Raw genomic sequence first — 144,179 nt, 5'->3', positions numbered from 1 at the left:
GAAAAATTATACACCCAAAAATATGTGTTCCAAATGTCACAAGTTGGACATTCAAGAAAAAAATATAGGACCTAAGTACCAACATCATATCATAATCACACAAAAGTTAAAGGAAAATTAAGTGTTGAAAAAAAAATGAAGGAGATGAATCAAACCTAGAAGGAAAAGGTAGAAGATGGACACTGTGGAATGAATAGAGTTGAGATCACCCAATCCAATGGAGAATGTGATCACATCATCTCAAACTAATCAAGAAAGGTATGTAAGGAACAATAGACTTAATAATATATCTTAAATCAATTCCTAACATAAAATGTGCTAAATTTCATTACTACAAAAGAAAATATGTAATAAAATAGATCTATGAAGAATACATGTATAGAAGAAGCTCTATATGACCAGTACCAAACATAAGTAAAATTGTCTATATTGATCGAGTGTTGCAATATGGACTGAGTACTTCATATGCCAAACTAGTGTACAAATTTAGTTAGAAGGAATAGACTAAGTTTTATAGTAGAAATTGAGTTCAAAAAGCACAATATTGACTGACAAAGATAGTTTCCATCTATTAGAGTATACAACATTAATGGAGACCTAATTTGAGTAAAAGAGAGTATATATTGAAAATTGAAGACATTTCTTGCACCTTCTACAAAAAATTTGAGAGCACATTTGAGCAATTAGCAAACTATATTTCAAGGAGATCTAGAGTGAATTTGAGACATAAGTTTAATTGAGCAAAAATTTGAGTAGTGTCAATTTCTTCAGAATAAATAATTTTTTTAAACCTTAGAAAAGAAAGATGGAAACTTCATCATCAACGAAAAAGATCCAAGGAATAGAGGTAAGCAACATTCAACTAGTCAGAAGTGATGCATGGCCTTCACCTATATTTCATTTTATTCCTAAGATCACAATGATGGGAAACTCAATGGGCATGTTATCATCAATACCACCTAAAGTTATTATGATTCATGATGCATGGAGTTGTTATATGTGCAAAATTAGAGAGGTTTGTGATTATGAAAATTGTGTATCATTTGACAAATTATGTGATGAAGGAATTTTGAAGAATGAATTCAAGATTGTTGAGAGAAAATGGTTAACTCGTGCCCTATATTTTTCAAGGATCTTTAAGATAGAATGGATCAAGGAAGTGCAAAGCAGGACCCATGACATGAAACTATGGCTAGAAAATGGACCTATAGAGATTACAAAGAAAATAATTCACAAGACCACAGGGTATCCAACCTTAGAAAAGATGAAGACCATGTGATTCTTGAGCCAAGAAGAAATTTAGGTAAAAAAAAAGGTCACATGGAATGGATGGGGAATGTCAATCTCAACCATAGTAGATATAATGATTGAATTTTTAGTGATAGTGATTTCTCACAAATTCTACCAATTAAGAAGACTGAATAGTGTACCATTTATGGTAATCAACCAAGCATGGAATATTTTTATGAAGGATCATGAGTATGATCTTGTTGAGTTGTAGAGATTACAATTAACAAAAAATCTGACATTAGTTAGAAAGGCGAATAATTCTATGTCTAAGTTTGGATCACTTTTTATGTGTATTTTCTTTTATGCATAGAATTATTTTCTTGGTACTGCCAATATTGTTTGGGAGCAAGATAAACAAGTGATGAGACAAATTAGTGAGTATATTGCGCAATTAGGAGAAAATTTTGAAAATATAATGGATCCATATTTTGAGGAATTTAAATAGATAGTTAGGATATCAGTGGAGTTAGTAATGAAATACTATAATGATGTATTCATTCTAGTAGATATAGATAACACATTTGTATGTGTAGTAAAACCAAGGAAGGCCTAGCTAAAATCTTTTGACTATGAAGTTGATAGTAATATAGTAAGTGTAATCATTGTTGCATTACTCAAAGAAGAGATTGAGACTAAAGTATAATCATTTGGAAAGTGTGAAGAAGCTAAGGAAAGAATATGTATTGATATCAAAATAGCTTCCAAAGAGAAGAAAAGAAAGAAAATGATTAAATACCTAGAGCATAAACTAGGAACACAAGACAAAGAAAAAGAATCTTTGTAGTGCACACAAGGTCTTGGAGAATATGAAGAGAATGATATCAATGATAAGGAAGAGGAAGATAGAGAAGGAAATCAAGGTAAAACCTAGTAGGTGACTCCACCAAGCAAGAAGTCTAAAATTGGTAAGCCCAAAGAAAAGGAAATTTCAAAGAAGGTAAATGTGGCACCCCTCTCTCTACCACTAACCAAACCAAGGACTAGGGGACAAATAGTGAGCACTGAGCTAACAGTAAAGATAAGAGTAGTGAAGACTACTAAATACAGCCACTCCAAAATAGAAAAGGAAGAACCTCAAGCTCCTATGAGACAACCAAAAAGGAGAAGATTAATTAAGAAGAAGGAAAGAAATGAAGATGATGTAGAGAAAATAGAATCAAATGAATCGGCGATATTACCTAGAAGAGAAAACATCATTGATGAGGTATGTGTCAACATACATAGCTCTTTAGGATTGTCATAATTTAGGTATGCATAATATGATACACTAAATGATGAGGATGGATCTAAAGTTGAAGAAGCTATGGTGTACATGATGGAAAATAATAAATTTGCTTCTTCTAAAGTTGAGAAGAAAATTCTAATAGACTTATATAATAGACTTGATAGGAGATGGAAATATGCATCAATAGTAGAGAAACACATTGGAGAAGGAATATTAGCCAAGGTTATGTCTAGTTTCTCAAAGGAGTAGAAGGAAATTATTTTGGATAAATATAGGAAGCAATTTTTTCCTAAATTCAAATATTTTAAGATTTTATAAAATAAAATTGAAGTTGTAGTTCAACAAAATGTGTTGCTATGGAAAAGCATTTTTGGTTTGTCCAATAAAGGGGTGACTCAAGAAAGAAATGCATACCATCCAAGATGATCTTAGTGATGGAGAAAGCTTAGGTGTGCCAAATCTTCAAGGCATCATTTCACATATTCATGTTGTTGAACATGACACTCCATTTGTCGAGCAGCTGAAGCCCATAGATATAGAGAAAGAGAGGAAAGGAGATGAGGAAATGAATAAAGACATAAGTATAGACATTTCTACCACCATTCAAGAAGGAAAAAATGCTTTAGGACCTCACATTAAGGACAATAAGGAGGAAAATAAGCAATGTCAAGTGCTATTATTTTTGTCTCAAGCATTAATATTCAAGCTAGATCGAGTGGTGACACTCCATCACCAAATCCAAAAGTAGTGCCAAGCAACAACACTCCCTCACAACATAAAGGGAAAGAAATAAAGGATAGATCTCTAGATATTCAAGTTAGTTTAGCCAAAGTTATTAAGATTCCAAAATAAGATTGGAAAATCTCACTCTTGAGAAAATAATTATGTTGCAAGAAATTCTGGCAAAAACTAAGAGATGAGAAGAGAGCATCAAAAGAGGAAATTATTGCATGATATAAAAAATATTTTTGTAGATGCTATTAGTTGGAAATATTCAAGACTAGCTAGGTTACTTAGAGGGGAGGGGTGAATCAGTAACCTCAAAAATGTTATCAAATTTAGAACTTAATTGCATAATCCAATTAACATTCAATTCATCATAATAGATCTAACTAGATGTATAAGAAGTTGAAAGCATAAAACATTCATAACACATGAACACAACAATTTTGGTGACCTAAAAACCTTCCAAATAGAAAATAAAATTGGGGTGGGGATGATACCCACAAAACTTCAATACTATAACATAAACTTGGTTAGTTAAGGCTTACATTGATCACTTCTAATGATCTGCCATGTTAAGATCAATTAAACTGCTAGGTTCACCTTGTTAGAGATTTTACAAACATACAATGAAGTATGTACTCAATAAAGAGATTTGAGAAAAGACTATTAAGTCTACCTTGTCAAAGGATTTAGAGTTGGTTCACATGTTAGGATGAAACAATAGATCTCTAACTTACAACTAAATTGTTGATAGTTCCTTGAAGTATTGATCACCTTAATGTGATAGATATGACTCTGCTACTCCTAATATGTCCTTACAATATACTTTCTCTACTACTAATTCACATTTGCATGCTTACATTCCATTCACATCATTAAATACTATTATTTTCATCATTGTAAGTGATATAAAACATTACATATATATTAATCCAATTCACATAATTACAAAGTCAGCCATCATACAAGTTAACACCAACATTACAAAGTCAGCCCAAAATGTAGATACTTGGATTCTAAAGACTAACTTGGTGAAGTTCTGATACTTGACATCCATTATCATTACTCAACATTGTCATGCACTCAGTAGAAGTAGAAGCTCAATCCATACTGATCACTTCAATGTAGTCTTGAATTTTGGTATACACTAGTGCCTCGATAGATATTGTGTAACTCGATATAAACTATATTACCTGTTTACCTTGACTACACTCGATAAACACTATTCTCCCTATAGCTCGGTTAACACTAGCTTCACTTGACATGTGCTACTAACTCAATAGAAACTACAAAGCTTGGTAACCACTGAATTGCTTGGGTTGAACTAATAGACTAAACACTATCTGAATTCACTTGGTAACCAATGAAATGCTTAGTATGAACTGTAGTGCTTGGTGGCTACTAAAGTACATGGAAAATACTATAAACCGTTCCTTGAGCTCAGCATCCATACGAAATCTAAATAAATGTTCTCACTAATATAAAAAATTGAATAAATATCAACAATTTCTCCCTTTGGCATTAGTGACAAAAACACTTATTAGCCAAAACTTATGTACAACATAGTGTGATACTTAGCTCGGTATGACATATTGATTTTTAGATTTTTCAAATTGTGTTTTTGTAACTCAACTATATACACTTGTCTCCCTTTACATGATTCTCCCCCATGCAACATACATATCATAACAAGTATTTTCTAATATATATAGCCTATAAAGTGTCTCTCCCTATATAGACTTTCTCTTCCTTAGCATATACAATGTCTCTCCCCTTAATATATACAAATGTCTCTACCCCATTTTTACAATAATGCTAAAGAATTAAGGTATTTACATAGAGACACCAAATGGTGAGACAAAATCTAAATGTACCTTAAGAATCAGTGCTAAGGTCTTGCCCCAATTGTTTTGCAAAATTTTGCACATTTGTAGAGCAACTTGCACCTTTGTAGAGAGTTGGATCATGTGATCTACAATTGAGAAATTGTTGTCGTGGATCAATGTTTTGGAATAGGCAATGTGTTTTTCCATTGAGTCCATGATAGGAAGGATCATTTGATAAGTAGGAGATAATTTCCATAGCAAGTCAAATTGTGATATTGCTATTAGGATTTAACTGTGTGATTTTTGAGTCAAACTCATTTATCCATGTTTCATGAGTAGTGATTCAACATGAATCCATCTCTCATGAGAATAAATGGAACACTTTGCACTCATTGGATCTAGGTGATGCTCATAGGGGTGAAGCACCGAGACTTCCCAAGAGGTCACCCATCCCAATACTACTCCAGCCTGAGTATGCTTAACTATGGAGTTTCATCCATGGTTAAGCCCAAAGCTTGCATACCCATTTGCAAGCTTTGGGTTTAATCATGGAAGAAACTCCATAGTTAAGTGTGCTCAAGTTGGAGTAGTACTGGGATGGGTGACCTCCCAAGAAGTCTCGGTGCTTCACCCCTATGAGCATCATCTAGATCCAATGAGTGTAAAGTGTTCCATTTATTCTCATGAGAGATGGATTCATGTTGAATCACTACTCATGAAACATGGGTCAATGAGGTTGACTCAAAAATCACATAGTTAAATTTTGATAGCAATATCACAACAGGAAGGATCATGTTTTGAATATCTAGTAGTGTAGATTGGATCCTTCCTTCCTCTCTCAACAGCTCTACCTACATATCTAATAAGAATTTGATCTTCATGTGATGTGTAGAGCTTGAACTAGAATCAAGTTGCAACTGCTTTGCACTAGCCATCAGATCTCCATCAATCTTATTCAATTTTTTCTTTATTTCCTTAGTATACTTGGTAACATCACAGAAATTTGCAAGAAGTGATATTACATTTGTGCAAGAATTTTCAAGATTAGACAAAATTGAAGAAACTTCTACCTACTAAATAGCTATATGCTAAGCAATGTGGTCAAGCAACTTATTATCAAACTTCTTCTCTACTTTCTCAATCAATTTCTCTTGGCTGGTAGTATCCTCATTAAATTTACTAACTGGCTCTTCTAACTATAAAAAAATGTGATGAGAAGTATCTACTTCAACACCTATACCATCAATCAAAATGTTCTTAGCATCATCAATAATCATGCATTCTCTGTCTCTCTCCTCTCTAAGTTTTTTTTGCTTAGCCTTCTTTTGGAGAAATATCTTTGCATTATAAGTTTTCATTTCATGCATTTGATTGATAGATATATCTGCATGTTACAACATTTGATTTTACAAGTTATGTTATGCATGCACTAGATATGAGATGGTACATATGGTGAATGCACTAAAGTTGTGTTAAAAGATAAAAGTGTTATAGATCTGGATTCACCCCCCACCCCCTCTCAATATCATAATTTCCCAACTAAGACTTCCAATACAGTGCTTCCAATGTTGGCAATATGGCTAGGTAGATGTGGTGGCATTGTCATTTATGGAAACATACATTTTTTAGTATTTCATTATGTAACCAATGATAGAAAATTGTCTAAGTATTGGATAGTTTGTAGTAGCATAGATATAATTTTGTATATATAGATGATATATCTCAATTTATCTATTACATAGTTGAGGAATGATCGATGATGACGTATGTCAATGTGTAGGTCTATATGGATAGTACAACATTAGTTACAAAGGAATTATCGATATAGGTAACTAATAGAGAAGAATAGAGCACATCAGTAAATTGAACTGTACAACTTAAGGAATTATTTTGGTAACAAAATAATTACTTAATCATGATGTTCCAACATCCTATATGTTAACCTCAAAGTTATTTTATAATTAATAGAGCATGCCGAAGATGTAAGGTTGGCTGATCACAGATTTTGTTAGATTTTAAGGTATAAGTAAAGATCATACCTTGGGCAGCTAATATGTATAATATAAGTGATGCCAATGATTGTGAAGGGAGTTTATATTATATGAATTTTTTTTATGATACAAGATCTAGTGTATGATCAAAGAATTCACAAAGATATAGTAGTGAGATAGTATTGTATGTATATCAATTCTTGTGAAGAGACATATTTGTATATTGCATGCTAAGGTAGTGGGATCTTCTTGCATACATTGTATTTATTCCACCAATTCCTAATAGGGTTGAAGAAACTCCTAACAAGTTGGAGGCTTTTAACAAGGCCTAGTCCTCTAAAAAGACACTATATGTATTTGATAGCCTCCTACCAAGGTCAAAATCCTCAACAAGATTCTATTGTTTAGTGGATCATCTTATGAGTATCATATCCACTACAGTTTTCCCTTGGCCAAAGTTTCCCTAGTTAAAAAATAATGTCCAGTTCTCTATGTGTATGGTTTTATTTACTAATCAACATTGTTGGTTTACTTTCTTATGCATGTCATAAAGTAATTAACAATATCTAGGTGTGGGAAAAACTTTATAGAATACTAATTCACCTCCCCCTCTCAATCTTATTTGTTTCTAACAATTGGTATCAGAGCTAAGTTATTTAGAAGAGGCTTAACAACTTGAGTAAGATCCATATGGATATGTAATAGTTGAAGGTAAATCTTGAAAAAGCTCTTGTTACTAAAGAAAGAGATAACCTAAAAGATAGCTATGAGGATGCAGAAGTTTACATTGCAAAGTTGAGAGCTAAGATTGATGATCTAAGATCTAGTAAGGAATCAAAAGAGAAAACTATTGACAATGATTAAGTAGCAACCCTCATGAAAGAAAATGAGATCCTAAAACATGAGTTGAAAATTATTGAACTTGAGTCTTAAAAAAAGATGATAGCAAAACTAAACCTGATCTAAAATCTAAAAATGTAGATCTAATATCCCAATTGAGTCAAGTAACATTTGAACTAGATTCTATTAAGATAGAACATGAAGAATTATAAAATTACACCACTATTGTGAAAGGAGAATTGACACAAGCTAAATAGTAGTTAAAGAAGCTTTATTCTAGTAGTGAGAAAAATTGATGAATAGTTATTTTACCAAAGATCTTCTTATGATAAGAAATGCCTTGGATATCTTATTGGAGAAACCTCAGCCAAGAAAATTGAAGTAAGGAAAGAACCTGATCTAGTTGTTAAGTCCCCTAAACAATTTGATCTAAGATTGAGAAACATGATGAACCTAAGACAACAGAGCAAGTTGATGGGAATAAAGAAGCTAGATATGAATTTAGAGCTAGATGTTTTATATGAAATGAATTTGGTCATTTGAAGAGAGATTTCATAGGTAAATCTTTGAAACCCATTACTAATTTTTATTGTTATAATTGTTGTTGTTATGGAAATAATGTAGTAGATTGTAAGAGACCTAATTTTGATAGTAGTAATGAAAATATTAGAATATTTAGGAATACTAACCCTATAGGAAATGAGAGAAGGAGATCACCAAGTAGATTTGATGATGGAGAGTCTAATGGTAGAATGAAATAATTTGTATGTTACAAATGTAAAAATCCTAGACATATTGAAAGGAATTACAAAGAATGTGAAAGTAAGAATAGAACCAATTGAAGAAGGAATGCACCTTTATGTTAGTTATGCAATAAATTTGGACACAGAACAAGATTTCATAGAATGGATGGAATGAACTTCAATAGGAATCTGAGTTATAGAAGGAACAATAAAAAAATGATAGAAGAAATGAAAATGGTAGTAATAATAGTTAGAAGGAAGCACTTAAAGAGCATGTTGACGAAGTCAAGGAAGCATTTATGAAAGCTAATTATCTAGAAAGTTCTTACACAATTTTAGAAGAGTATTATTTTAATGCACTTGATGGAAGATTAAAGTCAGTAGTTGTTTGCGACTCATCCTATTTGAATAAAGTATTTCCAATAGAAGAAGAGTGTCAACTAATCAAAATTGATGATAGAAAGTGAATTAGAAGTGGTACAATTAGCAAAAGAAATAAGATATAGTGAGGAAGCTATGGTAAAGTGTACAAGTATCTATATAATAGTAGTGAGACATTAGGATGAAATCAAGTTTACTAATATTTAGTGACAATTCTTGAAGATAAAGTAGATATGCATTTATTTTGAAGTTAAATTTGAAATGATTTAAGGATTGTGAGCAAGATTGTGAGTATCATTTGTTCATGTAAAGAGTTTGGAGCAACTATGAGCAATTTGATAATAAATTTAAGAGTCAAGTGTTTGAAGTGCAAAGTTATAGAAGCCCTATTACATGATAATTAAGGTATTTTATGAAGCTTTAGTTGGAATTTTAGTATAATTAGTTATAGAAAAAAAGTCAATATGTGATATTAGTGAGAGACCTAGGTATATGTTCAAAATGCACTCATTTCTGAGAAGATTAATTATAAATTTGAGAGTATTTGTTATAATTTAGATATTCATATGGATTTAGGTGTTATTTGCAATGGGAACCTAACCCTAAAACCTAACTACACATACCTAAATGAACTGAACCTGATTAAGCATATGTTTTATACATAATTCAATTATTCAGAGTAAAATTCATGAAGAATTTTTTTGTTAGGTGATGTACCTATTATAATCTATAATAACCTAATTCATAAGGTGACAGGTTTAAAAATGAAGGGTAATCTTATGAATGATAGGAATTTTAGTGAGAATTTTGAATGAAACATAAAGACAAAGTTTGATGGAAGGAACATGAGACTCAATCTAATTGAGGACATTGGAGTTAGAGTGCTAAGCAAGATTTTAGGATATATGCTAAATCATAGTTCAAGGGTAAATTTTGTGTCAGTAGAATTTCTACATGCAACATATGTGATGGTAATTGAAAATACTAAGGAAAATATGTGAAACATTGTGAAAGTACAATTATTGGATAATATTGCCAAGTTGAAAAAATATAGGAATGCAATCTTTATATTTTAATCTTTTTTGAACATATATTTTTCTATACAACCAAACAATTTCCTAGAATGATAAACTAGGATAGGAATGAATGTACTATGAAGATGTTTACCTAGTGTTACAAGGCCAGATTTGAAGATGTTAGAGATAGAGACAATGAAAGGATGATGAAGAATTTTCAAGTGGAAATGAATAAAAGATACTGATCCCTCTTGTTATGGTAGAGAAGTACAAAGATGAAATGGGCTTTATGGTAGAAAATGATACAACCTATATGGAGGTAGTAGAACTAAGAATGAAATTTATTTAACCTATGGGCTATGAAATGAGTGAATAAATCATAGAAGGATATGGGAACATTATACTATAATTAGAGAAAGATTCAAAATATCCTAGATGGGGAACATATGACGAGAAGATAAAGGAAGTTCAATATGAAATTTATAGCAAAAAAATGAAGAAAAATATGGAGAAAATGATAGAATCCATTTCAAAATAATCAGGCATGACAAGGCAAGAGTTTGATGAGATCAAAGGTATAGCTTTGGAAATGAAGGCCAATGGGAAATCAAAAGTATTGAAAGCTACTCTTATTGCCATTGTTGCACCATCTATGTAAGTGACAGTAGCAAGATCTCCTACATAGATACCTACTACACCTTATGTAGTAGTTGCACAAGTTCATCTTATCAAGGGTCAATAGAAGAAGAAAATGGATGAAGATGTGGCTACAACATTTTCGCAGAGGAAGTATGAAAGATTAGGGAAGTTTATGAAAGAACCTCCACCATCTCCTAAGAAGAGGACAAAGAAAATCATGAATGAAACATGAAATAGAAGAAAGAAAATGTAGATTAGTGTTCTAAAGATTTTGATGAAGAGAATGAAGATAAAGTAGTGGAATAAGTAGTTAGAGAAATAACAACTTCAATTAGTAAGAAATTTTGGAAACCAAAAGGTTGAGAATCTGAACATGTAGATTATTAATAATGACAATTTCGTTCAATTGAATAAGTATTATAATTTGTACAATAACATTGATAGAAGACAATTAAAAAATTCTATAGTGAGGATCATGAATTTTAGAAACAACAGGTGTCATAGTATTTAGAATAAGATAGTAGAAGATTTGTATAATAGGATATTAAATAGAAAGATAAGAGTAGTAGAAGAAGATACAAAACTCATAGATAATATGATTAAGAAATTGTGTGAAGTCAGTACTGATGAGAATACTGAAAGAATTCTAAAAGGCATTGAAATTTTTTTGTGGAATAAAAGAAGATAAATTATTCTTATGGGAAGTAACTATTAAGAGGTAAAGAAGTAAATAGAAGAAGCCATAGTTAAGTATATGACTTCCATGCCTAAGGCCTATAAAAAAAGTGCATACTCAAAGATAGCAAGTCAAGTGTATGTTGAGGCTAGTACACCTATTGATGATGAAGAAGAGGTTGAGGAAACTCCACAAGAAAACTGACCTCGTCACATATTTATTGGTATCAAATCCATGCAAGTCAACGATACCCATATAACTCTTGATACTAGAAAGAGAATCCTTTTGTAGGAAATGGGACCAATATTGTTGTAAATATTACTACCTATTCAAACTCTAATGAAGAGGAGAATGAGGAATAAAACAAAAGGAAATTATAAGAGGAAGATAAGAAGAGAGTAGAACAAGAAAAAGGAACAATAAGGATTGAAGTTGAGAAGAGGAAAGAAGAAGAAGAAAGGGAAAGAAAGGAAGAAGAAAAGAAAAAGGAGTATGTGAGAGGGGAAGAGCAAGAAATGAAGAGAATTGAAGGTGAAAAAAGAATAGAAGAAGAGAGAAGGAAACATGAAGAAGAAAGATTGAGAGAAGAAGAGGCAAGAGGAAGAAAAGAAAAGTACTAAATTAAAATCAATTTCACTTATTGTAGTAGCTACCCCAACACTAGAAACATCTAATGAAGATGACAATTAGATGGCTTGAATGAGTTCTCTAATTCTTTTTGTTCATTCCATCTCTAATATCCCTAATTTGTGTATGACCACACACATAATTTCTATATACTTTCTTACCTTTTGTCAAACAATTTCTTAGCTCCTTAATCTTTTCATCAAGGTTCTTTAGATCATCCTTGATATTTTCACAAACCTTTCTAAATATCTTTGCATCATGTAGAGCTTGTGCATTTACTATTGTTATTTCTAAGAAAGTAGTAAATTCAACATATCAAAATATTGAAAAATAACTTTTACTCAATCCTTTGGATGTGATTCAAACATCTTTACTGATATAATATTGTGCAATCTATAAGTTACCTCTAGTAATGTGTTCTACAGACTCTCCACTTTTCTGTTCTTTTCAATTATTTCACTAGCTAATGAGATCAATTCAGTTTGGTCATCATCGTCAAATCTTTTATGTGTTGTTAATGTAGGTATGCTCTACTTCATCTTTTCTTCTTCCTTTTCCTCTTCTCTTCTTCCTCCTTTTTCTTCTTATCTTCTTGGACTCTTCTATTTTCTTATCTTCTTTAGATTCTTTCTTCTTTCTTTCTTACTCATTTTTCTTCATCTCTTCTTCCCCCCCTTTTTTCTTCTTCTTTCCTCTATTTCTCCTCTTCCCCCATTTTCTTTTTCTTTTCATCTTCTAGCTTCCTTTCTTCTACTTCTCTCTTCTCCTCTTCAACTTTCCTCTTCCTCTTTTCTTCTTTCCTTTTCTTCTTTGACTTTCCTCTTTTCTTCTTTCTTCCTCTTTTTGTTCTCTACTTCTTTCCTTTTCTCCCTTTCTTTTTCTTCCTCATTCTCAGAGATGGTGTAGCTCACCAATAGTACCAATAGTCACTTGTCGAGTAGCTTTTATTGCTGATGTATCATTTATTGCCTCAGCCATTGATATAACTACATGTATAGTCTTTGTAGATGTATCTTTTGTTATCACAGAGTTAGCTAGTGATATCTTCTCTTCTACCACATCAATTGATCCCTCTAAAACTTTACTCATATGCATAGCACTAGATGTAGAAGTCATGAATGTAACAATTTATTGTTTTGTCTCCTTGTTCACTTTCTTATAATTACCACCCATAAAAAGATTTATCTCTTCATGATCTTTAGCAAGGGCTCAGTACCCTTTATTATCTAATCTATATCATTATTACTATTTAATTCACATAGGTTTTTGATTAGCCTTTCTATTATTCTTTTTTCTTTATCTACTACTCTTCTTCTCCTAGTAATCAACCTATTATATAGGTCTTGTGGTATATCATTTTGTATATCTTAAATTATTTTTATTTACTAATATCATATGCTTAACTAAAAAATTATCCAACTACAATCTATCCATATTACTTTACAAATCATTGTATTTGTTCAACTATACAAAGTTGCTTTTATCAATAATTTGAACATTTAGATTCTCATCCTTTGATTTCCATGGTTTCTCACTAGAGACTTTCTTTATCTTTGTTTCTACTTTCTCAACTAGTTTATCCTTTGATTCCTCTTCATTAGACTCATCTAATTCAACTATATATAATATTTTTCTTCTCTTTCCTAACCCACTAGATATTTTCTTTGTTCTCTTCTTGGGATGAGGTTTGGCTTGTTCTTTCTTTACTTCTGTCAACCTTGTAGACCTCCTAGTATAGGAATGGGTTGCTATCTAGACCTTTGTTATACTAATGTCTTCTTCATCTTGTTTTTCTATACTAGTAGCACAATAATAGGTTTTACTTGGGATACTACAACATATGGTGCATTCACTATTTTTCCTAATACTCTAACTCCTTGTGAAGACCCAACTTCAATTGTTAGGGGTTTAGCCATCAACACTTTTGTCTTTACACTAGCCCTTATTTCCATATCTATTCCCACTACTTCTTTATATTATTCTCTTGTCATTCATGATTCCTTCAACATTATATCAATTTTCTTCTAAACTTTCTTCTTGATTTCTTTACTATGAGGTTCACTATGAACTTCCTTGACCTTTTTCTCGTATGTGCTTCATCTAAGACATTCCTCATCTTTGTTAGATTCGAAAATAATCTTCACATAGCCCTAAATCAATTCTTCTATCATTTCATAACCCATGGGGTCAATGAATTTGACTCTAGGCTCCACTTCTTCTATACAAGTAGCATATCTTTCTACCATAAAGAAAATACCACTTTTATACTTCTTAGCTAAAGCTGGTGGAATTATAAATATTTGCTTCATAATAGACTGGAAACTCTTCATAATCCTTGTTATATCATTAGTAATTATTTTCTCTAATTTCTTTCTATGGTATCGAGTTATCATACTCATTTTGAATTTATTGGTTTCCCATTCTCGATAAGCCATACCAAGGAAATGTCTAATAACTTAGAAGAAAAAATGTGTTAGTAAAGACTCAAATTTTAATACAACATTCTTATTTTTCTTCAATATATCAATGTTATGTAGGAACTATTATTTTAGAAACTCACACATGTGAACTTTCTCCTTCTTAACTATCATAAGATAAGTTGCATGGATAAATTCAACATGCATAGAGCTCAGTTTAGAACTATAATTCATTTTGTTCCCAGTGATCTTACTAATATTTCTTACATCAATTTTAGTTTAGATCAATCCTCATGTTCCTACCAGAAAACTTGGTTTCTAGGTTTATCTCCACTAATTTCTTCACATTCTTCTCATTAAGAGGATTAAAAACCTCATTGTTGAGACTAGTGAGTTTGTGGATCAACTCATTATTAATCATGATAGGGATGTCACCTACTTAAAACTTACATTCATGAATTATTCTCAGTATAATTCTAATCCATTCATAGTTATCAAAATCAATCTAAAACATATGTTTGAAAATATTTAACTCATTTAAGTGCTCAAACTCTTGCTTCAGTGACATGTCATTGTTAAAAACTAAATCTAGCTCTTTGTAGATATCACTATCACCAATTCTTTCAAATGTGCAATAAATGTGTTTCCTAACATCCTTGACATGTAATATTTTATGTGAAACTTGTGAAAATTCTCATAGGCGATCATCCTCCATAGAAATATATGGGTTCTTTTTAACCTTGTACCTAGGCCTATCACTCACATCATATACAATAGGATTCACCATTTGTTCAAATTAAAATCTCCCTACACAAGTGATAAATGCCTTGATTTCACAAAACTAGGGCTTGCTTCAATTTTCCTATTAGAAAACTTCAAGTTGTCATTAATTTTTCTCCAAAGATCTCCTTAAACTCTTGCACAATTGAATGGTTGTCAATAACTCAATTTCAACCTTTAAATCAGTTTCAATTTATCACTAAATTAATTGTGTAAGTATACAATCAATAAAATGTTATTTCTTGTTATCAAGCAACTAGATTTCTTTCATGCACTCATATACAATCTCCAAATCATCTACGCTCTTAACCATGGCTCCAACACATCATATTATGCATCATACTATGTAAACCTTAATCCTCTCTCTCTCTCTCTCTCTCTCTCTCTCTCTCTCTCTCTCTCTCTCTCTCTCTCTCTCTCTCTCTCTCTCTCATCACTTACACTTCTTTGATGCTTGATCTCTGATGGAAAGTACTTAATTCAAATAAGATGAATCAAATATAGTTCCTAACTTTAATCCACCTTCAAATGCTTCATTTGATTATTCTTTTAACACCACATGTGAACTACATGGATATTTAGCTTTGATAAATACCTATTTGAATACTTCTACATATTCCTTTATGTTGTCTTTCTAAGTTTCATTGTTTCTATCTATTCTTTTATCATTCATGTTCATATTTATTCTAAATTTTGGATTCATGTTGTTCTTAATATATATTCTATAGAATCTTTCTATATGACCAAAGTTGTTACTCAATTGGCATATTGGTGCATTATTTCCAAATCTAGGTCTAGGCTAGTTTATAGGTGCTATATAATTTCTAGCTATATGTCCAAAGTTGTGACACTTGTAACATACAATATTATTCCTTTCTCTATAGTTTTATTCTTAAATTCTTCTTCTTGTAGGGTTAGTACCTTTAAACATTCTACTATTACTATTACTATTATCAAACTTAGGTTTCTTATCATTAACTGCTCTATGACCAAAACCATGAAAATTATAACATTAAAAATCACTAACTAGTTTAAATGACTTGTGCAATTTTTTTTGCATATGAACAACTTCATTACATTCATAGAATCTATACTTGAATTCATATCTCACCTCTTTAAGTGATTCAAATTACTTAGATTTCTTAGGTTCATCAACTTGTTTAGGTTATTTAACCTATTCAACCTACTTAGGTGCTTTATCAAATTAATTTAACTCTGTCTTACTTAGATCTTCTTCATTTTTCTTAGGCTAATGAATTTTAGGATTAGGCTCCTTTCTAGCTTCAAATATATTATCTTATTTCTCTCCAATAAAATATCCAAGACCAATCTTATCATAAGAACTTTGAAAAGGCCTTTGTTCATTAATTTTCTCACTATTGGAATATAATCTCTCAAATTTTTGCTTAATTTGGGAAAGTTCTCCTTTTACAATAGTATTAAATTTCCCATGTTTGCATACTGCAACTTGGCAGATTCAAGTTTAGATGTATCTTTTGTAAGGTTGGATCTTAGATCTACATTCTTAGATTTCATAACTAAATTAACTTTTCTATCATCTTTCTTTAGGCTCAATTTCATATTAGTGATTTTCAGTCCATGCATCAGGATCTAATTTTATTTATTTAGTCTCAAAACTTCAACACTATCCTTAGTTTTATCCTTAGGCCCTTTCTTGGACTTGAGATAATCATTCTTTTATTTTATTTTTCCAATGTAGTCTTTACATCCTCATATTTTTCTTTCAAAGCATCTATTTCTTTAGTAAGAATATCAATCTTCTCAAGAGCTTCTTCTAGGTTCTTCTGTGACTATTCCATATCCATATGGATCTTACTCAAGTGATTAATCCTCTTGTAAGTAATTTTTCTCTAATACCAATTGTTACAAATAGGAAATACTAGCGGGGGGGGGGGGGGGGGGGAGGGAGGGTGAGGGTGAGGGTGAATCAATATTTTACAAACTTTAGCCCAAAATTGGATATTATTAACAATCAAGTATAACTTGCATATGAAAGTAAATTAACTATTTAATAGTAAACATAACCATGTAATAAGAGAACTCATAACACCATATTTTGTTAACTAGGGAAACCCTCACCAAGGGGCAACTCTGGTGGGGACATTACCCACAAAATTATCCACTGATCAAAAGTATCTTGTGAAGCATATTAACCCTATTAGGAGTCTATTACATATGTATAATGTCTCAATCCTTGTTAGAAGATTTAGTCCTTGTTAGAAGCCTCAACCCAATTAAGAGTTTTTATATAAAAATAAAAAATGAATGCAAGAGGGGTCCACTACCAAAACATGCAATATACAATGTAGTTCCTTAATAGAAAGAGATAGATATTGATATCTACAATATCTGATACTACCTTTTCTACTCACAAAATTTGTACTCCTCTAATCAAACATATTTCATACATCACATAATATATACATCATCATCAAAACTTCACATTTGCAATCTTTCCTTTATACCTTTACAATTATGATATTACTACCCAATTAGCTTTAATGCTTCATTACAATTTACCAAATACATTATTATCTTTCCCTCAGTTAGGGTTAACATATAAGATGTTGTCCCTAATTAGTTAAGTAGTTATTTTGTAAATAAAATAATTCCTTAACCAAATCATATGTTTCTATTTTATCCTTTGTTTTGCCTACGTACTATCGTAAGTGGTAACATAATCATTGTTGGACACAATTGAATAATTTTGTGTTGTCTTTGATGTTACATGAATTCCATATCAGTTGTTAATTAGTGCATGCCAAGCTCACTTGAATAGTGAAGACATTTTTCCTTGTCTACTGAGCATTCCTAAGTTTACTCTATACAAAGGTAGTGTCTATCGATCTCACTTAGGTGTCAAATGAATTCATGCAAGAAAGGAGTGTTGACTAAGCTTACTCAGTTAACAAAGGAATCTTGAACAAAATTAGTGTTAACCAAGTTCACTTGGTTACCAAAGGATTTTTGCAAGTTCATAGTGTTAACTGGGCCTCTGTTGGTTAACATAGGAGATCACTTTAGAGTTAGTTTTTACTGAGCTAGGTTGACTAGCGAAGGATTTTTCTTATTTTGACATGTGAAACTTAATTATTTTACCTATTGGTTCTAGCCAACTATGGTAATGAATATTGTTTATTCTAATTTGTATTTGAGCCTACTTGAAAATATAGAAGGTATAAGTAAAAGGTCAAGTTGTGATTTCAAAGTATGAAAGTATATTGAATTGAACGAGATAAAAAGAGAGGAAGCAAACTTGAAGGATAAGTAGGTATCCTTGTGGAGCATAAAACTAACATTCAATCAAGAAGGATCAAGCATAAGCTAGAACAAATACCTATATTTAGCAATTTAGTTGCATCTCAATTAGGTCATTTCATTGTTACTCTCTAACCATTGTAGTAGTGATCCAAAATCTCTCAACAAAGTTGATTTGATATCCATTTGTAAATCCTCCAACATGGTGGAAATTCCATTGAATTGTTTCAAGATCTCTTACAAGGCCACTCCTAATAGGGTGACTAAATCCTTTAACAGGGTCACATTTAATAATTTGTTTTGTAACCTTTAACAAGGTTGGCTCCTAACAAGGCTCACTTCAAAAGAGTGAAAAATTGTAGCCAATTACATTGGTGTTTTTTCCCATATTGGGTTTCTACGTTAAATCCTAGTGTCTTATGTGTTCATTTATTTTCTCTCATGCATGCAAAATTAAGGTTAAGTAATTACTGATAACATCATAATGATAATTGATTATCAAGTTACAACAATTTCTATATGCTTACTGAGTATTAGCAATAATCTATTTTATTAGTCTAAATGTTATACTTGATATGTAAGGGATCTGGGATTTATTTTAGTGGTACCTAATTCATTGCCCCCCCCCCCCAGTCACTCCTCTTATATTTCCAACAATTGGTATTAGAGATTTTGGTGCTTGTAGAGAATGTTTCAAGGAACTAAGTTAAACATTAGGATGTCTTACAAAAGAGATATTTCAAAGCTAAATAGAGACAACTTTGTAGCATGACAAGGACTTATGAGGCTTCATCTGGCTACCAGGAGTGATTCAGGTTGTAAATATCTTGACAAAGAATACAAAACTCCTACTAGAACATTATTAGTTGAAGATATTACTGAGAAAAGGAACCATAACATCATGATGATTGATATTGCAACTACTCTCAGTTATGTTGAATTTGATGAGATCAAAGACTATAAAACTTCTTTTGATATGTGGAACAAACTAAAGGAAATCTACGGAGGAGATGATAATGTAAGAAGAGCCAAAGCAAAAAATATTAGAGGACAATTTGATCAAATGAGGATGAGAGAAGATGAAAATGTTACAAAATATGTGGAAAGAATCAAGGCTAGTGTTAGTGCAAATAGAGAATCTGGAGGAGAAATCAAAGGGGAAACTATTATAAGTAGAATAGTTATAAATTTTCTTCCCATCTATGTAATTAGAGTGTCTTCTATTCACAAAAAGAGATGTGATTAAAATAAAAAATTAGGCTTGGATTCCTTAGTAGGAAGATTGACAATTTTTGAACTAGACAACTTTGACAACTATGTTCTTGCTAAGTAGGAGATGATTTCCACAGCTAGTCAAATTGTGATGTGAATATCAGGATTTAACTGTGTGATTTTGAGTCAAACTCGATGACCCATGTTTCATGAGTAGTGATTCAACATGAATCCATCTCTCATGAGAATAAATGGAACACTTGGCACTCATTGGATCTAGGTGATGCTCACAGGGGTGAAGCACCGGGACTTCTCGGGAGGTCACCCATCCCAGTACTACTCCAGCCTGAGCGCGCTTAACTACAGAGTTTCCTCCATAGTTAAACCCAAAGCTTGCAACCCCATTTGCTTCCCAGAATATTGAGTCTGCATTTGAAGCTAAGCTCTTACTCAAAGAAAAGGGCAAGAAAATAAAATACAATCAATCAAGAAGTGAGGAAGAAACTATAGAAATTTTTTATAGTGATCTTGGAATTGTTGAAGCCCTACTTGCAAAGTGTAAGAATTTTCCTAAGGGAAAAATTCACCCAGGAACTAAGAACTCAAACACAAGCACACAGTAGACCAAAGAGAGAGAGAGAGTATGATTAGAATAACAATGTATTCAATAATTGGTTTATTATAAGAGTACATTAGGAGTGCCTAAATATAAAGGCCTCAGGAGAGCTTCTAGAATGCATAGAAGTTAGCATCATGATGTGTCATACAACCAAGCATTTGTCCACTAGATATGAATTATCCTCCATTAAGCATGGAAGTAAGTGCGGTGATGAGAGGATAAGCCTAGAAGGGTGGGACACACAAAACTATGTTGTAGACAACATGTGCTCAAATAGAGTTGCGTACTCTTGTGTTGTCTACATGACAACTCAAAAGGTGTGCAATCTCCCAAGTGTCTCACAAATAAAAATAATAAAATAATGCAAAATAATAAATAATGCATTAACCCAAGTAAACTTAAGTAAGTGTAAATAGTAAAGTATGTATTTACACCAACACCCCCCCTTAAGTGAAACTTAGGAAAATTCCCTTAAGATTACAAACTAGGATGAAGATGCATAATGGGTCCCAGCTACTAGGCCATGTCAGGTACCCAAGTACATAATAAAGATGCAAATCTCCCATAAAGTAATGAAAGGGAGAAAAATTCATGGAAAAAACCCTCCCACAAAAAGAGAGATGACAAAGGATGCATTGATGGATGGATTAATCAAGACCCCCCCCATTATGACATACATCCAATATATACAAAAGAGAACGAAAGAAGGAAGAGATATAGAATAGGCTCCCCCCCCCCAAAAGAAGAATACCAACAAGTGAAAGCTGCTCCAATAAAGAAGCTGGTCCAAGAATGCAGAATAATGTTCCTCCCCTTAGGAAGAAACAATGCCAAAGGTACAGTCTTGAAGATGTATGGTGGCCCTAAAACCTACTCAAGTATCCCTGTACTGATGATAATGTTCACCCCTTCCAATTGTGCTGAAAAGAATGAATGCAGATCTATCAAAGAAGTCTGTTGAACCTATTCCACTGAATAATCTATCTCCTCAACTGATAAAGAGACCTCCACTAATTGTTCTTCATAAGGATCCACAATCATGCCAACTTGTGAAGATTGATCATGTAGAGAATGGACATGAGGGTCAGAGTGAGCCCTCACAAAACCTGTAGAAGAATCATCATCAATGAGAAGATGTAAGTCCTCAAGTTTGTCTCCCAAGTCAACTAAAGCTGGAGCTAGAAGATGAGATGTACCATGTTGTGATGGACCTTTCATTGTGGCAATATAAGCATGTGGATTGGGCTGATGTGACCTCTCACTGCAACTATCGATAGAACCCCATGTGTCTGAACCTGTTGAAGCACTATCGCTGGTGTCACTATCATTTTCCACTGTGTATGATGTGCGAAGAGGAGTAGAGGGCAAGCTGGGAGAACTTTCCTCAAAGTGAACATCCTTCTCCACAAAAATCTCATGTGTCTCTAGATCCATTAGTCTATAAGCCTTTGCATTGTCTTCATAACCAATAAAGGTACAAGGCGTAGGTATCAGTGCCTTGCAACTCCTGGAAGATAGGTTTGCCTATGCTAGACAACCAAAGACTCTAAGGTGAATCACAACTAGTTTTATACCATACCATGCCTCAAAAGGAGTCTTGCCATCTAAGGCTAGATGAGGAGACCTATTAAGTATGTGAGTAGCACTGCTAATGGCTTCAACTTCAAGTGTAGGATCAAGAGACTTGGCCATAATCATGCAACTTGCCATGGTCTTGAGAGTCCTAATCCTCATAGCTACAACATCTGTCTTGTGTGGACTGAATACTGGTGAGTTTTGAAGATCAATCCCCTCAATTCTGCAAAAGTTCTTAAGTCTTATGTCAACATATCTATTCTCATTGTCCACCCTTAATACCTTGATGGCTTTCCTTGACTTGTGTTCAACATGAGCCTTGAAGTCTTGAAGCTTATGAACCACTTCATTCTTATGATGAAGGAAGAAGACCCAAGTGAATCTCAAAAAGTCATCAACAAATGTGAGTATGTAGCAACCTTGGCTAACTAAAGTCACTACAAAGGGTCTTGCTAATACCATGTGAACTAGTTGAAGAAAAATTGGAGCTTGAGAAGACTTCCCTTTATCATACTTCTCCTTGAGATTCATATCCACTGAACAAGATGAACACTCTCCCTTAGAAAAGTTGATATCAGGTAGACCTTTGACCATGTGTTTTGAGCAAAGTTGTTGAAGAGACTGGAAGTCAAGGTGACCAAACTGCTCATGCCATAAGTTGATGTTTAAAGTAGAGTGAGTTAACAAGGATTGGGAAGAATTCTTAGGCACAAAGTGGGAGAAGGAGTAAAGCCTCTTGTCATCATTGACCTTCTCCACTACTACCAATTAATCATCTCTAAAAATTTGCACCATTACTAAATCTAGAAGGAACTCAACCTTATGACCATCTCCAAGGTGAGTGATTTGGTAAACTGATAGGAGAGTAGAGCTTAGATTTGGAGCGTAGAGAACATCTTTGAATTCCCCATCTTCCATTTCTACATGTCCTTTCCCTTCAACTTCCATTTTAGCATCATCTCCAATGAAGATGTGTGGTACCTTTGACTGCTTCAATGAAGAAAAGTCTCCCTTTGAAGAACCCATATGGTAAGAGGCACCTAAGTCAAGTATCCATTCTAAAGAAGAATTTGTGTTTGCCATAAGTGCTTGACCTTTACCCTTTGAAGAGGTAGGAGTAGAATCCTTGGAAGTACTTGGCACTTGAATCTTGTTCTTCTTGAGTAGATTTTCTAACTCATTGATTATTTTTGTCTTGCAATGATGCTTGTCATGATTTGGCTTTTTGTAGTATGCACAAAAGAGTTTGTCCTTCTTTTCATTACTTCCTTTCTTGTTTGAAGAAGAACTGCCTTGTTGAGAGGAGTCATGTTGTGTCTCAGATTGTGTTTTCTGCTTCCACTGCTTCTTCTTCTTGTTGCTTTTTCCCCCTTGGTTAGATTTGGAATCATCACTAGCCACCAAGGCTTTGGTCTTAGATGACTTGAGAAGTCCAAAATCCACCAAGTGAGATTGTTGAACAATCAACATATCTGCAAATCCATCAAAGGAAGGCTTTTGGTAAGTAGATCCCATGGTTAACCTATGAGTATTAAAACTCAAAACAAAGTTGGCATACTCAGAAGGTAGCTTCTTCAGGATGTGATGTATCAACCTATTGTCCTTCATGGGATTTCCACAATCTTTGAGAAGTGCCCTATACTCATTGACTTTGATGATATAATCCTGAATTGTGTCATAATTCTTAGGATCCAAGAGAAGTAGATCATCCTCAATCTGAAATCCCTTTTCTTCATCCACTTTACCATACAACTGTTCAAGTTTAACCCAAGCTTCCTTAAATTCTGAACAATTTTTAATGTGGAAGAGAAGATAGCTATCTACACAACTCCTGATAATACCTAAAGCCTGTTGGTCTTGTCTTTTCCAATCAATGAGTTCTTTAGCATCTGTAGGTTTGGTAATTGTACCATCTACATAAAGACTATATCCTTTTTCCATTAATCTACTCCATGCAATATCTTTCCATGTAGAATAGTTGCATGAAGTTAAAGGAGGACATTTAAAACCCATGATGTAGAAAATGAAAAGAGCACAATAGAAAGACACAAACAGCATAGTACACACCCCCCCTTTTCACTCAAGCAAAAGGCCCCCCAAAAAAGATGCTTTGGCACTTTATAAGTAGTGTGTTTACAATGGGCCACTCATCAAAATGAACAAAGTGGACTTTTTGATTTTGCTTTTACAACTACCTTATGAGGCTGAAATATATCACTTAAGCACTGTAGCTTAGTTTTACAACAATTCTGAAAAAGAATCAAATATTTACAATGCCAAAGAAGGCCTAATTCTAAAAGTGAGAATTTTTTCCACACAACCCTAGAATATAACTTCATATCTAGAAAGTAGACAAAAAGATACACACTTTCAAAAAAAATAAAACTTGAAAAGGTGACCAGATGTGCCTGTACGAAGCTTCTGAAGTTGGAAAATGTAGGATTATGCACGTATAGTCACCATAAAATGTATTTTATGCAAAATCTATGAACCAAAACCAGAAAATAACACCAGCACTAAAAAATTTAGGAAATTCTACTTGATTTCAAAAAAAATTGCACCTGAATCGGAGTCTAGATGTCCAAGTTATGAGCTCGCAAACTCAAGCTACCAAATTGAAAAGCAATCTAGAGAGGGGTCTGGGAAAGAAACTATTAGTATAAATTTGATGGTCAAATGGCTGTCACAACAATTCAATAATTCCCTAGAATGATGTCCAGACAGGCATCAATTTTAACACCAAGAAATGATGATGTCAACAAGAAAAATGCACTGTTGGATAACATGTCTGCTGACTGTATATTCATACTATACAGAATGTATGAAGAAAAATTCATGTAGATGATGTGGTGCTAGTCTCAATTCCATGGATGATATAGCAGTCCAAGATGACATGTTAATGATCACCATCTGATGCTGAGTTAGCTGACATGTGGGGCCTGAAAAGGTACAGTTCACTGGAAAACTTGAGCGAGAAACTTACAATTATCAAAAAACAAGAGTGACCCTGGAAAATATTGTTCTAGGTGTTGCTGCTATTAAGCTCGTTGGAACACATTTTTCCATGCCGAAAACCTCAAATCCGATGCCAGAAAGAATCTAGCGCTCTTCGAATATGTTGTCAACTGCACAGGGTTCTACAAGTCAAGCACAGGTAGAACTAGTAAGAAACTGCCACCGTCAAATTAAAAAATGTAGAGGTCAAAAAGTCGTTAATCTATGGGCGAGAAATAGAACCACGCAGAGCCAAATTTTGGTGGGATTCTCTTCTCGAAAAAGAAAAAAAATGTTGTCAAGGTCCTCTTTAAAGATCCCACATGTGTGGTTATGTGCTTTGAGTGCTAAATAAAAAAAACCTCCACAAATGCACAATCAAAGAGTTTGCAGTGGTGTGGTCTTGCGGACTAAGTCAAGCTAGGTTGTGCTTGATTAATTTACCTGCAAAAATTTGTGGGTTTCCCCCTGTGGATTTGGTGTTATGGCCTGAGCGCCAAATTAGTAGAGGTATTTAATTGCAGAGTAAAATGTCTGCCAATTAAAAAGATAAACCCTACAATAAAATTAAAATATCCTCCAAATGGAAGATTCGGGGTGTCATTGCTCGAGTCTACTAAAAATATTTTTTGTGAATTTCCACAAATACTCTAATGGGAAATAAATAGAAAAAAATAATATAATTGTAGATCTAAAATTAATCAAATCAATCTACGTAAATAACCATACCCATACTGCAAATCAGGCCTCTGAGTTTCAATTTGCAAAAAAAATTTTTCCTCACGGTCAACTTTGAGCCAAGGTAGGCATGATTATAGTCAATTTTCACCGATTCAACATTTCAGATGCAATGGCAAGGTTAGATTTGATGCTAGATGCTCCTAATTTTTATAGCACTCTGAATTTAGGCTGAGGTGATGAAGCAAGTGAGAGGTCTCGAATAGCTTATGATAAGAAAATCTCCAAGTTACTTTGATACCATGTAAGAATTTGCCTAAGGGAAAAATTCACTTAGGAACTAAGAACTCAAACACAAGTACATAGTAGACCAAAGAGAGAGAGAGAGAGAGAGAGAGTATGATCAAAATAACAATGTATTCAATATTTGGTTCATTATAAGAGTACACTAGGAGTGCCTAAATATAAAGGCCTTAGGAGAGCTTCTAGAATGCATAGAAGTTAGCATCATGATGTGTCATACAACCAAGCACATGTCCACCAGATATGGATTATCTTCCATTAAGCATAGAAGTAAGTGCAATGATGAGAGGATAAGCCTAGAAGGGTGGGACATGCAAAACAGTGTTGTAGAAACCATGTGCTCAAATAGAGTTGCGTACTCCTATGTTGTCTACATGAAAACTCAAAAGTTGTGCAAACTCCCAAGTGTCTCACAAATAAAAATAACAAAATAATGCAAAATAATAAATAATGTATTAACCTAAGTAAAATTAAGTAAGTGTAAATAGTAAAGTACGTATTTGCACCAACACAAAGAAATATTTCAAGAGTAGAGGAAACTAAAAAGTTAAAATTCCTTTAATCTATTTTTCTTGTGAAAAAATTGGTCATATTGTTGCTAGTGTCCAAACAAACAAAGCAAGGATGAGAAGAAAAGCCACAAGAATAAAGGCAAGAAGGAATTCAAAGGTTAGAAATCCTACAAATACAAAGGTAAGAGAACTTGTTTTATGGCTAAATATTTTGGTGACAGTGAAGATGAAATAGTGTATATTGTTGTAAAAGATGAATCTAATTGATGAAGGAGATACGATGGCACTTGTCTCTCATGTTAGTAAAAATTATACATGGATCATAGATAGTGGATGTTCACCACACATGACTGGAGATATATAAAAAATTGAACATTTTGAACACTATGATGGAGGTAGTGTAAGGTTTGGGAACAATGAACCTTGTTGAATAAAATGAAAAAGCTATATTTCATTAACCAATGAACTTGTATGTGACAATACCTATTGGGTTGAAGGACTAAAACATAATTTACTGAGTGTGTCATAGCTGAACAACATTGGATTCAAGGTAGAGTTCATGAATGGCAAGGCAAGACTGGTGGATGACAAAGGAAATTTAATTGGATTAGACAAGAAAACAAAAGGTAACCTATTTTATCTTGATCTTGGGGATTGCTCATGTTTCATTTCTCAAGTAGAAGAAAGATGGTTATGGAATAGAAGAATTTGTCATGTTAATTTTGATACCATGGTAAAGATAAGAAAATTTAGAAGAGTAAGAGGTATCCCTAGTTTGAAGAAACCTGATGTTGGATTGTGCAAAAATTGCCAAATTGGTCAAATGGGGAATACTAGTTTTAACAGAGAAAAAAATATCAATAAGAAGATGTCTTGAAAATTGTGCATATTGACTTATTTGGACCCATAGGAATAGAAAGCTATAATAGAGAAAAATTCTTCATTCTTTTTGTTAATGATTATTCTAGAATGATGATTGTTATGTATCTAAAAGAAAAATCAAAAGCATTTGAGAAATTCAAATGGTATCTAGCAAGAGTAGAAAAAGAAACTAGAAAGAGATTAAAATGCTTAAGATCAGATAGAGGTGGTGAATTCAAATCCAATGAATTCAAGAATTTCTACATTTAAAGAGGAATCAAAAGATAAGTATCATGCCTTGGTACTCCTGAGCATAATGAAATAACTAAAAGAAGAAACAGATCCATCATGAATTGTGCAAGGACACTAATGATTGAAAAGAATGTTGTTATCAAATAATGGAAGGAAGCTATCAATACTCCAATTCATACTTTGAACCAAGTTCAGTTAAATAAGGACTCAAACAAAACTCCTTATGAACTATGGCATGACTACAAACCAAATGTAAGCTACTTGAAAGTATTTGGAAAAAATTGTTATATCTTGAAAGAATCTAGAAAAGGAAAATTTGATGTAAAAGGTGATGAAGGTATATTCCTGTAGAAGTAAAGCATATACATGTTTGAATTTGTCTACTTACAAGATCATAGAAAGTACACATGTGAGAATTGATGAGTTTGCAGAAAAGACTAAAGAAGAAAGAAAAAAGGAACCAGTGGACTACAAAAGATTTGTCTACTATGAACCTGATACATTGCCAAACGTATTTAACCAAGAGGAGACTTCATCTTCCAATCTCTCTACATCTCCAATAGCTATTAAGTTGTAAGAAGTGCAAACTAATTCATAGGGACCTGAGTCACATTCAAAGACTACCGAGTTAGTGCATGCCGAGTCTGAAGGACCTAAGCCACAGATAGAAGGACTCGAGGCTAAAGTTGAGATTTAAAGTGAAGATAGTGCAATTCATTCAAGAATGAAAGAACTTGTATTAGCTAAATATTTTAAAATGCATCATGCCCCTGATCAAATCATTGGAGATAAATTATATGGAACAATGACAAGAACCAAAGTGAAAGGTACATGCTCACTTGCTAAATTTGAACCTAGAAGTGTTAAGGATGCACTGGAAAATGAAAGTTGGAATGAGGCTATGAATAAAGAAAGAGAATAGATAGAAAAGAATAAAAATTGAACTCTTGTTCCTAGCCCAAAGGATATAAATGTGATTGGTACAAAATGGGTATTTAGAAATAAGTTGAATGAAGATGGAAATATGTCAAGAAACAAAGAAAGATTGATATGCAAAGGTTATTCTCAAGAAGGTATTGATTATGGTGAGACTTTTGCCCCTATTGTAAGATTAGAAGGTGTTAGGACTCTACTTGTATATGTAACCCATAGAGGATTCAAAGTATATCAGATGGATGTTAAATCTACATTCTTGAATGGAATTTTTGATGAAGAAATCTACATTGAACACTTGGAAGGTTTTGTTGATCCTAACAAAAGGGACATGGCTTGAAAATTACATAAAGCACTATATGGTCTCAAACAAGCTCTTAGAGCATGGTATGAAAGACTACATAACTATTTGATGTAGATTGGTTTTCAAAGAACAAATGATAATAGTAGTATGTATATCAAGGAAGGACTAGATAAGAAGATTGTGTTGGCATAAATATTTGTAGATGATACTCTATTTAAAAGAAACGATGACTTATGCAAAGTATTTTAATAAAAAATGAATAAAGAATTTGAGATCTCCATGTTTAGTGAGATAAAATTCTTTGTTGGATTGCAAATACAATAGAACAAAAATGGTATCTATATCACTCAATTTAAATATATCAAAGAGATACTCAAGAAGTTTAGAATGGAAGATTCAAAACTAGTTGGAACCTCCATGTGTAGTAGACTTAAGCTTACCAAAGATGATGAATCCAAAGAAGTAGATCAGATCTTATACAGATCAATGATTGAAGAATTACAGTATGTAGTACATATAAGGCTTGATATTGCTTTAGCAATCGAGATAGTGGCAAGATTCTTAGCCAAACCCAAAGAAAATCACATGATGGAAACCAAAATAATCTTGAGATATCTATAAGGTACTTAAGACTATGGATTGTGGTACAAACACAGAGGAAATCTTGACTTAAAACTATTTATTGATGCTGATTAGGCAGGAAATCTTGAAGACAAGAAAAGAACTAGTGGTGGAGCATTCTTTCTTAGTTAAAGGCTAGTATCCTAGACAAGCAAGAAGCAAAACAACACATCCCAATCCATAGCAAAAGTAGAGTATGTGGTAGCATTTGTAAACTATTCTAACATTGTTTGGCTCAAACAATTGTTAGAAGGAATGAGGGTTGAAATCAAAGAACCAATAGTCATGTATTGTGATAACACCAGTGCAATCAACATATCAAAAGAATCCAATGATGCATTCAAAACAAAGCACATTGCTATAAAATATTACTTTTAAAGAGAATTAGTATAGGACAAAGAAATTAGATTGGAATATGTGCATACAAAAGAAAAAATTGTAGATATATTCACCAAGCCATTACCTAAGGATGAATATTTGTATTTATGAGGTAAGCTAGGGGTCATTCCCATATTTGAAGCTCAGTAAATAAAGTTTAGTGATGCATGAATAGGAACTAAGTTGAAGATTAATCATTTGATGTAGCATAGTCAAGAACATAGTGCATATAAATCAATACTCAAGGTACATTGACACTAATTAGAATTGTCTTTCGCATGTGTTGTCAAAAAGGGATAAGTTTATTATCATATATTTCTGAAATTTTGTCATTCCAAGAAGAAGAATTTAAGAAGTTCCTTCATAGAGGTAGAATACTACAATATAGGAGAAGTTTTATGTGTAAAATCAAAGAGCGAGAAATTTTTTGACAGAGGAAGTCTTGTTCTCAAAATTTCATTGTGCTATGATAGGTTGTGTTACCATCAATTCCAAAGAGGGAGATTGTTGGATACAATTGATGAATTGTGTGTTGTCTTTATTGTTACACAAATGTCATATCATTTGTCTATCAGTGAATGCCAAGCTCAATTGGACAATGAAGACAATTTTCATTGTTTACAAAGCATTCCTAAGTTTACTCTATACAAAGGCAATGTCTACCAAGCTCACTTGGGCATCAAAGGAATTCATGCAAGAAAAGAATGTTGACCAAGCTCACTCAGTTAATTAAGGAAAGTTGAATAGAGTACAAGATTTTCACAAGTTTGCAGTGTTAACCAAGCCTTCTATTGGTTCACAGGAGATCACTTCAGATTTAGTTTCTATTGAGTTGGGTTAGCTAATGAAGGATTTTCTCATTTTGACATGTGAAGCATAATTATTTTACTTATTAATTCTATCTGACTATAGTAATGATTATTGGTTATTCTAATTTTTATATGAGTTGACTTGGTAATCTAGAAGGTATAAGTAAAAGGCCAATTTCTGATTTCAAAGTATGGAAGTGTATTGAATTGAAAAAGATAAAAAGAGAGGAAGCAAACTTGAAGGATAAACAAGTCCTTGTGGTGTAGAAAATTGACATTCAATTAGGAAGGATCAAGTATAAGCTATAAGAAAGATCTATATTCAGCAATTTAATTGCATCTCAATGAGGTCATTTCATTGTTACTCTCTAACCATTGTAGTAGTTATCCAAAATCTCTTAGCAGAGTTGGTTTAATAGACATTTTAAAATCCTCTAACAAGGTGGAAATTCCATTTAATTGTTTCAAGACCTCTTACAAGGCCACTCCTAACATGGTGATTAATTCCTTTAATAGGGTCACATCTAATAGTGTGTTTTGTAACCTTTGATAGGGTTGGCTCTTAATAGGGCTCACTTCAGAAGAGTGAAAAATAGTAGCTAGTTACATTGGTGGTTTTTCCCATATTGGGTTTCCATGTTAAATCCTAGTGTCTTATGTGTTCATTTCTTTTTTCTCATGCATGAAAAATTAAGGTTAAGTAATTACTGATAACATCTTAAGGATAATTGATTATTGAGTTACAACAATTTTTGTTTGCTTACTGAGTATCAATAGTACTATGTTTTATTAGTCTGAATTTTATAGTTGACATCTAAATGATCTAGGAGTTATTTTAGTGGTAACTAATTCACCCCCCCTGAGTTACTCCTCTTATATTTCCAACAAATCATAAATAGTAATATAATTATAACTCTTTCTATACTATCTGTACTGACCTACTGACTTGAACATGTCATCCCTTTTGTCTTATGTATTTGTACCCAACTTTTCACGTGTCCATTTTCCTGAATAAATAATAATGATCAAAACTCAATTAGTTCTACCAGATAAGTTGGGTGATACTTAGACAATTTTCTAAGTATGAATGTCATAACTCATTCTTCATAGTCTGCCCTATTCAACCGTTAAGATATGTTTCCATAAATGACAACATCCAACATCTATCTTAGCCAAATTGGCAACATCGGCTCATTCTTTAGAATAAGGTATCTTCCAAGGTGCCTCGAGGAACATAACTTTAGTAGTTTAAGTTTAAGAGTCTAGCTAGTTAGCATCATTTTTACCCCCTAGTACTAGTATATTGATTTTTATCTTTTGTGGGTCATCATGGAATTCTCATAATCTATAGTAATAAATATTACCATGGTATTGGATATACATATTCAATATAGGCACCTTGTAAATTCATAGAGAAGAAGTAGAAGGAGTTTAATTACATCAAAATTTTAGACTATAAAGAGGGCATAAATCATCAAAAAAATTATTATTAAGTACACAAGAGTGGTCCTAGACTTCATTTGAGAAAATCCCCAAAAATCATTTTCAAATCTAAGAACTTTGACTTTTTGGTGAATTGAGTACCTTGCACAACTCCTGAACATACATTAAGTGTGAAGGTGTACTAAGTATGAAGTTGTGCTAGTGTGAAGGTGCACTAGTGCGAAGGTGCACTAGTGTGAAGTTGCATTAAGTGTGGATGTACTCTAAGACTAAAAGTGTGCTAGTGTAGTTTTTGAATATTTGGTAGAAATTATTTTGTCTCCAAAGGTGTGCATATATGAAGGCTTACAAGTGTGCTTGGTGAGGAAACTGTCTCTAAAGCTACACAAGTATGCATATCAAGAATATCTAGAGGTCCCCAAGATGACAATGGCTTCCTCATCTTCTGCAACAGCTAAGATCATACTCAAGCCCATGAATTTTAAGTTTCAAGGAGTGTCTAAGAAGTCATAGTTCATAGATTTCTGCTTGGCAATGAGAGATATTGAATGTTGCTAGATGTTGTAAAAGAGAAGAACTCAATAAGATCAATGATTAGTTTGAGAATATACAAGCCAATAATAAGATCATGTTATCTATGTATAAAGATATCCAAGATATGTAGAGAACACATGTCCAACTAATAGAAGTGGATAAATAGTATAGTACAACCAACTTAGAGATTTTTTATACGATGACTCTAGAACACAACTATACTCACTAAAAATAGTTGTACAATAATTCAAGCATCATTTGAAGCAATATTATCCAAGGATGATGTCTAACACATTTTCAAAATTGATGAGACTCTAAGGGAGTTGGACTCTAAGTTGGATGTTTTTGTAGAAGTAAGGAAAGGATTTCATGATTTCCATAGGGAAGTGAGGGAAAATAATGAATCATTAGACTTGTTGAATCCTTAAGAAATCATCTCTCTCATCCAAAATTTCAAAGTGGAGCATCAAAAAATCATTTTGGTTGATGGTCAACAAGACCCAAACGCTGAAGAGTGAAAATTGTAGAAGTAGAAAAAAAATTGTCACTTTTGGAAAATTTTGGACTTAGATAAATTCTATCACTTTTGGAAAATTGTGGACTTTGAAAAATCCTCAATTTTGGAAAATTGTGGACTTTGAAAAATCCTCATTGTTGGAAAATTTGTGGACTTAAAAAAATTCTATCACATTTCAAAAATTATGGACTTTGATGCAATAATAAATTTTATTGGTGCTGTCATTCTAGGTATAGTAGATCTTTCCAAAGTGTTTATTTTGTGCGAGTTTACATCCATGAATAGAAATGGAGCCAATGGTTTTATTGTGTTGTAATAATCATTTGATCAATTAGTTCTAGTGTTTTCCATCTATTAACAAATTTCATTATTGTGGTGAATTGGAGAAAGGATCAACTTTGTTCTTACATAGTATTTTGTCTCATGTGCATGCACTTTATGTGGCTACATGATTTGATGAATTGAGAAACATCATTCAATTTCTCTTAAAGTTTCCATTGACCATTACATTAGTGGAGGTGAGAAAGGGGTACTCCTAATTTCATTGGTTTCCTACTAGGTCCTTTTGATAATTAAATACATAGACATGTTGTTTCTTTGGCTTATGCGAGTTAGGAATTTTCATTTTAAGAATTTAATTTAATCTCTTGTTACTCTATATTTTTTATTTTATTTTCAAACATGTTGTTAAAATAGGAATTCATATAGTTTCATTGATTAGAAATTTCATTCATCATAAAATGGTAAAATTAAAAAAACACATTGGTTTTGTGGTTATGTTTCATCAAATTTGTGTAGAAATGGTAGATACAAGCAAAGGCCTCCTTGTGAAAATTTACATGTATCTTTGATTGAGCTACATAATAGTTTGAAATATAGTCATTTGGAACATTTTAGATGATCATTGATCAACTTTTCAAGAGAGAGATTCATGAAAATTTATTTCAGTAGCATCATGTCAAATGCCCACTCAATATAACGCCTCGCTAAGGGATCTAAAAGAATTAACCTAAAGTTCTATTAAGTTTCCCAAACCTTTTTTCTTAGAAAGAATAACATACACATCAATCATAAGGTAGAAGAAGTAATAACATACAATCATACATAAGAAAACATAACATATTTACATTTCCTAAACATCCCAAGACATTGAGTCAAATTTAAATTGAATTAATACTAAGTCTAACAAATACGAAATCCACATGAAATAATAATGAAAAGTCCAAAGTCCATTTAAATAGTATACATTTGTTCCAAATTCCACTTGGCAATAAAATTCAAAATGATCAATCATCCACTATACATGTCATAGGGTATGAAAGGCTAAAATAATATACATTTATAAAAATAGTGACTTTCTATGGTACCAATATCTTATTAATTCATTTTAAACCAATTTAATGAAATATTATCACTTATTAAACTAGTTACAATGGGTTACCTTGGCAGCCACTTTGGGCCCTGGCCCCTACTGCAAGCCACTTCCCAACTTAACATACAAATTACCTACTACAGGATCATAAAAGTACAAATTAAATAATCATACTATATCTCCTCAATCCTATACAAGTGACTGGAAAGCATCAAAAGATAATTCACAATAATACATCAGTTCTCTATGACCAACTAGAAAGCATCTCAAAAATATTGTTTGAAGACTCAAAATGGTTAAGTCAAATATGTCATAACATTCACCTTAGCTTCACACAAGAACACTAGAAAGGAATAATGAATAATAAATACAAACCCATCATAGAGCATACCAACAAATTACCATGGTTGAGTTTAAAGATCAAGATCAAATCAGCATAGTACCACAATAACAAAACTTCCAAGCCTCTAGTAGATGTTCTAAATTGGTCAATACTTAGTCAACCCAAACCCAAAACACAAACAACATATAGAACAATGTAGCTTCATAGTTTAATTTGATTTTGAAAACATATTGTTGAGTTAATAGTAAGATTTAAATATTTGTTTCAATGTAAGTTTGTGAGTACCTAAGATTTACATTTTAACCCCTTACTATTTAACCCATTTCTTGTTTTAAAACAAAGTGCACAATTACTCTTATCCTATGAAATTTAATGTTCATAATTAAATATCATTAGATGATTGATATTTATCTCCAATAAATTATAATAATAATGATTAACCCTTACAATTTAATATATATTCAAAAGAAATAACTTAAATATAATTAACTATTACTTCATTATTAATTATTATCTTATTTACAATAAAATTAATTAATTGAATTAAAAATTATTTATAACTAATTAAAAATAAAGGATATTAAAATTTATTAATTAATTAAATTAATAATTTAAAAACTTATTAATAAAGTCATTAATTAAATAATAATTAAATTTTTTAAAAATAAATTAAAACATACTTTGAAAAAATGCATATACCATAAGCATTTTAAGGCCCATTGGCCATTCAATTAATGGCTATAGTCACAAAAGCTATGGCCATAGCAATTATTAACTATTATTGTTGTAGCACTACTGCGAGTAGCAACTGCAACTTAAAGCCACAGGGTAAGAAGAAGGGGGAGGTGGGGATTTGGTTGCCCCACCTCCTCCCTAATTTTTTTTTTTAAATTTCATTTTATTATATAAAATTTGTATTTTAATAAGTTTAAAATCAAATACTCCCCATCAACTTATATATGTATATATATATCCGAACAATTCTCTAATAGGGAAAATATAGTGAACCAATCAAACTTTTAATTTTAAAAATTCCAATTCATTTCAAAACCCTTCCCTATTTAATTTTCACTTTTTAAATCTACCTGTATGAGGATTCTAATAATATTTCAATCACCCTGTATACAGAAGAAACAACATGCATACTAGTAATTCTCAATATTGAAATACTCGTCACAAAGAATTTTAGATAAACATTTCACAGTCATGAAGAAGACAGGAACAAAAGGAAACAATGTAATTAACAGTGTGAATCAAAACACAAGAATCTACCTGGATTTTGATGCTAAAATCTCACACACCAAAAAGATTTATGAGAGAAATTTCTTCTTTCAAAACCTTCTCTTTTCAAAAATTCCTTCTCCAAAAAATTTTGGTCCCTTGAAAATGGACCCTTAATTGTAATAAAGAGTTCTCTCCTAAAATCAAGGCACTAATTGTGTGATCGCTCGAGAGGACTCCTTGCTCACAACTCTTAACTCTTTATTATCTTAAATTTTATGTTTTCATGCACGCTTTATCAAAATTAAAATATCTTTATTAAATTCACTTGACTTTTCTTTCTAAATTAATTTATTAAATTTTAATCTCATGCATACTTTATGCAATCTTAAATCTTTTTATTAAACTAATATCTTTCCCATTCTTTATTTTATTTTCGAAGTACTAATTGATAAATATTTATTAACTTACTAATAATATTTAGCATTTATTTAAAAATTGTCTCTTAAATATTTTAGTATTAAATTAAATAAATATTATTGTGCACTAAAGTTAAACTTGTAATTTTATCTTTAAATTTAATTATTTTTATTTAATTAATTTTTCAATTAATTAAATATAATTAAATACTAAAATATCATAATATTTTTTTATTAAATTAAATCATTAATTTAATCTTTTAATCTAACTTAATTAATAGGAAAATCACCAAAGACTTATAGGATGAAATATGAAAACTCATCATAGAAAAATGCATACAATATCAAACTAAAAGGTTTTAATCATGAATTTACATCATATGATGCATTCAGAAAGTAATCAACTCAAATACTTGTCCTAATTTTCTAGGAGAATTGGCTTAAAGGTGTGGGATTTGGACTCAAGAATTTATCTCCCCTCTCTTACCATTGAGATAATGTGATAGGGTATGCTCATCCTGAAAATTCAAGGAAGTCGATACCTAGTTCTTGCAATTTGCATAAAATCCATGCATGTAAAAACACATATATACTAAACTGAACAAACAATGGTAGGAAGTGGTGCATCGTAGATCCTAACTAGCAGGTGACTATAACTATCTTCATTAACCACATCAGAAATGTCATGCACAAAGAAAACATACATGCACACCATACACATGCAATATGGGGTAAGAATCCATATGAAAACATGTATAATAATCAATCTAATTAATCATCATTAAATAACTGGAATGGCTATAATAATCATCATTCATACATGAAGTATATAGTAACAAGTAGTCTCATCATAAAATCAACTAAATATGAAACAAAATCTGATAATCTAAATGATAATGCTACTAATCATCAAGCATAAAATTGGCCTAAAAGTGTTCAAAAATAATAATAAAATGCAAACTAGGGGCAGGTAGTACATCCACCCCCCCAAGACTTACACTTACTCTTAGAAGCCTACAAGAAAAGTAAAATTAAGGACCTCACTATGCGGGTCCCATTCGAACCTTCCCCCTGTTGGAGGATATGAGTCCATTGAGAACACTCTCTAGGACCTACCCATATCTCTAACCATAGGTTCTAAAGTTCTAGGTCTCTAGTCTGAGAATTGTGATTTCTCTTGAGGGTAATGGGATGACTTGTGTTTGCATCATTCACATGAGAAACACTCTCCCTCAAAACTCTTTTGCACTCTAGGTGCACTAGAATGTTGAACACTACCTCGACTAGCATAAGACTGGTTTCTCTACATAGGCTAAGTGTACTAATTTCACTTGTTGTGTTGAGTGTTACGATAGGCATTAGCATTGAAACCACCACCACTACTCTATGTTGGAGGATAAGTTTCTCCCTATTGTTGATTACCTCTAGAAGGAGGTTTCTTATTACCACTTTAGTTTTGGTTAGCCTTCAATCCTGATGTTGTAGCTGCTCCTATAAAACCATCATGTCCTAGGTTGACACTCTACTCTACAAGAATGGCTCAATGTACTACATCTTTGAGGGCTTTGGGCTCAAATACCTTAATACCCCCAACTAGATGGTTATTTGAGCCTCTAATGAAATTTTGTAGCAACTATGTTGGGTTATCACTAATTCTTGAAAAGGGCATGAGCTCATGGAACTTGTACTCATACACTACTATGGTCATAGTGAACTATCTCAGGTTGTGGAACTCATTTTCTCTATGTTGTTTCTATTCATTTGGCAGGAATTTCTCATGAAAGTTTTCTAATAATAATTCCCATGTGAAATTGTTGATGTTTATTTCCAACTTCTTCTCCTTGATAGCCCACCAAGTGACTCAAAAGAGTTCCAGGTTGGTAATAGGAAACCTCACTTTTACATTTGTGTCAAAGTCCTAAATAGAAAAAACCCTGTTAAGAGCAATGAGCCACTGCTCAACTACATAACCTAAAACATGTCTATTAAAGTGCTTGACCTTGGAGCTCTAAAGGTCCTTCATCTGAGTAGCTACAATCAATCTCTATCAATCCCTCTGAGGCCTCCTAGACCTAGCTCTATGCTCATGTCCTGCTCGATGTGCTCCATCTTGGCCATGAACTAGAGTTAGGAGATCAATGATGGTTTTCATCATTTGCCTTAGGTCAACCTCCTTAGAGCCGGCTTCCTACTCTTTATGGTTCTCTTCTTGATGCTCACTAACATGATCTCCCCTATCCTCTTCCTAATTAGGGCCTAAATAGATAGACTCATGTCCACTGATGTTTATTCCTTGTCCTTCACCTCTACCATGGCCTAGGCTATGGCCTCTTATAGAAGATTTTGTCCTAGATACCATCATAAACTAATATCCAAGATACAAGATTCTATAACAACCATAAACCATACTACTGTAAAGCATATACAAAAGACACATGTTTTCAAAAAACTATAAGTTTAATTTTCTATTTTGCCTAATTTTAGTTTAAATATAATTCAGTTTAGAGGTATAAGTGTTCAAGTTTGAAAGTATACAACTAAAAGTTTAAGTTCTATTCAATTCAACTAGTTCAAATTTGAGTTTGAATTAGATATACATAATAGTTTAAATTTCATTTATGTTCAACTAGTTAACAACTAGTAGCATTCCAATATGTCTAGAGCTCCCAATGTAGAACTAGGCTCTGATACTAGATATAACACCCAGCCGAGGGATCCAAAAGAATTAACCTAAAGTTTCATTGAGTTTTCCAAAAAGAAACATCAATCATAAAGTAGTAGAAGTAATAGCATACAATCATATAAAAGAAAACATAATATTTTACATTCCTTAAGGATCCCCAGATGTTGAGTCACATTTAAATTTAATTAATACTAAGTCTAAAAAAATACCACATCCACATGAAAGAATAATTAAAAATTTAAAATCCATTTAAATAATACAAATTTATTTTGAATGGCACTTGGCAATAAAATTTAGAATGCTCAATCATCCATTGTACATGTCACAAGGTATGAAAGGCTAAAAGAGTATAAATTTATAAAAGTAGGTTACATCATCCCTTTCGGATCCATGAAACAAAGTATAATACAATAATTGAAACCACCCATCATAAATATATAACTATCCATCATTAAGATACAACCATCCATCATAATGCACACAAATAGAATGCAAAGAAATGTAGATAAGGAACTCCATCCATGGCATCAACGGATGGATCTCAATAATAATAGTAAAAAGCACTACCACCCAACCACACGGTAACCCAAAAAGGCCCATTCGAACTATGCTGAGGAGATAGTCTCAAGTCCCAAATAGGATATCAATCCAAAAATCAAAAGTAATCTCTAAGTCTAGGAAACCCTAGAAGTAATCTAACTGAAAGGTTCCAAGATAAATCGACATCTAGACCCAAAGGTAAACACAAACATGCAGGAAATCTATACTGCTAATGGGCAAGTGTCATCACATGAACCAACTCTAAGGTTATCCTACTAGTCTTTTAATCCTCCATCCTCCTACTAACTCTATGTGGCACTAGTATCCTTTTGTACTAATAGGACATACTAATGAGTCAACTCTAAGGTTACCCAGCTAGTTTTTAAATCCTTTGGCCCCTTAGTGACTTTTTGTGGTACCAATATCTTATTAATTTATTTTAAACCCATTTAATGAGATTTTATCACTTATTAAACTACTTATAATGGGTTACCCTAGTAACCACTTTGGGCCTTGGCCCCCATTGCAAGTCACTTCCCTACTTAACATATAGATTACCTACCCTAGGCTCATAAAAGTAAAAATCAAAGAATCATAGTATATCACCTCAATCCTATAAAAGTGACTGGAAAGCATCAAAGTATAATTCATAATAACACATTAGTTCTCTGTGAGTAACTAGAAAGCATCCCAAAAACATTGATCGAAGACTCAAAATTGTTAAGTCAAATATGTGATAACATTCACCTCAGCTTGACAAAAGAACACTAGAAAGAAATAATGAACAATAAATACAAACTCATCATAGAGGATACCAACACATTACTATGGTTTAGTTTAAAAGATCAAGATCAAATCAGCATAGTACCACAATAACAAAACTCCCAAGCCTATGGTAGATCTCCTAAATTGGTCAATACCCAAACCCAAAACACAAACAACATATAGAATAGTGTAGTTTCATAGTTTGGTTTGATATTGAAAACATATTGTTGAGTCAACAATAAGGTTTAAATATTTGTTTCAATGTAAGTTTGCGAGTACCTAAGATTTACATTTTAACCCCTTACTATTTAACTGATTTCTTGTTTTAAAACAAACTGCACAATCACTCTTATCCTATGAAATTCAACGTTCAAAATTAAATATTGTCAAATGATTAATATTGAGCTCCAATAAATTATAATAATAACGATTGATCATTAATAAAAATTATTTTGATTTTATTGCTTAATCAAAATTATTAAATAATTCTATATATTTTTTCAAAAGAAATAACTTAAATATAATTAACTAATGCTTCATTATTAATTCAAATTTAGGGTTATAGAGATCAATATCTTCTATAGAGTGAGCATTAGAAAGGAGTATAAGTATGAGGCCTTCTATATGCACAATTTAGGAGGACATGGCATGCAACTTTCTCACTAGTTTACCCAAGACCTATAGCATGGTGGGTTCAGCTTCCATCAGCTCTCAATGTAGCATTCACAGCTTTCAGATTGCATGCTCCACTTGATTTCTGAGGCCATTTATGCAAGACTACAAGTGTCCAGTCTTGTATTATAGGAACCTCTCACCTGTTTGGCATTTCTCTTCTAAATCTCTTCCTCGAGATATCTCAAAACCCTAAACCCATTATGGTGAGTGATTTTTTAGAGGAACGAGATTTCATAGCAGAGGAGAGCATGGGTTTAGGAAAGGCAATAAAGGTGGTAGATTCACATGGACTTGGATGAATCACAAGGGGGATAGGTTCCACCAACAACCTCTCCCATATGCAGATTTTAATCAATTTAGGAGGAACGAGATCTTTGAAATTTGCAAAGATTCCCAAGCCACGGCTTCTTCATCTAGATCATTGCCTTATGAGCCAAGTGATTATCATCCGTCCAAATCAATTCATGTAGAATGGATGCCCTCGTTCATTTTGTCTCCCAATAATAGATCAATTAAAATACCTAAGCTTTTAACTTTTCCAAATAATATCTCCATTGGAAGGAAAATTAGGCAAGTACACAATCCAACAAAGCAGTAAGGGTTGGATTCTTCTAGGATGCCATGGCATGGATTTGACGTTATACGTATTTTTTCTTCCTTCAACAAAAACTAGCATAGACATCAACATGATTGATATTATCCAAATAATAGCTTGGGAAAGGATCATAGATTTGAATGGAGAAAGAAGGAATCTAGATTAGAACATAACAATGCTTCCTCATGAATCCTTCATATGCATTTGTAATCTTTCATGATTATTACCTTGAGGTACATACTAATATCCCTAAAGAAACTATATTAATAGGTATGTTTGGCCCTAACTTACTACCATTATCCATTGTTTTATATTCGGCTATATCTATCTAGCAGGGAGTCAAGGAAATTTTTTTCATTGATTCACAGTGCAATTACTTTTTTTTTTTTTTTGATTCAAAGGCGTCTAGGGATTTTGTGTATAAATATAAAAGTTGGTTCTATAAAGGGTAAGGTATATTCACCATTTCATGGATGCCAAATTTAAAATCTAATGATGCACTAGGCCAATTCATGCCCTTCTGGATTTTCCTACCTACTTTACCATTGGAGTATAGGGACCCCAACATTATTGAAATTATAGCTAATCAGATTGGAATTTATATCAAGCATGGTTTAATCCCCTATGAAAATTGTTAGAGAGATTTTAAAGTCTATTTGTTACTTAGCATTTCTAAGCCCAAACCAATGGGTGTCACAATCAAATCCAAGTGGAGTGCCTTGAATCAGCTCATTGTGGTTCAAAGTCCAGAGGTTGTTGACAAATATTTGACTATTTTTGGTCACTTTAAATTAGATTATTTACAAGATCAAATCCCAAATGTAGAGATATTTTGTGATCGTTCTACAGATCCCCTAAAATGTGCATGGGAAAATGCAAAACTCTTCCAAGCATATTCAAAGAATCTAGTGGCTTTCGATCAGGTTTTTCTAGTCAGGCTATGGTTTCTTTTCCAAAAGATTTTTTTCCCAGTAATGATTTTAATTTCTTAATTCAATTTTTGGGATTATTGTACTTCTTCTAGCATTATTGGAGGAATAATATAAATATGAGCATGAGCTCTAAGTCTATATTACTATTGATGGGTTCAGATGATTTAGAACCTAATGAAATCCTTATTCTATTGTTGGATATGATAGTGCATGATCTCACCTATCTTAATAAGCCTATTAATTTCTCATGCATTATCAATGATCTAAAAGGTAAGAAGATCCTCCAACATCAACTTTTGAAAGTAGCCACAGCACTGTCAACAACTTTTGCATCTAACTTGATTCATGAAATTGCAATTGAGGAAGGAGTTTCTATAAAGGAAATTATTCACATGGATGACATAATGTCTATTAATCAATCTAATTGTCCAAATGGGACTCAACTAGTGAATGTGGAAAATTCCCTAGGATTTAATGTAGTACTACAAAGAACAATTGATCCTTTATATCCAAAAACATTCGACAATTGTCAGATGAATGCTCTCATCGAACCTAAATTATTAGCATCTAATATTCTTGAAGAAGCCCATAATTTGAATGATATAAATAAATTGGAGCTTCCTCTAGATTACTATCAGATCAACGAGTTTGTAGAATCTCAAATGAGGACAGGTAATCTATCTGAAGAAGGCCATATTTTGAATGAATTGAAAGATGCAGATGTGATGGATCCTATTGGTCAAGAATAAAAAAGTAGTCAACAAAATGGAAATAACATAGATAGAGGGTATTTTGACTTCTCAATTCATTTTTCATTAGATCAATCCCTTACTATTGTCACCTTAGTGAAAAAGACTCCAAAAAAGAGAGGTAGAAAGCTGAAATCTACAAAGAAAATATTAGAAGTAGATGTTGGTATTCAATCCACTCTTGATGATAAGTTTTCATCAGTCATAAGATTTACAAGGAGAATGAGAGGTTGTCCTTGTCAGCAATGAAGATCATTACATCGAATGTCAGAGGCATCAATGCCTTTGACAAAAGAGGTAGAATCAAGAAGTTGCTAGATTCTACAAAAGGAGATATTATTCTTCTTCAAAAAACTAAATTATTAGAGAAAGTTTTTGATAAGGCATTCGTAAATGGACTAATTGGATTTTAGTTAATGCAGTGGGGCATGGGGCCTCTAGGGGTTTAGCAATTCTATTGAATGCTAAAAGTATTCATGGTATTCTTATTGGGAAAGATTCCAATTGGTAGCTACTGAAAGTTGAACACTTTGATTTGAAATTTCTTATCCTCAACATATATGGTCCCACGTCTACAAATGATAAGAGGAACCTTTGGGCTGTATTGACAGATCTTATCTAGTAAGAAAGAGAGATGAATTTTATATTGGATGAGGATTTCAATGAATTATTATCCATGTCTGAAAAGAAAGGGGGAGTTTTTCCGCCCATTAGAACTATCCAAGATTTTTCTTCATTTGTAGAAGATAATAACTTAAGTGACATTTTTACTAACAATGGATTATACACATGGAACAATCGACATATTGGTTTTTTAAAAATTGTTGAGAGATTGGATGGGTTATTGTTTTCACAATCATGTAAGCTATTAAGTTTTAGTTTTAAATATAAAATCTTACCTTTTGTTGTATCAGATCATTTTATAATCTAGTTATTGATATCAAAGAACAACATATCGCAACATCTTAATCAGGCTAGTTCTTTTAAGTTTGGATGCATGTGGTTCAGACATCCTAATTTTATTATGCTTTAAAAAAAATGGTGGATAAATACTCCAACCTTTAGGGATCCTAAGATGCTTCAGTTCTCTAAAAAGCTTTGTTACATGAAAGGGATGATTAAGGAGTGGAATGTGAAGGTTTTTAAAAATGTGTCCAAATAGAAACAAGATGTCTCAAAAAATCTTGAGAAGTTAAATTCAGTCATTATTCAAAAAGGTCTTAGTCTGGATTTATATCATGAGAAAAAATCCTTGAAAGAAGAATGGGAGGAGCTTTACAATAGGGAGGAGATTTATTGGAGACAAGAGTCTCATGAAGCATGGTTAAGGGATGGGGATAAGAAAAAAAAATTTCTCAGAATCTACAAGAGCTAAAAGGGTTGTTATTACTATTTTTACAATTAATCACTAAGAATCTGGTCATCTTATAGAAGATGAAAATGGTATCAAGGAGGGAGGTGTTCAATTTTTTTCAAATCTCTTGGCTCCCCCCCCATTTGGAACCTATTGATGAAAATTTGATTATTGATTTTATTAGTTGTATTCCCCCTCTAATTATAGAAGATCATAATAGGATTTTGCTTGCCTCTTTCACATTGGAAGAAATTAAAAAAGTGGTATCTGGGTAAAAGCATAGTTCTATGTCACCGTTTGTGATACAAAAACCTATTTTGGTCAAATCTCATTTATCTATCAAAACTCAATTTAAAAAAAAAACTAAAAATACCCTTTTATAGATCTCAGATTCAATATCATCATTATATAAATTTTTGAGTTTTTTGATTAGTTATAATATGTTATAATCTCAAAATATTATAAGTCAATATTTCAACATTTCAGAAGATCCTCTCTCAAAAAATGAAAAAAAATAGTAAATCATATCAAAAACATAAAAAAATTATATTTATCACTAGAGGAGAGAGTCCTCTTCACGAATATGTAATTTTTTTTCAAGAAGGTATAGATTTGATAGGGAAGTTTTGACGGGAAGAAAAAACTGTTGGATTCTAACAAGGTTGAACTTGAGTACTTATAACAAAGAAAATATAGATAAAAAATGATTATTTCTTTTTTTGTTCACTAGCTATACATGTCATCTATAAAATATTTTCAAATCAGAACAAAAAAAGATGATTTGCACATACTTGTTTGACAGGAACTACATCCTATATTTTTTACAGTTAAAAAAGGGACTTCAAAATAAAATAAAATGAATAAATTCTTAGTCAAAAAAATTATAAAAATTATAGGCATAAAATTCATACAGTTCTGCACATTTCATCAGTTTACATCATCTTCATATTTTAAACATAAATACCATTTTTTTTGTCATTAATGTTGAACTGTCACATTCTGATATCACATTTCTTTATAAAAGGTGACACAGGTTTGTGGTTTTACCCATCTTCATTACCACCTAACAAAGCCCTAGGCCCTAATGGATTTATAGCTCTTTTTTTATCAAAAATATGGGATTTTATTGGTTCAAATTGATTAGAAGTGGTTGAAGAGTCAAGAAGGAATGCTAAGATGATTAAGAGCTTCAATTCAACTAACATATCTACTATTCCAAAAGTTAAGTAGCCAACCTCTTTTGCTAACTTGAGGCCTATCTCATTATGCAACATGATTTATAAATTGATTACTAAAGCTATATACATGAGGTTGCAAAAATTTATTCCTCATATCATTTCTTTAGATCAAGGTAGTTTCGTTCTAGGAAGAGAAACATGGGAAGGCATTGTAGTTGTACATGAGACTCTTCATTCCATCAATTCTCAGTAGTTGTCTAGTTTTGTGATCAAGCTTGACATGATGAAGGCCTACAACAAGGTAAGATGTTTATTCCTCTTTAAAGTTATTTCCAATTTTGGTTTTTTGGATAAGTGGTGCAAATGAATCAAAAATTGTATTTGTGGTGCCTAGTTTTCAATCATTATTAAAGGAGAGTCAATAGGTTTTTTCCCCCCTTCTTAATGGATTCATTAGGGTGATCTGCTATCTCCAATTTTATTTATTCTTATGGCTAATGCTTTCAATAGATTCATCAATAGATTCTCACAATTGGGCTTATGGCAGGGAATTTTGATTTCTCATATGGGCATATGCACCGAGTTGTGGTGCCAAAAAGGTGACAAGGAAATTTTATTTTCCTATTTTAAAAAGCGCGTACGTGCTATAGCACATACACGCTTTAAAAAAAAATAAAAAAGTATATATGATGGGTTGCAAACCCATAGCCCATCATTTTCATCAGCATTTTCTTCTACTCCTACAGTGAGCAGCGCGTACGCGAGTTGAAGACTCAACATTTGCACCACCATTTGCCAAAATGCCTCGTCGTCGACGAAATCCAAGACCACAAGTGCAACCACGATGATGTCGTAAGTGATATAAACCTAACTTTGCATTTTTTGATATATTTTTCATATTGTTTTGTAAGGTTTTTATATTCTTTTGTAGGGTTTTTACAAATTTCATTTAGATTTGTTTATTTATTTGAATTTCAATTGATTTTTTATCAGGAAATGTTCATAATCAACCAGAAAATCCATAAGAACATCAAAACCCTCAAGAACCCCAAAACCAAAACCCTCCTCAAGAAGAAGAAAAAATTCCATAACCTGAACCAATTGCAAGACCTCCACCAGACACACAAGAAAATATAAGAAATGAAATAGAGAGAGGCAAAACTCAATTAGAAGGAATCATTGCTCGGTTAAAAGAATCTGAACAAATCAATCCAATGAGGGCTCAATTGGCATCATCCCTTGAATCCATTAACACTTAGATAGCCTCAGTTAGTGGTCAGTTAGATATTTGGCAGGCTAAGAGGGATGAACAAAAAAGATTTTATGCAAATAAATTGTCATATGAAGATGTTAGAAAAAAGGAAATACCAAAAGGTAGTATATGTGCATTATTTAGAAAACCCAGTGAGCAAAATATTGTTAGAGAGGGTACTAAATGATTCCCCATCCATTGGTGCATACATGATGCTCTTAGAAATAATTTTTGGGATAGATGGTGGATGGTTTTTGATGCCCCTCCTTGCAACAATCACGAGGTCCCCATGTATTTTTTGAAGAAATTATATTGTGAGTTTGTCCTTGGGGAGATCCCCAATTATTTTGATATGTTAGACTCCCAAGGTAGAGGTGGGGGGTCATCATTTGAGAGGCCCAGAGCACGTCATGACCCTAATGTAGTTAGGGCACCCGTGGTCCATCCACAGCGTGAGCATGTGATTATTCCTTCAGTTGTGAAGAAAAATGTAGAGGCCAGCACTCTAGGGACCATTAATGCTTCGACGCAAACCCTCATCCATTCCACGAGCCCATTAGTTGAGGGGGAACCTTCTATACGTTGTGGTCACATGTGCACTTCATGTGGATCCCTATGCACATTTGGCACTCATGTCAGAGATGGTGCAGATGATGGGCTTGTCACCGATCAGTTCCTAAACGAGACATTTGGCATTGACACACAGGTAAATTACTAATTTGATCACATTTCATACATATAGTGAATGATTAATTAATTAGGATTTATTGACATTGTTTAAAATTTAGGGTCAAACTATTCCTAGGCCTAGCAGCGATCCTCCAGGCCCATTTTTTGTCCCTTCAACAAGTCCTGAGGTATGTATCAATTTAATCATTTTAATTAATACATATATTTATTACGTATTCATATTAAGGATTGACCAAAAAAATATGCATGTGCATCAGTTCTCCACAGGACCCTCAACCTTTACCACAAACGCAGAGCAGAGACATCATACGAGCTTCACACAGGTACAATTGTTTCATGTTCATTTAATTCATTTGATTATATTTATTTCATGTTTCATGTTAGATATAACGTGTATTGTATGACATGCAGCTCATGATGTCGGACACACCTCCTCATCTACAACAGTCTGTTGATAGTGGAGTGGCTGTAGCTGTGGCTAGCTCATAGCCACTGACGGAGGTATGAAAGAATTTTCTTCATTTTAGTTGTTGTTTATAATAGTTAATCTCAAAATTTCTAATTTTATTTATAAGTGATTATATTTATTGAATTGTTGTAGGGTCTTGTCACGCCTGATCATCCACAAGCATTTGAGGTGGACTTACAGAGTGACTATTTGTTGGTGGTAAGGAAATAATTGATTTTGTGAGTACATATATTTGATTTCAATGTATAATAAATATTGATTCATATTTGCTTTCTTTGTATCAGTTGGACCTGGAGAAGAGCCTCAAAAAGAGGTCAAGTGAGCGTGTCAGGAGCGCCCTGTCATCTCCACTATCTCCCTCCACACGACGGAAGAGGATGTCGAGAGACTTGTTTCCTTCCCCTCGTGGGAAGGAAAAGATGTAGTTGATATATTTGATACATATATATAGAGACTTGTTTCCTTCCCAATGTATATATATAGGCATCTGAGAGACATATTCGATACACATTTGATGTACATATGACATTCTATATTTGATGTATGACATTATTGGTTAATATATGATATGTTTGTTCATATATGACATTATTGGTTATCATAATATATTATGTGTTTGTTAATGTATATGACATTATTGGTTATCATTTTATATTATATGTTTGTGCATGTATGACGTTAAATTAGATATGTTCGTGTATGACATTAAATTAGATATGTGCATGTATGAAATTAAATTCAATTGCTAGAGAGTTTCCATTATGTCTACCAACTAGTAGATGTTCTTTTTTGATTTATTAGTATTTCTCAAAAACTGCAAAGAAGTTGTTTCTGGTGAATAGCTGTAAACAATTGTGATCATTGACTTCATATACTCATGGCTTTGGTTGCGAACACTTGTAACTTTGGCTATAAGAATCCATGGCTTTGGCTATGTGCACTAGTGGCTTTGGCTATGAGCATTTATGGCTTTGGTTGTAGGCACAATATAGCCTTGGTTGTAGGTTGTCTTTCTTGTTGCATGTCGAAGTTACCTTCAAGAATATCATTAGTCTAAGATTATTACAATTAAAATACTATGACATAATACCTTGGAAATAATAGTCTTTAACCCATTACTTTATTTGTTAAAACATCATGTAGTATCTACTGTAGTCCTTCTACTCAAATATGTTTTCAAAAATACTTAGCATGGCAAAGAAATATCTATGGAAAGATTGTCAAATAGGATATTGAAGAACTAAATGTGGATAGTCATTAGTACCCATCAATAAGAACACATACATCTTTCTCAAGCAAGCCATATGACATTAGCAAGTAATTTATAAATTTCCTTTGCAAATAACTAGAAGATGCTATGAATCTTAATACAGAGTTAATCATGAACTCATTATTCCATCCAAGAAGCATATATCACCCTAAGCCAATTAACTGACAGGATAAAAATTAATTCAATTTCAACAAAATTTAGAGTATAACAAGCATCTTAGGAATTCTTACAAGAATTAACACGATGTTCACAAGAGCATTACAAGTTATTGTAATGCTATTTCACATATTTTAATCATATTCAGTTTTTAATGGCCATTTGTGTTACAAGCATAAATGTTCTTTAAGGTCTTTTAATTCTAGACATGAATTTTATTATGAAGCTTTTTTATGAAAACCCACTCAATGCATATATTGTTGTTCCACATTATGCTAATTTGACTTTCATTGGTTGATTTGGGTCTAGACATGATGTTATTCACTACCTTTTTTTTATATTTTTTTTTGTAGTGAGGTTCTGGCCTGAATGAATGCATTAATCATCGAAGTTGTGAACCTTGGTCAAGATCCTTACAAATATATTTTCAAATTGGACCTCAAATAGTTTTCTTAGTCACCCCCTGTACAAAGATACTGAAATTGTAGTTAATTACAAAATTAATACTGAATTAACACAAGTTTAATTGAGAATTATTATGTAACTCAATAGGCTAGATTATTATTGACTGGGAAGCTTTATCTTAGAGCAATTGGTTTCCTAAATCTTTAGCACAATGACAGTCTTATGGAATGTGGAATTAGGTCTGCTAGCTAAGGAACGTTCTTTAAAAGGTAGAGGAAACTCAAGACTCACATGTTTCCAATCAATATAAATGTTTAAATCGCTTCTCTAATTTTTTCTATTTATGATCTTCTTAAAACTTAACTTTCTAAATGCATTGATGGGGAAATAAAGATCTTCTAGGAACTAAAGGCTAATCATGTTTAATACTTACAATTCTCTGTTTTTATCTAATAATTTAAAAAAGATTGTACAAGTGTTTTCAAAGAGCAACACTTTTCACTAACATCATAAGAAGGAATATCCAAGCAGTCTTACCACTGATCTGCCACCACCAAATTCAAGAGAAAAAAAAATTCCACTACTAAAGAGATAGTAACAATGATCATCCCTAGTCTCTCCCTTATCACAAAATGATTACCATCAAAATTTGCATTTCCAATTGTGTCATGTGCGTTGAAGCGATAGTAACATTTTCACTCTCTTACCTAATGTCTCCCATTTTTGAAACTCCTGGGGAAGGGCAAGGCCATCTTCTCAGTACTTCAAAATACAACAAGTTCCATTTTTTCACATATTGATAATCATTGACTTAAAGTATAGTCGAAGTATTGACAGCCCATAGATATGCCACGTCAAAGATCGCAGCCCTGTGGCATTTAGTGACCCTTAGGGACATTTTGGTTCTGCCTGCTTGAGAATGTTCGAGCACTGAAGGGGATAGGAAGAGATTGAGGATAGGGTTTACCTGGCTAGCCGGAGCTAATGGAGTAGATATTTTGATCCCACGATGAAAGATGAGAGAGATTTGGCAGTTGGCAACTTTGTACTGGCCAACACTACAAGTTTCAGCATCACCCGAGATGGCATTGTAGAATTAAAATAGAATGTGATCTCCAAAAAGTGAGAGAGGTTATTGTAGGTCTCTGCAACATAGTCCTGTAGGAATTAGAATCTCATCCATATCTTGCACGAGCTCTGACATATGCCCCATCAAAGATCGCAGCCCTATGGCATTTAGTGACCCTTAGGGACATTCTGGTTTGGCGTGCCTGAGAACGTTTGAGCACTGAAGGGGATAGGAAGAGGTTGGGGATAGATTTTACCCGACCACCTAGAGCTAATGGAGCAGACAGTTTGATCCCATGATGAAAGATGAGAGAGATTTGGCAGTTGGCAACTTTGTACTGGCCAACACTACAAGTTTCAGCATCACCCAAGATGGCATTGTAGAATGAAAATGGAATGTGATCTTCAAAAAGAGAGAGAGGTTATTGTAGGTATCTGCAACATAGTCATGTAGGAATTGGAATCTCATCCATATCTCGCACGAGCTTCGAGATATGCCCTGTCAAAAATCACAGCCCTGTGGCATTTAGTGACCCTTAGGGACATTCTGGTTTGGCATGCCTGAGAATGTTCAAGCATTAAAGGGGACAAGAAAAGGTTGGGAATAGGGTTTACCTAGCCACCTAGAGCTAATGGAGCAGACAGTTTGATCCCACGATGAAAGATGAGAGAGATTTGGCAATTGGCAACTTTTTACTGGCCAACACTACAAGTTTCAGCATCACCCGAGATGGCATTGTAGAATGAAAATGGAATGTGATCTCCAAAAAGTGAGAGAGGTTATTGTAGGTCTCTACAACATAGCCTTGTAAGAATTAGAGTCTCATCCATATCTCGCACGAGCTCTGAGATATGCCCCGTCAAAGATCGCAGCCCTGTGACATTTAGTGACCCTTAGGGACATTCTGGTTCGGCATGCCTAAGAATGTTCGAGCACTGAAGGAGATAGGAAGAGGTTGGGGATAGGGTTTACCCAGCCACCCAGAGCTAATGGAGTAGACAGTTTGATCCCACGATGAAAGATGAGAGAGATTTGGAAGTTGGCAACTTTGTACTGGCCAATACGACAAGTTTCAGCATCACCCGAGATGGCATTATAGAATGAAAAAAAAATGTGATCTCCAAAAAGTGAGAGTGGTTATTGTAGGTCTCTACAACACAGTCTTGTAGGAATTGGAATCTCATCCATATCTCGCATGAGCTCTGAGATATGCCCCGTTAAAGATTGCAGCCCTGTGGCATTTAGTGACCCTTAGGGACATTCTGGTTCGGCGTGCCTGAGAACGTTTGAGCACTGAAGGGGATAAGAAGAGATTGGGGATAGAGTTTACCCGGCCACCTAGAGCTAATGGAGCAGACAGTTTGATCCCACAATGAAAGATGAGAGAGATTTGGCAGTTGGCAACTTTGTACTGGCCAACACTACAAGTTTTAGCATCACCCAAGATGGCATTATAAAAGGAAAATGGAATGTGATCTCCAAAAAGCAAGAGAGTTTATTGTAGGTCTCTGTAACACAGTCCTATAGGAACTAGAATTGCATCCATACCTCACACAAACTTCAAGATATGCCCCATCAAAAATTGCAGCCCTATGGCATTTAGTGACCCTTAGGGACATTCTGGTTTAGTGTGCCTGAGAACGTTCAAGCAATGAAGGGGATAGGAAGAGGTTGGGGATAGGGTTTACTCGACCACCCAGAGCTAATGGAGTAGACAGTTTGATCCCACGACGAAAGATGAGAGAGATTTGGCAGTTGGCAACTTTGTACTGGCCAACACTACAAGTTTCAGCATCACCCGAGATGGCATTGTAGAATGAAAATGGAATGTGATCTCCAAAAAGTGAGAGAGGTTATTGTAGGTCTTCACAACATGGTCTTGTAGGAACTAAAATTGCATCCATACCTCACACGAGCTCTGAGATATGCCCCGTCAAAGATCGCAGCCCTATGGCATTTAGTGACCCTTGGGGACATTCTGGATTGGCGTGCATGAGAACGTTCAAGCACTGAAGGGGATAGGATGAGGTTGGGTATAGGGTTTTCCTAGCCACCCAGAGCTAACGAAGCAGATAGTTTGATCCCACGACGAAAGGTGAGAGAGATTTGGTAGTTGGCATATTTGTACTGGCCCACACTACAAGTTTCAGCATCACCCGAGATGGCGTTGTAAAACAAAAATGGAGTGTGATCTCCAAAAATTGATAGAGGTTATTGTAGGTCTCCACAACATGGTCTCGTAGGAACTAGAATCACATCCATACCTCATACAAGCTCTGAGATATGCCCCGTCAAAGATCACAACCCTATGGCATTTAGTGACCCTTGGGGACATTCTGGATTGGCGTGCCTGAGAATGTTTGAGCACTGAAGTGGATAGGATGAGGTTGGGGATAGGGTTTACTCAACCACATAGAGCTAACAGAGTAGACAGTTCGATCCCACGAGGAAAGGTGAGAGAGATTTGGCAGTTGGCAGCTTTGTACTAGCTGACATTGCAAGTTTTAGCATCACCCGAGATGGCGTCGTAAAATGAAAATGGAGTGTGATCTCCAAAAAGCGAGAGAGGTTATTGTAGGTCTCCAAAAAGAGTGTTTAAAAATGCAAAAATAGCAGGGGGTCCTTTATATGGTTTGGGAGTTTGACCATTAAAACTAGAAATTGTCCTAGTAGTAAGTGCTGGTAACAGTTTTGAAATTTGATTGTTGAGTGTTGAGAAACCTCAAGTTTGGGATTTTTCTTGTTTTTTTGAGTCTATAATAACCATTTCCATCTGAAAAGTTGAGTGTTGAAACCATTTAAGAAGTATTTGCATAGTTTTCCCTAAAATTTGAGTGCATAAAAAGGGGTATGTGATTGCTCCCAAGGTGGATTTAGTGTTTTCTCCAAACAAGAGTTGCATTTTATGTTTGAAGTCATCTAATATAACCAAAGTGAAGGTGTTTGAACCATTTTGGGGTTCTAGAGATGTTGCAAAGTAAGAGTTCTAGAAAGCCCTAGGGTAAAGGGGCTAACAAGGAGGGTTTTGTAAAAACCATTGTAAAGTTGATCATGAGACCAAAAAAATAGAAGAATCCTTGCATTTGAGTCGTTTATTAAGACTTTTTTGGGTCATGGGAGTTCCAAAAGTCAAGGGATTGTGAGTTGCTTTGTAAATGGCCTCAAACTAGGCCTAGTTGGCAGACTGAAATAGCCAATTTTGAGTGATATTTCACAAAACAAGTGTAGTTGGTTTTGGAGTATATTTTAGAGTGAGGAAAAGGGTATTTTAATCACCCAATATTTTAGGAAGTTCTGTGGAAAATTTTGGAGAAAACAACAAATTAGTGACTGGCAAGGGCTAGTTGGAACAAGCCTAGAAGAGGCAAAATTGAGAAAGTGTAAGAGATGAGTTGCTGAGAGTGTGCAAGGAGTTGGAACATGTTAGATGAGATTTTTTGGGATGATCCAAGGTGTTGAGGCCATGATATGATGCCAAGGATGAGTTTTGGTACTTGCATAGGGTGTTCCAACCAAGCTACAAATGCATAAGATAGGACCTTGTAAGGTACTTGAAAATTATGGTTCTAATGCCGACAAAATAGAACTCCCACCAAACTTGGAAATTTACCTTATCTTTAATGTCAAGGACTAAGTTCAATATAAAGGGCCTACATTCATAGAAGGACAAACAAAATCAAAGGTTGAAGAAGTCACTATCCCATTATAATCTTAGCCAAAAGCTAAAAAGGTTATGGATTCAAGAATCAAGAAGAAGACTTGTCATGGCACCTATATGGAGCATCTTATCAAATGGAAGGATCAACCAGAGTCTGAAGTAACATGGATAGATGAGAGTGATTTTGGAAAGAAAGGTATTCCTAAAAAATTCCTTCAGATTTATCCACCATGAGTTCTTTGTCACATAGTCAATTGGTGTGCATAGATCCTAGGGAAGGGGATAGTTGGGAGATATCCTCTTGGGAATAGGGTCAAGAAGAAACCCTATAGGATTAGAAGAAATCATTGGTTAGTTTGGGCATAGTGGCCTAAACTAGCAGGGTGGGTCTCCTTACATTACTGTTGGTTAGAGAATTCCAATTTTTATTTGTTCAAGGCTAAGAGACATATAAAAAACTACATTTTCAATTATGATATTAGATTAAGCTTGCTAATGCAAGATTCACAACCAGATTGGTTGTAGGAGGTTGTCACAAACCTTGGGTAACCAAATACTTGTGGGGATGAAAATGTTTCCCTTTTAATTCCATCCCCACCACATGTTGACCCCAAGGACATCATCTAATGCTTTGCAAATGGTGGCAACCATGATGAAATAAATAGTTAACAATTTTTTGATACCCATGCCCAAAATGACTATGATGGAGATGTTGATTTTATACATTACATGCCACTAGACTAGAAAACAACATAGTGGTTTACCCAGTAGATTCCTATAGCTACCAAAGAAAAGGATACAAAATTCTAAGGAACAAGAGAGACTAAGAAGTTATTTGAGGCTAATGCACTTTACATGAAGGAGAAGATCAAGGATAGGAAAGATGGGAGAGGAAAAGATTGCAAGAAATGAGATCTTAGATGCTATAGAGAGGGAAAAATGAGTTGCAGAGAAGGTTGCACTAAAGGAATAGAAGAGGAAAGAAAGAGAGGATAATCTAAATGTTTGAAAGAGATATAGACCAAATATTGGAGGTGCACCTTCAACAATGTTATAGAAATTATATTTACAACACTAGTGGAAGGAGATGTAATTTCACTAGCCCTAGAATCAAGTTCTCTCTCTCCCTCTCTACTCTCTCTCTCTCTCTCTCCCATCCCCCTACTCTTACTCTCTCTCTCTCTCTCCAATCCCCAACTCTCTCTCACACTCTCTCCCATACCCTACTCTCTCTGACACTCTCTCTCATCCTTTCACTCTATCTCTCTCATCTCATACTCTCTCTCTCTCTCTCTGCCACCTCCTACTCTCTCTCACACTCTTTCCCATCCTTTCACTCTATCTCTCCCATCTCACACTCTCTCTTTGCCACCCCCTACTCTCTCTCACACTCTCACACTCTCTCTTATCCCCTACTCTCTTTCATAGACACACACACACTCACACGCCCATCCCCCCTCTCTCTTCTCTCCCATCCCCTACTCTCTAGATTTTCCACACGCACTCCCATCCCTCTCTCTCCTCCTCTCCCACTCCCTCTCCCAGGTCACCTACTATTTCTCTCTCAAGTTCTCTCTCTCTCCCTCTCTACTCTCTCTCTCCCATCCCCTACTCTTACTCTCTCTCTCTCCCATTCCCAACTCTCTCTCACACTCTCCCCCATCCCCTAATCTCTCTCACACTCTCTCCCATCCTTTCACTCTATCTCTCCCATCCCGTACTCTCTCTCTCTCTGTCGCCCCCTACTCTCTCTCTCACTCTCTCCCATCCTTTCACTCTATCTCTCCCATCCTTTCACTCTGTCTCTCCCATCTCATACTCTCTCTCTCTGCCACCCCCTACTCTCTCTCTCTCACTCTCACACTCTCTCCCATCCCCTACTCTCTCTCTTTCATAGACATACTCTCTTATCCCCCCACTCTCTTCTCTCCCATCCCCTACTCTCTACATCTATCACGCACATTCCCATCCCCCCTATCTCTCTCCCTCTCCCTCTCCTACCACCTACTAGATCTCTCTCTCTCTCAAGTTCTCTCTCTCCCTCTCTACTCTCTCTCTCTCTCCCATCCCATCCCTTACTCTCACTCTCTCCCTCTCCCATCCCCTACTCTCTCTCACACTCCCATCCCCTAAACTCACTCTCTCTCCCATCCCGTATGAGCTCTCTCTGCCACCACCTACTCTCTCTCACACTCTCACACTCTCTCTCATCCCCTACTCTGTCTCTCTTACACACATTCCCATTCCCCCCTCTCTCTCCCTCTCCCACTCCCTCTCCCACTACCTACTTTCTCTCCCCATCTCCTACTCTCTCTCTCCCCTCTCCCATCCCCTACTCTCTCTCTCTTTCATAGACACACACTCCCATCCCCCCCCTCTCTCTCCTCTCCCATCCCCTACTCTCTAGATTTGTCACACACACTCCCATCCCCCCTCTCTCTCTCCCTCTCCCACTCCCTCTTGCACCACCTACTATCTCTCTCTCTCTCTCTCAAGTACTCTCTTTCCCTCTTTACTTTCTCTCTCTCATCGCCTACTCTCACTCTCTCTCTTCCATCCCCTACTCTCTCTCTCTCACTCTCTCCCATCTCCTACTCTCTCTCTCTCTCTCTCTCTCACCCATCTTGTACAAGCTCTCTCTACCACCCCCTACTCTCTCTCAAACTCTCACACTCTCTCCCATCCCCTACTCTATCTCTCTTATACACATTCCCATTCCCCCCCTCTCTCTCTCTCTCTCACACACACACACACTCCCTCTCCCATTTCCTACTCTCTCCCATCCCCAACTCTATCTCTCTTACACACTTCCATTCCCCCTCTCTCTCTCCCTCCCACTCCCTCTCCCATCGCCTACTATCTCTCTCTCTCTCTCTCTCCCTCTCTCTCCCATCCCCTACTCTCAGTCTCTCTCTTTGCCACCCCTACTCTCTCTCACACTCTCACACTCTCTCCCATCCCCTACTTTCTCTCTTACACACACTTCCATCCCCCCTCTCTCTCCCTCTCCTACTCCCTCTGCCATTGCCTAATCTCTTTCTCTTCCATCCACCCTCTCTCTCCCTCTCCCACTCCCTCTGCCATTGCCTACTCTCTTTCTATCCCATCCCCTACTCTCTCTATCTCTCTCTCCCCTCTCTCATTCCCTACTCTCTCTCTTTCACACACACCAATCCCCCCTCTCTCCTCTCCCATCCTCTACTTTTTCTCTTACTCACTCTCCCTCTCCCACTGCCTACTCTCACTCTCTCTCACTCTCTCTCTCTCTCTCCCTCTCTACTCTCTCTCTGCTACCCCTACCCTCTCTCACATTTTCACACTCTCTCTCTTTCTCTCTTACACACATTTCCATCCCTCCTCTCTCTCTCCCTCTCCCACTCCCTCTCCCATCGCCTACTCTCTCTTCCATCCCCTACTCTCTCTCAAGCTACTCTATCTTCCCCCTCTCCCATTCCCTACTCTCTCTCTCTTTCACACACATGCACTCCCATCCTCCTCTCTCTCACTCTTCCTCTCCCACTCTATCTCCCACCACCTACTCTCTCTCTCCCCCATCCCCTACTCTCAATCTCTCTCTCCCAACTTGTTCTCTCTCTCACACTTCCTCTCTCTCCCATCCCCTACTTTCAATATCTCTCCCCCATCCCGTACTCTCTCTTTGCCACCTCTACTCTCTCTCTCTCACTTCCTCTCTCTTGCATCTTGTACTCTCTTTGCCACCCCTACTCTCTCACATTTCCTCTATCTCCCATCCTATACTCTCTCTGCCACCCCTACTCTTTCTCACTTCCTCTCTCCCCTCTCTCATCCCCTACTTTCTCTCTATCTCTCTCACACACACAAATAACCATTCCCTTGCCCCACCCCCCCTAGCTCTCTCTTGGTTTTGGTTTGCAATTTAGGTCTCAATAGTGCGTGCACACTACCTCAAATTCACTAGCATTTTAATAGCATGTGCGCGCTATAGGGCGCACATGTTATTCAAAGCTTTGCATTAAAACCAAGCCTAAGGCTTGGTTTTTCCTTGGAGATCCAACCCAAAGGTTTGGAGTTTATAAACAGGTCTGAGACGTGTTTTCTAGCAAACATACAAAAAATGATTGATTTTTCTTGTGTGCTCCCCTTCAAGATTCCTCGTGGTTGGGTATCGATAAGATCACGTTACATAACATTATAGGTCTCTGTGTTAGCTATCTAACCATATAATTTATTTTTAATTTGAACTATTTTAAGTCTTTCATCTATAATTTCTTTTGAATGTATGTTAATTTTTTATCAGAAACCACCATGTACTAATTGGGCTATAGATTTTAGCTCATTCATGAAATTTTGTAACAACTTAGTTTTTTAGAAACTAGACTCCATTTTACACACTTTGAAAAAAAGAAGTTTTGATTTTAGATTAGTTTTCAATCATTTCTAGGGGGAGCACATAGATATTTCACATTTTTGGGATGGGTCTAATTTAAAAATTCATTAAAAAAAAATACACATTATAAAATTACCCAAAAAATCTGGGATAAACTACATAGTGTTAGGTAACTTTTGACTAGAGTGATTAAAGAATTTCAAAAAAAAAGTTAAAATTTTAGGCGGGCCACACTTTGTACTATGTTATGTTTTTTTGGAATAAATAGTACCACTTTCTGTGGCCCCCTTTTTTGAGGACCTAAAACTAAACCATTTTGAAAAAAAATTAGTAGTTTAGAAACTAGATTTAAAGGACTACAACTTTTATTTTTGTCATATCTTAAAATTTTGAGCGTAACTATCTTCAAATTCTTGTTGAAGTCCAAAATTTTCTGATTTCAGGAAAATGGTGTCCACTTATACCCCCCTTTTGGCACCACAACTTGGTGCACTTACCCATACATCTATCACTATTACTCATTCCCTTTTTGCTAAGGATACTCTTCTTTTTGGTAATTCAAATGTAAAGGAAGTACCTATTTTCTAAAGTTTTTGGTCAGAGAATCAATGCCAACAAATCTAAAATTTTCTTTTTCAACACTAATAATGCAGCAACATAGAGGATTTCTTCAACTTTAGGCTTCCTGGTGGATCAACTCCCATTAGTTTATCTTGGCATTCCTTATTTTATGGGAACTAACAAGATGAATTTTTGGCTTCCTACCATTGATAGAATTAGGGAAAGGATCTAAGCCTTGAAAGCTAGATGGTTATCTTTGTCAAGTCATATTTTGCTAGTTAAAGTTGTCCTAATAGCTATCCCAAACTATTACTTGTCAATTCTTAATGCTCGCTCTTCTATAGTCTTGCAAATCTAGAAGATTATTAGAGATTTTATATGGAAAGGAAATTTGTTAGATAAAAATAAGCTTCCTCTTGTTTCTTTTCTTGAAATGGCTCATGAGAAGCCATTTGGGGATGTGTGGTTGTATGATATTGCTACTAGAAATAAGGCTTTTGGTGGCAAGCTTGTGTGGAAAATGTATACAAAATCTCATACAAAATGGTGTTCAATCATGCAAGAAAAATACTTAGATTCTCCAAGTCCTGGCAAAATTTTAACTATTTCCAATCCTCTTTTAGGTTCAGCCATATGGAACTTGTAATTATGTTACTTGGGAAATTCATAGTGGAGAGAAAGTAAAGTTTTGAGAAGACTAATGGAATGGATTTCCTCCTATATTTAGACAAGAAAAGTTGGATGAAACACGCCAAGTCCTAAAAGCTGAGTGGGGCTCTTCTTTTTTGGGACTATGTTTTGGCAATTGAAATTCATTCAAGAAGGGTTCTATGGAAAGAACCTCCAACACATCTTCTTAGTCATCCAAGAATCCTTTATTTGAGGGGCTCTCTTACTGAAAGAATTATTTTTCTTTCTAATAGGGAAGATATAGTATTATGGGCCCCATCCAAAGGTGGTGATTACTCAATTAAGGAAAGTTATTATGGTCTTCGACAAATAGATAATTCAAGCAGAAAGTGTAGAGATTTTTCCTTTTCTTGGAACTCTACTATGTTGTCCAAGGCTGGATGTTTTTCTTGGCTATCCCTTAGAAAAAGAATACTCACTAGCAAATGGTTGTCCAAGCTAGGTATTACTAAATCTTTTATTTGCAAATTATATAACAAGGAGCTAGAAACTATAGATCACCTCCTTCTCTAGTGTCCCTTTACTTATCAATGTTGGGTTTTTTGTTGAAGAAGCTTTGAATGTCTTTAACTTTTCCAAATAGTCTTTGGGACCTATTTCAATCTTGGCTGATTCTATTTTTGGGATCTCTATTTGCTAGTATTTGGAAGTGCATTCCAGATGCTATGGTTTGGGCCACCTAGTGAGAACATAACAAGATTATTTTTCATAAGGAAAAATCAAACCTATAATCTATTCTAGATGGGATTGAGAATGTAATTTTAGAAAGATTAAATGTAAATATATTCAATTGTGTGAATATTATTTAAGTATCTTTTTGGGATTATCTTCTTCTAAAATTGTGGAAACAAATTAAGTTACCTCTAGGTTTCTCTGCAAACTGGAATTCTAATCATCAATCTGACTGACTTCATGTAAAATGGTCTCCCCCCTCTAGAAATTTTCTAAAGTTAAATTTTGATGGTTGCTCTTGTGGGAACCCTAGTATGTTAGGCTTGGGTGCTTGTATTAGGAATTGGCAAGGTGAAGTAGTTGCAATCAAAGCAGATGTTTTACAAGATGGTACTAACAACCTTGTAGAAGCTCAAGCCCTATTGACAAGTCTAATTTTGGCAAAGAGATGTAATGTTTCCACCATCCATATCAAAGGTGATTCTCAGGTAATTATAAACTCTTGTCTCTGATGGTCTTCTCATACTTGGAAACTATCCTATATCTTTCGATAATGTTGGGATTTAATTGACTCTTTTCAAGCTACTTGTTTCTATCATACTCTAAGGGAGGGCAATAAACTGGCTGATTGTCTAGATCTTGGTTGTGAAGGCTCCGTATTTGAATCTTGCCATTGAGAGCTTATTTTTTTGAAATTCCCATGCTTAGCAAAGTGCCATACTTGGGACACAAAGAAGACAAATGAAGCTTAATAGAAGCTAGTGTTAGAATTGATCGACGCACTTATCATTTAATTGGCTATTAGTTTTCACACTCTTTGTGCACGAGGATTCATCTTTTTGCTGAAAATGGAAAGTATGGAGTTGGCCTTCATGGTTCATGTCCCAAATATTGATTTGGCTAGTATTTTTCTAGTTCAAAAATGCTCTAATTAGACAGGAGGTTCAATGCTCTCTTGATTTTAGTTAAATCTTTTAGAAGGAGAGGTTCATTGGCATAATTGGATCCTGCTCATTGCTGAGTATTTGTATATACCATATTTTGGGAAATTTTGCTTAGTGCAAGGTAATTGTATTTTTTTGTAGGTATGCCTAGTATGACCTATCAGCCTTTAACACTTTTGTACTTCGGCAAGGGTTCTGAGTTTTCTTGGTAGTTCTTTCTCTAATTAACCCATGAACTAGTTTATTAATAAATATATTATACAAGTGCTATGTCACTTTATGATTTTTTTTAAAAAATATTATCATATTTAAACTAAAATTAATTAAGTTGAATTAAAAATTATTTATAACTAATGAAAAATAAACTATATTAAAATTCATTAATTAATTAAATTAATAATTTAAAAAAATTATTAATTAAATTTTAATTAAATTTTAATAAAAAATTTAAAACAAACTTTTAAAAAGTGCATATAGCATAAGCATTTTAAGGCTCGCCAGCCATTGAATTAATGATTATGGTCATAGCACTACTGCGAGCAACAACTGTGACTTAATGTTGCATAGTAAGGAGAAGGGGGAGGTGGGGATTTGGTGGCCCTAACTCCCTAATTTATTTTTTAAAAATTATTGTATAAAATTTGTATTTTAATAAGTTCAAAATCAAATACTCCCATCAACTTTTATTTATATATATATATATATATGTATGTATGTATGTATGTATGTATGTATATATATATATATATATATATTCATATAAATATACATATATATATGGATATGTATATATATGCATATGCATATGCATATGTATATGTGTATACATATACATACATACATACATACATATGTATATATATATACATATATATACATACATATATATATGTATGTATGTATATATATGTATATATATATATATATACATATGTATATATACATATGTATGTATGTATGTATGTATGTATATGTATATACATATACATATGCATATGCATATGCATTTGCATATACATATACATATACATATACATACATACATACATACATACATACATACATACATATATATATATACCTTTATAAAAATTCCAACAATTCTCTAATAGGGAAAATGCAGGGAACCAGTCAAATTTTTAATTTTAAAAATTCCAATTCATTTCAAAACCCTTCCATGTTTAATTTTTACTTTTTAAATCTACCTGTACAAGGATTCTAATGATATTTCAATCACCTCATATACAGAAGAAACAACACGCATACCAGTAATTCAAAATATTGAAATACTCATCACAAAGAATTTTAGATAAACATTTCATAGTCACGAAGAAGACAAAAACAAAAGAAAATAATGTAATTAACAGTGTGAATCAGAACTAAAGAATCTACCTAGATTTTGATGCTTAAATTGCACACACCAAAAAGATTTGTGAGAGAAATTTCTTCTCTCAAAACCTTCTCTCTTCAAAAATTCCTTCTCAAAAAAATTTTGTTCCCTTAAAAATGGATGCTTAATTGTAATAAGCATTTCCCTCCTAAAATCGGGGCACTAATTGTGCAATCACCTGAGGGGACTCCTTGCTCATAGCTCTTAACTCTTAATTATCTTTTCTTTTACGTTTTCATGTACACTTTATGCAAATTAAAATATCTTTATTAAATTCACTTGGCTTCTATTTTTTTAATTTTTTTAATTAAATTTTAAGCTCATGCATACTTTATGCAATCTTAAAACTTTTTAATAAACTAATATCTTTTCCATTCTTTAATTTATTTTCCAAGTGTTAATTGATAAAATATTTATTAACTTAATTAATAATAAGATTTAGCATTTCTTTAAAAATGGTCTCCTAATTATTTTATTATTAAATTAAATAAATATTACTACACTCTAAAGTTAAACTTGTAATTTTTTTTTAAATTTAATTATTTTTATTTAATTAAATAAATATAATTAAATATTAAAAATATCAGAATACTTTTTCATTAAATTGAGTCATTAATTTAATCTTTTAATCTAACTTAATTAATAGAAAAATCACCAAAGACTTATAGGATGAAATACAAAAACCCATCATAGAAAAACACATAATATCAAAATAAATTGTTATAATCATGAATTTACATCATACAATACATTTGGAAGATAATCAACTCAGATACTTGTCCTAATTTTTTAGAAAAATTGGCTTAAAGGTTTAGGATTTGGACTCAAGAATTTATCTCCCCTCTCTTACCATTGAGATAATGTGCTAGGGTACACCCATCGTGGCAATTTAAGAAAGTCGATACTTGGTACCTACAATCTACATAAAATCCATGCATGTACAAACACATATATAGGCAATGGCTAGAAGTGGTGCATCATGTAGATCACGACTAGCAAGTGACTATGACTCCCTTCCTTAATCACATTAGAAGCATCATACATAAAGAAAACTCAACACACACACACACCATACATACGCAGTATGGGGTAACTATCCATAAGAAAACATGTATAATAATTCATCTAATTAATCATCATCATATACCTAAGATCACTGCAATATTCATCATTTATACATGAAGTATATAGTACCAAGTAGTTTTATCATAAAATCAACTAAACATGAAACAACATCTGATAATCTGAAAGATAGTGCTACTAATCATCAAGCATAAAACTATCCTAAAAGAGTTTGACAATAATAATAAAATGCAAACTAGAGGTAAGCACTACACTGAATAATTAGCTTGTGGGTGCTATCACCACTAGGGCTATTCCTCTGATAAAGTGTTTCTTTAGTCAACAAACCATTGTGTCACTATGTATAGTTTATATTTTGGTGTGCTCCATTATTTTGGATATAAGTTTAATTTGGCCATAATAGATTCACCACCTCCACCTCTCACTTGTGTGGGTGAACTTTACTTTCTAATAATTGGTATTAGAGGCTCTGGTCCTCTTTGATAAGAAATATTATCATCTTAAGAAGATTCATGGAATTTTGGATGGAAAGTATAAAATTTGATGGATGTAACTATGATGATTGGAAGTATAAGATTCAAACTCATTTGATCTACATGGGTTTTGTCTACTGATTGATTCTAAAGAATAAAACTATTGTGAGGGAATAAAAATATCTAGCCACATGTACTCATGGAGAAAATAATATATTTGTGTGTCACACTATGCAAGAGAAGCACTAATATGTGTACTTATTTAAAGAATTTGTTTAAGGTAAAGAGTCTTAAACTTTCTTAACAAATTTTGGATATATTTGAAAAACTATATGAAGGTGATACATACACAAAGAAGGATATGTTATAAAATTGGAAATCTATTCTTGAAAGTACCAGCATGCAAGAAGATGAATTTGTTGGGTCATATGTTTAGAGGATCACAAAAATTGTTATAGGAATAAAAAGGCTTAGGAGGAATAATATCAAAAGATGAGTTATTGTACAAAATTATGAGATCTTTAACTATTGTCTATGACACTAAGGTGATTGCAATAGAAGAAGTTATAATTCCACTTAATCCTGACTTTGATAGAAAGACTTTGATTATAAAATTGTAAGCATTTTAATCTAGTAAACTAAACTATAAATTTCCTAGAATTGAATCTACTTTGAAAGCTATTGTGAATAATGATAGAAGGCTATTAACTTAAATGGCTATCACTAGTGGTGAATTATGCTAGAGATTTGATAGAATTGTAGAAACAAGAAATGAAAATCGATGGGCTAGTTTTAATGATTCTAAAAAAGAGAAAATGAAGGTAAGAAACATTTATCTTGTTGGAATTACAAATAATTTGGTCATATTTTTTGAAAATATCCAAAGAGAGAACCAAATGTCAAGCCTAGCAAGCCCAATAAGTCAAAAATTCCAAAGGATTATTTGAATGCATGTGATGATGAAACTAATTTTAATGAGATAAATTTATTAGACAGTGATGATGAAAATAAGATATGTTTGGCTATTATTAAGGAAGAAATTCATATTAGAGAAAATAAAACACTTGTATTATATATTCAAAAAAATAAATATGATTGGATTGTAGATATTGGATGCCCATATGATATGATAGGTGATAGAGATAAAGTTGTTGAATTTGGGTGGAAGCACAAACTTGTGTCACTTTTCGTGATATCCATAGGGGTTTGGTTTTGGTTGTAACATTTTTGGCCATATAGACATGGTGCTTTCCCGCATCGACATGGCAGAGGGGGTTATGACCGAAACCCTTTCAGTTAGAAGGGTTTCGTCCATAACCCCCTTGGCTTTATAAATACCCAAAAATGGCTCACGGTGGTCATTTTCACTATTGCATTTTACTATTGTGACTATTAGGTGGTTGGGGTGTTTTAGCCATAACATTTAGGTGCATTTTTTTTTTAATAATTTTTTTAAAAATAATATTTAGTTATTACATGATAATATTAATTAAATGAATTATTTTCATATGTTTTAATAATTAAATTAATTATATTTTAAGTGTTTTTTTAAGTAGTTGATAATATTTTAGTTACATTTTGGAAAACATTAACATAGTAAACCTATATGTACTAAATATTATAGCATTTTACAAATCTATTAGTTACATTAACATAATTAATGTCGAGAGGCATTCTACAATGGCAGAATGGAGGAATGAGATGTTTTGACTGTGTTAATGTTAACTTCTATTCTTCTACATTAAATGTGAGAACCATCTACATGTCAAAAGTTTAAATTTTATTATAAATAAAATATACTTTTTACAATAATTTAGTAAATACCACATAAAATATCCATATAAATTATTATATTTTGAAATATAAATCATCCATTTTTTAAGAAATAAAAATAAAAATATTAAGTTAGCAAAAAGATCAACAAATGGAGATAAAGAAAATATAAATAATTTTAGATGTAGTAAATTAAATTATAATTATTTTGTAGGGGATATCTATCGACATTTTTTTAGCTAGATTTATTTAAGATATCTATACTAGTAAACCTATATGTACTAAATAACATTACATTTTACAAACCTATTAGTTATATTTTAGAAAATATTAACATAGTAAACATTAACGACAAACCTATTAGTTACATTTTAGAAAACATTAACATAATAAACCTATATGTATTAAATAACATAGCATTTTACAAACTTATTATTTACATTAACATAGTAAACCTATATGTACTAAATAACATTACATTTTACAAACCTATTAGTTATATTTTAGAAAACATTAACATAGTAAACATTAACAACAAACCTATTAGTTACATTTTACAAAACATTAACATAGTAAAGCTATATGTACTAAATAACATAGCATTTTACAAACCTATTAGTTACATTAACATAGTAAAGATATATGTACTAAATAACATTACATTTTACAAACCTATTAGCTACATTTTAGAAAATATTAACATAGTAAACCTATATGTACTAAATAACAAATACATTTTACAAACCTATTAGTTACATTTTAGAAAACATTAACATAGTAATTCTAGATGTACTAAATAACATACATGCATATTTTTTATTCACATACATGAGCTAGATGTGCATATTTGAGTTAGATGTTCACATACATAGCTAAATGTACTAAATAACATGTGCATATTTTTAGTTACATTCAACTTTGTACATATTTATATGCATACATATTTTAAATTAAATTTAACTTTTAGTTTTATATGTACTTATGTATGTATATCTTAACTCTACATTTATAAATAGAGATCTTTGTATATATCACTATGGCATCTGGTACTGGTGGAGCACCTATGTCCTTAGGGAAGGCTAGTGTTCATGGAGGGGGTCCTAGTGCTGAGTAAGGGAAAACACATAGACTGACATCATCTACTAAGGAGAGACAATGTTTATTTGTAGATACTATTGGTAATATCTCATGCTCTTGAGTATCTTGATTCTACATTGTTAGCTTCTACCACTCTCCCTAATAGGGAGAAGATTGTTTCTATTGGAGATGAGTTGTGCCAGATGATCGAGATGATCTTTGTGTGCAACCCATTTGATAATATTAGTATTGAGACATTTTACTCTTCCCTCTCTCATAGTGTCACTAGCACTGTGAAGTATTCATAGATTGATAGTGAGGTCTCCACTACTATGGTGAAGACCTAATTCCCTTTTATACATATAGGCCTAGGGTTAGACATTATTTAGAAATGAAGTGTATAGATTAGCTTGTCACTCCATTTATATATCCTTGATGGTTAGTTGTGCATCACAAGTGGCCACAGAAGGATGAGTTTCCTCTTTATTTCTATAAATAATTGTATGTGAAATTTCATTTACATCATTATGTTGACTATATAGATTTTCTAGGTCATGCTAGGTAGGGCCAAGGCCGATTGTCAAAGAGTTTTAGATCTGCGAATGCACTTGTGCTTGTTAATAAATGGGCAATGGTGGGTCCAAAACTTTTGGTCATGCCAAGAGGTCCATGGGTGACTACTGTAGGTTCAACTATTCCTGATGATATAGTTAGGAATGGGATATTTTCTAGCATTTCCACAATTACCACACACTTACAAGAGATATCTTCAGATAGATGTGGCTGATATATGTTACGATCTCGTGGTCCCATTTCGATAGGTGCATCCACTAGCACAAGAGTTGATGATCTCTATGAGATGGTAGATATACCATCACCACTAGAGGTTTTGGCTATATCATATGTGGATGCATTGCACTATATGGCATCTTATTTAGCATCTAATCTTCTTGGATCATATCAGGCATTGTCGACGGTCATAGGGATTCCTCTTCATGACATTGGTGGACACATTAGCCATATTTTTTCATGCATAGTAGGACCATAACCCTTATAGAGATAAGAGGATATCCCTATATATTCTACAACACCTGCTCCTACAAAGGGCCATACAACACTTGTCCCCACAACACCTATCCCCACACCTAGTCATGATCCTATAGCATCTATTCCTACTCTTGCTCTTGCTCCTACATAGCCTTGCCTTAGAGAACCTATGTTCCATGATTTAGAGATTACTATATCACTACATGACTCAGATATCATTACATGATGCTTTGGTAAATATTATAAATTTATATATGTTTTTGATTAGATAAATAGGTTCTATAGGGACCCTAAAATCCAAGAGTTAAAAAAAAAAAAGGCTGATAATAAGCCCAAGGCCCAACCTAAATACAAAGATCAAAGAAAAGACTAGGAACAAAAACAACTTAGAAATGACAAAGTCAAAAGCCTTGACAAAAAGCCAAAAAATAGATTGAGACAAAAAAAAAAAAAGGCAGTGGATTAGTCCTCGTTCTTTCTCTCCAAGTCTTGCATGGTTTGAGTAGCCTCATAGGCCATCTAGTTCTCCTTGGCCTCTTGCTGGTGTGCCCTTTGATCCTCCTGGTCTTGACCATTGTTGATGTTGTCCTTTGTAGTGTTGACCTCCAATCTAGCTTTTTCCCTATCTTTTCTTCCTCTTCTTCCTTCATAACTCTGTCTTTGATCTAGCTAGTTAAAGACAATGTTTTTGTTAATGGAGCTTAGTAGTGAAATCATCTCATTCGAGAGATTATGATTGGAGATTTCGATGTTACTAATCCTTCTCTCTACTAGGCTGAGCCTCTCACTATTGTCATCTCTATTATTAGATTCTGCTCCATTCCTGTTATCCTCCATATGACCCACCTACTCTTTTATCTCCTCTAGCTCATAGAAAAGCCACTTGATTGATCTGAAGTTATCAATCATACTATTGTGGGAATTGTTCAAGAGGTTCAGCCTAGATTCCCTTGCATTATCTGAAATAGCTACAATTGTCAGGTCAATAATTTCTTCAAGCTGCTCCTCTTCTTGGTTTTCCTCAAGGACCTATTGGTTCATGGCCTCTCTAAAAATGCCCATTTTTGAGGTCCTAACATTAAATTTTTTCCAAGCTTTCCTCCTATCTTTAAGCTGCACCTCCCCACCCTCAGTCTCAGAACCCACTTTTTACTCCTTTGGTTGGGTTTGAGTATGGATAGGAGAAAGAGGCAGCAAAGACATATCCTATTCTTGCTACAATCTCTCATCCTCTAGACCCTCCCTCTTGTGTTTCTTCCCTCCCCGGTCTTCCTTATTTTCCTCCTACATCTCCTTTTCCTCCTCATCATCGCTATCAACCTTCACATCCTTCATAGGTGTCTTCTGCCCATGATCCCTAGAGCTTTTCCTACTTGTGGATAAATTTATATATGTTTATATTTATTTGTTACTATAATTTAACCATGTATACAATTTGTTTAGTGTACTCAAGATCTTTTATATGTATGTGCTTAGGTATATACATACATATTCTTGAGTCATTCAATTTAACTTTTGTACATTTGCATGTGTGTTCTATAGGGTCTTAATGATAATCTATTGCATTTTGGAGATCTTTAGACCCTGATAGATCCACCATGACATGAGTCATAGGTATGTTATGTATTTTTTATTACATATATTTGATGGATATATATTACACATATGATATTTAATACATGCATGTATACATGAATATTATTAATTTCATAATTTTAAAAATTTCTTTCATTTGACATAGGTTGCAAATCCAAATCATAGAGCCTCTCAAGGTCAAGGATTAGGAGGGGGATGTGGTTGATCTTAGTTTACACATGTGTCTATTTTATTGATGTTGCTAGGATATTATATATATATATATACACACACATGTCATTTCAAATACTTTTGTATCCATAGATGTATGTTATCTCAGATACATGTCTTATTCAGACACTTTTATATGGATATGTGTGTTATTTGAGATACATGTCTTATTTTAGATACATTTGATACATGTGGTATTTTAGAGATATTTGATGTGGTATTTTGGAGATATTTTGGATACATTTCACATGGGTATGGATACATTATTTCATAGATGTGTTTTTTTTTAGATGTACATATTTTGTTCATGTCTTATATTCGTGTTGAATGTATGTATGTTTTCAATATTTAATCAATAAATTTAATACATGTTTAAGAATGTAAAGAGTACTAGAACTTAATATCTTATGTACATTTTAAATTTATCTTTTAATGTCTTAATCTTTTATGCTTATGTATGTGTTATTCATCTTAATACCTTATTCATGTTTTCAATATTCATGTTTATGTATATGTTATTCATCTTAATGCCTTAATTTAAGTGCAATTAACTATATTTAATGACATATCTTAAGGGGAGAGTCTAAATTATAATAAGAATGTAGATTAAAATTTATTTTTAATTTCGTAGATGCATTTTTATTTTATTTAAATGCATTTAAGAACATAAAGATTATTTTATCTCATAGATGTACATAACTATGTTCATGTTAAATGTAGACATGTATGTTCTCAATATTCATGTTTATGTATATTTTATTATTTTTTATTCCTTAATCTAAGTATATTTAACTATATTTAATGACATGTCTCAAGGGGAGATCCTAAATTATACATATATAAGAATGTAGATTAATGCATAGGTAAGAATATAACATATTGATGTAGGAGCATCCAAAGGTATAAGGGCAATCCCATGCCACCCAAAAAAATTGTACTTAGACTTAGTTTTTGTTTCATGCGTTTTCATTTTTGGATACCCATTTGGGTCAAATAAAGGGTCCAACTCTCATAGTTCCACTATCAATGTTCTAGGTTAGAGTTTTTAATCACCTTGGGATATGTGTAAATGGAAAAAAATATGAGTATGTAATTATGCCATCATTTTGGTGAACTAGAAGGTGTAAAACTAGTCAAATTATTTTTGTTGTAATTTAGAGCATTCCAGAAAAAGAATCAGGTCAAAAGGCCCCTCGGTTTGAAAGTTATTGCAGTTTTTTAGTTTCTGGAGACATCCTAAGAATGCTTCAAAGTCAGGTTAGGGGCATTAAATGACCTTAAATAGGTCCAAAAAATGGGGGATGAGAAAAGCTAGTCCATAGGGCTATAGAGCACTTCGAGATCTTTTCAAAAATGTAAACAGTTCATCAATCGGAGCTACGGTTCAAAAGTTATGCCTCCCAAAAGTTCGGTTACCATTTTTGGAATCTTCTAATTTTGTGCTGACTTCTAATGTGACTTTTGGAGCCTTCTATTTGGTTGGTGGATGCTAACTAGCACTTTCTAGAATGTATTCCTAATCCTTAACCCTTTGGGGTCTATTTAAGGACATTTTTGGCATTGTAAAAGGTAGTTCGGACTGGAGTTTGAGAGGAGGTACTAAAAGGAGAAATTATCTCCAGATTTATGCTATTGTAAGCCCATAGGGCATGTTTTAGAGTCTGTTTCTCTGCACTAAGTGTACTAGCATATTTTTACAGTTAATCAAATTTTCCCTTTCTTGTTGTGTCCATTTTGTGCTTGGGTTGTGCCTCCATCACATATACATGTACGCAAGAACATATAAAGAGTACATGACCTAAACAATGTCTATTGCAACATTTAATTAATAAAATTTAATACATATAAGAACATAAATATTATATACAAACATAAAGAATGTATCATATTAGAACATAAATATTATATGTACATAAATACATAACAACATTAACAAAAATAACAAAACATGTCTAATAAATCACATATCCAAGATAAATGATCCAATGTATACAGATTTATAAAACAAATATCTTGTCAACATTAAATGTGAAGGTATAAGAGCTATATAGACATAGCTGAACTAGAGCTCCATAATAAGTACATAGGTAAACTAGAGCTCCAAAAATATTGTATTGTTAGGATCCTCTCTAGTTTTTATTATCTTTATAAGTTTTTCATGTTCTTTAATAGACAATTTCCACTTTTGATTTCCACGATGTCCACTTCTTTGTATTGCTTCAAATTGTAACCTGGTTGCTATAACATGGTTACTATAATGTAAAACCTTTGATCCAAGCTTGTATTCGATAAACTCAATACCACTATTAGTTACCCTTGTTTGATGATAATATGTTCCTTAAATAACAACTGATCCAATTGGATATGACTATTCATCAACATCTATAGTTCCTTCTAGCAACTTGTGTTTTTCTTTTGTGCATCTTAAAAGATAATAGTCCACATTTTCCACATTATTTGGTAAGGCTTGAGTTGCAAAAATATCTCCTACATGCATATAAAAATAGGATAAATATAAATTAATTTGAAAATGAATATACATGTATATTAATTTATATATGCATATATGCACACAAACCTACCATAATAAAATAGAAATGTGCTCATAATCAGCTAAATATATAGGATCATGAATGTCAATGTTAATGTTAGCATCTTCAAAAGGAGGTTTTTTAACTAACTCCTTCAAATCCCAATGTGAAACATATCCATTCACAATATTTTCACATGCACTCACTAGATTATCCTTAATGCAGTCATCACAAAAACATGTTTTCTCTCTTACTTTAATTATTGGAGGTTTATGGTTTCTTGTAGTCATCACTTGATGTAAACTTCTAATACCAGGAATCGTTTGACAATTGGGTAAGTGCACAAGGTTGTGGTGCCAAAAGGGGGGTATAAGTGGACACCCTTTTCCTGAAATCAATAGTTTCTAAACTTCAACAAGAATTTGAAGATAGTTATGCTCAAAATTTTAAGATATGACAAAAATAAAAGTTGTAGTCCTTTGAATCTAGTTTCTAAACTACTAAGTTTTTTTCAAAATGGTTTAGTTTTAGGTCCTCAAAAAATGGGGGCACAAAAAGTGGTACTTTTATTCCAAAAAAACATGACACAGTACAAAGTGTGGTTCCCCTAAAATTTGAACTTTTTTCTAAAATTCTTCAATTGCTCTAGTCAAAAGTTACTTAACACTATGTAGTTTATCCCAGATTTTTCAAGTAATTTTATAATGTGTTTTTTTTTAATGAATTTTTTAACTAGACACATCCCAAAAATGTAAAATATCTATGTGCTCCCCCTAGAAATAATTGAAAACTTATGGAAAATCAAAACTTTTTTTTTCAAAGTGTGTAGAACAGAGTCTAGTTTCTAAAAAACTAAGTTGTTACAAAATTTGACGAACGAGCTAAAATCTATAGCCCAATTAGTACATGGTGTTTTCTGACAAAAAATGAACATACAATGAAAATAAATTATAGATGAAGGGCTTGAAATAATTCAAATTAAAAATAAATTATATGGTTATATAGCTAACATAGAAACCTACAATGTCATGTAACCTAATCGTATCAATGCCCAACTACGAGGAATCTTGAAGGAGAGCGCATGAGGAAAATCAATCATTTTTTGTATGTTTGTTGGAAAACATGCCTTAGGCTTGGTTTTAATGCAAAGTTTTCAATAGCACACATGCACTATTCAGACCTAAATAGTGCATAGAAGAGATGCAAAGCAAGAGAAAGAGAGACTAGGGGGGAATGGCTATGTGTGTGAGATATATATATATATATATATATATATATATATAGAGAGAGAGAGAGAGAGAGTAGGATATGGGAGAGGGGAGAGAGAGGAAATGAGAAAGAGTAGGGGTAGCAGAGAGAGTAGGGGTGGCAAAGAGAGAGTACAAAATGGGGGAGAGAGATTGAAAGTAGGGGATGGGAGAGAGAGGAAGTGTAAGAGAGAGTAGGGTTGGCAGAGAGAGAGTACAAGGTGGGAGAGAGAGATTGAGAGTAGGGGGTGGGGGAGAGAGAGAGAGTAGGTGGTGGGAGATGAAGTGGGAGAGGGAGATTGAGAGAGAGGAGGATGGGAAAGAATGTGTGTGAAAGAAAGAGAGTAGCGAATGGGAGAGGGGGGAGATAGAGTAGCTCGAGAGAGAGTACGTGATGGGAGAGGGAGTGGGAGATGGAGAGAGAGGGGGATGGAAATGTGTGTGTATGAGAGAGAGAGAGAGAGTAGGGGATAAGAGAGAGTATTAAAATGTGAAAGGTAGTAGGGGGTAGCAAAGAGAGAGAGTAGAGAGGGAGAGAGTGAGAGAGAGAGTGAGAGTGAGAGAGAGAGTGAGAGTGAGAGTGAGAGTGAGAGTAGGCAGTCAGAGAGGGAGTGGGAAAGGGAGAGCAAGTGAGAGACAAAGTAGGGGATGGGAGAGGAGAGCGGGGGGATGGGTGTGTGTGTGTGAAAGAGAGAGAGAGTAGGGAATGAGAGGGGAGAGAGAGATAGAGAGAGTGTAGGGGATGGGAGAGAAAGAGAGTAGGCAATGGGAGAGGGAGTGGGAGAGGTAGAGAGGGGGCAAATGGGAGTGTGTGTAAGAGAGAGAGTTTGGGATGGGTGAGAGTGTGAGAGAGAGTAGGGGTGGTAGAGAGAGAGCGAGAGTAGGGGATGTGATAGAGAGAGAGAGAGTGAGAGAGAAATAATAGGTGATGGGAGAGGGAGTGGGAGGGAGAGAGGGGGGAATGGGAGTGTGTAAGAGAGACTTGGTATGGGATGGGAGAGAGTAGGCAGTGGGAGAGGGAGTGCGAGAGAGAGAGGGCAGGGAATGGGAATATGTGTAAGTGAGAAAAAAGAGGGGATGGAAGACAATGTGAGAGTTTGAGAGAGAGTAGGGGGTGGCAAGGAGAGCTCGTACAGGAGGGAGGGAGGGAAGGAGAGAGAGAGAGAGAGAGAGAGAGAGAGAGAGAGAGAGAGAGAGAGAGAGAGAGAGAGAGAGAGAGAGAGTAGGGGATGGGAGAGAGTGTGAGAGAGAGTAGGGGATGGAAGAGAGAGAGAGTAGAGAATGGAAGAGAGAAAGTAGAGTGGGAGAGAGAGTACTTGAGAGAGAGATAGTATGTGGTGCAAGAGGGAGTGGGAGAGGGAGAGAGAGAGGGGGGGATGGGAGTGTGTGTAACAAATCTAGAGAGTAGGGGGATGGGAGAGGAGAGAGAGAGGGGTGATGGGAGTGTATGTGTTTGTGAAAGAGAGAGAGTAGGGGATGGGAGAGGGGAGAGAGAGAGTAGGGGATGGAGGAGAGAGACTAAGTGGTGGGAGAGGGAGAGGGAGTGGGAGAGGGAGAGAGAGTGGGAATGGGAATGTGTGTAAGAGAGACAGAGTAGGGGATGGAAGAGAGTGTGAGAGTGAGTGTGTGTGTGTGTGAGAGAGAGAGAGAGATAGTAGGAGGTGGAAAAGAGATCTCATATGTGATGGGAGAGAGAGAGTGAGTGTAGGGGATCGGAGAGTGTGAGAGAGAGTAGGGTATGGGGAAAAGAGAGTGAGAGTACGGGATGGGAGAAAGAGAGTAGAGAGGGAGAGAGAGAACTTGAGAGAGAGAGAGAGAGAGAGATAGTATGTTGTAGGAGAGGGAGTGGGAGAGGGAGAGGGAGAGAGATATGGGAGATGGGAGTGTGTGTGATAGGTCTAGAGAGTAGGGGATGGAAGATAAGAGAGTGGGGGGATAAGAGTGTGTGTGTCTATGAAAGGGAGAGAATAGTGAATGGGAGAGGGGAGAGAGAGAGTAGGGGATGGAGGAGAGAGAGTAGGTGGTGGGAGAGGGAGAGAGTGAGAGTAAAGGATGGGAGAGAGTGTCAGAGAGAGTAGGGGATGGGAGAGAGTGTGAGAGAGAATAGGGAGAGGGAGATAGAGAGAGGGGGATGGGAGTGTGTGTGATAGATCTAGAGAGTAGGGGATGGGAGAGAAGAGAGAGAGGGGGATGGGAGTGTGTGTGTGTGTGTTTGTGAAAGAGAGAGAGTAAGGGATTGGATAGAGTCTGAGAGTGTGAGAGAGAGTAGGGGGTGGTAGAGAGAGAGTAAAAGATGGGAGAGAGTGACAGAGAGTAGGGGGTGGTAGAGAGAGAGTACGAGATGGGAGAGATAGAGTGAAAGGATGGGAGAGAGTGAGAGAGAGAGTAGGGGTTGGTAGAGAGAGAGTACATGATGGGAGAGATAGAATGAAAGGATGGGAGAGAGTGTGTGAGAGAGTAAGGGATGGGAGAGAGTGTAAGAGAGAGTTAGGGATGTGTGAGAGAGATTAAGAGTAGGGGATGGGAGAGAGAGATAGTAGGCAATGGGAGAGAGAGTGGGAGAGGAGGAGAGAGTAGGGGATGGGAGAGCAGAGAGAGAGGGGGATGGGAGTGTGTATCTATAAAAGAGAGAGTTTAGGGTATGGAAGAAGGGAGAGAGATAGTAGCCCAAGAGAGAGAGAGTAGCAAATGGGAGAGAGGGAGTAGGAGAGGAAGAGAGAGGGGGGATGGGAATGTGTGTAAGAGAGAGTAGGGGATAGGAGAGCGTGTGATAGAGAGTAGGAGGTGGCAAAGAGAGAGAACATGATGGGAGAGAGAGAGAGTGAGAGTAGGGGATGGGAGAGAGTGTGAGAGAGAGTAAGGGATGAGAGAGTGTGTGAGAGAGAGTAGGGAGCTGGAGATAGAGAGAGGAGGATGGGAGTGTGTGTGATAGATCTAGAGAGTAGGGAATGGGAGAGAAGAGAGAGGGGGGATGGGAGTGTGTGTGTGTGTCTTTGTGAAAGAGAGAGAGTAGGGGATGGGAGAGAATGTAAGAGTGTGAGAGATAGTAAGGGGTGGAAGAGAGAGAGTAAGAGATGAGAGAGATAGAGTGAAAGGATGGAAGAGAGTGTGAGAGAGAGTAGGGGATGGGAGAGAGTGTGAGAGAGAGTTGGGAATGGGTGAGAGTGTAAGTGTAGGGGATGGGAGAGAGAGAGTAGAGAGGGAGAGAGAGAACTTGAGAGAGAGATAGTAGGTGGTGGGAGAGGGAGTGAGAGAGGGGGAGACAGAGGGGGAATGGGAGTGTGTGTGAGAGATCTAGAGAGTAGAGGATGGGAGAGGAGAGAGAGAGAGAGAGGGAAATGGGAGTGTGTATCTATAAAAGAGAGAGTTTAGATGATGGGAGAAGGGAGAGAGAGAGTAGCTAGAGAGAGAGAGAGAGAGAGAGAGAGAGAGAGAGAAGTAGATGAGAGAGAGAGTATAGGTGGTGGGAGAGGAAGAGAGAGGGGGGATGGGAGTGTGTGTAAGAGAGAGTATGGGATGGGAGAGAGTGAGAGAGAGAGTAGGAGGTGGCAGAGAGAGAGAATAGGATGGGAGAGTGAGTGAGAATAGGGGATGGGAGAGAGTGTGAGAGAGATTATGGGGATGGGGGGAGAGAGAGAGAAAGTAGGCAGTGGGAGGGGGAGGATGGGAGTGTGTGTGAGAGATCTAAAGAGTAGGAGATGGGAGAAGAGAGAGAGTGAGAGAGGGAGAGAGAAAGAGTAGGAGTGGGAGAGGGAGAGAGAGAGGGAGAGAGAGAGAGAGAGAGAGAGAGAGAGTAGGGGATAGGAGAGGGGAGAGAGAGAATAGGGGATGGGAGAAGGGAGAGAGAGTAGTGACAGAGAGAGTAGGGGATGGGATTCTTGCATGTTAGATTTCTTTATGCATATGTTGTAGCATGTTAGCTTTCTTTCTGCATATGTTATAGTATATTTTAGGAGTGACATCCCTATGATGATAATGTTGATGATCTCTTTGGTGACTTGGGATGTTATGTGCGGAGGAATGGCTAGAGCCCATGAGGGTCTAATGGTGCTATTGACAGTTGGGAGGAACCGCACACTTAGATTAGATGTCTTTTATGATGGATGGCTATCTTTTACGATGGTTGTTACATCTTTATTGATGGATGGATGCATGATGTATGTTAATAGTTTCATTTACTTTATTGCACTTGTATCATGGATTTGATAAGGATGATCTATCTTTATTTTTACATATGTACATTCTTTTAAGCTTTTCATACCCTATGACATGTACAGTGGATGATTGAGCATTCCGAATAGGCATTTAGAACAAATGTATAATATGGACATTAGACCTTTTAATTATTCTTTCATGCAGATGTGGTAGTTGTTAGACTTAGTTTTAAATAAGTTAAAAGTGACTCAACGTCTTAGGATCCTTAAGGAATGTAACCTGTTATGTATGCTTTAGTTGATTGGATGTTATTGTTTCTGCTACTATGTGTTTGATGTGGATGTTTATCTTTCATGTGTAAAAAAAAAAAATTGTTTGGCAAACTTAGTAAAAATTTTGGTTGATTCTTTTGGATCCCTTGGTGGGGAATTATATCTAGTATTAGAGCACAAGTTTCTACATTGGGAGCTCTGGGTATATTGGAATGCCACTAGTTGATAGCTAGTTGAACAAAAACAAAAAACTTTAAATAGTTATATGCACATCTATTTCAAACTAGATCTTGAAACTAGAATAGAACTCAAACTATTAGTTGTATATTTTTCATACTTCAACACTTAGGTTTCAAACTTAAAATTATACTAAAAAGAAAACTTTGAACTATCATGTGTATCTCTTTCAAACTGAAACCTAAACATGGGAAAAACTAAAAATTGAAACTTATTCTATTTTCAAAACATGCATCTTTCATCTATGCTTTAAGGTAGTATGACTTTGATAATCTTTGTGAGCATTATGTTGATCCTTTGTTTGGAGTGTTTATGGAATCTATTTTATTATTTTTTAAAAGGATGAATGTTGGAACAATGTGGTTTTTAGTTTACTATTAAACTAGAATCATATTGCTCTAAGTGTGTTGTAGTGTCATCAGTGGAATCATATTCCCCTACATGAGGGAAAGAGTTCAATGTGACTCACACAGTGAGTTCTTCAATACTATCATTCATGTAAGCTTCCAAGAGTAAGCCTAATTCTAGGGGGGGTGGATGTAGTGCCTACCTCTAGGTCACATTTTTTTTATCATTGCCAAACTCTTTTAGGTCAATTGTATATTGATGATTAGTGACATTATTTTGAGATTATCAGATATTGTTTCAGATTCAGTTGATCATATGATGAGATTAGTTGATACTCCTTAGTTCATGTATGTATGCTGATTATTACAGTGTTTGTAGTTATTAATGATGATTAGTTAGATGATTATTATCATATATTTTTTCTCATCGATACTTACCTCATACTTGCATGTGTATAGTGTGCGTGTTTGTTTTCTTTATGTATGGCATTTCTTATGTGGTTAAGGAAGGGAGTCGTAGTCACATGCTAGTTAGGATCTACATGATGCACCAGTTCTTGCCATTGCCTATTTATCTTAGTATATATTATGTATGTACATGAGTGGATTTTATGCAAGTTATAGGTACTAGGGATCGACTTCCCTGAATTGCCAGGATGAGCGTACCCTATCACATTATATCAATGGTAAGAGAGGGGAGATAAATTCTTGAGTCCAAATTCCAACCCTTTAAGCCATTTTTCCTAATTGAAAATTAGGACAAGTATCTAATTTGAGTACCCTCTGAATGCATCAGATGATGTAATTCGTGATATTAACCCTTCGTCTGATTTTGTATGTGTTTTTCTATGATGAGTTTTCATATTTTATTTTATGAGTCTTTGGTGTATTTTTTCTATTAATTAAGTCTAATTAAAAGATTTAATTAAAGGTTTAATTTAATGGAAAAATAAGATGATATTTCAATATTTTAATTTATTTTATTAATTAGGAAATTAATTAAATAAAAGGAATTAAATTTGAAGATAAAAGTTATAAGTTTAGGTTTGGAATGTGATAATATTTATTTAATTTAATACTAATATATTTAGAGTACATTTTTAAATAAATGATAAATAATAATATTATTATTTAATTTAATAAATATTTTATCAATTAAGTTTCAAAAATAAATTTAAAAGTGGAAAAGATATTAAAATTATTAAAAGATTCTAGATCACATGATGTGTGCATGTGATTAAAATATATTAAGATGAAACAAGTGGATTTAATAAAGTGATTGTATGAGATGTAAAATTAATAAATTAATTTTAAAAGGAGTCAAGTGAATATTAAATAAAAAAATTTAATTAAATAAATTAATGTACATTAATTTAATATTTATTCACATAGGAGTATGTGAACTCTTGTGAGTTGTCATGTTGACAACACATGAGTTTGCACTCTAATTATGCACATGTTGTCTACACTTAGGAGTTAGCACATTATTTGAGCACATGGTGTCTACAACATTCTAGACACCTCATCATGTTTATCTTCTTATCGTGGAAGATATGTGCTTAGTTGCCATGCTTATCTCTTAGTTCTTTCTAGACACATTCTAGATGCATCTTAGAGGCCTTTATATAGAGGCTCTCCTAGTGTGTATAGACAAGCTCATATGCTTCTACAAGCACTCTTAGTCACTTGGGGGGGTTTTGGTTCTTGGAGGAATTGCAAATGCTGGAGAAAGAAGGAATTTTCAGAAAGGAGAAGGTTCTGAGAAGAGGAGCTTCTCTACAATTTTATGAGGCATAACAAATTGGCATCAGTGTCTAGGTAGGCACTCATGATTATTTCACATATTTTATTATGTTGTTTCTCTTTCTATCTTCATTGTGTCTATTATGTGTGTCTAAATAATTATCTACAAATGAATCTTCAATTTTGTAATTCGGGCATGCATATTGTTTCATCTAGTTATGGGAATTAAAAATGTTATTGCAATCTTCCCTTAGTAGAATCAAGATTTGATAATTGATTTGGGTTTGGGTCCAAATTAAACTAGAATCTTATTATTATGCATTAGTTTTATATGATTTATTAACTAATCTAATTAAATTAAATTTAATTAAAATTAGTTAACAGTAGAAGAAGTGTAATTAATCAATTTACGTAAATGGATTTTTAAATGAGGGCGAATTAAAAGAAAAGAGATATTAATAAGTGTTTAGTTGAATTAAATAATTGAATTATTAATGAGATTGATTTTACTTAAAATCAAAGAAGATTATTTTAAATAAATGATTTTCCTTGAAGTGTTTTAAGAAAATTGTAAACTAATTATTTGGAAGTTGATAAGTATTATTCTTATGATTTTAATAATGGGAGATGCTCTTGCAATTAAGGGAGTTTCATTCAATTATTAGTAACATTGATTTTAGTAAAATAATGCAATGATTTTATTAAAAGTCAATGGGAATTAGTTTAATGATTTAACTAAGTAAATAATTATCTTTTGACTATTTTAGAAAATTGTTTTAAAATAATGGAGGGATAATTCTATGTTTTATTCAAAAAGATAAATGGGTTGACTTGGAGATTAAATGAAGAATCTTATACACTTGAAGTATACTTGAAATGAAAATTGAAACCTCATATTTGGCTTAACCATGTGATTGCAAAAGCAATCTAAAATATGTGTTTGTATCTTGTTCATTATGCTATCCATGTTTGGGGTTTTGGTGCTCCTAGAGTGTTGACCAGTTAGGACGTTTACTAGAGGCGTGGGAGTTATATGAATGTGATGGCATGTTGATGTTATTTGATCTTGATCTTTCTAAACCCAACTATGGTAATGTGATGGTATGGTCTATAAGATGTTGTATTTACTATTCGTTGATGCTTTTCAGTCTTCTTATGTGAAGCTAAGGTGCATGTATTTGAGATACTTGACATAACCATTTTTGAGTCATCAATCAGTTATACTTGGATTACTTTCTAGTCACCTTGATGGACTAAAGTGTTTGTTTTAATTCTTGATGATGTCATATTTTGACATGTTTTGACTTGACTATTTTGGAGTCTTTGATTAGTATTACTTTGAGATACTTTTCGGTTGCTTGTTGAGAACCAATGGATATTATGATTATCATTGGATGCTTTTTAGTTGCTCATGGAAAATTGATGTGATTATTTTAATTATCTTTATGATGCTTTCCAGTCACTTGTATAGGAGTGAGCTAATTTTTTGGTTTGTGATTTCATGAGCCTAGGGTAGGTTATCAATGTGTATTGTTGTGAGGTGGCTTGCAATGGGGGTCGGGGCCCTAAGTGGCTGCTAGGGTAACTCATTGTAAGTTATTTAATAATTGAAAACATTACACTAAATGGGGATTAAAATGAACCTAATAAGATAATTGTATTTTCTCACCCAAATCTTGAGTCCTAGTACAAACTAGGATGGGAGTAGAGAGAACGCTTGCTTGCAACCTTGCATTCTATAGTATGCATCATTAGTACAAGAGGATACTAGTGGTCACATAGGGATCACTAGGGGGCCAGGTTCTATTGAGAGACTACCAGGGTAACTCTAGTGTGATTCATGTGATGACACTTTTCCACTTACAGAGTAGGTTTCCTTCGTGTCTTTGTGTGCCTCTAGGAATTAGATGTCATTCTGTGTTAGAACCTTTGAGTAAGCATACTTTTAAGATTTTTGGACTTAGAAAGTACTTGTGTTATGTGATTTGATATCCTATTTGAGACTTAAGACTATCTCTTCAGCATGGTGGGAGTGGGCCATTTAGGTTCCACATGGTCAGGTGGTAATGTTTTTTCACTCTTACCATTTGAGATCCGTCTGTAGACATCATGGCTAGAGCATTCTTTGTTGACTTTTATATTCTTTCTATTCTTAGATCATTATGATGAATGTATTTACTAACATGTTTTTTTGTATTGATGATTAGAATGTGATAGATGATGTTATTTGCTTTGTAGGATCATCTTATGCTTTATTCTTGCATGTTATATTTTTTTATGCATATGTTGTAGCATGTTAGATTTCTTTCTACATATGTTATAGTATGTTTTAGGAGTGAAATCCCTACTATGATAATGTTAATGATCTCTTTGGTGACTTGGGATGTTACGCATAGAGGGATGGCTAGGGCCCACAATGGTCTAATGATGCCATTGACAGTTGGGAGGAATCACACACTTAAATTAGATGTATTTTATGATGGATGGTTATTTTTTACGATGGTTTTTATATCTTTATTGATGGATGGATGCATCGTGTATGTTAATAGTTCCATTTACTTTATTGCACTTGTATCATGGATTCAATAAGGATGATGTATCTTTATTTTTACACATGTATATTCTTTTGAGCTTTTCATACCTTGTGACATGTACAGTGGATGACTGAGCATTCTGAATAGGCATTTGGAACAAATTTATAATATGGACATTGGACCTTTTAATTATTCTTTCATGTGGATGTGGTAGTTGTTAGACTTAGTTTTAAATAAGTTAAAAGTGACTCAACATCTTGGGATCCTTAAGGAATGTAACCTGTTATGTATGCTTTAGTTGATTTCATGTTATTTCTTTCACTACTATGTCTTTGATGTGGATGGTTTATCTTTCATGTTAAAAAAATAAATAAAAATTGTTTTAAAAACTTAGTAAAAATTTAGGTTAGTTATTTTGGATCCCTTGGCGAGGCATTACATGTTGTATAGAAAAGGTTAATGCGATCCATTTTAAATATTGTTTGTTGATATATAGATACAAATTTGATTGTAATTTGACATGTTGTTTAATATATAGAGAATTCATTGAAATTTGTATGTTTGAATGAAATGTTATTTTGAAATGGTTAGAAATTTGACAAGTTGTTTGATATATGTTGTGTATTCATTCAAATAATTATAATTTTTATATATATTTGAATAATTTTTAATTTACACATTGTAAGTAATTCAATTGTTTGAATAATTTGACATGCAAAAATCATCATTGTGCTAAGGAAAAAACCAAAAAATCAAACAAATGAAGATAGGGAGAGAGATTTGGCAATTAAAAGAGATAAAATGAAACTACTACATGAACAAAGAAAATGGAAAAGCAGTAATGAAGAATTGACTTTCAAAGAGGATCAAGAATGACCAGTACAAAGAAATAAAGAGGAAGAATTGGAAAGACAAAGAGAATGAATGAGACTATTACACTCAAGAAGACAATTGAATTGTGAAGCTACACAATCTTCCAATGTTGGATTCATATCTTCCTCTCATGTTGAAGAGACACTAATTTGTAGATTTGATGATGTACACACTCCATTATGTTATGTTGAAGGCACAACATCAACACATCAAGTAGGAGATATTCCATCCTTTGCATCTTATTGCCAAGACACGTCATCTTTGGTTCAGGGTAGGCAATACACTCAACCTTATGTTGATGTTCAAAATATTGAGAGAATTGAAGAGATTATAACACCTTCTAGAATTCATTTTAGAAGACCAAAATATTTGATTGATATTGATACTAACATTTTGAAATCAATGCATAACAAAATTAGCAAGCGTACTTGTCAAAGAAATGTTAATCGTATGTGAAGATTATTTTTTGAAGAATTAAATATTATAGGTATATGCCAATTATTTGTTGAAATGATGAGAAATTTCAAATTTATGCCTATCATGAAGATTCTTGGACTAAGAACAATGGATGATTCAAATGAAAAAAGTATTGTAAAGAATCTAATGAGTGCTTATGACAAAGTGGGTTCTCAATCAAATACCAAAGATAGTAATATCACAAGATGAGTACTTACATCAACAGTAGTAAGTAGCAAAATAAAGATAGCTTGACTTATGAGAAAGACAAGCAAAATATTAAAAATTGGTAGTGGTACTCTAAGGAGAGCCATGCTAAGGCATGAGAAATTGAAAGATCCAATAAAAAATGAGTTATGGACATTTAGCAGTAGACTACTATGAAAGGAAGAAATTAGTGAAGCTTTGAAATCATTGATAAAATATTTGAGAAAAATAACACACGTGTTTCCCCTCATCAAAGAAATGTTGTAAGGAGGATTGGTAGCCAAAATTGTGACCCACATGCAAAACATTTTTTGGACTCAACTTAGACACAATTTTTTGCAAAATTTATTGGTATGTATCCTCAAATTTGAATAAGTCAAAGATTTTTTGAGATGGGTAAACCTTTTTATGTGAAGATAAATCACACATGCACAACTTGTTGTTGTAGGATACATATTGAATTTTCTAACCATTTTGATATTTTTAGGCATATATGTGTGTTTTTGCATTCTTAGCTTGTTTTGCAAGATTCTGACATGAATGAGCTACCAAGATCTTCAAGGGAATTCATACCCAAAATTTTATGTGAAATAGGGGATAGCCAAAAATTTTACAAGACATCATGCTTGGATGGTACATTCTTATTTTGTGGGTCTTTGCAAATTTTATCAACTTGTCAACATATGGATAGTACACATGCAATTGAAAATGAAATAGTAGAATATGGAAAATTTAAGATAGTGACATATGCTCTAAAATATGGGAAACATGGTAAAAGATATGTTTTTTCATTGAAAATATTTTAGTGTATGAGTTCATGAAGATTTTTCATGGAAAGATTATTTACGAGTATGCAAGGCATACCCATAGGGCTTGATGGCTAGATTTGCAATTCAAGTTGTGTAAGGATACATTTCCACTGGATACCATTGTTTCAATTTTAGATTTCATAGACAACTACACATTGCAACCAAAAAATGAGGTGCAAGAAAAGTATTATCCTTCTCAATAGGTTTTCATATTTGTTCATATAACATTCATGTATATACGTGCAATTATAGAGGATGAAATTTTTTTTTGAGGGGGTATCACTTTTGTATCACCGATGATTGATCACATTCTATGGAGTTCACACATGATTTTTTTCAACTATTTTATGAAGATTTGGCTAATAAGGGCATAACATATCGTTAGCACATTATTTGGTCAGATAAGTGCGCATCTCAATTCAAGAATGCATGGATGCTCTATTGGTTGAGCATGATGCACAGGTTGTGTAGAATTCAATATATGTGAAATTTAATAGAGTTTAGTCATGGAAAGGGATAGGATGATGGTGCAGGAACATGCATCAAAAGAGCCCTAGACAGAGCTTTGTCTAGGGTAATCTAGCTTTTTCACTTGTTATCCCTCATCACCTTGAGCTAAAGGTTGGGATCCACAAGTGGTCAATCTCGTGTCACGCCCATAGGATCATTAGTCTACCCTTAAGTTGACACAATATCCACCAATCCAGGGCATAGGAAAGAAAAACTCACTTTTTTCCAGCATGCCCTTGAAGTCTTCCATCCACAGGAAAGCCAAAAATCTCTAGCCAATCCTCCTTAGTTCTATCATATAGCTTTGACTCTCCCTAGGAAATCCTTCATCAGCCAATCCAAAATCTGTGCTTAATCCAAATCCAACCATGAGCTTCCGTGTTCATCCATATGCAAGACCCCATCCTCATCTTACTCATCATCAAAACATGAAATCCCAAACCTATCATGATGTTCTCGATTGTATTGTCCTTGCTCCCGTCACCTCCTATTCCAATGATGATGAAAATCTTGTTGACTATGACAGGTATATTGAAAGCCTTAGAAACATTCCCCCAAGCATCCCACAAAATCCATGCATTCTTCCAAACTATCTAGTCATGCCATCTGATATCCCAGCTTCTCCTCCATCACCCAATCAACCAAGCTTCCAATCTTCCAACCCCATCACACTAGCTATTCCTGTCAATCCACCTCCACCTCCGACACATGAGTCTCCAAGGAATCTTCTAGAGGAAATACAAGAAAAGTCACCTCCAGCAGTCGATAAGCCATGTCATCTAATCCAACCCTGTGAAGTAGTCAGTAATGAAGCTTCCCCATCTATAATATCACCTCCATCTCCCATAGCTACCATCCCCATACCATCCATCAAATTGCTTAAAATCCTTCCACTTCTCGCAAGCATCAAAATCCCACCATCTATCAAAACCCTCCAAATCCTATCCACATCACCTCGAAGCATTTCCCAAATCTCCCATAATGACCCTTATGCATCCATCTCCACTACTGAATCTCCCATCTATCCATCCGCTGCCTTTGAAGAGTCCATCCCTTCACCTCCTATCACACCATCCACTCCAAACCAATCCTATCAAGATCCTTCCCAAAAGCATGTTGACATCCCCCAAAGCATAAACGAAGATATCATTGTACCATGTCTTCCATCCATAGTGCAATCACTATCCCCTCCATCTCCAAAACCTCAAGCCATACCTCCTCTACTGTAGGATATCTTTTCATCCTATAAGCTAAATCAAGATCCTATCCTACCATCTCCTCCACTCCATGCTTCCATCTTACCACCTATCCAGGCTATTTTGCCATCTATAATATACCCTCTTGGTTCACTTATATTCATCCATAGTGGCCTCCTCTCAGTAGAAGAATTAAGAATAGTATCTCCCTATTGCAGTACATCTGATAAAGAACTTCCACCATTTTTTGCAAGCAAAAATTATCCTCAGCTAGTTCAAATGCTCAATCGATGGGATTATCAAGGTCAAGGTTTAGGACCACAAGAGCAAGGAATCAGAAAGCCTATTATTGCACAAAAAAAATCTAGGATTTCATGGTCTTGGATATGTATCCAAAGGCTCACCATCTAAAGGTGTTGGTACACCACACCCCCAAACCAAGCCTATCTCCAAACCCCCCATGCTAGCCTCCCATCACTCTTTCAAGAAATCTAATGTCATCCCCCCTCCACCATCTTTGCAAACTAAAACAACCTACCATATCCCCCTTTCATACGCTAAATCCATTTTGGGTCCCTATGCCCCAAAATCTACCATCCTCCATCCTCCTTTCAGCCATCATTCAAATCCTATTCCCTCCATTCCTATGCAAGATCAGCAAAGGCACATATCGAGGCACATCATCCATCATCATCCCCCTACACGCTCTCACATATCCTCTCCATCTCACAAAGCTTCTCCTAACCATCTTCCCAAAGCTTACCACAGCAATGTAAATGCCAACTCAAAAATGCATAAAGCTAAAAATCCACATCCTAGGCAATCATATGTCTATTCTAAAAGACATACTCCAAAAAGGAAAAATCCAATCAAAGAATGCAAAATAATGCAAACGCTTATGAAAAGAAAAACCAAAACCATGTGGATCCCAAAGAAAAAAGTTGAAACCCAATGCATAATGGCATCCACCATTGCTAATCCCCCATCCAGTGACTCATGTCCCCCATCTCCTAACTCCATCTTGGGTGCCTATATCCCCAAGCACGCTTCCACAAATCCTCCATCACACTCGCATCTACCATCTATCCCCCATATGCTCTTTTCACACCCGTCCCAACATGTGCCAGTGTTGCTCTTGCAAGCATCCTTATCTCATGCTCCTTTCCAACTTTTTCATCCCTCCATCTCCTACCATCAATCCCATCTAATCCAATCTATGGCATAAATCACACATCTGGTGTACCAACAGCTAGCAACAAAATTGAACATTCCAATAGCCAATGAAAAATTCCTAAATAGCCAAAATAGTTGAAGAAAGCCAAAATCATTCCAGCTAAGTCCAAAGTCAAAAAGTCAAAAAAAATAATAAAGAAAAATAAAGCGTCCACTGGTGAAAACTTGGCAATTCAAGCACCTTGGACAAGTACCATGATGAAAACTTGGCAAACAAGCGTCATGCACAATCTCGCCATCCCCAGCTTAGCCTATCACCCTCATGCTTTTGGTCATCTCTTGACATCTAACTCCATCTTCCAATCTATCCACCCATCCTCCACCCTCCATCTTCCATCTCACACCATCCACTTATCTCTTGCAGCTTCAACCAACCATCCCAGCTATCATCCATCTCCCTAGCCCCTTCAACTTTTTCCATCCTAGCTTCAATCCTATCACATCCATCATAAGACCTCCTTCTGCATGTTATCTTCTGATTGGGGGCACTATATTCCTTGGAGATCTTGTCTTGTCCATCCTCCCTTGTCATTGGTATCTAGCTCTAGGCTATCCTCATGCAAACTCAATGTCATCTCTTTATATCCATCATAATCCTAGCTATCTACCATCCTATCCAGCCATCTCATCCTGCTCCTCTAGCTATCCTTGGTCACAAAATCTCTCATCATCATTGGATGCATCCTGCCAAATCCATATCTTTCGCTATCACCCCACCCTTAGCTTTCACATCTTGCACAACATCAAACCATCCCGCTATCCTATCATCCTGAGCTTTTGCCTACTTGTAACTATCTTGGTCAGCTTTAGCTTGTAAATATCTTGGTCCATTAGCTTGTACATCCTCTTTAGCTTAGTACCATTGTATCTATCTAGCTTTTGTGTCAGTTCCTCCTTGATCAGCATTTTGCACACATCACACATCTTGGTTAGCTATTCCAATGAATCCTTTAGCTAGATCTCATGTCACCAAAGTGTTATCCTTCTTAGTTCAGCTTGCCAAATGCATCACTCACCCAGATCCATCGAATTAGGTGCTCTCTGATAGATCCTTGTAGGATATAGCTTTCCTCATGTCTGATCTTGGTCTATTAGTACCTCGTCCTACCCATCTCATTGGCAAATGGTTCTCTTTTGGATTTTCACTTTCTTTTGATTTGGAATCTTACCTTTTGGGTCTTGAAGTATCTTTTCCAAGCAATCTTTTTGTTCCCTCCTCAAGGTTGCCACGATCTTCCATATCGTAGTATGCTATGAATGGGGCATTCTGAGCATACGATTTTGATCAAGTCTTTCATTTGTTTTTTTTTTTCTTGTGGGTTACCCAGTGTCGGTTCCACACTATTTCCTCTCAGTTTCATGTGTGATGCAGGGCAATCCTTGTGTGTTTTTTTCAAGTCAGTCTATCAGTCCTCTAGATGGTTGGTGACATGGCCTTGATGTTCGTGGTAACCTTGGCAATTAACCAACAATCCTATAGCAAATCTAGTGCTCAACTACATGGTGGTACTTCTCTTTGAAGTATCCCCCTACTCAAAAAAGCTTCAATGGTTTTCCTTCATCTCCATTATCCCCCATCCATATCCAGCATCCGTCTCTCCTACCCCAGCTTATGCATCAGTATCTCTTTGAATCACTCTTCATCTTTAGCTTTAGGGATCCACAATCCTAGTCTTAGGGATCCACCAATCCAAATCAATCCACCAAGCCTCATCTTTCGAGATCCACAATCCTAGTCCTAGGGATCTCCGAAACCCATCTTCTACCAATCTAACTCTTTGAAATCCTGTTGCATCAGCTTTTTAATCCCCTCATCCATCTCCCCATCTTGGATTCCTTTTATAGTGCTCCACTCCTTCATCCTCTACAATCCTTGAGATCTTAAGGTTGCTTCCTCTTCTGCCTCTGATTCTCCCTTTATCATTCTCCTGTAGTGAGAGTTTGCACTAACTAAACCTCTTCTCTTAAGCCAATCTGATTCTTCTTGCTCATCTTGAATTCTTTTACTTTTCAAGAAGTCATCGAGCCTCACTTTCTCTCCCTACCGCCTTCTTGAGGGGGCATCTTATAGTCCATTCTCTCCTCTTCTGCTCTAGCCTTGGGCATCTTATTTTCTTATCTTTGCTGCCATGCCACTTGCGGCATCACATCAAAGAGGGGCAAAATGTAGACACCTAAAAACCTTTAGAAAATAAAGTATTTTTATTTTCTGAAAAATTCTTGATGACATCATCATTTATTAATTTATTATTTATTTAATTAATTAATTTATTTTTATGCCATTAAATCCCTTTATCTTAATTAAAATATTTAATTAAGGAATCCCTCCCAGAAATGTTTAAATCTTATTTAAACATTATTTCCTTATTTATTAATTATTTAATTAATAAATTGACCAAAAAACCCAAAATAAATAAAAAAATTATTTTTTGCCCAAAACTTGGCCAATTTCCTTAAGACCACTAACCTCTTCCAAAATCTTCTAATCCTTCTTTAATTTTGATTAAAGGCTAATCCCATCATTTCTTACCCCTAATCCCAACTCAAAATATTTAATTAAGATTAAATATTAATCCTCATGTTTATTAAAAAAGTTTTAATAAATATCTCCTCAACCCAAACCCTTGAAATAAATAAAACTTTATTTATTTCCTAAAAATCTAATTTATCCTCATCCTATGAATTTCTAGACTCTTCTAGAAAGTCTTCATCCTCATCCTAGGAAGTTCTAGACTATTCTAGAAAGTCTTTATCCTCACCCAAAATCTAGACTCTTCTAGAAGATGTCTTTAAACCTAATCCTAATCCCCTCCTAACCTTGTCAGATTTCCTAAAAATGGGTTAAGACTTACTAACCCAAGCCAAAGTTAACAAATATCTCCTCCTTCACCCACCCTCATTAAATGTCATCCACTTGCCTATCCCTAAGCTAATCTTAAACCATCTTAATCCATCCTCTAATCATTTGCACAATCCTAAGCAAGCTTAAAACCTTCCTAATCAAGCCCAAGTTGAAATTCCTCTCATCTCCTTCAAAATATCCCAACCATAAAACTTTATGAAGCCCATTAGGCCATAAATGACTCTTCCAAGCCATTTTATTGCTCTTACAAGCCATTATGAGGGTCTTTATGAATATTTTATCCCTTGAGCCTCTTTTGTTGACTCATCATTCCCCTTTCCTCCATCCTCTCACCCTGTGACATGTGTCACTCCCTGATTGGCTATAGGGAAGCACAATCCATGGGCTCTCCTCTCATGCAGTCTGAGCCCTCCATGAGCTTTTTTCCATCCTTTCATCTTAGCCCTCAATCCCTCAAGCCTCTTGCCTATAAATTGGCTCCTTCCCCTTTGCAAAACAACATAACCCATGAAGTAAATTCATAACACCATTTTGAGAAGCCATTTTACATCAAAACCATACACTCACACCCAAATTCCAACTCCATTTGAAGCCCTTTTTGAAGCATAAAGCTTGAGCATACATCCTATCTATTTAGACAAAGCTACTCAACAAGAGAGCTTCTTATTGAGAGAGCCCATTAATGGCTCATATTCTTAATTGAGAGCTCATCTTAGTATATCTTGAAGTTTATGAATTTTGTTTAGTTTGTAGAAGCTTTATTTAAATTTGGTTTCTATTAGCATACTAACATTGCTCATATACAGTTGCAACCTCTTCTCCAAGACTATCCACATCACTAAGATGGATTGTATTGTTATGATGTATAAGTGATGAGATAAGTTTAAATCATAGATTTTATGTTTTCATTTTTTCAAAATCTAGATACATTATTTGAATTTATATTAGATTCTTTAATAGAACCCATTTTCAGATTAGTCATTTGAATAAGTGAAAGTTTAGAATTTGTTGTTTAGATCAAAAAGTAATGAAAGAAAATGAAAAGTGTTAGAATGTGAATGCTTTGTGATGTAAAGTCATGATTGTGTCCATGTAACTAGAAACTTCAAACTGGCAAAATAAAATTGGGAGAAGTTTCCAAGACTCATCAAGCCATGTTTAGTAAGTCGCTTGATCATTGCTAGAAGCTCAAACAAATAATTCTTTGCATTTGCAACATTGTTACCAATAATGATATTATGACTAACATGCTTTTATATTTTAATAAAAATTAGGAGGAATCTAATGGTTCAAATTTTAAGAGTGAGTCTGCTAATAGAGAGACATTTAGGGGCAAAAGATTCAATGGCAGAGGAAGGTCTAGTGCAAGAGGGCCTAGTGTGTTCATTGGTATGTGCATCACTTCTTGGGGGTTCTTTTCAAATCGTCTAAGTTGAGAAGAACTTCAAATAGATTGAGTAAGAGCTAGCACCAATTTCCAATTCCTTTTGAATTTTTTAAAACTTAATCAAAGTCACTATTTTACACATCCACATAATAGTCATAGTTTTCAATACTTTTACCTAATAGTTATATTGATCTCTTTAATTTAGAGGATCCATTTCATGGTATCAAGGGTCCTAAGACCATGAAATGGTAATGATTAACCTTGTATTATATAAATCTAACATTTTATATGTAGAGAAATGGATGGGAATGTGATCGTAGTTGAAATAGTGAAGAAATCAGCATGGAAATGGTGGTTAGGTACAACAATAAGAGTTCTAGCCACATGAAAGGAGTATTTTGTTATTTGGATTGAATCTTATATGACCAATGTAAAGGTATATAATCAACCAATTTGATCTAGAAGTTTGGGGAAGGGTGAAATTGGTGATACCCTAGATTTGAGGGTTTGAAAGAAGGTAATTTGGGATTTTCGGGTTCCAGTAGGTCTGAGATAGATTGCTTATGCAATTGGGGGTTTTATGCCATGAATGATGACTATTGAAAGTTACAAGGTCTAGAAGTCTACTATACTAGGATTTTCTTTGTTAAATTAACCATTTTCATGCTCAAAAATAGGGCATCAGTCAGAAACAGGGTGTTGGTCCAAAATTGATGCAAAGTCCAACAATGGAAGGCTTAGTCTAAGGAAAATGCTCTCAAATCACCAAGTATGAAAATATGACTCCAAATTGTTTCAAACACCCTTTACTAACTAGAACATAGCTATATCAACCTCAAGAACAAGAATCCAATCCCCAAACACACTTTTCCAACTTTCATGCAAGTTCCACCAACCTATTCAGAAATAGGGCTACAAGGGCTAAAGGTGAGAAATTTTTGCATTTGACATAACAACACATCCAATACATTTTATAAGGGTGGAAACAAGAAGTGTTTTACAACCCCAAAAATATCCCAAAATATCAAATTCCAATCTATTCCAGCACTCCTCTAATCTTTCTAAGTTCACATAGCTAAATGGGCCCCTTTAGGCTTGGTTTTCAAAGGAATGCTAATGAAATGGGTGCATAGACAAGATCTAGGTCTTTATAACTCCAAGGGGTAATTAGGAAACTACCAATACACCTTTTATTTGGTTACTTTCCTTCACATACAACTCAACCAATCAAATTCCTTCAATTTTTAGACCAAATACATACAAATAATTGGCCCTAGGGCTTGCAAGAAAAATTAACTTCCTTTGGTTTTTCAACTCCTACTTTTTGGATATGAAAGTGCACTCCTAATTCTTCCATTTTCCCTAGGTTTTGCACTAGTTGAACTATACAATCATGATCTTTTTGTCCATTTGCACAAAACCCTGCTAAACCTAGGGTTTCTAGGTAGTTTTGAAAGAAAATGTTGTAAATTTTGATAGAGATCACCAATTAAGTTCAAAAAAAATGCATTGGATAGGAAACTAAACCAAGTTACTCCTTAGACCATTCAGCCACCCTCCCTAATCCATACAACACATGGGAAATGAAAATGCAACAATTTTGAGCCAAAAAACTAGTGAATTTTATTGAAATGAGCAAAAATTTGTACATCAACCAACCTGTTCTACTAGGAAGGTTGGATCATACATTTATAAGCATGTTTAACCAATTAACTACCTAGGGAATAGTTATAATCAGTTCAAACTCTTTCATTAGCAATATGCAACTTTTAAGGAAAAATTGCTTAACAACTTTTTATTGCATTTGCAATTTTTATTGAAATTGACTACCTAGGACCTCTAAACTATTCTAGGACCCTTATTGACCTCATCTAAGGTGTTTCCACCCATTACCTAATTTATTAATGCCCTATAGGCCTTGTGGACTCATGGTTTATAGAATTACCAAATGAGCCTCAAGCCTTTACAAATGGGCTTATAACATCATGAAATTATTCCTAACATCCTAAAACCTTATTGTCTTGCTCATGAATCCTTTACGAAGGTGGTGTAGTGTAGGATCCTTGTGGAATTCCCTATGATGACCTTTAGTGCCCTAAACCAAAAATGACCATATGAAATATTTTGATATGTTTTAGTACTTTGAAATGCATGTCCATAAATGTAATTATCCTATTGAGTGCTTTCGATAAACTTTAAGTTATTTAGCTAAGGAAGTAAAAACAATAATAGATTAGGACCAAATAGGGATATCATCAGATATAGGTGCAAGGAGTTAAAATGACAAACCTTTGGTATGTAAACTCCAAAATACTATTTTTGTTTTTAAGCTAAACTTGAGTATGTATTTGACTTATTTATCCTCAAAATGAAGAATGCATGGAGATCACGTGCACACATTGATTAGTAGACTTTGGGGGTTGGGCTTCACTTCAAAAATATATGAATAACATGCATAGGTATTGTAAACTTCTTAGATTTCTTAACATATCCATAACCTTTAAAAATAGTTTCTACAAAGAAAATACAAGGCATTTCAAAAGACATTGTAGCGATCCTTCATAGCACTACCTTCCTAAGAGGCTCATGATGGAAGTTATAATGTTTTAGAATGTTAGGACTAGTTTCAAGTTGATATTAGCCCATTTGTAAAGGCTTGAGACTCATTGGTGTTTCTATAAACCTTGTGTCCTTAAGACCTATATGGCATTTAGTATCTAGGGAAATATGTAGAAACACCTCAAATAAGGATAATTTAGGTCCTAGGGTCCTTAGGATAAACAAGTCTTTTATTTACGTTAATAAGTCCATTTAAATGATTTGGTAAAATTTCATCACTTAGAAATTTCAAAAATTCAAAAGTTACATTAAATTTTTTAGAAATCCATTGTACAAGCAGAAAATTAATGGTAGGGATTGCTATAGAAAATTGAATTTAAAAATTCTAATTTCTTGCAAAGTTAAAGGGTTTTTTGGTATGATAGGGCTAATCCTAGCTTTCTCGATCAAACTCCCAAAATTTTCAAAGGGAAAAAAAAATATTTTCACCTCTTTAGACATACTTTAACAACCTCTTAGAGATTCCAAAAGATCAAACTTCGACTCTATTCCAGCACCAACTAAAACCCACTTTCAGTCACAAAATTAATTAGCTAGATTAGGTTGGGTTACAAAGGAAGTATGAGTAAAGGGGTTCATAGACCTAACACCACCCCTTGGAGCTCTTCTTCAAATCCAATTAATCCTCCTACACCTTTCACCTAGGTCAAATCAATCAATTTGGAAGCCTAAACCTTCTTTCTTCTTGAAGTCTAGACTAGACATAATGCAATGTTCAGTTTAGGGCTTGCTAGTAAAAATAGGTAACCTACACCTAACATTCTAAATATTTTCCATCTTGAATTACCTTCTTCTAACTTTCATTCCCAAAAGTGGCATTGAAATTCCATGGTGGAATTGTAAGTTAGGAGGCCATCTTGAAGAAACCCTCAGATTTAGGGTAAATTCGACCAACCTCCACAAAAACTGATGTAACTTTTGTTGTAGATAAGATAAAGACTTCAAAGCAAATGAAATGGAAAAAGAACTCAATACTCTATCCAAATATAATAAAATTTCACTACGACCAATCCATACAGGCCATACAAAATTGAAACAATAGAGAAAAAGGTAGAAATTTTAAGTTTTATTCAATGTTTGCTACTCATTGGTCAAGTTGACCACATAAAAGTATGGATGTCTAGTATGGTTTGATAGATTTGTGAATCTTATTTCTATTTCAATTGGAATGAGGTTCTAATTCACTATACAACTCAAAATATTCCCATTTTACTAACTGTTGTCCCCATTTTGTGCCATTACCTAGGGTTTCATCTATTTTCCCTCATATCTTGAGATTCCGCCATGGGAAATTAATGACCCTTGGTGGAATCTGAGTTAAGAAATTTTTTTTTTTATGTTCCTTTTGGTTTAGGTTAAAATAATGAGGTTGGAGAGAAAAACTTGATGCCCTAGGTATGCAAGATCCATGTGCATGCTAGAAATTTCTAGCAACATCTTCCATAACTCGCTACAAAGAAGGTTTTGACACCTCAAAATTGGTATGTGACCATCTCACATGATCCCCCTCATGTTACAATTCTTTTTATTGAATATTTGATCAAGGGGTAGGGTACTTTCTTTGTTAATGGATGCCTAATTGCCTACATTCCTAAGTGAGCCTTAAAATACTCAGTTGTTGCATACTTCTCTTCAAAACCCAAGGCTATAGTATGTTGTATAAAACCCAAAAGGGTATCCAAATCAATGATTACTTCTTTTTTTTTTAAGGAGATGTTTGTGATTTTCCATGTTCAAGGCTATAAGTCTAATCTTGAGATTGTGAAGCAACTAGCCAATGAAAGTTGCATAGTTTGAATCTAATGTTTGATTCATGTTAGTTTGGACCTAAATAGACCATTTCCATGCTTGGAAGTCACCCCTAGCCATTATTTGTATTTGTGGGGTTTTCTGTCAAATATGCCTATGGGCCACTTTTTAGGCATAAAAATGAGCAATATAGGTGATTTTTGAAGGAAAAAAGAATTTTATGTTTCTTAGAAGGTTATAAAGGTCCTTAGGGTAATTAGGTTAAGTTCTAGGCATCTAGGAGTTAAGATGTCAAAAGTCATCAAAGAAAAATTGCAAAAATGCTGAAAACTTTGCAAGAGTTTGGGAATTATTGAAGGGCTAAGCATTTGAAAATAAGTTATTTTACTATTGCCAAAAATTTTCCAATTCATAGAATTGCAATCAAGTGAAATATGTAAAAATTGCACTTTCTGTGCAAAGTTGCATTGTTGAAAGTTGTAAAGGTTGCACAAATTTGTAGCTTAGTGTAAAAAGGGTCATGGGATCAGAATGTCCATTTTGTTAGCTCCAGGTGGCTAGGTAAACCCTATCCCCAACCTTGTACCATCCTATTTAGTGCTCAAACTTTCTTAGGCATGTCGAACTAGAACATCTCTAAGGGTCACTAAATGCCATAGGGCAACGATCTTTGGCAGGGCATTTCTCAGAGCTCGTGTGAGGTATGGATGCAATTCTAGTTCCTATAGGACCATGTTGTAGAGACCTATAATAACCTCTCTCTCTCTCTCTCTCTCTTTAGATATCACACTCCATTTTAATTTTATGGTGCCATCTCTGGTGATGCTGAAACTTGTAGTATTGGCCAGTACAAAGTTGCCAACTGCTAAATCTCTCTCACCTTTTGTCATGGGATCAAACTGTCTACTCCATTAGCTCTGAGTGGCTGGGTAAACCCTATCCCCAACCTTATCCTATCTCCTTTAGTGCTCAAACATTCTCATGCATGCCAAACCGAAATGTCCCTAAGGGTCACTAAATGCCATAGTGTTGTGATGTTTGACGGGACATATTGTAATGCCCTACTTAGAGATCCTTGGAAACAAGGATGAAATACAAGCAAGATAAAAAAAAAATTTAAACAAATGTAAGTGCACATGATAACAACCTACACAGATCACAAAGATCACAACGGAAGATAGACAATCAACCTAACACCAATGGATCCTCAAATGCCACCACCAACCAAACATACATAAGAAATCATACAAGATAAACCAAGCTAAATAAAAAAGCTAACTCTTGTAAATTGGCTAACTCTGAAATCTTGAAGCCTTGAAATTTTGCTAAGTATAAATTTCTAAAGCTCTTAAATTTCTTGGAATCTTTATCTTAGCTCATAGAGGTCTAGAACCTATCTCAAATGAATCATCACATATATTCAAATATATCTTAAGCCAAATTATACTTAAATGATATATTTTAAACCCCAAAGGACAAAAATGGAAGATGCAAAATTGGAATAGAATAGAAACAACCTGGATCCAAATTGCGACACCATATGGTTGGAGAACTTTGAAGAGGGTATCCAAAACAACTCTCAAAAAGTTTGGATCAAACTAAAAAGTGCCCACTATCGGCCTGCACAAATTTTTAGAAAACTTGGGTGATACCTTAATACAACACTGGAAAGTATCACGTGACATTCCTTAAGAAGGAGGATGACACTTTCAAAGGTTGCGTAATACTTTTCTCAAAGGCGTGTGATACCTTAAGCGTATTGTACGACATTTTTCAAAAGGATGTGCGATACTTTCTAGTATCACACGATATTTCTCCAAGAGGCATATGCTAAAGTTAGGGCATGCACGATACAATTTCTATGGGCATACAATACATTTTTTTGTTGCACCATGTTGATAAAAGGTTTCCCATAGAAACACAAGAACACTTAAAGAAAACACAAAAGGGAAAAAACTAAGTATAAAATTGAGTTTAGAACCTCTACATTAGGGAGTATCAGATCCATGTTTCGAGGCATAAACACTCATACTATATCTACGTAACTAAAAGATAGAAAGCAAGAGTATAACCATCTATCAAATAGTGAAGAGAAAATATGGAAAGGAAACATTACAAGAAACTGAAATCAACATCGTATTTAAACATATTTAACATTGCAATGAGCAACATAACCACTAAGTACATGGTTCCTCCCAACCTTCAATGGTGTCATAAGACCACTATGGGCCCTAGCCATCCCCCACACTTAACATCCCAAGCCACCAACTAGATCATCAGTATTGTCATCATAGGGACATCACTACTAAATGTGCTACAATATAAGCAAAGGAAATCTAACATGCTAGTAGTAAAGCATAAGATAATCCTATAAGTAGATAACATCACCTACCACATGCTAATCATAATAATAAGGAATGCATTAAAACTAACATCATCTAAACATGATAAACAACATCCTAGTGAAAGCATAAATAACAAGAAAGCATACTCTGTAAACCTAAGTACCAAGTGAACATATCTAGCAACAGTCGCACTAGGATACTAGACCATCTCTATACATCAGTCCCTAGTAGTGGTGAAGGTAGCTACATCTCCCAACCACATGGCACCCATAGGTCCACACCTATCATGTTGATGGAGATAATGATCCAACCACAAACACACAAAACAACATCTGTGGCTAACACAAGCCGACCAGTATGATGACTGAATCCAAGACATAGACAGTGCATAAACTATAGGTCCTAGTCAGACACCTCAAAGGGCTACTATTTAGGGGCTGACATTATGGAGAGTCGCTTGGCATTGATAAGCCCAAGCTTGGATTGTGTGTCCTCAAACTTAATTGGGTGCTCACACATTGTATTCTCAAACTTAATTGTGTGCTCACACATTTTATTATCTTAAGTTTTATTACTACCTAGTATTCTCTTTAGTTATCACTTATATAAAGCTTCCTCTACCAACCAATGGCACCATGATTGCTAGGCTGCAAGATAAAATCCCCCTCCATATGATACAATACCCTATCCATGCTCATCCAATGATGAGTGGGAATAGGCATACAAGTTTCCAACCCAACCCCAATGATCATAACTTTTGGAAGTACCACAGAAGATTGGGACTTGCAAGTCATCTGACAATGTAGGCGCATGTACTCATGTGTGCCACACCACCATCTCAAATATCATAGCAAAAGAACTAGAATAGAACACAAAGCAACAAGTTCCTCAACCAAAAAAATAATCGAGAGGATGAATGCAACACACATCCCAAGGTAACAAAAGATGCAAAAAAGGTAACTGATATCTAAACAGATCATCAAGGTCCACGAACCACATTGTGTCAAGAGAACTCAAGAAAATAGGGCAGCATGAAAAATGAGGTAAAAACCCCAAATTTGGAAATTTTTTGAAATTAAAACCCATTTGGCCTTTGGGTGCCAAAACCCTAAAAATCAAAAAAAATGAAATCGGACACCGTATGCAAAAATGACCAGCATAACAGCTCAAAATATCAAACCCTCGACATTCATACTTGACCAACTAGGTAGAATTAGAAAATAGAAATGGAGGGGAACACTAGTTCTCAACCTCCTAACATACTACTACAAGAAACAAAAGATGAAATAGAGCAAAAATAATAAAACATGAAAGCCCTACTTGATAGCAAAAAGGGCAAAAATTGAATCCCACATAATAAAACAAATCACCTGCCAAATTTGTTGAAAATGACAACAAAGCATAAACTCCTTGAGATAAATCCAACAAGACCAACCTTGTGCAAATCCCACACTCATAGCTCCCAGAATGAACAAAACAAGAATCCTTCATAAGAGAATTTTCAAATTTTCTCTCAAAATTCTATTTCTAAAATGTGAGAAGTGTATAATGAATTCACTTTTCCAATACTTATTCACTTTTTGAGTGAATAGCCAATTATGGAAAATAGCCAACTATAGTAGCTAATATCTAAATTAATCCAAACAAAAATAGGTTATTATCTATAACAAAAATTCACCTAAGGAAAAGTTGCTAGAAATTGAATCTAACAAGATTTAAAACTTGAAAACCCAAAATCATAGAGAATAACTTAACACTTTCACAATAAATGAAAACTTTTAAATCTATAGACACACTCACTAGTCTAATCACATAATGCAAATGAGTTTAGATTTACTAATCATCAAAAAGTTTTAATTTAAACAATTAAATAATGATACGTCAATCATACAGGGATGACATTGGTAAATTATGAATAGTTGAATCACTAACTCCATAGGCCATTGCCAAGGATATAATTCTTGAACATTAAACACACAATCAAGTGCAATTGCATATAATATAATAGCCAAAAAAATTTAAGCATTAATTAACTAATTAATTCATTTACATCACCCACTTTTGTAGAAACCGTAAAGAACATAAATGAAGCAAATACCCATAGTATAGAATCCATCTCATAACATAATCAACAAATATGTCCAATAAACCATATAACCTGATATCATCATAGATCTACTATCACCTCAAAATAGCATCAACATGCAAAAATCATAAACTAAATAGCATTGCAGTATAACATCTATGGTACTAAACCAAATTATAACATCTGACCCTCAAGTCATCTCAAAGAACATAAAAAGAGTATCAAGTATGTCTTGAATCAAAATAGACAAGGTAGAGACTACAACATGAGAGACACTACACATATCTTGGAGCTCGTGTGAGGTATGGATGGAATTCTAGTTCCTATAGGACCGTGTTGTGGAGACCTACAATAATCTCTCTCACTTTTTGAAGATCACATTCCATTTTAATTTTATGATGCCATCTCGGGTGATGCTAAAACGTGTATTGTTGGCTAGTACAAAGTTTCCAACTGCCAAATCTCTCTCACCTTTAATCATGGGATCTAACTATCCACTCTATTAGCTCTGGGTGGCTAGGTAAAACCTATCCCCAACCTTGTCCTATCCCCTTTAGTGCTCGAATGTTCTTGAGAATTTTGGACTAGAACATCCCTAATGGTCACTAAATGCCATAGGGCTGTGATATTTGATGGGGCATATCTTGAAGCTCATGCAAGCTATGGATGTGATTCTAGTTCCAATAGGACCATGTTGCAGAGACCTATAATAACCTCTCTCACTTTTTGGAGATCACATCCTATTTTGATTTTGCGATCCCATCTTGGGTGATGTTGAAACTTGTAGTATTGGCTAGTACAAAGTTGCCAACTACCAAATCTCTCTCATCATTCATCATGGGATCAAACTATCTACTCCATTAGCTCTTGGTGGCTGGGTAAACCATATCACCAACCTCATCTCATCCTATTTAGCACTCAAACATTCTCAGCCACACCCAACCAGAATGTCCCTAAGGGTCACTAAATGCCATAGGGCTACGATCTTTGATAAGGCATATCTCAAAGCTCGTGCAAGGTATGGATGTGATTCTAGTTCCTATAGGACCATGTTTCAGAGACCTATAGTAGCCTCTCTCACTCTTTGGATATCTTACTCTATTTTTATTGTGTAATGCCATCTCGGGTGATGCTAAAACTTGTAGTGTTGGCTAGTACAAAGAATCTATTGTTGTTATTAATTTGGGATCATGAGAGTTTAATATCCCCTAACAACATATCCCAAGACCAAAACTTGATCCACTCTAGCACTCTAAGGATCCACCAAAGTACATAGACCTAATAGGGCCCAAAAAGGCTTGGTTTTCAAAGGAGGACCAAAAGAATGGGTTCATGAATCAAGTGCTAATCTAGGGGCATCCATGAGGATGAAGGACACAAGGTCCCTACCAAGACCCAAAGATGTGACATATGCATATAGAGGAGGAATGAAGACCTAATAAGGATCCATGAAGGCATTTAATGTTATATCATGGTCTTTGACCCATTGAAATGTACTTGGAATGTTAAAGAGTACAAATAATGTAATAAATTGCCATAAAGAGGCCTAAATGGCTAAAAAGTTAAAATATGGGATAATGAAGTCATTTCATGTAATGTAATAGTCCATGGGGTGAATTTGGGTCCTAGGAAGGTTTTATGAGGTCATTAAACATAAGTTGCATAGTAAATGCAAGAAAGTCAATGTAATTACCAAAATGTGTGAAGTTGGCATAATGTTACTAATAAGCCAAACATGGCAATATAATACAAGAACCTATAGATAAAGAGAAGATAAAAAATTGACCATAATCAAAATACACAAAATCTATCATTTGATGAGGTACATAATATATAATATATTCATGCACATAAAGATATAAATCTTGTTAACTATCATATACCATATTTTGACATTGCACATGACATAAAAAAGAGAAACCATTTGATATACTTTTTCTTTCTAAACTTCATGTTTCCATGTTCATTCTTACCATGTGGATTATTCAAATAAAAATTTGATGGTGCATATTTAGATAAGTGACTTTGATACATATCTTTTTGTTCATTTCACTTCTTTCTTGTGCTTTATATTATTATTAACTCCATTTCTTATGTCATTTATACTATGACACTACTTTCTTATTCACCCATTTGATTGTGCTATATTAGTTGCACCTTTTCTTCTCATTCTCCTTGTATATTATAATCTATATCACCTCATTTTTCTCCTTTTAATATGGTAGGAAAAAAATATACCTTGAAGCTTATCCTAGTTTACATGTTTATTTTTATTTTTATCATGTTTGTGATAACTTATTTTTCACACAATACATTCATGACACTTGATATTTTCTATAGATTTACGTGTTTATATATAGGTCTATGACTACATATGCATTTCATGTGACATTGTTCTCTTTCTTCTAATTCATTACACCTAGTGTATGTAAGCAATTAAAGGGAGCTTGTTATTTAACTAACATTCCTCTAGATTAAAATTGTAAATAACAATAGGTTCCTACATAAGAACTTATCATCATATGCAAACCTATGTTGATCATTTGATATGACATAAATTGATATATGTCATACCATATATTATTTTTTTACTATGTAGAACACATTCTTACAATTATATATATGAGGAAAACTTTATAACCATGATCTCCTTCCCATCCCTCTCATTTTTTAAGATTATAAGATCATATGCAATTGATTTATCTTTACTTGTATGAGATAAGATACTCATTGCATATCAAATTTTAATATACATTTTTCATTTCAAGAAGGAGGAACACATGCAGCTATCTAGTTGGGTGCATTTGCATGGGTGCTCATTTATTTTAAAATAAATGTTCATTTAGGATTAACTCAAGGAAAAATGTAATGGTGTAAGTAGCATATTCATTCCAATTTCTATTTATTTTGGGGACATTTTGATATGATATCTTAACAAAAATTCACATAAACATGCAACACACTTGTTTCTATATTTGTCTTCTCCTTTGATCCCTATCTAATCCTTTTATGACCACTGCCTTCATATATGTTCATACATTGGCTATGCCTTTTTTCATTGATAAACCATTTTCATAAAATCATCCCATACTTCCACCCATTAATTCTTGATCACAAGTCCTCATTTCCCTTGGTGTAGAGCACCTAATCAAATGACTTGTTTTATTCAATGTAATAAGGCTTTAGGATTGATGAAAAATATCCTTAAGGCCATCCACCACTGTAATGGGTACAAGACCCCAAGGTGTTAATATGAACCTAGGCATCAATTGGTCCAAAAGGTGGAATTTTGATTTGTCTTGTGTTTTCTTGGTTGGTTTAGAGGTTTTCAGCCTTAGAATAACACTTAGGAATGATTGGAATCAGTTTAGGATTGAAATTAGTTAAAATGTCAAAAAGTGCAAAAATTGCAAAAGTTGCATTAGCAACTTTTTGTAACAAATTGACAACTTTTTCAAAAACCACTCCCAATAGCTAAAAATATCATGGGGTAGTTCTACCTACCTAGTAAAGGCCTATAAAGGCTCTAAGCATCCAATGGATGAGATATAAAATTGTACTTGCCTTTTGAATTAATAAAATATATTTTTTTTGAGTTATTATGATTGGTTTTTCCATACAGTATGGCCTAGAGGATGCAATTTTTTCCATTGGTTAGATAGTACTATTTATTTTTGGAGTTTTGGAGTTCTTTTCAAGGTTCCATCCATCTAGGAGTTCAAGTTATAAATTTTTTTTGATGACTGCTTGAGAAACCCTCAAAACAAGGGTTTGGCCAAAGAAATGGCCCTAGTTTGAAACTCCACTATTGGAAATTCTTCAAATTTTGCATGGAGTAGGCTAGGGCAGTATACTATCATATTTCAAAGACCTAGAGATAGGAGGTTGTAGCAGAGGTTTATGAAGGCAAGCCCTAGGTCTAATATTGCCCATGTATTAAACTTTGTTTGTGCAATTTGATGGAGAAATATGAAGAACAGGAGTTAAGGACTTGGTGAAATAGTTAAACACCTTCATTTGGGTTAGGAGAACACTTTGGAGTTGGAAGACTAATCCCATGAACCCATTTCTTGATCATTGCCTTGTAGACCATGCCTAAACTTGCTAATTAGACCTGAGTGCATGGTTGGGATTAAGACATGCTGGAATGGAGTAGGGTCTTATAACTTTGGAGTCCTTTAATACTTCAAAAAGTGTATCTAAAACTATATTTGGTTTGCCAAGTCCTTTGAAATAGTTTTGTGTTATTGGTGGAAAACAATGATAAAAGACCTAATAGCCTACTAGGTCTATTACAATAGTTTTCATTGAGGTTGTTAACAGGGGTTCCAATTAGTGTTTTACCTTATTTTGGTTGTATTGAAGTTGCCCCAAACCACTTTTGGTGTTGGGAGGTCTTAGAACATCAAAACCCACTTTGTTACCTTGTGGGAAGAAGGTCATTGATGATCCAATAAGGGGAAGTTAGATTCTTGTCTCCCTTGGGTGAACGGAGTTTGTGACCTATTGGAAAGTTGTATTATCTATACTGTATTGATTTGGAAGTGAGTCATAACCCTTTTTTAGTCCTTTTGGAGTTAGGAGAATTTGGGTAGTAGGTTGATTTGTTTGGTGCTTCCTTGTGCATACTCTGCATCATCCCCCATCTTGAGTCCTTCCTATGACATGCAAGGGAAATATTACATAGTCCAATTCTAACTTTTTAAATATTTAAATTGTTGATTAACACTCTTCTCTCATAGCAATTTTAGAGTTGACTCAATGCATGTTTATGCTATAATTTGTTATATGTTGGTAATACAATATATTAATTTGATAGTATTTAAGATTAACCTAAATAATTAAATCTAAAAAAATTTTACATAGAAAGAATTATTTATGCCCATTGCATTGTAGTAAAATGAATCTAATCTACACATTAATCTAGGACACTGGCATGGTTGATTATTGTTTGTATGAATACAAAGTTGGTGTAGTTGAAGAATTTGAGCTTCGATAACACAAGATAGCACAACTCTTGTGATCTAGTGATCCCTCCCAAGGTATTTTCCTTACCACTAATCCTCACAAAAAACTTAAGATATAAAATATATGGGTGAAATAGAAGGTAGGAGCATAGTTATAATATCACATTATGCATTGGGTTAATACTATAAAGGGTAGGATTGGTGCAATGTTGATTTGTAGGTAATACCATTATAGATCTCACATTGTTACTATGCTTATTGGGGCTTCCATTATATTATCAGCTATTTTATCTAATGCTTAGTGTATTTTGAATGCGATTGCTTGGATTTGGAATAAACTGGTAGCAAATATTATTTTTGTTAAGGGAAGTGTTAGGTATATTATAGTAATGGATTTCTTTCCAGGGCATTTGATCCTTTTGTGACTACCTCTGAAACAAGTCAAGCTATCAAGCATCACCTCTTAAACTTTGTGAGATCAATCTTGACTAATAAATTTTATTGTTGATCAATATTGTATAAAAAATTCAAACATATTAGGTATTGAATTAAACTTGATAAAAAAATGACAGAGAAGGAAAACTTTAAACATGAGGGTATGTGTAGTATCATGGTCAACCAAACTATTCTCTTAAGTGGCAATAAAAAATTAGAAATTCAAGGTTATGTCAACTTGATGTACAATTTTCTACTTGTTATTAACTTTATATCAAGAAGTTGAGAGAAAAGAATCTCTAGCAAATTGAATCTAGTTTCTAAACTACTAAGAATTATCTCAAAAAAATAAAAATTGATTGGACAGAATTTTGAAATTTAATGCAATATTACAAAAAATTCAAAATAAAAATAAGAAGTAGATGTGTGTCTAACCACCTTAATCAAAATCAAATGATAATATTTTTTAATAATATTCTAGATATAAGTAGTAGACTCATGCCTAGATGTGACACATATTTTTAGGTATTGTTATTCTAAATAAATAATAAATAATTAATTTTTGACTTGAGTATTTTTGGAATAAAAGAAATCTCGTGTTTGACCACCTTAACTAATCCAAAACTCTGCAAAATTCAATTTTTCATTGTTTTCCTTATAGTAGAAGAAACATAGAATGTAAAGCATCTTTTGGATTCAAAAAATATTCTACCATTTGAATGTTATAGTTGTTTTTTAAGTAGTGTGTCAATCAACACTTTATATGTAACTCCATTAGAAAATGACTAATAATTACTTACTAAACTCATAATTTGACAAACCTTACATTTATGGAATGTTAAGAACATTTTTAATAAACCCTTTTTATTTCATCAAATTTTGGTGAAAAAAAAAATTTCAGCTACATGTTTGAAGAAAAAATAACATAAAAATAGGCCAAAAGTACATTTTTACGATGTTTTTAAAGTTGACCATATAGGTTTGGTATCAAAAAATATAGTAGACCTATTAAAGAAATTAATTTTTTTCATTTAGTATCAGGGTGGGTTGCAAAAAAGTTGGAATAAATTCTGAAATGGTTAGAGATATTTCAGAACTATAGATTTTCCAAATTGCCACTTTTTGGTACACCATGATCTTGCACATACCCATGAACAAGATCGTAAATCATATGATGATGACATATTGTAAATGATTAACTTATGCTTAAATAGTGATAAAGTTTATTGTGAATCAATATTCGATGAAAGTTTCAAACTGATTAGCTATTGAATTTAATGTCATACATGAACATATCTAATTTAATGTCATACATGAACCAACATATAATATAAAATGATAACCAATAATATCATGTACTTTAACAAACACATAATATATTATGATAACCAATAATGTCATAAGTCGACTAATGTCATGCATCAAATAAATGTCATACATCAAATGTATATTGAATATGTCCATTGATGCCTATATATCCTATATATATATATATATATATATATATATATATATATATATATATATATATATATATATATATATATATATATATATATATATATATATATATATATATATATATATATATATATATATATATATATATATATATATATATATATATATATATGTCTATCAACTACTATATCTTTTCTTTCCGACGAGGGGAAGGAAAAAAATCTCTCAAGGTCTTTTGTTATGTATGTATATATATATATGTATGTATGTATATATATATATATATGTATATATATATACATACATACATGTCTATCAACTATATCTTTTCCTTCCCACGAGGGAGAGGAAACAAATCTCTTGAGGTCTTTTGTTGTCATGTGGAGGGAGACGGTGGTAATGATGGGATCCTCCTGACACACTCAGTCATCCTCTTGTTGATTCTCTTCTCTAACTTGAGCTGATACAAAAAAAGTATATATGAATCAATAATTATTATACATTGAAATCAAATATATGTACACATAAAATTAATTATTTTCTTACTACCATCAAATAGTTTCTCTGCAAGTCCACCTTGAAGGCTCATGGATGATCAGGCATAATGAGACCCTACAACAATTCAATCAATATAATCACTTATAAGTAACATTAAAAATGTTTATACTAACTATTATAAACAACAACTAAAACCAAGAAAATTCTTTCATACCTTAGTCAATGGCTATGAGCTAGCCATAGCTATGACTACTCCACAATCAATGGACTATTGAAGTTGAGGAGTGTCTAATGTCATCAGCTGCATATCATACAATAATCGTTACATGTAACATGAAACAAGAAACAAATATAATCAAATGAATTAAATTAACATGAAATAAATGTACCTCTACATAGCTCATATGATATCTATGCTCCGAGTCCATAGTAAATGTTGATGGTCCTATAGAGAACTAATGCACATGCATAATTTTTTTTCCAATCCTTAATATGATTACTTAATAAATATATTTATTAATTTAAATGATTAAATTGATACATACATCTGGACTCATGGATGGGACAAAAAATGGGGTCAGGGGATCACTGCTAGGCTCGCCAACACTCTGACCCTAAATTTTGAACAATGTCAATAGATCCTAATTAATTAATCATTCACTATACATATGAAATGTGACCAAATTAGTAAATTATAATTGTAATTTACCTATGTGTCAATGCCAAATGTGTCATTCAGGAATTGATCAGTGACGAGCCCATCATTCGCAACATCTCTAGCATGAGTGCCAAATGTGCATAAGGATCCACATGATGTGCACATGTGACTATGATCCACAGAAGGCTCCCCCTCAACTAATGGGCTCATGCAATGGATGAGGGTCTGTGTCAAAGCATTAGTGATCCCTAGAGCACTAGCCTCTACATGTTCCTTCACAACTAAAGGAATAGTCACATGCTCACCTTGTGGCTTGACCATAGGTGCCCTAACTAAATTAGGGTCACGACGTGCTCTTGGCCTCTCAAATGATGACCCCTTACCTCTACCCTAGGAATCTAATATATCAAAATAATTGGAGATCTCCACAAGGAAAAACTCGCAATACAATTTCTTTTAAAAATACATGGGGACCTCATGATTTTTGCAAGGAGGGGTATCAAAACTATCCAGCATCTATCCCAAAAATTATTTCTAATAGCATCGTGTATGCACCAATGGATGGGGAACCATTTAGTACCCTCTCTAATAGTATTTTGCTCACCAAGTTTTCTAAGTAATGCACATATTGTACCTTTTGGTATATCTTTTTTTTTAACATCTTGATATGACAATTTATTTGCATAAAATCTTTTTTGTTCATCCCTCTTAACCCGCCAAACATATAATTGACCACTAACTGAGGCTATCTAAGTCTTAATGGATTCGATGGATGATGCCAATTGAGCCAACATTGGATTGGTTTTTCTAGATTCTTTCAACCAACCAATGAGTCCTTCTAATTCAATTTTGCCTCTTTCTATTTCATTTATTATATTTTCTTGTGTGCTAGGCGGAGGTCTTGCAATTGGTTCAAGCTGCAAAATTTGTTATTCTTCTTGGGGAGGGTTTTGGCTTTGATTTTCTTGAGGGTTTTGAGCTTCTTGGGGATTTTCCAGTTGATTATTAACATTTCTTGATAAAAAATCAATTAAAATCTAAATAAATAAACAAATCTAATGAAAATTTGTGAAAACCCTACAAAACAATATAAAAAAGATATAAAACAATGGAAAATGAAATTTAGATCACATATAGCATGCTCATGATCTCAAATTTTTTCGGTGAGAAGGCATATTGGCAAGGCAGCTAGTGAAAAGCTTCATTTTCTCAAATTCACATACACGCTGCTATTTAGGAAGGTTAAAACACAAAGTTAAAATAAATGGGTTGTGTGTATGTAGCCCATTTATAACATTTTTCTTTTTTTAAAGTGTATACATGCCACTATTGAAAAATGAAAAAAGAAAAAATAGGTTGTCACCTTTTTGGCACCACAACTCAGTGCACTTACCCTAATATCACACAAGACTTCATCGTGATAATTCCTAATTTTAAAATTGATGAGGCATTTTTCACTTACAAGTAATTTAAGCTCATTCTAGATCTAAGTAACGTTGTATGGCTTAGGGTGTCTCAACCTCTACAACTTCAATTTTTCAACCAGTTCTTTAGATGCAAAGTTATCAAAACTTCCACTATCAATTATTACCTCACAACATTTTCCAACAATCTTACATCTCGTCTTGAATAGATTTCTTTTCAAAATAGGTTCCTCACTAGTTTGTTCATTATGGGTAAAAGGACAAAGTTGTGTTACCTTTCAGGTTGACTTATCAGAATGACCGAATTTGAGTATTTCTATCTAAAAATATTTTTTTCCATAGATATGATCTAGATAAATTCATTCTAGCTAAGTTATATAAGATCTCACACTTTTCCAATTGGGAATTTCTATTAAATGCATGTTTTATACTAGTTTGTATCCAATTACTAAAGAAATAAAATTATTTTAGAAAAGTGGCATTTCAATAACTCTTACTATTTTATTTGATATTTTTTTAATAACATATAAAAACCAATGAGTGCTAAGTCTTCCATTTATTCTCATGAGAGATGGATTCATGTTGAATGACTGCTCATGAAACATGGGTCAATGAGTTTGAATATAAAATTACACAATTAAATCTTTATAGCAATATCACAATATAAAAACCATTTTATAGAGCTCAGATCCAATAATATTTTCACATAGATTTTATAGTATTTTAATTAGATATAGTGTATTGTAATTAAAAAATTCTAGAAGCACATATCTAACACTAAAAAAGATATCAGTTTTCATAAAGAAAAAATGTTAAACCACATATAATTTTTTTTAAAAATTATACGACATTCTAGAGGAGAGATTCCTCTTCTATAATGTATATTTTTCTATAGGTTAGAATAGATTTGTTTTGAAAAATGTGGTGGGAGATGAAAACTATTTTAGGTGAATTAAAATTTGAATCATTATAAAAGAAAAAAATATAGGTCTAAAGACGATTTTTATTTTTGACTATTTTAGCTATATATGTTATTTATAACATAGTCTAAAATCAAAGGGAAAATAATTATATTTCCATATAGTTTGGTGGTGGGAATCAGACCCCTAATTTTCAACATTTTCAGAAGCTAAATAATTATCTATAAAAATTAGGAAAATATATAAGTTATTATTCCAAATGTTTATTAAAAATTATAATCCTAAACTTCATCCATTTGTATAGATTTCATTAGTTTACTTCAATTTCAAATTCAAAATAATAATAATTATATTTTTTTTAGCCTTTTCCTTTACAAAAGGGTGACACAGGCTTGCGCTTTTACCCTTACATGAGACTCTTTAGGTACCATAAACTTATCACCCTTCTCCAGTTCATTAGATTCTTCATCAAATTTTTCATGGGCCAAAGTATTTCTTCTACTACCTCCAACTTTCTTTCTAGAGTTAGTACCTTCAAAATCTTTGTAACCTTCTACACATTTTTTACAAGTACCCTTGAATCAAGACATTTTTTCCCCTTTTCCCATTATTGTTATTCCTAGAGTAACTAGTATAGCTCCCTCTAGAGTATTTACCTCTGTTAGTAGGAGGTTAATCCTTCCATCCTTTATCTTGAATGGTATTGTTAGATTTGCTACTTTCTCCATAAGTTCAATCTCCTTTTCTTTGAAATCTACCATGTCTTCCTCTTTGTCCTTGATCATGTTTCTTTGTCAATCTTTCTTCAGCCTTTAAAGAAAATTGATATTCTTCCTTCACACTATCCATCTTAGCTTAGTTAATCTCACCTTGCATTGATATTCTTAGACCATTTAGGTATATAGCTACCTTTTCAACTTTAGCATCTACATATTTAGATATGATATATGGTTTGTAAAATTTCTCAGTATATTTCTTTAGACTCATGTCTTTTTGCCTCAATTTTTTATTTTCCTCAACAAACTAACTTGGTAATCTTCAAGGAGAAAATTCTTCATCATTCTAATCATTTTCATCCATGTCTTGATTTTTTCCTTTCCTCTCTTCTTTCTATTAGCTTGCAAATGATCCCACCAATGAGATGCATGACATTTCAAATTTGTAACTTCTATCTTAACATTCTTTTTATTAGGACCACCTTCATACTCAAAATAATTTTCCATTTTAGAGATCCAATCCAATACCATATTAGTCTCAATTTTTTTGTCATAGCAAGAAACTTGAACAATAGATTGAGCATTTTCTTTATACAAAACTCTCAAAAGCCTTTTTCATCATATTCAACTTCAGGTTTAGGATTAGGGTTAGGTACTGACTCTTCTTTATTACTAAAATTTTCAACTTTTACTCCTCTTTACTGGCCCATCTCCACAAGTTCAAGTTTGGTTTTCATATGCCTCAACATATCCATTATAGCATTATTAACATTTCCTCTACCATAAAGAATCTTGACAATACTTCTTGCAAGATCATAACCTTATGCAAGATATAGGTAAGATCTTAGATCTACCACCTGATGATAAATCCAATAAGGTTCCCCATGATCCAATCCCTAAGAAATAACTTGTTCTGATACTACTTGTCTTAGGGAGAAGGTAAACTTAAGAAGAATCAACTCTGCTTAAGCTTACAAACAACCTTTCTTAGAGCTACACATAGAAGCAACATATAAAATAGTGTACACAAAGAGAGATTTCTAACATTCACTCTAGTGTAATTAATAAGCATCACATTTGAACATAAGGCTCAGTAATTGGCATCCATGCTAGTGTAATAATTAAAATATGTCTTTCAACATGCCCAAGTGTGAGGTCATCTAGTTTTTGGCCATACACAATGAAATTATAAAGTTAAAATCAAGTTCACATTTATCCTACTTCTCAATATCTCTGATCATTTTTCTATCTTCTCCATCATCATTCCTACTTCTTTTAGCTCTAACTAAGCTTCTTATATAGCCAATTAAGCCACAAGTTAGTTGGTCAAGCATTTCATTGCATCATAGGTCCAAGCTAGGAAGAGTAAGCCAAAACTAATTCTACATGAAACATAAGGAATTATGCACTCGAACAAGGATCCACGCGTGTCCTAGGAGTTAGCTTCTAACTATGCAATACATCATGTTGACATAATAAACTATGCCAAAAGAAATAACATGCCTCACTAGAATAAAACATGCCAAAAAAAGACCACAAAGAATGGTTCACAACTCAAGAAATATAAATGATCAAATCTTGTGCTCTTAGGAGGATTATTAGGGATATGTCTTCATCAACATGTTAATTGCCCATAATGTGACACCAATAAAAGAAATGGGTACGTCATGGTCAACATATTGGTACATAAAACAAGATATATTTTTGGTTGATATGAGATTTCTCAAATACCCAAGATGCTCCTACATCAGAAATCTTTTGTTTAAAATATGGAATATAGTCCTATATGGGTGATTGATAGTAGTTATTCACATCACATGACTAGATAGGGAGGAAATTTAATCAATCTTGAAGATTCTTATGGTGGTTTTGTTACATTTGGCAATAATACTCCATGTATGGTGGAAGGTAAATGATCTATTTCTTAAAATGGAAAGAGTGGTGTTGATAATGTTTATTATGTTAAAGGTCTAAGGAAAGAGTTTGATACTATTGGTCAACTAAAGGATAATGATTATCATCTAGAGTTGAAGGGAGGTGTATGCATGATTCTTGGAATATTAAGAGATTGAATTTCTATGAGAAGATAGAAAAGAGGTAACTTATTTCATTTGAGTACTATAGGTAATAGTTGTTTGGTTGCAAAAGTTGAAGATGGTTTGTTTTGGCATAGAAGGAATTTCCATGTAAACATTGATAATTTGATAAAGATAGGAAATTTTAATGTAGTTATAGGATTTCCTTCTTTAGTTAAACTAGATAATGTTATCTGCAAGGAATACCAGTTGGGTAAGTTGACAAGTACTAATTTTAGTAGTAAGTTATATTTTTCTAAAATATTTTATATTAGATGCGTATTGATATATGAACTAATGAGAATGAGAAGTTATCACAGTAACAAGTATTTCAAGGTATTTGGTAATGACTATTCTAGAATGACATGGGTTACTTTCCTAAGAGAGAAAATGAGGAAGTTTTCAATAAATTTAATGTCTTTAAAGATTCATCTGAAAATGAAAGTGAAAAGAATCTCAAATGCTTAAGATCTCAAGAGCTTGAATTTTCTTCTAGGAAGTTTTGACTATTGTGAAAGGAATGAAATTAAAATATGGATTTTATCTCTAAGGAATCAACAAAAAAAGGTATAGGAAAAAGGACAAATAAAGTAATTATTGACATTTAAAGAACTACATTGTTAGTTAGTTTGAAGCAAGCCTTGAACGCATCATATAAAACATTATATTCATATTTCATGAAGGTACATTTGAATAGAAAAAGTTAAGATAGCAATGTGTATGTGATGATGGGAGGTGATAGATTGTTGAGTGATGAAGTAGTTGTGGATCATATTATATTTATAGGAGATGATGCTATAAGTATAAAATTTACTAAATAAATGAAGAAACAATTTAAATATCAATTATGGGTGACATAAAATTCTTTATTAAGTTGAAGGTGATGCAAATGGGAGATGAAACTTTTATTAGTCAATCCAAATATGTGAAGGAAGTGTTGAAGAATTTTTGAATGGAAGGTTCAAAATTAGTAAGCGCATCTATAGTCACAAGATATACGTTATCTAAGAATTACACTTCAGGTTTAGATAATGAGGCACTATATAGATCGATGGTTGGAAAGTTACATTTAATTGTATACAAAAAACTTGATACAACTCATGCAATCAAAATACTTGCTAGACTACAGTCAAATCCAAAGGAGAGACATGGGGTAGTAGTAAAGAGGATATTTTGATATCCTAAAGGAATAATTGATTATGGTCTTTGGTATCTTCATAGTAATGTTTTTATTTTGAAGGTATTTGCTAATGCAATTAGGAAAGTTAATTTTAATGAAATAAAGAGCACATGTGGTAGCATATTCCTTTTTCAAGGAAGACTTGTGTCATGGATTATATCTACAACTATTCAATATGAATATGTAGTTGCATTAAGTAATTATTCACACATAAATTAGATTGAAAGAAAGTCTTAGAAGGAATCAATGAGAATATTATGTGACTCATTACTATATATTGTGATAATACAAGTTATATTGATATATAATATTCTAGTTCAATCCCCAAGACAAAACACATATAAATCTAATATAAATTTCTCAAGGAAAATGTATACAAGAAGAAAGTTAGAATGGACTTTGTGCAATAAAAAGAGCGAGTCATGGAAATATCCCAAAAGAAATAATACCTTTGAGAGGGAATTTGGGAGAATGAGTGAGTCAGCAATGGTGGAGAGGCCTATTTTAGTAGTAACAAACTTAGTGGGTATGAAAACTACTCTTATCAATGATTTCTATGCACACCGCGAATTGCAAGATTTCACAGAGGTACATAAAAGTTGGATTACAAATTGAAAATTAAATTTATTTTTTATAGATTTGCTCAATGATAGCTTTCTAAATTAAGATTGGCATTCATTATACATAAATTAGTATAGATATCTTAAATAAATCTATCTAAAGAATAGATATCGACTACAAAATAATTATAATTTAATTTACTACATTTAAAATTATTTATATTTTCTTTATTTTCATTTATTTAGATTTTTACTAACTTAAGCTTTTTATCTTAATTTTGAAAAGAATGGATGATTTATATCTCCAAATATTATAATTTAAACAAATATTTTAAGTGCTATTTATTAAATTATTTTTAAAAGTATAATCTATTTATAATAAGATTTAAACTTTTGACATGTAGATTGTTGTCAAATTTAACCTACATGAATAAAAGCTAACATTAACACGCTCACACCATATCACTCCACCCATTCTACCATTAATGCCTATTGGCATTAATAATTTGAATAGTTGTCATATTTGCATCTTAAGTGACATTGCTCTCATGGTAAATTGTTATTGCTGAAAATATTATATCAGTTTATAAATATTTTTTGAGTTGTCATTCATATCATGCAGGTTAGGGAGAGATTGAATACTGTAACTTTATGTGTATATATAAAAGAATTGTCAAAACTATGTGCTAGGGGAAGATTGCTCCTTGTATCCTCATTCCATCTATAAGAAACTTTACCTAATTATTAACTAGTTTAGGAAAGAAATTGAGGTATTTTGATATTAAAAAAAAACCTATTTCAATAGTTATTTTTTAATAGACATAACAAACTATTTGTATAGATGATTTGTATACATGCTGATTGATTGAATGTGTTTAGTAAAATGATTGTAAAACTTGGAGTCATATATAAGATTGAAAAGTCCTAGTGGAGCTATTTCTAAGGAAGGTTAAAGGTGATTTTAATGAATAAATAAATAGATTGATTATTTGATAACACTATATCTTCAGTGTGTTAAGGTGGTTGATATTTTTGAAATAGTACTTTATAAGTTCTAATATTTTTTCTATAGTATTTCATAAGTTCATATATTAACAACTTATTAAAGGAAAAGTCAAATAACTATATCATTAAGAAGAATATAAATGATAGAAAAAATAAATATTGTTTCTCATAAACTTTGAGATATTCAAATATGAGAAAAACCAAACTTAGTAATATGTGTTTGGAGTAATAGTGAATTGTTACTATTGAAAGGTGTATAAGCTACAAAGTCACAATATCATTTAGAAGAATATTTATTATAGAAAAAATATGTATTCATTGCAAAAATATTTTACATCTATAAATATGATGTACCTTGTCAATTATGATTCAATAATTTAAAATGTATAAAATTTAAATTGATAGATATGGATATATAATGTGTTTATTCTATATAAGCTAATAGGTGCACACCAACATAATATTCTTGGATTTACAATATTCATATATTCAAGTTAAACATAATGTTAGAATATTTAGAACAACCAAGAGGGTTGGGGGGTAGGAGGTGAATCAATTATCCAAGGTCTTGATATACCAGTTGAACAAACAATCACTTAAATGAATTAGAATCTTATCATTCCATTGCCTAGTCTCTATAGTCAACTTTTAGCAAGTTCAATTAGTTGTCCACTATTCTTTGTATAATAAACTTTTAGAATGTAAACATTAATCAATAAAACACCACAAATAGCATTAAAAGAAGTTTGAAACTAGGCTTTAACATGGGAACCCAAATTGGAAAAAATCACTAGCAACATGTCACTAATTTTCACTTTTTTTTGAAGTGAGCTCTTTTAGAAGGAAACCCTATTAAATGTTACAAAACATGCTATTAAATGTGACCTTGTTAAATGATTTAATCACCCTATTATGAGTGGCCTTGTTAGAGAATTTTAGAACATTCCATTTAATGTCACCCTATTAGAGGATTTGCATATCACTATTAGGTCAACCTTGATTAAAGGATTTCAAATATAGTTTACAATGGTTAGAAAGAAATTTAGTAGGTTTTGATCTGTTAATTAACTACGACTCACTTTGCATGTACATATCTCTATTTGGCTCATGATTCCTTTCTAGCCTCCATTGTCATCTCAGTCTCTAATTTTCTTGGAGACCCTTCAAGGAATCATTGTTCACCTCTTCTCACCTCTTCCTAGCCTTCTACTTAGATTCACTAGTGAATAGCATCAGAAACTGCTCCAACTCTCTGGAACTCTTTCATACACTCACACTCTCTACACACACATATGAAATTTTCCCTTGTACCTGCTTAAATAGGTAATTATGATCTTTTACTGCTCAAACATCACCATAGATCTTAGGGTTTACAATTAGATCCATCACATACAATGTATCTAATTGTTATCTTGTTTATCCTCTTCTTTTGTATCAATCTCTCTTGGAATCCAATCCTTAGGTTATTTACCTAATTATCTCCTAGTATTAAATGATCCAACTTATCGATCCTTATCTTCAAAATGATTGCCATATTCCAAGAAATCAACTTAGTTGGCTATATATTATGATTTCTCATAAATTGTTAAAATATTGTTCCTCAACCAACTCTGTATTTTGACACTCATTCATCACTAGGTTATTGGATTGGTACTAAATTTATTGCTCGAAACATACACTATCACTGGGTTGATATTGATGCTCAGTCAACACTAATTCTTATCGTCTTGTTTTGGCAATCACTCAACTTGTTTTGGTACTCAGTCAACACTAGCATCACTTAGAATATACTTAAAATTTAATAATATTCTTTTCTATTACTCAAAATAAGTCAATGTAATTGACCTATCTTGGATCACACTATCAAGGCTTTAGCATTACTGTCTTCTTCACGTATAACATAATTTAAAAAATTACTTTATCTTTTCAAAGTCCAACTAATCAAGACTCCATTTATAGTTTCCTATTCATAGCTCAACCTTTCCTCTAGATACTTTTCTATGAATAACTTCTCAAGTTCTCTTCATCAATCAAATAGATATAACACTAAGATCAGATTAAAAACTATCTCGCTAGTAGGTTTGACATAAACAAGAAAATTAAAATAATTCCAATTATAGATTCTAACAATCTCCTTCTTTGACATTGATGCAAACACCTCAAGTTACCATGGAATCAAAAAATATGTACTGCCTTGAGAAATACTCTCAATATATTAGATCTTCATTAATATCCTTAGTTTCATTCTAATTCTCATCTATATAATTATGCACCCAAATACCTCTAGTAAATCTTATGAACTCCCTCTTAGTAATGTCTCCCACTAGCATAGATAACTCTTCCTCTTTCTTATGGTAACAACTCTCACTATCTCCATCTTTCATTTGGATGTTCTTTCTCTCTTTTGGGTAACCTCTCTTTCTTTTCCATGGTAACTAGATAATATCTCCCTCTTTGACAACAATGGAAAAGATGTTTCAACTCTTGCATCTTTCTCATGTAAATAAATTTATGTTAGTTCTGATTTCATCTTCTATCATCTTTGTATGATTGGTCCATTACTATAGTCTTGTTCCTCATGAATATCTTAGGAAACTCCTAAAGTAGAACTATCTACATCACTTTATAAGATAGTATGATCAACATATTTGATGTAGAGCACCATATTTTCTTAAGTAGCTTTGTCTAGGAGAATCACCCCTAGGTTACCTCTAATATTTTCATGAGCATCTTTAGGTAAAGATTTAGTTAATATGTAATATATTTTCCCTTTAGTATTCACATACTCCAATCTCGCTTCTTTTCCTTTAACTAGCTCTCTCAACTAATGACACTTGATAGCAATATGCTTTGTTTTTGTGTGCATTAAATAATTCTTTGATATGTTAATAGCACTAGTGTTATCACAATAGATAACCATTGGATATGTGATCTCTTCCTTCACACCTTTCAATAATTGCTTGATCAATATGATATCTAAACAATTCATTGCTAATGCTACATACTCAACTTCAACTATTGATTGGAAAATGTAGTTCTGATTCTTGCTTGTCCAATAAATTAGTCTCTTTCCTAGAAATAACACACCTTTACTTGTGCTTTTTCTATCATCAACAATTCCTCCCCAATCAAAATTAGTGAATACCTTTAGCTCAAACCTATCATTCTTCTTATAATACAATCCATAGTCTTCTATTACTTTCAAATGTCTTAGTATCCTTTTCACTAGCATCACATGATATTTCTTAGGACTTTCTAAAAATCTTGCAGGCATCCCAATTTCTAATGCAATATTGGGTCTACTATGAAAAACATATTCCAGTTTTCCAATCATTGATATGTATAATGCCTAGCTGACATCATTAGAATCATCATACTTGGACAATTTATAGCTAGTAACCATGGATGTACTAACTTAGATGTAATCATCAAAATTTTTTTTTTTTAGGTAGGTATGATAAAAAGACCCAAAGTTCTAGTTCGAAGAAAGCTTCAAAACTAGTGATATCAACTGAGGTTAGATATCAAACATTATTGTAGATCCAATAGGTGTATATGCTCCATTAAAGAATATAATTTCTTTGAGAGAATATTTTTTCTATAATGTATTGAAGGGGCTCATGAGGGGTCCTAGTATGTCAAAAAGGACATTACGAACTCTTAAGATCCCATAAGATCCCTTAAAATTTTATTTTTGAGTGCATGTGCAATGAGGATCTTCTATTGAAGTATATTACTACTAGATGGTGATTATTCATCATCAACATCATTGAATTGGCTCACATTGTTAGTTTGTGGTGACTAATCAGGAAAGTATTGTACATACTTCATAAATTCTTTGGGGCCTAGAAAAAAAATGTGGGTCCTATTTTTTCAGGCCCTAATTTATCGAGCCCTATTTTATCAAGATTTTGGCCAACATATTGTAACCCTAAACTAGTTTAATACTTGTATAAAAGGGCTTAGAGTTAGGGCTTATTTTTATAGTTGTGATGCAAAGTTGGTTCTTGTGGCGGTATTGAGCTGTAAGAGATTATAGATTATAATCATGTTGTAATCACTAGATCATAAAAATATTGGACTTGCTATTTGGTGGACGTAGCCCAGGAATTGGGTGAACCACACTAAATCTTGGTGTCTTGTGTTCTTTTCTATGTGATCTATTATTTTCTATTATTGGTTATATTTGCATGTAATTGTTGTTTCTATCTATGGTTTAATCCTAACAAGTGGTATCAAAGCGAGGTAGTTTTTTAGTTATCCTCTATAAGAAATTCTCACATTTGAGTAGGAGTCTCATGGTCAAGTGGGAGCGATGGTAAACAAGGGTAAGCTAAGGGTTGATAGGTTTAATGGGTAGAACTTCTAGTTATGGAAGATGCAAATGGAAGACTATCTTTATCAAAAGGATTATGGAAGTTGTTAGAAGGAAAAGTCGAGAATCAGGGATCTATGTCAAATGATGAATGAGATTTTTTGGATAGAAATGCACTTGGAAGCATTTGATTATGCCTGGCACCATCAGTGGCATTTAATATTACAAAAGCAAAGACAACAAAAGATTTGATGAAAACCCTAGTGACACTATATGAAAAGCCCTCCGCTTCAAACAAGGTATTTCTCATGAAGCATTTATGTAATATGAAAATGGCAGAAGGTGGATCTATTACATATCATTTAAATGAGTTTAATATTGTTACTAGTCATTTATCTTCTATAGGTGTCAATTTTGATGAAGAAATTAGGGCTTTCTTGATTTTGTGTTCTTTGCCTAAAAGCTAGAATGGCTTGGTAATGTCTATGAGTAATTCTATTCCTGGATCTAGTACCCTAAAATATGATGATGTGATCGGTGTTATTTTGAGTGAGGAAACTTGTAGGAAATCTTGAGGTGGATCTATATCAAGAAGTGCTTTCAATGCACAAAGTAGGGTTAGAATGACTGAGAGAGGAAGTAATTCTAAAAATCATGGGAAATCAAGAGGAAAGTCAAAATGGAGGAGGTCTCAATCGAGAGGACTAAACAACTATTGGTAATATGCAATACTAGGGCACAAAAAGAAAGATTTTTGGAATCGAAAGAAAAATGGAGATAAACTAGATGGAGACAAGGAGGCAAATGTGGTAAGTAACAAATCCGACAAGGATGCTTTGCTTCTATCTTTAGAAAGTGTTGATGACTCATGGGTTTTAGATTTTGGTGCTTCATTCCATGCTACACCTCATAGAGGTTATTTCATTAATTATGTCGAAGGGGATTTTGGGCTTGTTTATTTGGGGGATAATGAACCCTGTCATATTGTTGAAAAGGGAAAAATTAAGATTAAGTTGCAGAATGGGAATCATTGGCTACTACATGAGGTAAGACATGTTCCAAAGTTAAGTAGGAATTTGATTTCAGTAGGGCAACTCAGTGATGAGGGTTGTGTAGTTACTTTTAATGACAAAAATTGGAAGGTTTTAAAAGGTTCCCTTATAGTAGCAAAAGGTGTGAAAGTAGGCACCTCATATCTTTGTACAATTCATATTGTTCCTTCTACTTTAATTATTTCAAAGGAAAATGAATGTTCAAGAACAATTGTTGTAGTTGAGTAGGGAGAACAAATAGCTACTATAGATTATGATATAGTGCTATGGCATAACAGACTTGGGCACATGAGTGGGAAAAGTATGAAAGTACTTCATTCAAAGAAAGTTTTACGAGGTCTAAAATGTGTCAATATGAATTTTTGTGAAAGTTGTGTATATGGAAAACAAAAGAGAGTGAGTTTTGTCAAGACAAGGAAGGAAATCAAAAAGGAGAAATTAGAGCTTGTGCATACCAATGTATGGGGACTTGCTTAGGTATCTTTCCTTGGAGGCTCTCATTATTATGTTACATTTATTGATGATGCAACTAGAAAAGTATGGGTTTATTTCCTTAGACAAAAATCTAATGTATTTCAAACTTTTTAGAATTAGAAATGCTTGGTTGAAAATGAGATTGGTAAGAAGTTAAAATGTCTCAGATCTGATAATGGTGGTGAGTATTGCAGTCATGAATTTGAAGATTATTTCTCCACTAATGGTATTTGTAGACAAAAAAACTATTCCAAGAACTCCACAAGAAAATGGAGTGGCTAAATACATGAATAGGACCATAATGTAGCACGTAGGGAGCATGAGGTTGTATGTTGGGTTGCCCTTACACATGTGGGTAGAGGCTATCAATACTAGTATATATTTGATTAATAGAGATCCCTCTACTCCTTTAGGTTGTGGTATTCTAGAGGAAGCATGGACTGGTAAGAAGGTGAGTTATTCTTTTCTCAAGACCTTTGGTTGTGAAGCTTTTTCTCACATAGATTCTAAAAATAGAACCAAGCTAGAAGCTAAGTCAAAGAAATGTGTATTTGTTGGATATGGAATTAATAAATTTGGTTATAGGCTTTTGGATTTTGAAAATCATAAAATTATAAGAAGTAGGAATGTCATATTCAATGAGAAAGTGTTGTACAAAGATCTGTTGCAACAACATGAGAAGAAAGAAGATAATTGTGTAGTGCTGGATGATAGTCCAAAAGGTGATGTTTCAGCCATTCCTCATGATGTGCAAAAAGAGTAACAAAAAATACCACACACACCAGTAAATGTTAGATGGTGAACAAGGAAAATTAGACCTCCAGAAAGATTTTCTCACTCTTTGTATTCAATTTTACTTACTGATGCTAGTGAACTTGAATGTTATGATGAAGCTGTCTAGGTGGATACTAAGATTCAGTGGGAGTCTCCAATGAAAGATGAAATGGACTCTTTGTTGAAGAATAAGACATGGGATTTGTACAAGTTGCTTGCAGGTGAAAAGGCTTTATAGAATAAGTGGTTTTATAGGTTGAAAGAAGAGGAATGAAGTAAGAAGAGATTTAAAGCCAGGTTAGTTGTGAAAGGATTTACATAGAAAAAAAGAATTGATTTTGATGAGATATTTTTTGTTGTTGTTAAATGACTTCTATCCATATCGTTTTAAGTCTTGTGGCTACTAAAGATTTGCATTTAGAGTAGCTTGATGTTAAAATAGCCTTCCTTCACGGTGATTTGGATGAAGAAATATATATGGCTCAACCACAAGGATTTGAGGTCAAAAGTAAGCAAAACTTAGTATGGAAATTGAAGAAAACTTTATATGGCTTGAAGCAAACACCTTGGCAATGGTATCTAAAATTTGATAGGTTTATGCAAGAGCATGGCTATAATAGATGTTATTCAGATTATTGTGTTTATTTTAAGAGGTTGGATGATGACAGCTACATTATTTTATGTTTATATGTTTATGATATGCTTGTAGCTAGGTCTAACATGGATCATATTAAGAGGTTTGAAATGCCAGTTAGCACATGCATTTTCTATGAAGGATTTGGGGGCAGCAAAACAAACCCTTGGTATGAAGATTTACAAAGATAGGAAGAATAGAATATTGATGCTATCTAAGGCTGATTATGTCAAGAAGGTGTTGCAACATTTCTCTATGGAGAATGCTAAAGCTGTTAGCATACCTTTACCTAGTCATTTGAAGTTGACTAAGGAGATGTGTCCCAAGACACAAGAAGAGGAGGATAAGATGTCCAAGGTGCCCTATGCTTCAGCTATAAGGAAGCTTAATATATGCTATGGTATGTACTGGGCTAGATATTGCACATGCAATGGGAGTCGTTAGCAGGTATATGAGTCATCCAAAAATTGAGCATTGGAATGCATTCAAATGGATTCTCAGATATTTGAGAAGAATATCTAATAAGTATCTACATTTTTGGGGGCTCTACTATTGATTTACAAGGCTATGTTGACTCATATTTGGTTGAGGATATTGATACCAGGCAGAGTACTATAGGTTATGTCTTTACTGTTGATGGGGCAACCATGAGTTGGGTTTCTAGGTTACAAAATATTAATGCTCTATCCACTACAAAGGTTGACTATGTTGCTGCTACAGAGGCAATCAAGGAGATGATATGGCTTTAGTTCTTCTTAGAAGAATTAGGACATCCTCAGAAGGATAATTATTTGTTTATAGATAGTCAGAGTGCTATTGATCTTGCAAAGAATTTAGCTCTACATTCAAAGACCAAACACATAGAGTTGCAGTACCATTTCATTCAGTTAGTTTTGGAGGATGGATGGTTAAAGCTAGAGAAGATACATAAAAATGGCAATCCAAGAAATTTGTTGACAAAGGTAGTAACAAGGGAGAAGTTGAACTCCTCTTTAGCTTTAGTTGGTCTTCTAGACTGAACATGAATAAAAGAATAGAAGAGTCTAGCATGGTTTGATCTAGTGGGAGCCCCATGGAGTAGCACTCTAGCTATAGGATCAATTTCCAAGTGGGAGATTTTTGTTTAGTGTGGAGCTTGATCAGTCCCCAAGTGGGAGATTGTTAGTTTATGTTGATTGATTAGGAAAGTACTGTACATACTTCATAAATTCTTTGGAGAAAAAAATTTTGGGCCCTATTTTATAAAGATTTTGGCCAACATGTTGTAACCCTAAAGTGGTTTGATACTTGTATAAAAGGGCTTAGGGTTAGGGTTTGTTTTCATAGTTGTGCTGTGAAGTTGGTTCTTGTGGTGGTATTGAGTTGTAAGAGATTATAGATTGTAATTAGGTTGTAATCACTGGACCATATAAATATCAAACTTTTTGTTTGGTGGACATAGCCCAGGGATTGGGTGAACCATGTTAAATCTTGGTGTCTTGTGTTCTTTTCTGTGTGATCTATTATTTTCTGTTATTGGTTATATTTGCATGTAATTGTTATTTATGTCTGTGGTTTAATCCCAACACACATGAAAATCTTACTTATTTTCATTGCTTCTTTCCCCTTTCCAACTATTCAATTCCTTACCTTTAACTTTTTTCATGGGTACAAGAAGACCTCTTTCCACTCTTTTCCATTAACAAGGTGTAATTAGTTGATATACAATGACAAATTTCTCTTGTCCAATCTCTTAGGCATGTAATTAATCCTATAGATCTAGCAAAGAATTCTAATCTAGATCTAGTAGAAGAATAGTACCACTACAGAAACACTTGATGACTATAATGTGTCCCACGGGGTCATATGGGATCATAAAGGGTGAGCTAAAGTCCATTTTTAGAATTTATAGGACCCCTTATGTTTCATTTTGACACATTATATCCATTTTGTATTCTCTAAGAGGATCGAATACTATTCTTCTACTATATCCATATTTTAACCCTTTTGTGGATCGTTGGGCTCAATGAAATGCCTAAAGAACTAGCCAAGGTAAAAGTCTGATTGTACATCAACTAATTACAAATGTCTAGTCGAGGTGAAAATATTACAATGATTAAGAAGAAAACTAGCTATAGAGAATTTGGTTAAGAATTCTATTAAGAATGAAACTATTAATAAATAACTCATAACTTCAGTTAAAGATAATGAAGAGCTAGTAAGGGGAAAGCAGCAAAGAATCAAAAATAAGGAAGATATGCATGTGAACCTATGTCAAGTATTTCAATTAGTATCTATAAGTATGTCAAGTAATAACAGAAGCTCTTTAGTGCACATGCACACAAAAACCAAATTTCTAGATAGAGAATTGAAAATTATTATGTAATGTGAACTATATCATTGTCTCCCCCCCTCCCCCCTGCCTTTCTCTCCTCCCTTGCATCTCCTTAACCCCCTCTCTCAATCTATCTCACTCTCATTTCTTCTAATTTTTCATAACTCAATGGGGTTATGGAGAACTACAAGCAATTATTTTAGTTCTTAATAAAGAGATCATGTTTGGTAAAGCATAATGTAATCACATTTATAATGTGGTCAAGTTATTTCCAAATTCAATCTTTTAAATGTTTTCTTCTTGGCTCGTTACCAAGCCAAGGTCTATTTTGAAATTTGATCAAATGAGCATGATTGCATTATGTGTACTTTGGAAATTTTTTCATGGTTTCCACTTTTATGTACACCATATTGGTGCATATTCTCTAGAAATTCCAATTAATGAACTTTACTAAATTGGGAATGGCTTTGTTATGCCAAATCCTTCTCTAGTAAACTAGGGTTGGTCAACTAGGAACTAGAAGGTCAAAAATGATATTAAAAGTATAATCTTTTGATTTAAAATTCTTCCATATCACTTCATCCATTTAGTCCAATCTATAAAATCTTAAGGTGGGTATGTGCACAATCATGGTGTGCCAAGAACGGGCAAAGTGAAAAAGTGAATTTTTAAAATCCCTAAAAGCAATTCAAAATCCACTCTAGCTTTTTTCCACCCATTCTAATACCAAGGAAAAAAGGTTGGGCAAAACCTTATTGGGTATCCGATCCATTATTGGGTATCCAATATCATATCAGGTATCAAATATGAGATTAAATACCCCAAACCTATGACTAGAATTTTAAAAAAAACTCGAGAGGAAAAAGGTCATTTGTGGCCATAGTGTTTTTTGTTTCTATTTCAAGTATTAGATCTAAGAATGGGTATTCAGTTGAGGTAACTATTTTTTTAAACATTTTTTATGATTTTGAATGAATTTTATTCAAAACTAGGTTTTTAAAAATAGAAATTGTTGAAAATTAGGATTTTAATATATAAATTGTTGACAATTGACAAATAGACTACACTATTGATAATTAGCTAATAGAGATATATAATTGTTGTCATTTATGGCAACACATGATGTACATGCTTATGAAAAACCTCAAAAATAAAGATACTTAGCTTTTGGTACCCATAAAATTGTCTAAGTATGGAATTTGGTGTTTACACAATAGTATATTATTTTGTATGTAACTTGTTGATGACATCATATTAGGACTAGTAAAGTTAGATAGAGATAGTATACATGTTGATGATGATGTCTATAACCTCTGAATTGAGTATAGACTATACAAAAAATAGATATTCATGTTTTACCAGTGAAACAGAACAACAAAATTAAAGGAAGGGAATTGTTTTGTTTACAAAATAATTACTTGTCTAATTAAGGATGACATCCTAGATGTTTATTCTAAGTTGGAAAAGTGTATTGTGGTCTTAGCCAACCTTGTAGAAATTTATGTAAAGGCATGGTATTTATGCAAAGGACATCTTATGAATTCAAGTGTCCTATCTTGGAGAAATTGTGTTGAGCAATTTATGCAATTTTTTTTGAAAGTGATATATGTGAAGTTTTTGAAGCTATTTTTTGATTGGAGATCGAGCTAAAGATCAAAGATCAGTTGAGATAAATTTTGATAATGGGCTCATCTTACATCTACTATACTAAAACTCCTAATAGGGTTGGCACAACTACTAACAGGGTTGGAATCTTTTAACAAGGATTCAAAGTCTCCTAATAGGGACTCTCTATACTAAATTTGCTAATTGACTCCTAAAAGGGTCCATCCTCTAACAAGGAACTTATAGATTAGTATATTATCTAGTGGATATCATCCCCACTAAGGTTTTCCCTTGGCCAGGGTTTCCCTAGTTAACAAAATATAGTGTTATGAGTTATCTTTATGCATAGTTACTATTACTATTTAGCATTAATTTATTACTTTGTTATGTATTTTTTAAAGTAAGAAATAATATCCAATTGGTGACTAAACTTTTTAGATTACTAATTCACCATGCCCCCTCTCAGTAATTCCTATTTCTAACAATTGGTATCAGAGCATAGTTACTCTGAAGATGCTTAACAACTTGAGTAAGATCCCTATGGATATAGAACCTTGAAGAAGAACTTGAACAAATTGATCTCCTTATTGAAAAAAGATAAATTGAAGGATAGATATGAAGAATCCAAAGTATACATTGGACAATTGAAGGAAAAGATTGAACATCTCACATCCAAGCCTAAATCTACTAAATTAGAAACTAGTGATGATGGTTGTTCAAAAATGAAGATATGGTACAAGATCTTGAAGCATGAATTGAAGATTATGAACCTAAAGTTGATTTTGAGGAGTAATCCTAGAAAAGTTGAAACCTATCTGAAGAATGAGATTGCAAATCTTAGAGCAAGTTTGGAAAAGAAGACATCTAAATTTGAAACATTGAAAGAAGATCATTAAGAACTTCATAAGTACAATACTATTCTAAAAGGGGAATTAACTCTGTGTAGGCAAAAACTTGAGTAGCTTTATCCTAGCAGAGAAAAGCTTCATGATTTAATGTCAATACACAGACCTACTTATAATTAGACTAGTCTTGGTTAACATGTCTGCAAAGAAACCCGAGATTAGATCAAATCTGAAAGAAAAGGATAAATTTGATGATAAGATTGAATCTAGTCAATATTTTGTTAAACCTAAAGAGGTTGGACAAGACAAGGAAGTTGAAATATTGGATGAACCAAAGCAAGTGGAATATCGTAAGGAAACTAGGTATGAATTTAGAGGTAATTTTTTTTCATGTAATGAAATAGGTCATATGAAATGAGACTATACAAATAAGTCATTTAATCATGTTAAGGATTTTTATCATCATAATTTTCATTGTATGGATCATAAAAAATTTTTTTTAAAGGAAAGCTAACTATCATAATGATAAAAGGAAAATTAGAATGTCTAGGAATACTAACCCTACAAATAAAAGAAGATCTAATGAAAAGGCATGAAGAGAAGGAAGACCTTATGAAGATAGAAGATAGGTCGTATATTATAAGTGTAACAACTTTGGACATATTGCACAAAATTGTCATGCACCTATTGATTAGTAGAATCCTAGAAGCAGAACACCAGTATGTCAGTCATGCAACAACTTCAAACATACAAAAAAGTATTGTAGAATGAAAAAAAAAATTGGAGATAGAAGGAACAGTGGAAGAAATTTCAAAAATAGAAGGTATGATGGAAGAAACATCAAAAATGATAGAAGGAACCATGAAAAGAACTCCAGAACTAACAAAGATAATGAGGAACAAAGAAATGTAGTTAGTGAACTTCGAGAAGAACTCAATGAGGCATTTGTAAAAGGATTAGACATCTCAAAATAAAAGCTAGAAGATGATGAGATAGAAAGATCAAAGCCAATTATTGAGTTTGATTTAATTAAGTTGAATTAAGCTTGTTCACTATACCAAGGTTTGAAAACTTCATCTAGAGATTGAACTAGAGGTAGAAAAGTTGGGAAAAAGTTTAAAGAGATAATTTCAAATGGTATCCAAGCTTGTTTGTAATTTGGAGATTATCTAAACTAGTTATGAAGGAATTAAGAGTTATTGTTATTACAAAATAAGTCAATTGTATTGTAGAAGATGAAAACTATGTTCTTACCAAGAATTTTGTGAAGAAAAGTTTTGTGGGGCACTTTCATGATGGAAGGAAGCTATGGTAAACTCGGGTAGCATCTGAAGATAGATAGAAGATATTGAGTAGTTATTTGATTTCAAATGTAATTGACAACTTTTTCATGTTTACAAAGTACATAATTAATGCAAATACAATTCGAAGGAATAAAATAGAGTACAAACTTGATTACCACTTCATTGCAATCACATTAGAAGCAACTTAACAAGGAAATTTCAAAGTAAAGCCTATTTTTGGGAAAGGTATTTTATCTTTTTTCTGTAGAATCTATTTCAATAATAGGTTTATATTTGATAGACCTAAATTGAAGGTTATTTCTATGAAACCCAAAGAAGGAAACCCTAACTTAGCATTATCCATTACTTTGAACAATGTAGTATATTTGGAAGATATAGAAAGTTATCTTACCAATAAGTTTGAATCTATTGGGAATGGATATATGAACAAGGATATGGAGTTAGTCTTTAATCAGGATATGAATATGAAGCCTATATTTGAATACTTGAAGGAGCTAGATCTATTCAAATATAATTTCTACAAAGAATTGGACACATATGAGTGGACATAGATTATACTAAGTAGAATACATGATGGAAAACTATGGATGCAAGATAATGTAGTTGATATTTCAGCCAACCTTATTCATGAGGTAACTATTCTTAGTAAATAAGGTAGTGTACCTATAGGTGAGGAATTGGTTAAGAAGAAAGTTGAAAGCTACACCAAATTAGTATATAATGGAAAGGCCATGGTGATCAAAACCATTAAACAAATGATGTAAGATTCCTAAGTAGAATCATTACCTACTCTATATGTGCAAGTTCAAAGATTGATGAATTGTTAGCCGGATTCATCTATGTAGCATATAAGATATGTGTTGAGAAAGAACAACTTAAACTTAGTGAAATTCTAAGAGAGAAACTTCTTGAGAACCTAGAGAAGATCAAAAGGACTAAGAATATTGTGTTTAGATTTTAGTCATTGATCAATCACATATTCTTTCATGTACTTAAGAGATTACCATATTTGTCAGTCATAGAGATTATGAGTAGTGAAAGCTATATAATGGAGAAGATCATAGAAGTGTGTAGAAGACATCTAACAGATAAGATATTGGATAGTAGGAATTTGATAATGAAAACATTTTAGAATGAGATGAGGAAAAGATTCAGAATTGCTCCTACAATTGTAGACAAATTTAAGGAAGATTTGTGTGTTATGGTTGATACAAATTTAACCTTTATTCAAGTAGTAGAACCTCAGGAAACATTTCTTGATCCCTTACATTATGAATTAAGTGATGAAATAATAGTTAGATATATTGATTTACTATTAAAATGAGGGGAGGACAAAGTTGAATATAGGTTTGGAACTTATGATAAGATTGCCCAATCATCTCATTAGGCATTCTTGGAGAAGGCATCTCACAAGAATATTGAAACTATAATGAAGAAAGCTTTAACAAAGGTCAATATCACTAAGAGTGAGTCACAAGTAGTCAAGCAAACTATGAAGCAAGAAATACTGAATGTACAACCTTTGTTAGTGTCTATTACAAAGACATCTTTGGAAAAAATAATTCCCTATGTAGTAGTGTCAAATGTTTAGATAAGTAAGCCCAAGAGTAAATTTGAGAGATTAATGGAAGTTGTGACCATTAAGACTAAAATGGTCAAGCAACAAGCCACTGGACTAGGCAAGAGACAAAAGACATTGTTGACAATTGTCGAGTCTAGTGAAGAAGATGAACAACAACAAGAAGTTAAACAAATAGAAAAGATAACTACTTCTAAGTAGCTAGTGAGAAAAGCTTTGTAAACCTGTAAGTTGAAGAGAGAGAAGATAAACTTAGCTATTGCTAATGAGGGAAACTTTGTTTAGATGAACAAATTTTATGATTTGTATAACAACTTTGAGAAAGGTCATATTGATATCTCTACTATGATATACATTATAGCTAATAATATGAAAGTAAAAGATATTGAAGGCATAGTAAACCAAAAGGTATATGACAAACTCATAGAAAAGAAAGCACCACCTAGAGAAGAGGACATAGAACTTTAGAAGTATATGTTAAGAACAACATGCAAGACTGATGATGAAGAAGAAATCAAGAGATTATTGAAAAATATTGCATCTTAATTGAGAAACAAGGTAAGACCATTTTTTTCATGGTGAGTGAAAAGGGCAAGATAAGAAGTGATACTACAACAACTATAAGTTAGATGATGATAGAGTCTAAGGAAACATCTTCACTAGTAACCAACACCTGGGAAGTGTCAGTGAGTGGTGACATAATGCAAATTGATCAGACTAATATTACCACTAACATTGATGAAGCAAGCCCATTTGAAGGTTCCAAACATAATGAAACTCACACCAAGATATTAAAGAACAATTTAGACAAATTGAAGAGGAGAAAATGCTAACTAAAGAAGAGAAAATCAGAGTAGAAGAGGCCAAGAAAAAATTGCTTTAAGATGAGATAAAAAGAAAAGTAGAGGAAGAAAAGAAAAGAGTGGCTAAAGAAGAAATAAGAAAGAAAAAAAGGAAGATGAGAAGAAAATATTGGAAGAGGGAGAGAAGATAGAAAAAGAAAGAAAGGAAAGAGAAAAGAAAGAGGATAAAGAAAGAAGAGTCAAAGAGGTAACTAAGAAAAAGAAAATGGAAGCTGACACTAAACCTTCTAGTTCATCTATTCTTCTTTTACTTGCTATCCTAAAAATGATGATGATGATCAAACTGACTTGATCTCATCTTTATCAAAGCTTATTTAGAAGAAAAGGGCAATGAAGAGCCTATAGAGAACCTTAATGGAGGTCACTGATATATTACATACTACTCTGGTAGTGCAACACATAAAAGTAGATCTAGAATAGAGGTCATAGGAAGTGCTAAAGTCTTTTGATGTTGAATTCAAAAATTTGTTGAATGTGGCAAAATCTAAGACACAAATCTCACATGATGCTAACTTATTTAGCACCATCTATCAAAATATTAAGAAGACTTGTTAAGTCTTTATATAGGTATCAAGGAACTTCAAAAATTTCAACAAGATGGAAAGATATTGTACATTAAGTGTACTCTATCTCACAAGCTAACTAACGACATTGACAATTAGATTGAAGGAAAGATGAGTATGCTAGAGGCTCTATCTAGCTAGTTACAACATCCTGCTAGTAATATCGTTGATTTTGAAGGACAAGTGGCCAATATTCACAATGACATCAGAAAATTGGAACTTCATAAGGAATTTTTTTTGAAGAGAGTATTAGATTTTAGAGAGTCTATCACTCTAAAAATATCTATTATTATGAAATAGTTGGAGAAATGTGTCAAGGCTAATGACATGTATTCTAACTTTTTACACTCTGATTTGAATGTAGTTAAGATTGCATCATATGCCTTATGTGTAATTCTCACCTCTACTAAATCAAACAAAGATACATGGGAAAAAGGTGTTGTGGTTTCACAACACACACGCCATTCCCTAGTAGGAATGGGGACCCCCTACTTTTTCTCAAATCTTGGGCTCCTAATCTAGGATCTGGGCAAGTTTTTAAGGTCTTACCTAGTGTCCTAATTCTTATCTAGGTCTTGACTCAAAAAATCCTACTGACAAAAGTCAAAGATTTCAAATGATGAAGGCTAAATTGCAAATTTAAAGGATGCACCAGTGCACCACATTGGGTACACTAATGTGCCAAATGAGGGAGCTTGTTTTTGTGTTAATGCATAGATATGTAGATGTGAATTTGTGCATTTGTGTAGCACACAACCAAGCCTGGGGGTCTATAAGAACCCCCCCCCCCCCACTTCTCTTTCATTTTTCACTTTTTTTTTCTCATCTTTGCATCACAGCCCTTTAGTACCACAACTCCTCCACCAAAACTCTTTCTTGCATACTTCCACACTTTCTCAAGTGTTCTCACCCTAGCACCTTCTACTCATAAGTGTGTAGCTATCCCTATACTATGCACCCCCCAAAAAAACATAAAACTCAAAGGATGAGGTGCACACTGGCACACCTAGATAGGTGTGTAGGTACACACCTATGCATAAAAATAGTTTGGTGCACATTGTGCAAATAACATGGTGCACAAGTGCACACCAAATTTTAGCTCAAAAAAACAAAGTAAAAAACATGGGTGCATACTTGCGCACCTAATTTGGTGTACAAGTGTGCACCCATAATAGAGCATAAACACATAAGGAAGATAAGGTGTGCACTAGTGCACCTGATCTATTGTGCTAGTGTGCATCTTAGATTTAAAAAAAAATTTAAAAAAGGGGTAATAGGATGTTTTCATGCATTTGAAATTTTAGATTTTGTTTAGAATGATACTAAACATTATCACAATCCTATCATTCTTGATTCTAAAAAAATGGATGTTTTTCTTTTTATATGTAGATATAATGGCATCTTCATCACGTGAGAAAATGACACCAAGACCCATTGTGTTCAACTTCCAAGGCATGCCACCAAAGTCGAGGTTCCAAGATGACTACACAGAGTTTAAGGACACAGATTTGGGACACATTGACTTGGGAGAGTTCTTAAGGATTTGCAATAAACCAACTAAGAGAACTTCTATGGTTTCCACCTTAATCCTATTAGGATTAGTAAATGCAACTTCATACCTAACAATAGTACAATCCTTGGAACTCATAATGACACTTTCACAACACTTTGTTCCCAAGGAAAGGGTGGTGAAGAGTGTGACTAGAGAAATTGTCCTTGAACTCTGACCCAACAACATTAAAAGGGTATTTCATCTCCCTAGGGTAGATATATTCATCAGACTAATCTATGAGGTAGTAGAAAGGTGGTATAGGAAACACCTAAATGAGGCTACTAAGATCATCTAGTCCTCTTATCTTATTTAGAAGATTCCTCTAGGGAAGGTAACTAGAAAGGTGGACATGACAAGGAGGTATATGCAAGAAGATATTGGATACTCCATCATTCTTTTGAGTAGTGTAATGGGTCTACCAATGGCGGGACACCTAAATGTTTTCATGATAAATATTTTTGAGACTATCAAGATGGAAAGGATGCCACTTGAATGGGCCACCGCATTGAATGAAAACTCATGTGAAAAATTGGAGGTAGTTAAAGACAAAAAGAGGTTCTATATGACTTCATATTTGGTGTATCTATTAGCTACAAGGGTAAAAAACTACTTGGATTGTACAAGAGAGGCAACATGCAAGAACCTAATGCTTGGCCATATATTGGCTACCCTTAGCTGGTAAAGAAGAAACTCTTAAGTTAGAGTAAAGAATATAAGATCATGAATGATGCATTCATATTTTCTATCATTTGAGTCATAGAGGGAGATTATGCAAAAAGATCATATGATGATGTAGTCGCATAGATAATAGCATTTGGAGCCTATTATATTAAATTTAAAACATTTACATATATAAGGGTAGCTGATACCACTGTCAATCCAAAGAAGCTCCCAAGGTATCCTAGTGATAGACTTGTTCCGTTGGAGATTATAGGATAGATTGAATCTGTATATGATAGAGTCAGGAAACAACATAGACCATGTTGGACATGGCCCCTCGTTATAGGACCATATCAAGTTAAGTGAAAGTAGGATATTTCATCTTTTGAATGGGAATGGGATCAATATCCCATAGAGGAGTACAATTCTCCTAGGTCATGCTTTGATAATATCAAGAAAGTCTAGAGTCTCGTAGGCAAGGAATTTTTGCATGAAGATGCCATTGAAGATCATTGGATGAATGCTACAAATGAATATATTGTCAATATTAGGGATTATTGTAGGATGAATTTTTATTTGGTTGAGAAGGCTCTAAATATAAACATTTTAGTGGAGATACTGCAATAGGACTCAGGGGAGCTTCTCGACCCTCTATTCAACATGAATAAAATTGGACAAAGGCTCATAATAAATGTTAAGGTTAAAAGGGAGAAAAATGATGACATTAATCATTAGAAAAGGCATGTCATTAAAATGACACATGATTAGATCAAGAAACCATTTCAACTTGATCCAATACCTAAGACTGTAATTTCTCATGCACAAGCTTGCCCAGTCAAAAGAAGAGGGAAGAAGATCACCATCCCTAACTTTGTAGCCCAATCACTAATAAGGCCAAGGATAGTATACCAACTCGACTAAGCAGTTGGATACTATCATCCCTAGGAGAAAAGGGGAAAGGGAAAAAGAAAGAGGATTTCTCCTCAAAGAGTTGAAATAGAAGAGGGTGAAGTCCAAGCACTTCCATAGAAATAGGAAGTAAATGTGCAAGGACTAGAAGATACTGGAGCTTCTCAAGTCCATCCAAATCCTCATTTTCCACTAGCTACACCTAGCCAAGCAAAAAGGAGGGTGAAATCCAACAAATCTCTCCTCCATCACAAATAGAACTAGCATTCCCTTCCACCTCTAAGAAATAGAAAAAGATCAAGACCCCCATGATGAAAGGAAAAGGGTGATTAGAAGGATGGTTCCTTTCCCATTTGTCTTGGAACCTCTTCCTAAGGGAGAAGAAGAAGAAGAAGAGGAAGATGAGGAGGAATATGTTCCCTTACAAAGAAGAACATGGCTAGCAAGAGCCACATAATAGAAAAGGAGGAGAGGTTCCACTATGACACTGCCATTAGCCCTAGAAGAACCATTAGAAATAGCTACTTTGGAGCATGAAGTACAATAATGGGTGGATGAGAAAGATGTAGGGGTGATGATGTATTCAAAATGTTAGATTTTGACTTCATGACCATAGGAATGGAGTTGGTTAGGGATATGATCAAAGATACCCCAATAGGTGAGCCCCAATAAGAGGACTAGACACAGATGCCACCAAAGTCACAAGGTCTTCATCTTTTTCCTTCTTTCCCAGTACAAGTCACAGAGGTGGGTAAAGGCTATGTTACTCCTTTTCCTCTAAGTTGTAAAGAAGAATAAGTTCAAAAGGAGCATTCACAAGAGGAAGAGCCACAGTAAATGGTAACTGATGAAGTGTCTAAAGAGGGATGAATGGTTGAATGTCCTCAACAAGCCTCCCAAGACACTGAGGTTCAAACTACAAGCTCCACAAAAATAGAGACCACTAAGGGGGAGCTATCATAGAGAGAAAGAACTCTAGAGAGGAGTGATAAGGGAAAGGAAGTAGTTGAACACACTCCTTCATCCTCAAGAGGTGGGCCTTTAGTTGAACAAGTTATATGATGGTTGCAAAAGGAAATAATGTGAAATAAGAAGCCACAGTTCAATGTTGATGAAGAGGATATAATTGAGTTGGTTGAGCTTCTGAATAGACCCGAATCTCCATCAGAGGAAGAAAGAGCCTTGGCATTCATCAATAGTACTCGGTATCAAGATTTATTTTCCCAAGTGATTATCCCTCCTCTTGATGGAGATGTACAAAGCTTAGGCCCATAAGATTATCATATTAGAGAGGTCATGCTGGGAAAGCCCACATTGGATGCAACCAAGTTAATGGTCACAATGGGAATAGAGTACAATTTTAGGAGTTTGGAGTAAGAAGAGGCCAAACTTAGAACACTTTGCAGGGAAAATGAAATCCTAAGAGGATATTTAGCCAAAGTTGTTGGTCCCTTGGATCTTAATCATCCTAAGGAGATTCTAAACTTTATACTTAGAGATGGGGGAGGCATACATATGGATCCATTTTTGAAAGCCTATCAACAATGGTGAGAAATTTTTGAGGAGAAGGACATCCTAATCATCGAAGCAAATCTAAAGTTATTGCATGCTACACAGGAGAATGTAGACAATATGGTAGCAATTTTGAAGTGGGATTTCAGTATAATGGATGAAGTACAAGAATGGAGTAAGGATTTATAGGTATTTTAGCCTATAAAAGGGTAGAGGTACCAAATTTTGGTAGATGTATGTAGAGTAGAAGAGTTAGAGTTAATTGATGATTGGAATGAGAAGATAGAAGATAGCAGTACAGAAATGGAAACATTACATGCACATAAATCCATTGGCTCAAGGACCAAGCCCAAGATCAAATTTTGGAGGCAGAGATGCATTATAGTGATGCATGTCTAGAGATTTTTGAGGATGATGAATGAGAGAAATTAATGCCCATACAATTAGTAGTAGAGAATTTCCAAAAGTTTTTGAAGAAGCTTCTAATGAGGATGACATCAGGCAGGCATTCAGTTTAAAGAAAGCCTTGCAAGAGTTGGATACAAAACTCAAGATTTTTTTGATACTTGTATTGAAATAGACAACTATAGACAAAAGGTCAAAGACAAGAATGATGCTTTAGATCTTTTGGATGTGGCCAAAATTACTGAGATTAAATTGAGAAATTCAAGGGAAAACATCCAAACATAGCTTTGGGATGAAGAGTGACAAAACCCAAAAGCCATAATTTTAGTTTTGGCACTCAGTAAAATTTTGAGATTTTGGACCTTTTGAGGTGCACAAGTGTGCAAGTTTGTAGGTATGTAGGTGTGCAGGTACACTTTTCTAGAGGTGTGCCAAAAGTTAATTACCAGTTCAAAAAATAGAGCTTTCCATGCATTAGAAACACATTCTAAACAATAATTTAACTTTGACTGACACCTACTGAAGGATCAACTTCTATATTTGACACTTCCAAACACTTCCACATCAACTAAAGGATTTCTTATTCTTTTTCTCTCATAAATTCTTTTTTCTTTGACATGTAAAGGCTCATGCATCCAATTAATGAATATAAAATGGATGGAGACGTAGTAAGTAGTAGTTAGATTGTTAGTTTGTATATAATTGGTTTGTTTTATTAATTTAAAATCATATTATTGCATGAAGATATCTCTCACTCTCAACACAAATTTAGGAGATGATTTCTTATAAATACTCCATTGTAATGTGTAATCAAGATGACCGTTATTTTGCAATAATATTATGATTTTCGTGCTCACATTTGGAGTGTAGTGATTCTTGCCTAAATGTGTCATTGTTTTGTGGAGGTATGTTGATGGAATTGTGATCGAGCCAAAGTTTTATTACATTATTTCTAGTTGTACAATTTACTAATTCTAGTGTTTGCTATGGTTTTACGAATTTCGCTAATGTATCTAGCTCAAGCAAAAATCATCCAATTGTACCTACATAACTCTTTATATTGCATGAGCATACTTTCCATGGCCTTGTGATTTGATGGAGAGTGAAACATTTTTATGGTTACTAAGTTTCCCATTGATGATTGCATCAGTGGAATCAAGGAAGCAACACTCCTTCTTTCATTGGTTACCCACCAATTTCTTTGAAAGATTAACTCATAGACGTGTTGTTTTTTATAGCTTATGCCCTTTAGGATTTCAATTTCATGTTATTTTCTTTAAAGTTCTTTTCATATTCTTTATTAACCCCTTGTTAGAATAGGAATTCATACTAGTTGCATTGTTAGCTTGCATTTATTTAAAAAATGGGAAAATACAAAAACATAGTTCTTTTTTGTGTTTATTTTGAAATAGCAAATAGATTCTATGTCTTATCCAAAATAAAAAAAAACCAGCAAAGGCCTCCTCGTGAAAAAAATATTTATCTTCAACTGAGTAGATTTTAGTAGGTCACGAGATTTCTTAGAACCTTAGAGTTGATTCACAAGATCAACTTTTCGAGAGAGGAGTTCAAAAGAATTCATGTTGTTTAGCATCGTGCATAATGATAGCTCAACAAAAGTAGCACTAGAAGGAGGGCTACACTTTTGATTCTCGAAAAAGAGGAAAAATCTATCAAAATATTGAAATTCAACGTTTTCTAAAAATTCTGTGCTTTTTACAAGTTCAAAACTTTTTTTGAGTTTTTGAGAAATTCAAGTGCACAAAATTTTGTGGTGTGCCTGATTTGTGAGAAAGTGTGCTTCTACAGAGGTGTGCTTTTTCCAAAGTTGATGCAAACTAGAGTGTTTTGATCCAAAATCCCTATTTTAGTGAGTGTTAAGATCTTCACCAAGTGTACACAAGTTTCTTGAGCTTACCAACTTTTGCAAACCATGTAGTGACAAAGGAATATCTCAAATCCAACCACTTCCATTCAAAATTTCATTATCTTCTTCTACTTTGCCCCCACTTCAACCACCGAGTGGAACTCCACATTTTCCAATAGTTCCACCAAATCCTCCAATGGCTTTTTTTGCAAACACTATGGACTCACCAATCAACTTGAGAGGTGCACTTCATGACCTCCCCAAAAATCTTAAAAAGTTTTGCCCAAGGTTCATTTATGGAGAAACATGAATGACAAAGGATCACATCAAATTATTCAAAGAAATTCGCTACCAAAAGTAGATTACCATCAAGGATGTGCTTCTTCATTTATTCCCCTACTATTTGGGGAAGTTTCCTTTAATTGGTATGTTAATTTGCCACCAGGATGTATTGGAGATTGGGATACTTTTAAAAAATTGTTCCGAAAACAATTTAGAATCTTCATCAACCTAGTTGTGATACATCAACAATTCATATCAATTAAAAGCAAGCTAGCTGAGATGGTTTCACACTTCAACCATGGCTTTCACATGGCATACTACAAGTTGGAAATGCCATACACTATACCAGTTGAAGATGCTATTCAAATTTATCTAAATGTTATGGATCCTCTTACATCTATCTTTCTAAGAAGACTCCCTTCAAAAAATATCAATACATTGGAAAAGGTCTTTGCAAAAGTAATCGTGTTCACTAAACAAGCCAATCCTAATGGAGGAGGAATGATGCTTCGAGTGCAAGTTGTCACTATGATACCAACATACCCCGTTGGAGCACCCATAGTGCCTAGCTAATTCATACTTACGAATCTAGTTCCATTATAGTAGGCACCCACTCCACAAAACCCTACTCTAACATATCTAAGGTATGAGCCTCCGAAAACTACTTTCTTTGAGCAGAAGGAAATAGTTCTTGCAAAAGTAGACAATGGCTTTATTTTAGAATTTGGTCAAATGAAAAAGACTATATCATAAATGAAAAATGAGTTGACACATCTAAGATTATCACAAGGATAGAATAAAAAATTTCAAAAAAACAATGTTGGTCCCTATAGAAATAATTATGGCTCAGAATTATAACAGAAACTTTAATGGGAACAATAACAACAACAATGGAAACAACAACAATGCATGAAACAATAATTGAGGGAACAACTTCAACCCTCATGACTATAATAATGTCTTCCAAAGGTAGAACTAATAGTGAAACACCTATCTAAATAATGGAAGCATCCCTACAAACAACAACAACAACAAAATTTAGTACATAGATATTAATCAATATGACAACGGTCAGAATTTACCTAACAATGACGATTCATACTATAATGGAAATCAAGAGATAAATCAGAGCTCACAAGTAAATGCCAATGCTCCTCCTATAAAATTCAATGCTTTTCTATTGGAATACTATGATTCTACGCAAAATGTACAAGTAGAACAATCAGCCAATGAGGAATTCTCATTCCCATTTAGCCAAGAACTTGACCTTCAACATGAAGAGATGTTTTCCTTTCACAATGATAATCAAAATACATACAATCTTAGAAGTAAAAAGGACCCCCTAATAGATGGAATTCCTGTAGCACTACAACAAACTCCTCTTGATCTGAGAACAAGTAACAATTTGACACTGATTAGGCCACCATATGGAGGATGAAAAAATTAGAATCAAGTGAATGTACCAATAATATTGAAAATTTCTACTTGGTCTACTGAAAAGTACAATGTAGTAGAGGACTTGAAAAGAACCAAAGCCAATATGTCCATGTTTGACCTGTAAATCTTATCATTGAACTAGTAATAATGAAAGAAGTTAAGAAGTTACTAGATGCCAAGATCATATTCCCCATCTACCATTCTACATGGGTGGCTAATTTGGTTCTTGTATAGAAGAAGACTAGAGAGATTCATCTTTGTGTTGATTTTTGTAACTTAAATTTAGCATCTCAAAAAGACAATTATCCTTTGCCCTCACTAGACGAGGTGTTGTAGATTGTAAATAGTTCAAAGATGATGCCATTCTTAGATGGATATTCAAGATTCAATCAAGTGATGTTTGATGAAGAAGATCAGCTAAAGACAACTTTTACAACTAAATGGGGAACTTTTGCCTATAGAAGAATGCCTTTTCGACTGATTAATGATGGAGCTACATTTCAATAGACCATGGATAAAGCTTTTAAAGGATTGATTAATAAATGTATATTCATCTACATGGATGACTTGACTATCTTTTGAAAAGATCAAAATACTCACATTGGTGATCTAAGATAGGTATTCAATATATGTCATAAATATGGCATATCTCTTAATCCAAAGAAATATTTGTTTGGCATTACTAAAGGGAAGCTCCTAGGGCATGTCATTTCTAAAGCTGAAATCTCCATTGATCTTGATAGAGTTGAAGCTATTCTCAATTTATCACCTCCTCATAGTCAGAAAGAACTCAAGTCTTTCTTCAAGAAGATAAATTTTGTGCAAAAATTCATAAGCAGATTTGTAGAGATAGTTTGTCCCCTTGATGACTTACTCAAAAAGGTGGCTAAAATAGAATGGGTTCCATAGATTAAGAAATCATTTGAGGTTATCAAAGTGGACATTTCTACAGACCTAGTATTAGTAGGTTTGGATTATGAACTAGCCTTCAAGATTTATCCCTTCACTTTAGAACATTCTTGTTTTGGGATCCTGGCGTAGAAAAAGGAAAAGGAGAATGAAAGATTGATTTATTTTATGAGTGTCCCTTTGAAGAAAGCCAAGTTGAATTATTCCAACCTTAATAAACAATATTTTGCATTGATCAAGGTTGTAAAGAATTTCTTTCATTACATACTAAGAAGTAATGTATATGCAATTATACACGATCCAATAGTAAAGATCCTTTTGATGTAGAATAAGCTCAATGAAAGA

This window comes from Cupressus sempervirens, chromosome 9 (assembly GCF_028749045.1).
Source record: "Cupressus sempervirens isolate cs-2001-9-10 chromosome 9, ASM2874904v1, whole genome shotgun sequence".
NCBI classification, from domain to species: domain Eukaryota; kingdom Viridiplantae; phylum Streptophyta; class Pinopsida; order Cupressales; family Cupressaceae; genus Cupressus; species Cupressus sempervirens.
Note: the sequence above shows the minus strand (reverse complement) of the source record.